This window comes from Ipomoea triloba, chromosome 12, assembly GCF_003576645.1.
Source record: "Ipomoea triloba cultivar NCNSP0323 chromosome 12, ASM357664v1".
Classification (NCBI taxonomy): domain Eukaryota; kingdom Viridiplantae; phylum Streptophyta; class Magnoliopsida; order Solanales; family Convolvulaceae; genus Ipomoea; species Ipomoea triloba.
In genome coordinates, this window is record NC_044927.1 from 3,931,437 (window position 1) to 4,074,449 (window position 143,013).

The 143,013-nt window shown below is 33.9% G+C and overlaps 17 protein-coding genes across 20 annotated transcripts; 13 read left to right on the plus strand and 4 right to left on the minus strand.

Moving 5' to 3' along the window:
* Window positions 1-16,465: 16,465 nt before the first annotated feature.
* On the plus strand, window positions 16,466-17,191 carry LOC115998844 (transcription factor HEC2-like). The gene has a single exon (XM_031238505.1). It carries the CDS (start codon window positions 16,493-16,495, stop codon window positions 17,189-17,191), a length of 699 nt encoding a protein of 232 aa, XP_031094365.1. The 5' UTR covers window positions 16,466-16,492.
* A 3,724-nt stretch (window positions 17,192-20,915) lies between these two features.
* On the plus strand, window positions 20,916-24,278 carry LOC115999956. Its single transcript, XM_031239930.1, has 5 exons — window positions 20,916-21,262; window positions 21,371-21,561; window positions 21,677-21,710; window positions 22,532-23,142; window positions 23,902-24,278. Exons 1-5 carry the CDS (start codon window positions 20,944-20,946, stop codon window positions 24,145-24,147), a joined length of 1,401 nt encoding a protein of 466 aa, XP_031095790.1. The 5' UTR covers window positions 20,916-20,943; the 3' UTR covers window positions 24,148-24,278.
* Window positions 24,279-26,001: 1,723 nt separating this feature from the next.
* LOC115998763 (RNA-binding protein Musashi homolog 2) lies at window positions 26,002-29,668 on the plus strand. Of its 3 annotated transcripts, none has more exons than XM_031238416.1 (14): window positions 26,002-26,158; window positions 26,308-26,485; window positions 26,558-26,647; window positions 26,896-26,961; window positions 27,080-27,145; window positions 27,250-27,335; window positions 27,475-27,520; window positions 27,622-27,676; window positions 27,843-27,919; window positions 28,200-28,338; window positions 28,435-28,562; window positions 28,636-28,740; window positions 28,912-29,058; window positions 29,268-29,668. In XM_031238416.1, exons 2-14 carry the CDS (start codon window positions 26,465-26,467, stop codon window positions 29,352-29,354), a joined length of 1,113 nt encoding a protein of 370 aa, XP_031094276.1. In that variant the 5' UTR covers window positions 26,002-26,158; window positions 26,308-26,464; the 3' UTR covers window positions 29,355-29,668. The 3 variants fall into 3 exon arrangements, with proteins under 3 accessions (XP_031094276.1, XP_031094277.1, XP_031094278.1); XM_031238418.1 differs by having other exon boundaries at window positions 26,027-26,158; window positions 26,287-26,485; XM_031238417.1 differs by having other exon boundaries at window positions 26,025-26,485.
* A 288-nt stretch (window positions 29,669-29,956) lies between these two features.
* On the minus strand, window positions 29,957-33,320 carry LOC115998762. The gene is made up of 5 exons (XM_031238415.1): window positions 32,788-33,320; window positions 31,675-32,314; window positions 30,845-31,172; window positions 30,536-30,608; window positions 29,957-30,431 (listed from the first exon to the last, which is right to left on the minus strand). The coding sequence occupies exons 2-5, from the start codon at window positions 32,237-32,239 to the stop codon at window positions 30,234-30,236; spliced, it is 1,164 nt and encodes a 387-aa protein (XP_031094275.1). The 5' UTR covers window positions 32,240-32,314; window positions 32,788-33,320; the 3' UTR covers window positions 29,957-30,233.
* A 4,046-nt stretch (window positions 33,321-37,366) lies between these two features.
* LOC115998845 lies at window positions 37,367-38,407 on the plus strand. The gene has a single exon (XM_031238506.1). The coding sequence runs from the start codon at window positions 37,367-37,369 to the stop codon at window positions 38,405-38,407; it is 1,041 nt and encodes a 346-aa protein (XP_031094366.1).
* Window positions 38,408-47,982: 9,575 nt separating this feature from the next.
* Window positions 47,983-49,761, plus strand: LOC116000485 (polygalacturonase-like). Its single transcript, XM_031240574.1, has 4 exons — window positions 47,983-48,114; window positions 48,242-48,553; window positions 48,663-49,178; window positions 49,294-49,761. Exons 1-4 carry the CDS (start codon window positions 48,007-48,009, stop codon window positions 49,582-49,584), a joined length of 1,227 nt encoding a protein of 408 aa, XP_031096434.1. The 5' UTR covers window positions 47,983-48,006; the 3' UTR covers window positions 49,585-49,761.
* Window positions 49,762-53,949: 4,188 nt separating this feature from the next.
* On the plus strand, window positions 53,950-55,778 carry LOC115997878 (polygalacturonase-like). Its single transcript, XM_031237298.1, has 6 exons — window positions 53,950-54,083; window positions 54,230-54,541; window positions 54,651-55,166; window positions 55,278-55,425; window positions 55,468-55,539; window positions 55,582-55,778. Exons 1-6 carry the CDS (start codon window positions 53,976-53,978, stop codon window positions 55,650-55,652), a joined length of 1,227 nt encoding a protein of 408 aa, XP_031093158.1. The 5' UTR covers window positions 53,950-53,975; the 3' UTR covers window positions 55,653-55,778.
* Window positions 55,779-58,234: 2,456 nt separating this feature from the next.
* On the plus strand, window positions 58,235-59,988 carry LOC116000515 (polygalacturonase-like). Its single transcript, XM_031240606.1, has 4 exons — window positions 58,235-58,377; window positions 58,515-58,826; window positions 58,945-59,460; window positions 59,575-59,988. The coding sequence occupies exons 1-4, from the start codon at window positions 58,270-58,272 to the stop codon at window positions 59,863-59,865; spliced, it is 1,227 nt and encodes a 408-aa protein (XP_031096466.1). The 5' UTR covers window positions 58,235-58,269; the 3' UTR covers window positions 59,866-59,988.
* A 1,354-nt stretch (window positions 59,989-61,342) lies between these two features.
* Window positions 61,343-62,945, minus strand: LOC115998445. The gene has a single exon (XM_031238025.1). It carries the CDS (start codon window positions 62,828-62,830, stop codon window positions 61,673-61,675), a length of 1,158 nt encoding a protein of 385 aa, XP_031093885.1. The 5' UTR covers window positions 62,831-62,945; the 3' UTR covers window positions 61,343-61,672.
* A 21,884-nt stretch (window positions 62,946-84,829) lies between these two features.
* On the plus strand, window positions 84,830-85,853 carry LOC115999782. The gene is made up of 2 exons (XM_031239688.1): window positions 84,830-85,320; window positions 85,572-85,853. Exons 1-2 carry the CDS (start codon window positions 84,903-84,905, stop codon window positions 85,652-85,654), a joined length of 501 nt encoding a protein of 166 aa, XP_031095548.1. The 5' UTR covers window positions 84,830-84,902; the 3' UTR covers window positions 85,655-85,853.
* Window positions 85,854-97,841: 11,988 nt separating this feature from the next.
* Window positions 97,842-98,816, plus strand: LOC115998846 (leucine-rich repeat extensin-like protein 5). The gene has a single exon (XM_031238507.1). The coding sequence runs from the start codon at window positions 97,842-97,844 to the stop codon at window positions 98,814-98,816; it is 975 nt and encodes a 324-aa protein (XP_031094367.1).
* Window positions 98,817-99,352: 536 nt separating this feature from the next.
* Window positions 99,353-100,975, minus strand: LOC115999978 (U-box domain-containing protein 3). The gene is made up of 2 exons (XM_031239961.1): window positions 100,646-100,975; window positions 99,353-100,381 (listed from the first exon to the last, which is right to left on the minus strand). The coding sequence occupies exons 1-2, from the start codon at window positions 100,858-100,860 to the stop codon at window positions 99,601-99,603; spliced, it is 996 nt and encodes a 331-aa protein (XP_031095821.1). The 5' UTR covers window positions 100,861-100,975; the 3' UTR covers window positions 99,353-99,600.
* A 2,110-nt stretch (window positions 100,976-103,085) lies between these two features.
* Window positions 103,086-105,388, plus strand: LOC116000427 (red chlorophyll catabolite reductase, chloroplastic). Its single transcript, XM_031240509.1, has 2 exons — window positions 103,086-103,470; window positions 104,589-105,388. The coding sequence occupies exons 1-2, from the start codon at window positions 103,117-103,119 to the stop codon at window positions 105,198-105,200; spliced, it is 966 nt and encodes a 321-aa protein (XP_031096369.1). The 5' UTR covers window positions 103,086-103,116; the 3' UTR covers window positions 105,201-105,388.
* Window positions 105,389-112,363: 6,975 nt separating this feature from the next.
* On the plus strand, window positions 112,364-113,335 carry LOC116000398. The gene is made up of 2 exons (XM_031240478.1): window positions 112,364-112,917; window positions 113,008-113,335. The coding sequence occupies exons 1-2, from the start codon at window positions 112,450-112,452 to the stop codon at window positions 113,065-113,067; spliced, it is 528 nt and encodes a 175-aa protein (XP_031096338.1). The 5' UTR covers window positions 112,364-112,449; the 3' UTR covers window positions 113,068-113,335.
* Window positions 113,336-116,800: 3,465 nt separating this feature from the next.
* On the minus strand, window positions 116,801-120,411 carry LOC116000516 (B3 domain-containing protein Os01g0234100-like). Its single transcript, XM_031240607.1, has 7 exons — window positions 120,055-120,411; window positions 119,850-119,957; window positions 119,580-119,611; window positions 119,328-119,481; window positions 119,037-119,243; window positions 117,901-117,991; window positions 116,801-117,790 (listed from the first exon to the last, which is right to left on the minus strand). Exons 1-7 carry the CDS (start codon window positions 120,211-120,213, stop codon window positions 117,048-117,050), a joined length of 1,494 nt encoding a protein of 497 aa, XP_031096467.1. The 5' UTR covers window positions 120,214-120,411; the 3' UTR covers window positions 116,801-117,047.
* A 5,973-nt stretch (window positions 120,412-126,384) lies between these two features.
* On the plus strand, window positions 126,385-133,748 carry LOC115999808. The gene is made up of 12 exons (XM_031239726.1): window positions 126,385-126,814; window positions 127,275-127,376; window positions 128,100-128,180; window positions 128,425-128,534; window positions 128,734-128,869; window positions 129,035-129,133; window positions 129,332-129,437; window positions 129,524-129,903; window positions 130,028-130,207; window positions 130,876-131,073; window positions 131,664-131,987; window positions 133,366-133,748. Exons 1-12 carry the CDS (start codon window positions 126,539-126,541, stop codon window positions 133,456-133,458), a joined length of 2,085 nt encoding a protein of 694 aa, XP_031095586.1. The 5' UTR covers window positions 126,385-126,538; the 3' UTR covers window positions 133,459-133,748.
* A 2,825-nt stretch (window positions 133,749-136,573) lies between these two features.
* LOC115998070 (nodulation protein H-like) lies at window positions 136,574-141,664 on the plus strand. Of its 2 annotated transcripts, XR_004093832.1 has the most exons (8): window positions 136,574-136,914; window positions 137,361-137,596; window positions 137,705-137,963; window positions 139,206-139,385; window positions 139,473-139,628; window positions 139,799-140,033; window positions 141,105-141,280; window positions 141,357-141,664. XR_004093832.1 is itself a non-coding variant. In XM_031237540.1 (6 exons), exons 1-6 carry the CDS (start codon window positions 136,885-136,887, stop codon window positions 139,964-139,966), a joined length of 1,029 nt encoding a protein of 342 aa, XP_031093400.1. In that variant the 5' UTR covers window positions 136,574-136,884; the 3' UTR covers window positions 139,967-140,273. The 2 variants fall into 2 exon arrangements, 1 of the variants encoding a protein (XP_031093400.1); XM_031237540.1 differs by lacking the exons at window positions 141,105-141,280; window positions 141,357-141,664 and having other exon boundaries at window positions 139,799-140,273.
* The last annotated feature ends 1,349 nt before the right edge of the window (window positions 141,665-143,013 follow it).

The window sequence follows — 143,013 nt, forward strand, 5'->3', positions numbered from 1 at the left end:
TCCATAACCATGTCAATTTAGTTCATCCAAGCATAATTACCCGTTAGTGACCTGTAATACCAGGTACCTTTAAATGTCACTTTGTTTGCATAAAATGTGTCAAATAGGCATCAATTAGGGTCTCAAACTTTTTAAAGTTGCAATTAAGTCCATAAACATTTCAATTTTGTTCATCAAGGCATAATTACCCGTTAGTGACCTGTAATAACAGGTAATATAAATGTCACTTTTTAAGAATAAAATGTGTCAAATAAGCCATCGAACTTTACCTGAAAAATCAATTAGGCCCTCAAACATCTTAATTTTGCAATTAGGTGAAGCAAATGTAAATTTAGTTCATAAGGCATAATTACCTGTTAGTGACCTGTACTACCCGGTAAATATAAATGTCACTTGGTAAGAAGAAAATGTATCAAATAAGCCATCGATCTTAACCTGAAAAATCAATTAGACCCTCAAACATTTTAATTCTGTAATTAGGTGCATGAAAATATAAATTTAGTTTATAAGGCATAATTACCTGTTAGTGACCTGTACTACCCGGTAAATATAAATGTCACTTGGTAAGAAGAAAATGTATCAAATAAGCCATCGATCTTAACCTGAAAAATCAATTAGACCCTCAAACATTTTAATTCTGTAATTAGGTGCATGAAAATATAAATTTAGTTTATAAGGCATAATTACCTGTTAGTGACCTGTACTACCCGGTAAATATAAATGTCACTTGGTAAGAAGAAAATGTATCAAATAAGCCATCGATCTTAACCTGAAAAATCAATTAGACCCTCAAACATTTTAATTCTGTAATTAGGTGCATGAAAATATAAATTTAGTTTATAAGGCATAATTACCTGTTAGTGACCTGTACTACCCGGTAAATATAAATGTCACTTGGTAAGAAGAAAATGTATCAAATAAGCCATCGATCTTAACCTGAAAAATCAATTAGGCCCTCAAACATTTTAATTTTGCAATTAGGTGAAGAAAATGTAAATTTAGTTTATAAGGCATAATTACCTATTAGTAACCTGTAATACCAGGTAACTTTAAATGTCACTTTGTTTGCATAAAATGTGTCAAATAGGCATCAATTAGGCTCTCAAACTTTTTAAAGTTGCAATTAAGTCCATAAACATGTCAATTTAGTTCATCAAAGCATAATTACCCGTTAGTGACCTGTAATAACAGGTAAATATAAATGTCACTTTTTAAGAATAAAATGTGTCAAATAAGCCATCGAACTTTACCTGAAAAATCAATTAGGCCCTCAAACATTTTAATTTTGTAATTAGGTGCATGAAAATATAAATTTAGTTTATAAGGCATAATTACCTATTAGTGACCTGTAATACCAGGTAACTTTAAATGTCACTTTGTTTGCATAAAATGTGTCAAATAGGCATCAATTAGGCTCTCAAACTTTTTAAAGTTGCAATTAAGTCCATAAACATGTCAATTTAGTTCATCAAAGCATAATTACCCGTTAGTGACCTGTAATAACAGGTAAATATAAATGTCACTTTTTAAGAATAAAATGTGTCAAATAAGCCATCGAACTTAACCTGAAAAATCAATTTGACCCTCAAACATTTTAATTTTGCAATTAGTTGCATTAAAATGTAAATTTAGTTTATAATGCATAATTACCTATTAGTGACCTGTAATACCAGGTAACTTTAAATGTCACTTTGTTTGCATAAAATGTGTCAAATAGGCATCAATTAGGCTCTCAAACTTTTTAAAGTTGCAATTAAGTCCATAAACATGTCAATTTAGTTCATCAAAGCATAATTACCCGTTAGTGACCTGTAATAACAGGTAAATATAAATGTCACTTTTTAAGAATAAAATGTATCAAATAAGCCATCGAACTTAACCTGAAAAATCAATTAGGCCCTCAAACATTTTAATTTTGCAATTAGGTGAAGAAAATGTAAATTTAGTTTATAAGGCATAATTACCTGTTAGTGACCTGTAATACCAGGTAAATTTAAATGTCACTTTTGTGCATAAAATGTGTGAAATATGCATCAATTAGGGTCTCAAACTTTTTAAAGTTGCAATTAAGTCCATAAACATTTCAATTTTGTTCATCAAGGCATAATTACCCGTTAGTGACCTGTAATAACAGGTAAATATAAATGTCACTTTTTAAGAATAAAATGTGTCAAATAATCCATCGAACTTAACCTGAAAAATTAATTAGACCCTCAAACATTTTAATTTTGCAATTAGTTGCATGAAAATGTAAATTTAGTTTATAATGCATAATTACCTATTAGTGACCTGTAATACCAGGTAACTTTAAATGTCACTTTGTTTGCATAAAATGTGTCAAATAGGCATCAATTAGGTTCTCAAACTTTTTAAAGTTGCAATTAAGTAAATAAATATGTCAATTTAGTTCATCAAAGCATAATTACCCGTTAGTGACCTGTAATAACAAGTAAAATATAAATGTCACTTTTTCAGAACAAAATGTGTCAAATAAGCCATCGAATTTAACCTGAAAAATCAATTAGGCCCTCAAACATTTTAATTTTGTAATTAGGTGCATGAAAATGTAAATTTAGTTTATAAAGCATAATTACCTATTAGTGACCAGTAATACCAGGTAACTTTAAATGTCACTTTGTTTGCATAAAATGTGTCAAATAGGCATCAATTAGGCTCTCAAACTTTTTAAAGTTGCAATTAAGTACATAAACATGTCAATTTTGTTCATCAAGGCATAATTACCCGTTAGTGACCTGTATTAACTAGTAAAATGTAAATGTCACTTTTTTAGGATTAAATGTGTCTAATAAACCATCCAAATTTACCTGAATAATAAATTATGCCCTCAAAATTTTTAATGTTGCGATTAGGAGCATAAACATGCCAATTTAGTTCATCAAAGCATAATTATCCGTTAGTGACCTGTAATCCCAGGTAAATTTAAATGTCACGTTTTTTTGCATAAAATGTGTCAAATAGGCACCAATTTGTCTCTCAACCTTTTTAAAGTTGCAATTCAGTAAATAAACATGTCAGTTTAGTTCATCAAAGCATAATTATCCGTTAGTGACCTGTAATCCCAGGTAAATTTAAATGTCACGTTTTTTTGCATAAAATGTGTCAAATAGGCACCAATTTGTCTCTCAACCTTTTTAAAGTTGCAATTCAGTAAATAAACATGTCAGTTTAGTTCATCAAAGCATAATTATCCGTTAGTGACCTGTAATCCCAGGTAAATTTAAATGTCACGTTTTTTTGCATAAAATGTGTCAAATAGGCACCAATTTGTCTCTCAACCTTTTTAAAGTTGCAATTCAGTAAATAAACATGTCAGTTTAGTTCATCAAAGCATAATTATCCGTTAGTGACCTGTAATCCCAGGTAAATTTAAATGTCACGTTTTTTTGCATAAAATGTGTCAAATAGGCACCAATTTGTCTCTCAACCTTTTTAAAGTTGCAATTCAGTAAATAAACATGTCAGTTTAGTTCATCAAAGCATAATTATCCGTTAGTGACCTGTAATCCCAGGTAAATTTAAATGTCACGTTTTTTTGCATAAAATGTGTCAAATAGGCACCAATTTGTCTCTCAACCTTTTTAAAGTTGCAATTCAGTAAATAAACATGTCAGTTTAGTTCATCAAAGCATAATTATCCGTTAGTGACCTGTAATCCCAGGTAAATTTAAATGTCACGTTTTTTTGCATAAAATGTGTCAAATAGGCACCAATTTGTCTCTCAACCTTTTTAAAGTTGCAATTCAGTAAATAAACATGTCAGTTTAGTTCATCAAAGCATAATTATCCGTTAGTGACCTGTAATCCCAGGTAAATTTAAATGTCACGTTTTTTTGCATAAAATGTGTCAAATAGGCACCAATTTGTCTCTCAACCTTTTTAAAGTTGCAATTCAGTAAATAAACATGTCAGTTTAGTTCATCAAAGCATAATTATCCGTTAGTGACCTGTAATCCCAGGTAAATTTAAATGTCACGTTTTTTTGCATAAAATGTGTCAAATAGGCACCAATTTGTCTCTCAACCTTTTTAAAGTTGCAATTCAGTAAATAAACATGTCAGTTTAGTTCATCAAAGCATAATTATCCGTTAGTGACCTGTAATCCCAGGTAAATTTAAATGTCACGTTTTTTTGCATAAAATGTGTCAAATAGGCACCAATTTGTCTCTCAACCTTTTTAAAGTTGCAATTCAGTAAATAAACATGTCAGTTTAGTTCATCAAAGCATAATTATCCGTTAGTGACCTGTAATCCCAGGTAAATTTAAATGTCACGTTTTTTTGCATAAAATGTGTCAAATAGGCACCAATTTGTCTCTCAACCTTTTTAAAGTTGCAATTCAGTAAATAAACATGTCAGTTTAGTTCATCAAAGCATAATTATCCGTTAGTGACCTGTAATCCCAGGTAAATTTAAATGTCACGTTTTTTTGCATAAAATGTGTCAAATAGGCATCAATTAGGGTCTCAAACTTTTTAAAGTTGCAATTAAGTCTATAAACATTTCAATTTTGTTCATCAAAGCATAATTACCCGTTAGTGACCTGTAATAACAGGTAAATATAAATGTCACTTTTTAAGAATAAAATGTGTCAAATTAGCCATCGAACTTTACCTGAAAAATCAATTAGGCCCTCAAACATTTTAATTCTGTAAGTAGGTGCATGAAAATGTAAATTTAGTTTATAAGGCATAATTACCTATTAGTGACCTGTAATACCAGGTAACTTTAAATGTCACTTTGTTTGCATAAAATGTGTCAAATAGGCATCAATTAGGCTCTCAAACTTTTTAAAGTTGCAATTAAGTCCATAAACATGTCAATTTAGTTCATCAAAGCATAATTACCCGTTAGTGACCTGTAATAACAGGTAAATATAAATGTCACTTTTTAAGAATAAAATGTGTCAAATTAGCCATCGAACTTTACCTGAAAAATCAATTAGGCCCTCAAACATTTTAATTTTGTAATTAGTTGCATGAAAATGTAAATTTAGTTTATAAAGCATAATTAGCTATTAGTGACCTGTAATACCAGGTACCTTTAAATGTCACTTTGTTTGCATAAAATGTGTCAAATAGGCATCAATTAGGCTCTCAAACTTTTTAAAGTTGCAATTAAGTCCATAAACATGTCAATTTAGTTCATCAAAGTATAATTACTGTTAGTGACCTGTAATAACAGGTAAATATAAATGTCAATTTTTAAGAATAAAATGTGTCAAATTAGCCATCGAACTTTACCTGAAAAATCAATTAGGCCCTCAAACATTTTAATTTTGAAATTAGGTGCATGAAAATGTAAATTTAGTTTATAAAGCATAATTAGCTATTAGTGACCTGTAATACCAGGTACCTTTAAATGTCACTTTGTTTGCATAAAATGTGTCAAATAGGCATCAATTAGGCTCTCAAACTTTTTAAAGTTGCAATTAAGTCTATAAACATGTCAATTTAGTTCATCAAAGCATAATTACCCTTTAGTGACCTGTAATAACAGGTAAATATAAATGTCACTTTTTAAGAATAAAATGTATCAAATAAGCCATCGAACTTAACCTGAAAAATCAATTAGGCCCTCAAACATTTTAATTTTGCAATTAGGTACATGAAAATGTAAATTTAGTTTATAAGGCATAATTACCTGTTAGTGACCTGTAATACCAGGTAAATTTATATGTCACTTTTTTGCATAAAATGTGTCAAATATGCATCAATTAGGCTCTCAAACTTTTTAAAGTTGCAATTAAGTCCATAAACATGTCAATTTAGTTCATCAAAGCATAATTACCCGTTAGTGACCTGTAATAACAGGTAAATATAAATGTCACTTTTTAAGAATAAAATGTATCAAATAAGCCATCGAACTTAACCTGAAAAATCAATTAGGCCCTCAAACATTTTAATTTTGAAATTAGGTGAAGAAAATGTAAATTTAGTTTATAAGGCATAATTACCTTTTAGTGACCTGTAATACCAGGTAAATTTAAATGTCACTTTCGTGCGTAAAATGTGTGAAATATGCATCAATTAGGGTCTCAAACTTTTTAAAGTTGCAATTAAGTCCATAAACATTTCAATTTTGTTCATCAAAGCATAATTACCCGTTAGTGACCTGTAATAACAGGTAAATATAAATGTCACTTTTTAAGAATAAAATGTGTCAAATAAGCCATCGAACTTAACCTGAAAAATCAATTAGGCCCTCAAACATTTTAATTTTGCAATTAGGTACATGAAAATGTAAATTTAGTTTATAAGGCATAATTACCTGTTAGTGACCTGTAATACCAGGTAAATTTAAATGTCACTTTCGTGCGTAAAATGTGTGAAATATGCATCAATTAGGGTCTCAAACTTTTTAAAGTTGCAATTAAGTCCATAAACATTTCAATTTTGTTCATCAAAGCATAATTACCCGTTAGTGACCTGTAATAACAGGTAAATATAAATGTCACTTTTTAAGAATAAAATGTGTCAAATAAGCCATCGAATTTAACCTGAAAAATCATTTAGGCCCTCAAACATTTTAATTTTGCAATTAGGTGCATAAACATGCAAATTTAGTTCATCAAGCCATAATTCCTGTTAGTGACCTGTAATAACAGGTAAATATAAATGTCACTTTTTAAGAATAAAATGTGTCAAATAAGCCATCGAACTTTACCTGAAAAATCAATTAGGCCCTCAAACATTTTAATTTTGTAATTAGGTGCATGAAAATGTAAATTTAGTTTATAAAGCATAATTACCTATTAGTGACCAGTAATACCAGGTAACTTTAAATGTCATTTTGTTTGCATAAAATGTGTCAAATAGGCATCAATTAGGCTCTCAAACTTTTTAAAGTTGCAATTAAGTAAATAAACATGTCAGTTTAGTTCATCAAAGCATAATTACCCGTTAGTGACCTGTAATAACAGGTAAATATAAATGTCACTTTTTAAGAATAAAATGTGTCAAATAAGCCATCGAACTTAACCTGAAAAATCAATTAGACCCTCAAACATTTTAATTTTGCAATTAGTTGCATGAAAATGTAAATTTAGTTTATAATGCATAATTACCTATTAGTGACCTGTAATACCAGGTAACTTTAAATGTCACTTTGTTTGCATAAAATGTGTCAAATAGGCATCAAACTTTACCTGAAAAATCAATTAGGCCCTCAAACTTTTTAAAGTTGCAAATTAGATACATAAACATGTCAATTTAGTTTATCAATGCATAATTACCTGTTAGTGACCTGTAATACAAAGGAAATGTAAATGTCACCTTTTTTGCATAAAATGTGTCGAATAGGGACTCAAAATTTACCTGAAAAATTCATTAGGCCCTGAAACTTTTTAAAGTTGAAATTAGGTACATAAACATGTCAATTTAGTTCATCAAGGCATAATTACTTGTTAGTGACATGTAATACCAGGTAAATGTAGGTGTCACTTTTTTTTGCATAAAATGTGTCAAATAGGCCATCGAACTTTATCTAAAAAAATCAATTTGTCTCTCAAACTTTTTAAAGTTGCAATTAGGTATATAAACATGTCAATTTAGTTTATCAATGCATAATTACCTGTTAGTGACCTGTAATACTAGGTAAAATTAAATGTCACTTTTTTTTGCATAAAATGTGTAAAGTAGGCATCAATTAGGCTCTCAAACTTTTTAAAGTTGCAATTAAGTTCATAAACATGTCAATTTAGCTCATCAAGGCATAATTACTGGTTAGTGACCTGTAATAACAAGTAAATGTAAATGTCACTTTTTTAGCATAAAATGTGTCAAATAGGCCATCGAACTTTACCTTAAAATCGATTAGGCCCTCAAACTTTTTAAAGTTGCGATTAGGTACGTAAACATATCAATTTAGTTCATTAAGGCGTAATTACCTGTTATTGACCTGTATTACCAGGTAAATTTAAATGTCACGTTTTTTTGCATAAAATGTGTTAAATAGGCATCAATTAGGCTCTCAAACTTTTTAAAGTTGCAATTAGGTACATAAACATGTCAATTTAGTTCATCAAAGCATAATTACATGTTAGTGACTTGTAATACCAGGTAAATGTAGGTGTCACTTTTTTTTGCATAAAATGTGATGTGAAAGCGCCTTTATCTCTATAAGAACGGCGTGTTCCGAGGTGTGAAGTGGGAGGGAGGGGATGTCATTATTGGGGTTTTGAATAAGACGACCCCTTTCTTTTTCATTTTGAAAAAGTAATAAGAATGAGAGGTCTTAAGCTTAATGATTCCTGGATTCGCGTCCGCGTGTAATTCCTTGAAGTCATCATTTTATGTGTCCGCGTTTCCCTAGATCATTCGCGTCCGCGTGTAATTCCTTAATTCCTTGAAGTCATCATTTTATGTGTCCGATGTCATTTTATAGGAGATGTGTCCACGTGTAATTCCTTGAAGTCGTCATTTTATGTGTATTATAGGAGATTTCCCTGAAGTTAGATCGGTGTCCATTAACATCGAAACGACGTCGTTTTGGACTATGGATATAACGATTGGTGAACAATGCAATTGATCTAACTCTCTAAGTATGATTTTTGGGGCTTTAAAGACTGCCAGCCCAATGTGAGGCAATGGTCCAGAATGATTGTCCGAGTCTAATATAACTTCAAATATGGTCCAGAATGATTGTCCGGAGTCTAATATACTTCAAATGAGCCCATGATCCGTTATAAGGTGGAGAATTGGAAAATTTAACACACACGCTCAGTGGGACTCGAACCCACAGCGCCTTATCCATTAGGCCATGGGCGCTATTTAGTTGATAATGGTTAAATAGAAATATTTAATTTATATTCTAATATTTGCGTGGGACTTGAACCCACAATCGCTTGATTAGAAGTCAAGCGCCTTATCCATTGCCATGGGCGCCAACAATTTTAAGTGTAACTTTATACAGACTAATAATTCTTATTATTAATTACTTATTTTTAGGATTATTGTTTTCTAATAGTATTTGTTTTTTTACCAATCTTCATTAGTCCTTGATATGATGTTAGGGTCCATTTGGAAACCTGAAAAATAATTTATGAAAGTCATTTTTTGAATTTTAAAGTTAGGATGTGCTTTAAAACCAAGAAAAATGACTTTTGAAAAATGAGTTATTTTCCATAAAACATTTTATTTCTAGTGTTTGGTAGCATTCTATAAAATTGCTTTGGTGTGTTTTGTTTATTTTTTCAAAAATAAGCATAGTTGAATAATAATAATAATAATAATATGTGGTGGTGGTGGGTGGCGGTGGCGGTGGTGTGGTGTTGTGTGGAAATTGGAAAATAATTTCTCCCCAAAAAGAGGAGAAGTCATTTTCCAAGAAAATGATAGTATTTTTTGAGTTTCTAAACACACCCGTAAAGAAAAATGTTCATTTTGGTTGATGAAGAGTAGTTTACTTTTTTATTTTATTTTCTTTTTTCTTTTTTTGCTTAAGGTGAGTAATTAGTGTTCTCTTGAGAATTAACCATAGGTGTATGCTTATGTTTCTCTCAAACACAAAGTACTAAAATCTCTATAGAAATATAACACTATGAAATATTATATGTAAAATAGAAGTTGACAAATAAATTAAAGTAACAACTAAAATGAATAGCAATTGGAAGGAATACCAAATAATAGAAAAGACGGACGAGGATAAGAGTTTAGACCAAGCTCAAGTAGCGTGACCAAACCGAAAACAAAAATGAGAGTTAAGTGACTTGCAACGGATGCATCAAATGGGAGGAATGCATTTCTCAAGGTCATCATTCTGCTCTCATAAAACGCACATAGACATTTTCATTACTCATGAGTATCTAAAACTAAAAGGCATTTCATCAAATCTCTTATGTTCTTGAAATTCCATACTCCCCTTTTCTCAAAGGTGGAGTATAGTTAATTAACCTTTCGAGTCTAAATTAGGTAATCACATCAATTAACTTCATCAAGTCATGTCTCATCAATCCTATTCAACCAATTCAAAGTCACATTCACATAAACATAATACTTATCCCTCTCCCCTTCCTAAGGGACTATTAATTAACACATGATTATGACGGAAACTATCGTAGATTCAACGACAAGGGAAATTTTCATATCAACAATAGAAAATGAATCAAAGTAGCAAAGCAACCAAGTAACAAATTGCAATTAATTGAAAGAGAGAAATTGAAATTGACTTTTGCAATTAATTGAAAGAGAGAAATTGAAATTGACTTAGTTAATTGGAAGTAAACTTGCAACTGGAAAATGAATTGAATTTTCAAACTACATCAACACATGCTTCTGAAATAGAAATAACAATTGAATCTAACTTGAAATTGCAATGAGATCGAATTGACATTAAAATGAAAGTATAAGCTATAAATTGTGTAGTTATGGTTCTAATAACTAAAATTGAAATTAATGTCTAATTCGCCTAATGAAAAACTAACTTTCTCAATTTATAACCTCAATTTTAGCATGTTACGAGGCCGGCCTATCACATGCCTGATAGGTCTTGTGACAACTTTGAAGTATTCTCTAAAGTTTATTCCCTACTCTATGCAACAATTCTAATTTCTAACTCATTTTTCACATTGTAGACGTTCGAATTAGATTGGTTTTGTGGTCTTCATAGAAGTTGTACTATTTCAAATACCTATAACACACCTTTGTGCCAATATGACTTCAAATCACCTTAATGACACAAAGGGATCATATAAGTACATACTTAGCTTCCAATTAATTAACAGAAATTCATATTAGTTTGATGTAAAATATACACATGAAAGTAGTCAGAATTGATACTTATCACTGGTCAACTGAAAAAAATCTCAATTCGACAAAAAATGTCTTCTTAGATTTTTAGTCGGAATACATTTTATAGATTCTTTATTTTCCAGTCTCTCTTTTTCTCTCTCATGTCTCTTTAAACTAGTTTATGGATTATTATTGTTGTTGTTATTTTATAATAAAAAATGACTTTATAATATATTTATGTTCATTTTCAAGAAAAAGAACCAAACATAATAAGTGCAATTTCTTAATTAATTTTTAATAAGTGAAATTTATCTTGTTTACTAACACCATTTTTTTTCAAATTGAAAAATGGAGAATTATTCACCATTTTTCTAGAATTTGGAGAATCCATTTAACTAATTCTCCAAATTTAGAGAACGGAGAAAGTAGATTCACACTTCAATCCCTTGCAACAACATTATATTTCTAACCTTTTTATTCGTAGAGAAATTAAAAACTGGAGAAATGAAAAATCGGAGAAACGAAAAACTAAAAAATGAAAAATAGAAACATGAAGTAAACGAATGAGTTAGTCAAATACCAGAAAATTAAAATATTTTTTTAAAAAAATGGATCATTAAAAAAAATATTTTTTAGATTTTCAAACGGACCAATTTGTTTTCAGTATATAAGTTTAACTTTTAAAATGTTAGTGTTAAACGTTTAGCAAATTAATTTTTATAAGTTAATTTAAGCTGCATACTAATTCAAAATTTAGATTCCCATATCTTTTTTTTATTCTAGCTTGGGTTAGTGTTTTGTTTTTAAAATACAAAATTGTTTTAGGTAAGGTGGTGATATCAAGTGGCTTTAATACGAGTTTTTTAATTAGCTAAAGACTTATTTGAATGTTTAAAATAAATATAAAAAAAAATTGCAATCATTGAATAATGGGCAGGAGAGAATAATAAAAAAGAAACAAAATTCCACGATTATATTTATTTACTAATTTTATACGCGCATTGCGCGAATGGGTTAATGCCCAATGTTTATATTTAAATAAATATTTGAAAGTATATCAATGCAAGATTATATAGAAGTTTATACATCGGTAATTGAATGTCGAATTTTTTTATTTAAATATCTAACTCAAAGTATATGAATCAAAGATAATATAGAAAATCCATTATAATTATTACTAAAATAAATGTTTGCAACCTTGTAAAATCGATAGTCTAAATATTTGGTCTAAAAATGATAGTATAAATAAATACTACTTTTAATTTGAATTTTTACAAGTGGTTCTTAATTCTCTTTTGAGTAACATTGCCATTGTCTTCATCTTTACTATTTGTTCTCTTCCTTTTTGTTGGTAGTGTGTTATTTGCAATTTGGATATTGTTGGTAGCATAGATGACAACGTCATGCAATGAGATTATGATATAGGAGCTATGGGCTTTCCTTTAGGTGTTCTGCTTGGGGTTCATTTGGTTCAACCATTATTGTTGAATGAGTTATTGTGGATAAATAATCCTCAGTTTAAGAAAAAAGATTAAATAAATTAATAAAAATGTGAAAATTTAAAATATTATGTATTCCAAAGATATTAAAAGGTAGTTTCTCGCTTCAATTTGCTGGGTAATGTGTTATTTGAGTACTTTCATTGTCAACAAATCCCCCAAGTAATTAATATGATTGGTTTCAAACTATTCTTTTTTATTTTTTTCATGGTATTAAAGAAATACATATGTATCATTTTTTGGTGTACCTACTAATTTATTTAATTCAATAAGAGTAAAATAGAGTGCTTCCACTTCAATTTGTTGGGTTATTATTTGAGTACTCTCTTTGTCAACCAATCTGATCTCCAAGTAGTTAATATAATTAGCTTCAAATTATTTTAAATTTTTTTTCATAGTATTAATAAAATACTTGGTAAATAAATATATAACATTGAACTCAAAATATATATATATATATATATATATATAACATTATTTTGTACTATAATTTTGATATTTAATTACAAGATATTGTAAAAATAAGATAATGGACAATGTAATGATGAATATCAATTGATAAATTTGAATGTAAAGAATCTTTGCATGAGAGAAAATAAAGACAATATAACTAATGAAATTATTTCTCTTATTTAATTTAATTTTTTGATAACGAATAATTTTTTCAAATAAAGGTATTGTAGACACATAATTCTAAATTAATGAAATACATATGTATCATTTTTTGGTGTAACTACTAATTTATTTAATTCAATAAGAGTAAAATAGAGTGATTCCACTTCAATTTGTTGGGTTATTATTTGAGTACTCTCTTTGTCAACTAATCTCCAAGTAGTTAATATAATTAGCTTCAAATTATTTTAATTTTTTTTCATAGTATTAATAAAATACTTGGTAAATAAATATATAACATTATTTTGTACTATAACTTTGATATTTAATTACAAGATATTGTAAAAATAAGATAATGGACAATGTAATGAATATCAATTGTTAAATTTGAATGTAAAGAATCTTTGCATGAGAGAAAAATAAAGACAATATAACTAATGAAATTATTTCTCTTATTTAATTTAATTTTTTGATAACGAATAATTTTTTCAAATAAAGGTATTGTAGACACATAATTCTAAATTAAAGAAATACATATGTATCATTTTTTGTTGTAGCTACTAATTTATTTAATTTAATAAGAGTAAAATAGAGTAATAAACTTAATTATGTCAAATTTGATTGAGATGAGGTTCGAACCTAAGACCTTTCTTATAGAAATTAATGGGTAAGTTAAAAGTTAACGGAATATTAACGGAGAAGATAATATTTAACGGAAAACTTAACGAATAATCATAAAAGTAAGGTTAAATTAGGTAATCTCTATTAATAATATTAATCTGAATTATCTTAACCATCTATTTGATTAAATAATTCATCTGAACCATCCATTTGATTAAATAATTTGACCGCCATTTTTTCTACCCATTTTAGGCCTAACTCTCTTTGGCTCTTATTAGTATAGTAGATATATGGTGAAGTGAGAGTGGCAGGGTGCAGGGTTAGTTGAATCATGTGAAACACTCAGAGCAGTAATTGCACAATATTTCCAAAAAATAATACTAAAATATGAAATCCAAGAAATGGTGATATTAGTGATGATGTGCATAAAAACAATATCTTCTAATGGCAGCAGCAGGCCGTAGGCCCTACCGCACATCATCAATTTTTTATTTTTATTTTTATTTTTTTGTTATCAAATGTAAGCCCTCTGATGATCTTCATGTGGCATAAAAGATTAAGGTTGTAGGCCAGGGGGTGATTCAATATTTGCTGGCTCTGCACTGCAAAATATGCTAAATTATTTCCACCAACACCATTTGTGTTTGGACTTTTTCTTCCCCACCTCCACTCTCATAACCAAGAAATATATGCCTTCACTAACCCCAATCAAATTTGTAACATTGATGACTTGATAACTACGATGTTATAACTTCTATTCTCAATTAAAGTGACATATTAGTCTTCTTAATTTGAGTCGGTTAATTATAGGCAATCTGCTAACTGATTTGAGCCGATCCTTTGCCGATTAAGGTCAGGTTTGTATTGATCTTTTGCTAGTTAAGGTCACAAATTATGGTCAACTAACCTAGACTAGTTTGAGCCAGCGCAGTCCTTTGCCGGTTAGGGTTCACAAATTATGGGCGACCTAGACTGATTTGAGCCGGTCCGATTCTTTGTTGATTAGGGTCAGGTTTGAGTTGGTCCTCTACGGGTTCGCAAGATATATAGAATTTACTTAATGCACATCTTTTAGTAGTGGTTGCAAGTTTTCCTCTTTAACTTTAAAAAATAAAAATAAAATAAAATTGTATGCGCAGTCCTTTTGTTATAATATAAATGTATTGCTGCAGATGTCATCTTGATAGGATTATTATTTACCATTTATGGCATATAAGCTGGTTACATAAATCAGAAAAAATTAGTGGGGGGAGGGCCCCATCATGGATTCTGCATTCCTGATCTGCTTTGGGTTAAGTTAAGTTGCTTCCTCCCAACTCATTATATTCCTCCTCACCTCATCCATCTGCACCCAGAATTGTAATAGATTCCTGGAAGCTGGCTTGCACCAATGTTGACCTGGCCTGGAGAGCGAGCCATCGAAACGTGACGCTGATTACTAAAATTATGCGGTTGCCGTTATTGCACTGCTAAATTAAATATGGTCCAACTGGTAGTTACATCATGGTTTTGGACATCTAGGTAGGATCTAGGTAGGTTACATAAGTAGTTGATGATGGTGGTGAGGACAAGAGCTATTCTAACGTTGTCTGTCATGTGTGGCATGCAGCCTGAGCAGTGAACATGAATATGAATGAATATATGACAGTAGCCTGTTCAGGTATACCAGTAGATGAGAAGTCAAGTTTAGGGATTACATGCATTTATACTTTTACAGGTAAGTAATAACAAGTCTACACAATTGAAACCCCACCACTGAAGCCCAGAGTTGTTATCCTCCTGACAAATGTCATGTGAGTGTGGGGTTACCTTCCAGTTTTTTCAAGCAAATTAAAAGAAGTGTAAATCTTTCAACCCAAAGCTATAGCTTTTCACTTGAGTACCATAACTCATTACTTTCTCTACTCATCTTGGTTCATGCACCTTTACTCATCTTCAATTCAATACCTTGCATCTCATCTCCCCCCTAAAAAAACAAATAAAAAAAAACCCTTTCTGGATTTCATTAATGAAGTAGTTGCATAGATAGGTTTGGTTAATCTCACTTACTATCAAGAATAATTAAGGTTACGAGATTAGGTTATATCATTAATTAATTAAACCCGAACGATTTAATTGGAATTGCTTACCTGAGATGGTTGATATGATAATCATTTTGTTACTTGTGATTCCAAGTTGCAGTACTATCTTGCTTCTTGCTTCTTAATTAGAAGCATTGTTTTATATTTTTATTTTAAATGTAAAGCAGGCTGCACCATCACTAGTGCACTAAAAGCATGTCAAAGGCGGAAGCCCCTGGTGCAGTGTACATTGTGTTAACAAAAAAGGGGAAAACATTAAAAAATAGGAGTGTTCAAAGATGATAGCATATTATATTATTAAAAATGAAGGCAATTGATGAGTGGCTTGCTACTGATTGAATTGTTCTATATTTGGAGAATCACCTCTCTCGTCTAAATTATCTACATTTTTATAATACCTGATTGTATATCCTGAAAACACGTATTTTTGTAATTAAAGATTGTGCACAGTAATGTTTGATTGTGCATTTTGCAATTTTATAATTGTGTATCATATAATGACACTAGTACAGAATCAGTCATTTGCCTATGAAGTTAAGGACATTTGCATCTGATTGGTTGAACAATATAATCTATATTTGAGGTAACATCGGAGGACAATCTGCCTCCGATCGTACAATAGATCATACACAGATTGCCACCGCATCATTTTATGGGTCCGGTGTTTAAACTTCAGGCGCAAATTGTTCGATTTTTATGGTAATTTTAATACTAGTGTGCATGATTATATGTAGTTCACAAGTTCTCACGGAAGCACTGATTTTGATGTGATTTGACACTCTATATATATATAAATGTACATTGTGTACATGTGTACACACAGTCACTGACATTCTTACACTAGCATAGTACACCCCTCCGATCCCTACCTTACTTCCTCCTTGATCCCTCTGTTCCTATTTCCTCTTACACAAAAAACCTGTCGGAAAGCATGGACGTTAACCTCATGAAATCATCATCGGAAAACGAAATGGAGATAATGACACTCCTGACCATGCGCCCCAATAATCCTCATCATCATCAGCCTCTCGACAACCTAGGATTCTCAATCCACAATCCATACGACGCCGGCGCCGGCGCCGCCACGTTGTCCTTCTCGGGGGTTCACCAACACCACCCAGTCGCCGGCGCCGGCGGCGCAGATCCGCCGCGGCACAAAATTAGCTCAAACGGCGGGTCCATGGAGGCGATGAGGGAGATGATCTTCCGCATAGCGATGATGCAGCCCATCCACATAGACCCGGAGGCGGTGAAGCCGCCGCGGCGGAAGAACGTGAAGATTTCGAAAGATCCGCAGAGCGTGGCGGCGCGTCACCGGCGGGAGCGGATTAGCGAGAAGATTAGGATCCTGCAGAGACTGGTCCCGGGGGGAACCAAGATGGACACGGCGTCCATGTTAGACGAGGCGGTGCATTACGTCAAGTTCCTTAAGAAACAATTGGAGTATTTAGAGGCGGCGGCGAGTGGGCCGACACCGATGATTCCGGGGTTTCCGACAACAATGTCGCCGCCGACATTATTGGATATGAATATGAATATCATGAATTATTCATCGTCATCAACGTCGGGGTCCATGAAAGCCTGCCAGGCTGCTATTCCATCAATGGGGTCTAATTTACAAATGCTATAACAAAGGGATCGCTTTCATTTAATGGGTTTTTGTAAAGCTTATGTTTCAACTCGATGGATTTCTGTACTTTTGTTTCTTTACTGTACTTTACCGGCGATCTACAACAACTGCTAGCTAGCTAGAAATGATCGAAATTATTAGTGTGTAAAACTTTGGTCTCATCTGATTTTCTGCACGTGATTATTCTGAAGCCATTTATGTAACCTTATATCTCAAATTCAGAAGAGAATTCTGCTTTGAATTGAATTGACACTTATATTATCACTGTAACTAACATATGACTCCACCACTTGACCACACATGAATATTATGCAGCAGACCTGCACCGCCCTAAAATAATAATCATCCCTACCTCTTTGTCTGTGCAACATTGTAATAAACAAATTTCTTTCTTCTTCTCCTTCTCTCTCCATCCCCTCCCCCCAAACTTTCCATTTCTAGCATAGTTATTGGGCAGCGGCTCAGAGAATCGAGTTCAACATCCTATAATCCAACTGCTACGCCAATATACGAAGTATAAAGAAATAAAGTTCCGTTTTCGCTATTAACTATACTTTTTACGGTAAATACTTGATCTTACAATTAGAATCATAGCAAGCCATGAGTTCGATTATATACAACAACAAGCCAAAAGCATATATTATAATTGATGGATACCCCTGAGTAGGGCACCCAGCCTCAAGGGCCCCAGTATTTGGAACTCGTCGGCTGACCACTTTTACCCGTAGATGGGCTAAGTACGGATATCCGTTGGCCCACTTGATGTAGGCAGTCTTGTTGTGGTGTCCGACTGGGTGTGGCACTCAGAGGCGGTGAATTGAGATTTGTTGGGGATCTTTCACAGATTTGGTGGGATACTTTCCTATTTCATATTAGGAAGCAGCTATGCCGGTTTTGGGCAGTTTATGCAACCTTCCTAAAGTCAAATTTGTTAAGTTTCTCTTGCTTTCCTTGTAGATGTTCATTACTCTTGTACAAATATCCCATGCTATATATCACATTATAAAGGGTTCTGATTTTAATACAAGTGCAAAGAGTGTGCAACTACTCTTAGCTTTCCAATTACTTTGTTGTGTTATTATTATTATTTTCATTGTTTTACGATTGTGTCGGCTCAGTGTTTCGCTACCTCGTGACCGTAAAACCAACAATAATATCACTTCACAATTTTTTTGTATATGATTACAAATAATTTTCGAGTATAATTCAATTTGATCAATTTATGGTTACAATTGTGTACTTTGTATAAACTTATTATTATTATTATTATTATTATTATTATTATTATTATTATTATTATTATTATTATTATTATTATTATTATTATGTAAAATAGGTATAGCATCTTAGATGGAATGTTATATAGGCATCTAGAATGTTGTTTAATTTATATATAATGCTAGTGAAAGAATAAATGTATGTATTTTATGATATTTAAGTGTGAGTTCCCATATCCAAAAAGCAAAGACAATAATGGACCAAGTTAAATTAATGAGACATGAAGTATGGGAGATAGAAATGTTGGGTACGTGACTAATAGTGAGGTAGGTTTGCAACCCAAGGAAGGGTCTAATAATGGAAATGTTGATGTTTCAAGGACCAAAGCTGCCTGCTTTGGTAGAAGCCAATTTCGTTAGTGTATCCCCTCTCCCTGGAGGAATGGAATTGAATTAGATCTTCAATCTAAAACCAGGAATTGAAAATTAATGATATGATAGAAACACATGAATGAATGAATGCATGCATGCATGTACCACAAAACTCCAGTCTGGACATCCCATGAGACCATTTTATCCTAAGGTATGGGTAGCCTCAACCTTCCATGCCATTAACATAAAAACAAGTGTATAGTTATATAGTACGTGATGGTAAGTTTGGTTGAATTTATCATCCGGCCTTGAATATTACTTGTCACATATAATATTGGATCTCAACAATTTTTTTTTTTTTTTTGTTTTGATATGGAATATTGCATTCTACCAATTAAGACAGTAATGACATATTACGGTTAGTTGTTGCATGCCCTCAAAATTATTGTTTGACAATTTTATTCCGAGTCAATTTTATTTTTGGTCTTAGATTTGTATGTGGCAAGTTCTTTTTTATAAGAATTTTGAGTACTAGGGTAAGTACTACGATTCTGTTATTACAATGTAGTCTATGTTCATAGCTACTTCCACTAAGGTTCAAACTCACTCCCATCATCCATGTGGTAGTGTAAACCGAGACACCACTAGACCACAAGGTCTTTGACTTATGGATGTTTTTTAAAAATAAACATAAAAAATATAGTTGTCCAACATACTTTGATATGATATTCCAACGATTTTGTTGATAAAAAACTAATAATATAATGGTCATGACACAATAATACTAAGACGAAATTATGATGTTCTAATAAAAAAGTACTACAAGTGAATTGTAATCTATAGGACTAGAAATGGAATCAACTCATTTTATTCATTCCCATCTTTACATTTTAAGGGATGATGGGTGGGGGACGCGAGGAGCTTTGTGCTCATCCTTGTACTGACCACTATCCTCGTCTTTGGTCAAGTACTCGCCTTCGGTGTGGTCAACTTGAAATCTTAGAACACATTGTTGGCTTCGGATCGGAGGTCGGCCCCGAATTTCCAATCCCGGACTATCCTACCTATTGGTGGTTTTCTTGGGCTCCGAGTCTCAATTCTTAATTGAACCGTTTTCAATATTTACATCACATAGAAATGTGTGATCTAGATAATTTGTTAACATATTTTGAAACACTATGCTTAGAACATAATCAAATTGCAATCTATTAGTAATCTTTAAGAATTTGGTTTCTAATTTAGTTGAAGGCATTCAATGCTCGCTCTTGTACAAATATCGTCATCATAGAATAAGGGTCATAAAGAGTTCACAATTTTCCACTCTACCACGAAAGTTTTGTTCTTGCCTGATTGCTTTCAATCATTCTTCCATGGTTCATATTAGCGGACCATTGTCATAAAACCAACAAATGGAATTCTCTATCTTTTTAATCACAAGAATCATAACCTTGTATCATTTTTCCATTAACTCATATAATTTAGTGCAAGATTATTATGGCCATTATATGGTGCCTTAATTAGAGATTGTAACGGTTTCTGTTATAATCGTTACAAAGCCTATATTAATGGGATATGGACTATATAAGCAAGAGTCTCCCACTACTAACCACTAAAACATACCAGTACATCAACACTCAGCAAACTACTAAGGGAATTTACAGCACCTACAGGGCAATTTCAAAGAACAACTATGGTGGGATGTTAGTCCTATTTGATTCAATATGCTAACAAACATAACATGTGCAACAACCTCAATCAAGTTCGTCAAGCTGTTAACTTGATAATCATAAATTAAATTTACAAGTTCGACTCCCAACCAGAGCCGCCTATTTGGTTTCCCCACTAATAAAAAGAAAAAAAATCATAACACGTGTGATCCCCTGATAGGCTCCCACTTGTTCCATGTGCTGCACGAACTTCACACCTTTACGTTCTTTAGCCTTTCTTAGTGCATCTTAAACTTGTTGCCTAGGGGAGGAATATAATAATTTTATTAACAAAACTTGATCAACAGGGAAGGAATGGATTACAAGTGTAATTCCCTAGCTCTTTTTTTTTTTTTTTTTTCCTTTTTCCTTGCTATATATAAAAGAACACTACCCGCAACTCATAATTAACCAAAACTCCCAATATAATCTGCAGACATTATTATTATATTCATCCATGGCTTCTAAAGATCTAAGTCGTCTTAGTAGTCGTAGACACCTTCATCTGAGAGCAGACAAAGCGAAACTCTCCGACCTATTTCGCGTACTATCGAATCGCGACATAGAAAGCCAAGACTTGGACTTCATAGATGGCATCCGAGAGCAAACCACAACCTTTGAGCGTCGAGGGATAATCTTTCTCTCCATCTTCTTCCAGAAGTATTTTCACTGCGTTTCAAAGCCTTTGTCTTGGTTTGGTTCCAAGTTTGAGTTTTGGCTCAACCTTGTCTCGCATAACAAAAGCTTTTTTACCACGTTGTTTCGTGCTTTGCAAGGTCAGTTAGTTACTGATCACTACTTTTATAAGTACGATTGTTCGTCTTATAATGTTTGATTGTGCAATTCGAAACAATGATTCTTATTTGATCTGGGCTTGTATATAGGTACATTGGAGATGCCGGATGAAAAATCGTGTAGCTATGTGTCGTTCATTGGGTACTTAGACAAGAGAGTGGATTTGGGGAAGTTCAAACCAGGAGACAAAAAATATTTTGGAGCAGTTTGTGCCGTGGCATCCAAAGTATCCTACGAGAACAAGGCATTCATCGGGTCTGTGGTCGAACATCGTTGGGAGGTAATTAATTAAACAAACATGAAACATATATCACTTGCATTCATGTCGGTTTAATTAGAATTTGGAAGGACATATATAATTGACTTTTATCCATTTCAACTCAAAATTTATGCAGATGGACTTCTTGGGCGCTTATGATTTTTGGAATGGTAACATCTTTTTTCATATACTTCCACAATTGGGGTATATGGTATCATATGTTATTGAAAAACGTCTATATATGATTCTTTTAGAGTCTGTTTGGAAATCACAAAATGAAGTCATTTTTTAATTTTTCTCAGAGATATTAAAAAAAAAGGTTAAAAAATTCATTCTAGTCAATAGCAAAAAGAGGTAATTATGCAGGAAAATGTATTCTTAGATTTTTAATTAAAAAATATTAAAATTCTTTATTTTCCCTTCTCTCTTCTCTTTCATTTCTCTTCAAGTCAGTTTCCTAATTATTATTTCACCACCACCAACATTTTTTTTAAAAAATACTCATGATTCTTTACAAGGTAGTATATGTTCTATATTTTCTCAAACACTAAAACTTAGTATTACAATATTATTATAATAATAATAATTATTATTATTATATGTTGAAAATAGACCAAACAGACAAAATGCAATTTCACAGAAAAATATTTTCTAACATTCATCCAAACATCAGGTTAGGAAATTAAAATATTTTTCAAAAAATGAATTATTTTCTAAAATTCATTTTTCAGATTTTCAAACTAAATGTTAAGCTAAATTTGATAACGGTTTGATTTTGATGATCTATAAGAATAAACGTTCAAGAACTGGATCAATATGAAATATTTTAAAGATTATATATACAATATAACTTCAATCCTTAAATAGGGAAAAATAACGTGAACCAATAATACCTTCGATTCGGGTTTCGATTAACGTTGTTTTGAACAATAATTAATATTTTTGTTTCGGTTGGTTCTAATAAGAATAATTCTTTGAATTATATTCGAAGAGTATCAGCAGACATTATCAACACAAGGCTTCATGTTCCACGACAAGACCACCGATCCCGACACCATCTTCGTGGTGTTCAGAGGTACGGAGCCTTTCAACGCAGAGGATTGGCGTACGGACTTCGATTTATCCTGGTACGAGTTCGCCAGCATGGGGAGAGTCCACTGCGGTTTCATGAAGGCCCTGGGCCTACAAAAGGACGAAACATGGCCCACAGAAATCCAAGAAAACCCCCAACGCCCAGTGGCCTACTATTTCATAAGGCGAAAACTCAGAGAAATGTTGAAGAAAAACAGTCGCACGAAGTTCATTGTGACAGGCCACAGCCTGGGAGGCGCACTGGCGGTTCTATTTGCGGCGGTTTTGGCGTTGCACGGCGAAGAATCCGTACTGGAGAGGTTGGAGGCGGTGTATACGTTTGGGCAGCCCAGGGTGGGAGATGAGGAGTTTAAGGGGTTCATGGAAGAGCAGTTGAGGGTTTATGGTGTTAGGTACTATAGATTTGTTTATGGGCATGATATTGTGCCTAGACTGCCCATTGATGATGCGGCCATGATGTTTAAACACTTTGGGACGTGTCTCTACTACAATTGCCTATTCCAAGGACAGGTAATACCATATTACCACATACTTGTTTGCCAAGACAATATATTTACTTCGTAATCATAAGGTTCTAATTTCAATTGACCTTATTGATTTGAGTTAGTTTACTCTAAATAACCTAGGATCAATGACAAGACAGAAAAGGTGTCACTTTAGTAATCTGTATAGACCGTGTGTGTCTATAAGAGTGGTTGGTAATATTGACCACCTAAATAAAAGGTGATTAAAAATTTTTTACCTTTAGACCTATGGCAAAGAGAAGGGGTGTGTGCAACTTGGTGAAAATAGAGTTAACCGATCCAACTCATTTTTTTAACCAAAATATTTCAATTCAGTTAATTGTTAATTCGGTTTGGTTAACTAACCGATTAACCAAATGAACAATACCCCTAACAAAGACAAGTTGGTTATTTGTTTATATTTTTCCCACTCGCTCAGCAATCAAATACTTAAAAAAGAAAGTGCTATAGTTGTCCAAATTCTTTCAGCAACCCAAGTGAAGGTAGATATTTTTGTTGAGAGACAGGAACCTAGAAACTTAGTAGTTGATAATCTTGCATTAATATACGCGATATCGAATGATACTTTGATAAATTTTAAAACAGTAATTTAAATATATGCATTGGGCATCAAACTATTCGCGCATTGTGCGTGTGGTAACTAGTAGGGGAAAAAATTGAATACAAATGGGTGATTTTACAATTATATTGTGAAAAGTTAGTAATAATAAGCTTTTTTATGTTAATTCTTTTCCATGTGAAACAGGTTGTGGAAGAGGAACCATACAAGAACTATTTTTCCTTAGGAGCATTTGTAACGAAGAGGGTGGATGCTCTATGGGAAATTGTGAGAGGCTTTCTTCTTCCTCGTATATATGGAGCTGAATATAAAGAAGGATGGGTTCTCAAAGGTTGTAGATTGTTTGGACTCTTCATCCCTGGCTTTCCTGCTCATGGTCCTCAAGAATATATCAACTCCATCCGTTTGGGAGAAGCTGACTTATTTTATTAAATTATTTTTTTAAAAATGTATATTATTGTTATTAGTCTGGTAAATAAATAACTTACATGATTTGTATTATAACTATATACCATTAGAACATTGTATATATATCCTATATATATTGGACTGAATAATGAATAATAAAGATTGGTATATATATATATTTTCTCTATCTTACTATTGTCTTCTCTTTACCTTATTATATATATATATTTATATGTATTGCATTCACGCGGTGAGAACAGTACAATAATTAACATGAGGATATCTCTAAAGTTATAACATGTTACCACTTTTAATGTAGTTTCTATTTATATAATAATACTAAATTTAACATTATGAAAAATATACAATAATCAATGTAGAAAATTAAAACTCCTCATTCTAAAGATTAATGAGTTTCCATGAGTGTGATTTCATCTACTTGCAAACCTAAGAAACTTGTTTTGTAGATATACGATCACCAAAATGCTTTTATCCTAATTTATGGCAAAGTAGAAAACAACTCTCTCATTTTTGTATTGATTAGGAATTAGAATCGAAGGCTAGTATTTTCCCTTTATGTCTATGTTTAAAAAGTTTCTTACATTAGTTAAGTTGATATAAATCTTTTATAAATATGCCAATGTTTTAAGAATAGATATATATATATCAATTATTAAAAAAATGTCATGCATCTAAACTGGTCAGTGAGATGGGTCACGTACTAACTCTACACGCATTAAATTATAAATTTGGTAGACCATCTTACTAACAATTTAAGACAATAATAATAAAATAGCAACTCAAAAAAAAAAAAGTAAATACGGAGTACTAGTTTAAAATCTTCATTATAATCCTTAGTCTATATATACCATCATATTTTCAATATGTTCTCATTTAATTAAAAATAAAATTACAAGTTTATACAAATTTAATGAACTCTAAAAATACTAAACAAATTTAATATAAAATTTAAGAAATTTTCATACTCTTAATATAGTGGGATAACTCATGGCCAATCCACTTAAACTTGTCTTGTCTTGACAAGTCATTAAATTCCTTATTCAACTGACCTTTATTATAGAATGGACTAATTTAGTAGGGATAAGCCCCACATATTTTGAAAAAAACATTCAAAAAAAATATTTTGAAAAAAGTAGTATTTCTTTTTACAAAATAAGGATATTATATGTATTTTTGAATTAAATGTGGTGCATTTTCAAAATTCATTAACTAAAGGTTGAGTAAATTAAAGGAAAAATTGAAAGTAAAATTATTGTTATAATTGAAAGTTACAAGTGAAATAAACTCATAATATTCAATTTTTTATTTTAAATTTTCATTTTTAAAAAAAATAAAATTAAAATTCGATTGTTAGGCATACTTAACTTTGATAAAAACTTGGTAAGAAGCCTCTAATAAAATATTTTAACCATGTAATATCTTTACCATCAAATTAAAATTATTTATAAAATACATATCTAAAGTTAAAATTTGGTTTAGACTACTTTTGAGATTAAGTAGAGGAAACTAACTAATGAATTTTTTTTTGTGGGCCCATTAATTAGGAAGAAATTGAGAAAAATAGCTTGTAGGTGTGCATTGGGTGTAGCTGTTGTGCCTAGCACTTCACGTGCCAAGTAGGCGTGTAAATAACAATTTATTTTATTTTTTATTTTTTTACATTTTGTTGTGAGCATTTTTTTTTCTCCTTTTCTCCTCTTCCCTCTCTTTCTTATATTTGCCTAACAAAAATCAAAAAATTGAGATTGCTCTTGGTATTTTTGTGAGTGGTAAAAATAAAATTATTAGTGTTTATTATTTATATATAATAATTTTCCAAAAATAGAATAAAATTGAGCATATAGTTTATTCGTTTATATACCTAAATCGGATCGGGTAATAAGGGAGTTGGGTACAGGATGAGTAGATTGGGTTTGAAACGGAGTAGCTGAGCGGCGAGAGGAAGAGCGCGAGTCGAGCGAGTTAGCGAGCGAGAGAGAGCGAGTTAGGGTTTTGAAAATCTGAATCGCCCAAGGTTAGTGAGTGCGCTTATATTTCTTCCGTAACGTTTATATCTTCCTTTGACCTGAGAATTATAGAAAGAAAAAATGGTGAGTTTTCTGTGGTATATGATGAAGATGATGATGTTTTTGTGTGAGAAAGAGGTGTGTGTGTTGTGTGCAGGATTTCTCCTCGTCGTCGTCGAGTGTGAGCGCTTGATTTGTAGAGAGGGAGGTGGTGGGATCGCGAGAGCGCAAGAGGAACAGAGGAGAGAAATTGTGTGTGTCTCGAGCGAATTTTTAGCTCTGCAGCTAGATTTGTCTTTGCGCCCCCTTTTACCATGTCGGATAGGAAGCTTGTTGTAAGTGTTTTTATTTTATTTTCCCCTGTACCAATTGCGTTGGTTCTTTCATTTATGTGTTGAATTTTGAAGGTTTTGGGTATCCCTTGGGACGTTGAAACCGAGGGCTTAAGAGAATACATGTGCAAATTTGGGGAATTGGAAGACTGTATTGTAATGAAGGTCAGTCTGCTAGCTGATTTATGTAGTTTTCTTCATATGATATTGCATAGTCTTGATGTTAGTGATATTGGATTTGGTAGCAAAAGTGAGATCTTGCATAATTATGCTACAAAATCTTGAATTTTGTTATGGAATAAGCTTAAAATGTTAGTTGAACAAGTGGCTGAAAGTAAATGTCTCTTCTGCCCTATGCTCTTGCAATTCATCATCAAGCATTTAAGGCAATCAATTCTTTTCCATGTTTCTAGGAACGATCCACTGGCCGTTCTCGAGGATTTGGCTATGTAACATTTGCAACAGCTGAGGATGCTAAGGTGATGACACATTGTTGCTTTTGTAAATGCTGGTTATTTATTTATTTATATTATTTCTTATTTCGGTGATAGCTAATGTTAAAAGTTCTTTTATTTTTATTATGTCTTTCTACTGCAGAATGCATTATCTAAGGAGCACTTCCTTGGAAACAGAATGCTGGAAGTAAAAATAGCGACACCAAAGGTTGTACTAGTTAATGTGAATGTTTAAACAGTTATCTTACATTATACCGTTGTACTCCGTATAATTTTTAGCCTTATCTAAACATTGAACACAATTTTTTGCAGGAGGAGATGAGGGCACCTGCAAAGAAAGTGAGCAGGATTTTTGTAGCTAGGATACCACCATCTGTAACTGAAGCTACATTCAGAAGGTATTTGTTTGTTCTTGGCAATCAAGTTATTTCATTGTAATTTATATTTTATACTATCTTTAATCAGTTTGGTTGTGATAGGAAATTATTTGCAAATATTGAACATTTAAATCTGATCTATTGTATTTTTTTCTTGCAGCTATTTTGAGAAATATGGTGATATAACAGATCTATACATGCCAAAGGTTTATATCTTTTGCTCTCCTCTTCTGCCTTCATGCCACTACTTAATAAACCTGGTTTATAATGCAGTACTTCAAGTAATCTAATTTATAAAATTATTCAGGATCCAGCCACCAAGGGCCATCGTGGAATTGGGTTCATCACTTTCACAAATGCTGGCAAGTGTTTAATTTATGTAGTGCATAATATCAATGCTTTTAGTTTTTCTATTGATTGTGTCATGTTGTTCAGTTGAAATTGATCAAACCTAATTTCTTTGGCTTTTTACACCATTTTGAAAATCTGTATTAAAAAATTATCTGACTGTATATCTTATTTTCTCAGAGTCAGTTGATGACCTGATGCGTGATAGTCATGAACTGGGAGGTTCTACTGTTGTTGTTGACCGAGCAACACCTAAGGTAAGTGAGAGTATCTTCCATCCTTGAAGGTTTCTGTTTTGAGTTTAAGCATCCAAGTGGAATAGCAAAGCATTCAGCTGAACTAGTTTAGCAATATCTGTTTTCCATCTCAAAACCCTCTGGTTACCCCAAGCTAGAGTCATCCATTCTATATAGTATACCTGCTTAAAGTTTTGTATAGTTTTGGGGATCATGTATAAGGCAGTTGTTGAAAGTCATAACTTTGCTTCTTTTTTTTTTTTTTTCCTATGAGTGATAACTGTGGATATTTTGTTTTTAGGAAGAGGATTTCAGACCAGTAAGTCGAATGCCTCAGGCTGGTGGATATGGAGCATACAATGCTTATATCAATGGAACAACTAGATATGCCGCCCTAGGTGCTCCAACATTGTATGACCATCCAGGTTCTATGTATGGAAGTAAGTTAATCTTGACCAATAGAATATTCATAAGTTGAATGTGATATTTGTCACTATAGTTGATTATTTGCTTGACTTTGTAATTTTTAATATTAGGAGGGTTACCCACTCGTGGCATGGGGAGAAAGATTTTTGTTGGAAGGCTTCCTCAGGAGGCAACTGTAGATGATCTCCGCCAATATTTTGGTAGATTTGGCCGAATTTTAGATGTTTATGTTCCTAAGGTAAGATTTGCATTTGTAATTCTGCAGATGAAACTTAAGTGTGTTCTTAGTAAAATGTTATTCTGTGTCCTAGGATCCCAAGAGGACAGGTCATAGAGGATTTGGTTTTGTTACATTTTCTGAAGATGGTGTTGCAGACCGTGTTTCTCGAAGGACTCATGAGATATGTGGACAGCAGGTGCTGGTTTATTGTAATTATTATATTATATGTGCTCATGAAACCCCATATATACTCCATAATTTGAAGGAATTGAAATACTACTTTCCCTGAAATGTAGCCATGAGGTTTTTTGGGTCCATTGGAGAAGCCAGTAATAGTTCTCATATGAAGTTTTTGCTCGCCTTGTAGGTTGCAATAGATTCTGCAACACCACTTGATGATGCTGGTGGTCCGAGTAATGGTTTCATGATAGATAATCACCCAGAACCATACGGGGGTTATGGTGGGCCAATGCGGACCTATGGCAGGATGTATGGTGGCCTGGGTTTTGATGATGTAAGTTTCTCAATTTTGTTCAATGAATGCTTAGATTTTACTCAATTAACCTGTGTGTGTATATACATACATATAATTACTATATCTTAACTGCTTACACATTGCTTGTCTACAGACTACTGCTTCCACAATTTACGTGCACTTAGAAAACACGCTGCCACATTTTATTCAATGTTGTGAACTATGTACTAAATGTTCTTTTTCAACAGTGGGGATATGGCATGAACGGTGGCATGGGGAGTAGTATGGGGGGAGGGAGACCTTCCCGGGCAGATATGAGGTATAGGCCTTATTAGTTGCAGTCCCATGTTGATCTGAGTTACAAGCCTTTCTGATAGCAGAGTCTTGAGCATAAAGGATGCATGCCCCTTGCTAAAAGCAGTTACGAGAAATCGTAGCGTTGGCCAAGCCTGGAGTTATAACGCAACATGCAGCCACTTGTTGCCATTATTATCTTTGAACCATTGAATATGGTGTAACTGGAATGGTTATGTTATATTTTAGTTTCATAAGTTAGAAAGCTTTTGCAGGGGCCAGAAAGGATGCCCCACTGTAATGTACAATTGAATTCACAATATTCTAATGCCATTGCTGAACTTATTGCTTTTTCTTTGGTTGCCCCTTGGCTGGAAAGATACAGTAGCACATCAAAAGGTTCTATACTAATATGCTGGCACATCTTTTGTCCTTGTTCTATATTTTCTATTTCTCAGTTTACGTCAGATTAATTCTAAACCCTTAGAACCCATGCCCAAGAGCCATTGTATGAAGTAAATCATGAATCGTCCTGTCAATCTTCAAGTTCCCACCCCTTGCATTACATTCTGTGCATAATGGACCTTCAGGTTCTGATCTTGTTCTTTTCTTTCCTAAACTTGAGCCGAGTTGTTTGGGGGTCTTTTGGCACATCAGCGTTGGCATTTTGCTCCTAAGAACTGTCAATACAGGGAAAATACTACACATAGAACTATGCTTACTGAATGTATAATCTGTGACTCCAGATAGTACATAAAATGTGATAATCGTGTACGAGGTAGTCTAGTGATTTCCACCAATCTGTTCCTTTTTTTACAAAAATTGGTACAAAACCAGATATCGAGGCGCAGATATGCTGAGCTACCTGAAATATTGCTCACCAAGAATGAACAATGCTGGTGAATTTTGAGAACCTAGTTCTAATGGACGCGGCAGGAAAAGCAACCGCTAAAGAAGGCCATCTTAAACTGCTTCCCAAAGGATATGGCTTTGGTTGAATCTTTGGCGTCATGTTTCTCTGAAATTGCGCCTCTCATCTCTTGAGCTTTCATCTGGGCAGTTCTAAGCTTGTTCATAATCTTGTTCATAGATGCTGACCTCTTCTTTTCTAGTTTCATCTGAAAATGAATTGTAATTGCATAAATGGGACATCTACAGAGTGTAAGAATATCAATGGAGCAACAGAAAAACAGGTATTTTCTTGAATTATCAGTGTACAAACCTCAAGTTTCTGAATTGCTGCTTCGGCTTTTGCCTTCTGCAAGTTCTCCCAGGCACTGATCCTCGCTTCCTCCCTTTGCAACACAGGACGTGGAGAAGTCAATATTTGTGTTTTGAAAAGGATGATATTTTTTTTTTTTTTGAGTGACGAGGGAAGCCCTGCCTCGTGACCCTAGCCAGTTCAAATCAAGAAGGCCAATAGGCCGCTCTGGGAATCAAACTTGTAACCTAGTGGTTACCAAGTCAACAGACCGACCAACTTGTCAGATTATAAATTCAAATACTTAAAATGAAAAGTAATTTAGCATACTTTGACGTGCTTTTTGTTGTCTCAACAACATCCCAAGGTGAGAACGAGTTGTTGGTATCTTGTGAGTCTCTCCTCATTTTTCTCGACCCATATTGGCTGGAAATGGAGGCACCTCTGTCTACTTGTACGTCTCTGATTTCCACTTTTGCAGAATACTTGTTCTGTTCCTCCACTCCCGGGACTGGAAGCGGAAAGGAAGGCAATGGCGGGCTTCCTTTGGGAGACGAGTGAATACTGCCATCCGGGCTCATCTGAGTTGCCATATCTCTCCGCGAAACAACATGCAAATCATCAGTTTCCGCAACCTTGCTGGCATCAAGCTTATCATCTGCTCGGTCAATTCCTTAATAGTCAGTAATAAGACTACACGGAAACAAAACCATGCCTTTAAGCTAAACTTTTAGAAAAACTGAATCGCACTTATGTTAATGATGCTTCTCTCGGTGTGGTACTAAAGCTCCAATTAAGTTCCCTGCTTTATCCATATCTATTGCTAGATTTCTAGCATCTTTTCTGCAGCATACTAGACAAAATGGCATGATATTTGTAAAAGTCACTTGTTGTTTATCGCTAGGAATCAATAGATATTTAAAACTTATTAAATTTCAAATCAACATTCCGAATATCAACAGAAAATAAAGGATCAACCCACTTAGAGACTAGTTTTGAGAAGGTTTGGCCTCGTTAATAAGTTAAACACCAATGCTACTTAGAGACCGGGGACAAAATCAATCATAAGACACTGACAATTGTATTCAATTTGCACGTTTATGCTAACAAAAATAATCTTGAACAAAAGGATTCCCATTGAGAGTTGATAAATACTTTACCTTGAGAGCTTGGTAACGAAGCTTCACTCAACAAATCTGACAGACCAGGAACACTACTAGCTCGAGCAATCCTCTTCTCGGGGTATAACGAATTAGCCTTTGGATCAATTCCAGCACCATAATGAAAGCACAAACCGTCGGGAACCAGTACGCCAGTTGTAAACGGTGAACTTCCCGCGAAATTACCAATGCTTCCACCTTCATAGACCGGAATAGAGGGTGAAAAATTCGGCAAGTACATAAGCCCCGGGGTTCCTAGAGGGCCACTTTTCGACTTAGCATGTCTCCGAGGCTGCACAGCCGATGCCTTGCAAAGGCCATAGCTCGACAATGGACTCGTGATCCACCTCTCGGCATCATCCCATTTCGAAGGGAATGACCTCCCGCTATTGAATGGCATCAATGCCGTCGCACTAACATGCCTCCGAATACTATTCGTAGGCAACGGAACTCTCTCAGAACTCCAACCCTTCTGAATCCCACCAACATGGTTATCTCCATATTCTGGAGTCGATGGGCTCGTATATGTACCCGAATTTCGCAATGAAGCAGAGTTTTTCCTCATAGCTTTCAATCCTAGCAAAGTATAGCCCACATTGCCCCTACCATTTGCCAAATCTCACCATTCTATTCACCTTACCTGAAAACAATAATTCAAGAATTTCAAACCCAAGTGTTAAAAAGATCCCAACTTGACAACTCCCCATCATCCTATTAAACCCTACATAAAGAACCATACTTTCATTCTGAGTTTTTACACCACAATATAACATCTTTCTCCCCTTCAAAACAGCTAAAGCTATTAGAAATTTAGAATAATGGTCCTTGCCTAAATGCCTAGTATTGATCTGTCATTCTTACTTGCAGAATCTAATGTAAGTCTCTGCAATCTGGACCACTAATATGAAATATCCTACCTAGTACAGCCATGTATACAAATCAACAAAGATTCTCCCAAACACTAAAATATGTTAAAGCCCCACATCCAGATTCCCAGTCCTATAAACTAAAAACCCAGTTCATATACCTAATCTTTCAGGCTTTCAGCATTGCAAAAGCAAGAAAAAGAAAAAAGACAGAAAAGCAAAAAGTGGGTATTTGAGAGGAGCTCACCTCGGATAAACTGAGATAGAGTTGGCAGTGTGAATCTGAAAAGGGGAGGGAGCGAATCAGAAAATAGGGAGAGTGAGATTCGTGAGAAAGAAGGGATAATTTAATAAAGTGGGGAGGATAGGATGGCGTGAAAGAAAGAAACCAAAAGAACTAAAAAAAAAAAAGGTTGCAATTAATGTATGGTCCAATGATTGAGAGAGATGTTAGAGAAGAAGTCAAAAGATGTTCGGCCCATTTTACAGAGGGGAAGAAAGAGAAGATTTTGAAGAGGAAGAAGAAGAAGGAGAAAGAGTAATGGAGAGATTAGAATGGGAAGAAGAAGACGGGGGAGTTTTTGCTGGCAGAAATTTGTCGGAAACAAGGACATGGCAGTCCAGCATGTGACTAAGACGCAAAGGGGCCGGGCGGGCCGGCGGGCGGTCAGACCGGTTCGCTTTTTTGGAATATTGCTTGCTCGCAGTTCCATGCACTCTCTCCGGTCCCCGCCGCTTATCTCTCCTCCTCCTCCTCCTCCTCAAATCATGGCCGCATTTCTCTCTTTTTCCCGTCACCCCCGCGGTGAAAACTTCCATTTATTATTATTTTTCCCTGTCGCAAAAGACGAGCCTTAAACACTCACTTGTCAAAATGGATACCACCTCAATAATTATACCCTTCATAATTTGATTCTTGTTTTTATATTCATTAATTTTCCTAGAGTTTACTCAACTATTTTATTTTGAAAATCACTATTTGTATTTTTTTCTCAGTAATCATAATGTTACAACTTCAAATCCGGGTCAAAATAAGTCTATTTGTCTTTTTTATTTGAGCGGATCTGTTATGAGTAACATATGCTGATTTATTTTCTTGTGATCATTTAACGACTAAATTTTTTTAATGCACATCTTTAAATAGTAACTGCACTGTGTGAAGTATATTTCGAAGGCCCGGAATAGTGGGGTTTTTAGATGGGGTTTTGAGATACTAATTAGGAGAGAAGAGGGAAAATAAAAGAAAGAAAAAAGATGAAAAAAATGTCTATCAGACAAAAAAAAAAAAAAAAAAAAAGAAGCTACTCTAACGACTAACGTGCTTGGTTGGGCGCTATGTTGCATTCCACGCGAGAGTCCGGCTGCTATTCATTTTGGTGGGGCCCATAATCAGAGACAAAACACACTCATTATAGGAGATTCTCACTTGTTCTCTTTTCACACTCTCTCACCACCACATCACTCAAATTTCCTCAAAAACCATACTAATTTCCACTAATGTGGATGACCTAATTATAGATGTAAAGTATTTTACATGTAAAAAGTTCATTATTTTTATATTTATATAATTAAATTCATAAAATATTTCTTGATGGTACTAACTAACCCCTAAAATTAATTATTATTTTTTCTTTCAACTGTTTTACATGAAAAATGAAGAGACATGGTAGGTCTGAGTTAGGTTACATAATTTGTCTGGGATATTGGTTTGAAGTTTGAATGCAGGGAAAGAGGATATGAAGTCGGTGGCAGTGCAAAGCACTTGAACATAAAAGTGAGACGCCTATATCTCCCACTCCCTGGATTCAATGCTACTATATATCTGATATCAACCTCTCTAATATTTGTCGCCATTATATTTAATATTTGTCGCATTTATTTTATTTAAAAGGTCCATATCAATATTCAGCAAAATGGATAACATTTATTATATTTTGATGATGAAAGAAGAGTTAAATGAAACACTCAACTATTTGAGAAAATTCAATTACATTGTTGAATTGTAAAAAACTTCTTATAAATCTTTAAGTTTGGAAAGAAAAAAATTAGCAATTTGCTCATTTTTCCAGGCAAATGATATGTTATAATAGGTTATTGTTGATGTGCCTATCATATGATTTTTTTAATCTTTTATTTATATATAAATTACATTACATTAGAGATAACCACAGTTTGATTTGAATTAAACAAATACGGTAGATTTGGGACTAAAATCTATAAGATTTCAATTTCTAAAATATAAGAATCGAAACAACCGATTTCTATTTGAAACCATGCGGTTTTGTTTTCAAATCGAAAAATATAATAAAGAATTTTAAATTTTAAATTAATTAAAAACCAAAATTATTATTATTATTATTATTATTTGGTTAACTTAAAATTCTAAATGTTTAATTTTAATTTGTTTTATAATTAAAATAAAATTTGAATTTGGCTAAAATTTTTCTCTCTAGCTAGTCTAGGGTAGTACTGTCATAGCGGGCCAGCCCGCCCCACGACGGGCCTAATTTTTGGCGGGTTGTCGCGGGCCGGCCCGCTAGGCCCGCGGGCCTGGGGTCATGTAACCCTAGCCCGCCCCACGCGGGCTCGCGGGCCGGCCCGCGGGCTTTTCCTTTTTTTTTTTTTTTTAATTTATGTGAAATTACTAAGTAAATTACTTTAAAAATGATAATAATATTGACAAGAATAGAAAAACACTACATGGGAGATTTAATATTCAAAGTTCATAATCATTACACACATTTTAATCCAAAAATTCAAAACACATACACTAGTACACTACATTTCAGAATAAATATTAAACACATAGCTTAAGTTATTAATGAATGCTACTGTATCCATTCGGCCATTCCACTGTCACATATAGCTTAAAGCCTTAAAACACAGTCTGTTAGTGTTCACTGTCCACTTCACCACTTGTCCATTAACAATCAAACTAACTAAGGGTGTGTTTGGTTGGTGGGTTTAGGCATAAGGAATGAGTATGAAAGTGATTGCTTGTGTTTGGTTGATAGGTTTTGTGAATGCTACTATGGGTTTGGAATACCCCATTAATAACAAAACTCATACCCTTATTAAATAAGGGTTTCATCTCCCTTCCTCATTTCTTCCCCAACTATTAATAATCATTCTCATTCCACGCAACTTCCAAACATGCTAAATACTTTCACCAAAACCCATTATCATTACCAAGTATTTGATACCCATTCCGATTCCGATTCCGATTCCGATTCCCATATGCGAACCAAACGCACCCTAAGTAACAATTAACAAATAGAATAATTTTAATACAAAGTTCAAACAATTAAGAATTAACAATAAAAAAAATTAAAACTGTAAATCATAATTAAATAAATAGAAGGGTTATGGACACTGTACGACTTTAAGTTAGGAATTAGGATTTTAGATTTTTAGGATTGGGGTTGGGGGGCGCTGCTCCTTTGGGCGAATGGGAGTTTATTTAATTATCATATTATATATATATATATATATATATTATTTTTTTTAATAGGGGCCTGGCCCGCGGGCTGGCCCGCAACCCACGCGGGCTAACCCGCGCGGGCCGCGGGCCTTAGCGGGCCAGGCCCGTTAGGCCCGCTTCTTAGCGGGCTGCCTACTTCATAACCCTAACCCGCCCCACCGCGGGGCGGGTGCGGGCCAGCCCGCGGGCTTCGGCCCACTTTGACAGTACTAGGTTTTCTTGCTTTTTCGTTCGTTTTCTCCGGTTGTTTGTCACCGGATTTCCTTGTTTATCTACGTTCGAACTGCTTCGGTCTCACGATCCTAGCATGGCAACGTCTTCGACTGACGGAGGAGTTGGGGGTTTGACGCAGCGCTGGGCTGATATGGTTTTGGAGGACGAGGCGGAGGAGTTCCAACCGGTGTTTGATGAGGCTGATGACAACCCTACCGACGGTGAGTCAACATGGGTTATCATGGGACGTTTTCTAACGAGTAAGCTGGTCAAGGTGGAGTATATGCGGCAGGTCATGGCATCAGTTTGGCAGCCGGTGAAGGGTGTGCAAGTCTCGGAGGTCCAACCGAACCTTTTCATGTTTGTGTTCTATCACGAATCAGATATGCGGTATGTTCTGGATGAGGGGCCATGGTCTTTTCAAAATCATACGCTGGTTTGCAGACAGCTCGTGCCGGGTGCCCTACCGGGTAGTGTTGATCTGAACTCAGTCGACATGTGGGTTCAAGTGCACGATCTCCCGCTAGGATATACGTTTGATTCCGTGTTGGAGCAAGTTGGGAATTACCTTGGAACATTTGTGCGGTGTGATGACAGGTTCGCGGGTACCCCATGGCGGACGTTCTACCGTATTCGTGTTGCAATTCTAGTGGGACGCCCCATTCGCCGTCGGATGAATCTTGTGAAGAGAGACAAAACAACTTGCTGGGTATCCTTCAGGTATGAGAGGTTACACACATACTGTTTTTTTTTGTGGTATGCTCGGCCATTCCTTCAAATTTTGTATAAAGGCGAGGGAATCTACAATGCTGGTCGAACAATACCCTTTCGGTGCGGATTTGAGGGCTGGAGGTACACGAGGGCCGAGGGCAGTTGGGGATCCGTGGTTAATACCGTTGTCGGGTCCTCCGAAGCAGAAACCCTCGACGACGTTGGATAATATGCAGCAGGCAGCAGCAACGGACGTGACGCTAGTTCCGGCAGGTGACCGTCATGTTGAGACTAGCGTGGTTGCAATAACAAAGCGGCAGAGGGAGGGCTCGGGTGGTGGTGTTGCTAATGATGTTCAGATGACAGATGTTCCAAAAAACTTGTTCTCGGTGGGTTCTGGTTCACAGGCCCGCCCGTCATCATGAGTGTTCTTAGCTGGAACTGTCGTGGCTTGGGCAATTCACGGACAGTTCGCGAGGTTATGGACCTAGTGTCCCGTAAGAAGCCCGAATTTGTGTTCTTAATGGAAGCCAAGGTGGGTCGGAACCATGCTGAGCGGCTCCGAGTCAAACTTGGTTATGAAGGATTATTTTATGTTGATAATGTGGGTTTGAGTGGTGGACTTGCACTGTTGTGGAGAAAGAACTGTACTGCTAGGCTGTTGAGCTATTCGAGAAATCATGTGGACGTGGAGGTCACAATTGCAGGGCTAGAAAGTTGGCGGATGACGTGTTACTATGGTTTCCCCGAACGGAGCAGGCGAAGGGATTCATGGGATTTATTAAGGTCCCTAGCTGGTAGATCGTCGCTTCCTTGGGTGGTGGTGGGGGATTTCAATGATCTCCTATATCAGTCAGAGAAGCGAGGAGGAAACCCGCATCTAGATGCTCTCCTTCGCGGTTTTGGGGAGGCTATGGATGATTGCAGCTTGGCACAGTTACCGATGAGGGGGTATCAGTTTACCTGGGAAAGGGGTAGGGGTACTGGAGATTGGTTGGAGGAGAGGCTGGATAAAGTCATGGTCAATGATCACTGGCGTGGAATGAGGGAAGGAGCTTTTGTTGAGAACATTCTAACACGAACCTCGGACCACTCCGCTTTGTTTCTGTGCATTGATGGATCCCCTTCGGCTGTTGGCACTGGGAGGGTGGGATTCAGATTCAAAATGGCCTGGCTACTTGATGAAGGTTGTAGGGAGGTGGTGGAGAGTGCATGGCAGGAGGGAAGAGATGGAGGCTTGATGAGTTGTGTGAATCTATGTGGTATCCGTTTGCGGAGGTGGGGTGGTGACCATTTTCACAAGTTTGGAGAGCGTATCAGACATCTCCGTGGACATCAACTACAACTCCGTGGGCTTAGGGACCCGGCCTCTCTGGCTGAGTTCAGGCGGGTGGAGGAGCAGCTGGCTCGCCTCGAGGCTCAGGAGGACATTTTTTGGAGCCAACGTGCCAAGCAACACTAGTTGAAAGGGGCAGATGCAAACACTCGGTTTTACCACAGGTATGCTTCTGCTCGAAAAAAGAAAAATGTTATTTCTAAACTTAAGAACGAAGCTGGTAGTTGGGTAGAGGGCGAATCAATGTCTACTGTCGTTCTGTCATATTTTGAAAACATCTTTCGAACAAATGGTTCAGCCCCTATGGAATCATTTTTTGCATCTGTGACCCCTCAAGTCTCTCAGGAAGATAATGATTCCCTGTTACGACCTTTTGATTTAGATGAGGTAAAATCTGCCTTGTTTTCAATGTTCCCTGACAAGGCCCCGGGCCCTGATGGGATGAATCCTGGTTTCTATCAGCACTATCGGGATGTGGTAGGGGGGATGTGTCTGCTTTTGTGATTGACTGCTTGAACTCTTGTTCCTTTCCTGCTGGTTTAAATAATACTGATGTGGTGCTTATCCCTAAGAAGTCTGTGCCAGAGATGGTTTCAGACCTGCGGCCAATTGCTTTGTGTAATGTTGTGTATAAAATTATGGCGAAAGTGCTGGCCAACAGAATGAAGCATATGTTAGGGGGATTAATATCTGAGTCACAGAGTGCATTTATTCCGGATAGGCTCATCACAGATAATATTCTAGTTGCTGCAGAGGTAGGCCACTATCTTAACAAGAAACAATCAGGCTTAGTAGGGTGGGGGGCTCTCAAGCTTGATATGGCAAAAGCCTATGACCGAATGGAGTGGTCATTCCTACGTGGAATGATGCAATCTCTAGGCTTTGCTGAAAGGTGGGTGGATTTGATTATGCTCTGTGTTACCTCGGTATCTTATAGTTTCTTAATTAATGGAGCGAGAACAGGTCATATTATCCCCACCCGTGGGCTCAGGCAGGGTGATCCACTCTCTCCATATTTGTTTATTATCTGTGCAGAAGGCCTCTCTTTGTTGCTCCAAAAGGCTCAGGTGGAGGGCTCTATTCATGGCTGCAGGGTAGCACGGGGAGCCCCTCCGATCTCGCATCTGTTCTTTGCAAATGACAGCTTGTTGTTCTTTAAAGGCAATGCACAAGAGGCTGGGGTTATTAAGGAGTGCCTAAATACGTACGAGACTATGTCTGGTCAAGCAGTTAACTATGCAAAATCCATTTGTTTCAGCAGGAATACTACGGAAGATTGTAGGGAGGAGGTGGCTCAAGTTCTTGGTGTGCCACAAGCCCCTAACTTTGGGAAGTATCTTGGTCTCCCTTCTTTTGTGGGGAGAAACAGGAAGGCAGCCTTTTCCTATATTGAGGATAAAATCAAGCAGAGGATTGGGTCGTGGAACAAGAAGCTCCTTTCTCAAGCTGGGAAGGAGATTTTGTTGAAAAGTGTGGCACAATCTATGCCCACCTTTTCAATGAGTGTGTTCTTGTTACCGGATGCAGTTTGCAAATCAATTGAAAGGACTATGAACAGGTTTTGGTGGGGGTCAGGTAATGATACTCGTATTCATTGGAAGGCCTGGGATCGTTTGTGTTTGCCCAGGAAGTTTGGAGGATTGGGTTTTAAGGATCTAAAAGCTTTTAACTTGGAAATGTTGGGCAAACAGGCCTGGAGATTGCTAACTAAACCTCATTCCCTGGTGGCAAGAGTTTATAATGCTTGATATTTCCCCAGATCTACATTTGTTGATGCTTCTATAGGATCATGTCCAAGTTACTGCTGGAGAAGTATTATGGCTGCTCATGGTTTAATTTGTAAGGGGGCAAGAAGAAGGATTGGGAATGGTAAAACCTCATTAATTTGGGGTCATCTGCCTGATGATCCTAGCCCTATGATACAGACTCTAATGCCACCCTACTTAAATGGTGCGTTAGTTTCTGGACTAATAAATGAGCAGACTAGTACATGGGATATGCCCATCTTTACTAATATTTTTCAGCCTACTGATGTGTCACGAATTTTACGAGTGCCTGTCTCCCCTGACTATGAGGATTCATGGTACTGGCATGGGGACCCAAGAGGTTGTTACACAGTANGAAGATCTTTCTTTGGAGAGCTCTAAATGATATACTCCCTGTGACTACAAATTTGATTTTAAAGAGGGTAGAGGTGGATCCTGCATGCCCAATGTGTGGATTAGATCATGAGAACATTATGCATGCATTTGTGTTGTGTGACTTTTCCTCTATTGTTTGGCATGAGCTTAATATACATGTACCTAGTGTGACTGATGATTCCTTTGCAAGCTGGTTCACAAAATTGATGCTAGGCATGACTGAGGATAATCTTGCTCTATCTATGGCAGTGCTCTATTTCATATGGCAGACACGCAACACCGCAGTGTGGGAGGGGTGGTTACCGCAGCCCAGAACAGTCGCCGCAAGAGTTGCAACCGCTCTGCATGTATGGCGTTCTGTCCATCACGGAGGCAGCCTAGGGGGCGGGGAGCTAGTGTAGAACATTTCCACGTCCGGTACGTCGCTGCTGCCATGCTGTTTCTTCGACGCCGGTCACCAACTGGACTCCCAAGACTCTACGTTTGCGGCGGTGCTACTCGATCCAGAAGGAGGTTTTCTTGCAGCAGTAGCAGGACGTCTTCCGCCGTGTTCTTCACCTTTTATGGCGGAGGCCATGGCTTGCAAAGAGGTGTTAGCATGGTTACGTCGCACGGGAATCTCGGAGGTTAATATGCTCACAAATTGCTCGCAACTGCGAGGGGCCTTGTCAACGAATCGCTCTACGTTTCGTTCTCATGTGGGGTTTGCTATTGACGCATGTAGACATGCGATGGTTTTATTTAATACGTGTTCGTTTACTTTAATTCCTAGAGCACAAAATATGGTTGCTCATACTCTTGCGTCTGCTGCTTTCGCGCAGACTAACACTTTGTACTGGGATTCTATCCCTCCTGACTCTATTTCCGCTCTTTTGCATTAATCTACGCGGGTTTTGTTTTCAAAAAAAAAAATTAAATTTGAAAAATTAAATTTGGATTATTTCATAAATAAAAATAGAAATTTGGGAAGTGAAGAATAAATAAATAAATAAATAAAAGTTTGAATCACAATTCAAGGAACGAGAATCAAACTTTTACCACAATGCTTCGACTCTAGTTACTTCACTTGAAATATGAAATCAAAAATTGGTAATTTAAAACTAGAAATGAACCATGATCGTCCTTACATTATATATATATATATACTATTTTATACTTTTTTAAGCCAAACAAAAAAACTAAAATAAAAAAAGTAAATAAAACACAAAAGACTACCTCAATAAAGATAATCACGATTGTCCACCATTGCAAACAGCCATAGCTGTATGGATGTCCACATGACAGTATGGCTAATTGGTTATTTTTTATAACTAAATTGGGAATTGAAATGATACCATGTGTAAAAATATGGTATCTAAAAATAAGTATTCTATCTATTTTACCTCTCAAATTTAATATTCATTCGTCAATTCAATTATTTACGTAGTATTATTTATTTATTTTTTATATTTTGTGTGTGTTTAATAATACTTTTAGGCTCTGTTTGGCAGAGCTTATTTAGGAGCTTATATAACTAATAAATGTAAAAAAGACTAAAAATGACATCTTCATACAATTTAAATAGGTTTGAATTTAAATAGTCTTATATAAATGTTTTCAAAAAAAAAAATAGTCTTATATAAATGCTTCTCTATATACTATGATTAAAATCGCAAATTATATTGTGGACCATGGTAATGGTTAATACTGCAGTTGTGCTGAACTGATACTACAGTTGTGTTGAAAGGCAGAGCTTATTTAGGAGCTTATAGCTTATTTAAATTTAAAACTATTTAAATTGTATGAAGATGTCATTTTTAGTCCTTTTACATTTATCAGCTTATCAAAAAATTATTTTACCAAACACTTTTAAGCATAACAGCTAGCTTAACAACTCTTCAGATTCCAGCTTCAAGCTTATAGCTTTTCAGTTTTCAGCTACTTTTCAGCTTTCAACTACCTTTTCCGCTAGGTTTGCCAAATATAGCCTTAATGTAATCTTTAAATTATATAAATTTTATATATTAATACTAATTTTAATATTATAAAAAATTGAATTACAAATAAATTTAGTTAAGTTTTGTTAATAAAATCAAACACATCAAGTGAAAATGTTGCCTATCTACACAACTTATAAAAAATTCTAAACATATTCATATTAGATTTTAATTTTAAAATATGATATTATCATAAAACTTTCGAAATGACGCTACAGAGTGAGGCGAGTCCGTAGCAGAATAATTGCTACTGCGTAGAGGTGCTTGCTTTTTACCGTGCCAGGCTTTGTTCGCCACTGGGAACCCAAAGCTGAACCATTTTTTATAATCATCACTTACCACAGCGTATCAGTCTTATTCTGTACAGGCAGAATTTTTTTAATTATTTTTTTATACATTAAGTTTCACAATTTATAACCATCATCGCCGGCCAAAAGGAGAAGCTGAGGTTGCTGCCTTGCCGGAAATTCCAGTCATCCTCAACTAGCTGGAAGGAACGCTGGAGAAGAAACTGCTACACCGGGGGAGTTCGTCTGTCGCCGGTCGTCTTCATCGAGAAGCAGAGGACGCCGATTGTCAGCCATGTCTAGTTGTCACGCCACCACCGCCACACCGCCATTACCGGAACTGCAGTTCGCCAGAGAAGAAGCTATAGTCGCCTGAGCTGTCACCGCTGGGGAGGGGGGAAGTCGATGGTTGCTGCCGACTATTTGAGGTCATTGGGTGGAAGAAGAAGGCAGAACGTCATTTTGTATTTTTTTTTATTTCTTTAATTTAATATTTTTTTAAATTATGATTATGTGGCAGTCAAGTAACCACTCTAAAGCTTATGTGGCGAGCCACATAAGCATTTACCGGTTCTTACCGGAGAAGTAACCGGATAATAGGGTGGGATGACTCAAAATCGCAAGTTCATGTGTTCAATTGAACTTTTAAAAAGTTATGGGTCTAATTGACTTTTCGCGAAATGTTTAGGGGTCTATTTGCACATTTTTCCTAAATTATATAATACTTTAATAGTTAATACTAAAATATTAAATATTAACCTAAAAAATATCTAGAGTTTGTACAATTTAGGGTTATTTCACTCAAAATGATATTGTTTGGAGTGAAATAACCCATTAAAAAACATAAGAACAATAGTTAATTGGCCGACTAGGCTGCCTAGTCGGTGCCTAGGAGGCCTAGGTGGTGGTTAGGCAGCCTAGGCGGTCGCCTAGCCGGCCAGCTGCCTAGACTAACATTTAAGGTGATACGCTAGGCGGTCGATCGGTGCCTAGCGCCTATGCGGAGATTAATCGACACTGATTTTCATATAAAAACTCAATAGTCGTTCTAATAAATACATATCTTAAAATTGAAATCTCGTTTCAAATATATATAATGGTTATGTTTTTTGAATAACACCAAACATATTTACTATGGAGTAATTTTTTTTAATAAAGTTTTTACTAATAAACACATACCTTAAATTTACGTTTTCAAAATTTCAATTAATGTAAAAATACCAAACACTCCCTGAAACTTTGAATTTATTAGAAGTTAGTCTCATTTTTAATTCTGGTGTGCCTAAAAAGTCAAGGGGAAATTATTATTCTGGTGTGACATAGTTGACAAAGATCTCACGGGATCCCAAATCTAATTTTATAAAAATGATACTTGAAGCATTTAAAAAAAAAAAAAAAAAGAGAAATTGATCTCATTTTATTCAAATTACAAAATATTAGCTAAGGTACTATATAATTGAAGAGGAAAACTACGATAATTTTAATAATTTGTTTTATTGTATTCTATAGTTCTGGTATTATACGATGTATAATTTTACATGGCATGTCGCCACTTAGAACAAATTTATCTATACACATTTTAAAAGAAAATTATTATTATTTTCAGAATTCATCCAACCGGACAAAAGCACGACATAATTGTTAGTTGGAACGGTCGACAGAAACAGGGATGAACGCCAAACATTGTTGAGATTTTTGTAGATTCACAATAATTCACCAAACTTTCTGGTAACTGTAAATAGGTAAATGAAGAAGGGAGCCCCGGGCTGGAGACGTTCTTAGTTCACTAGTTCGGTAGGCATGCAGTATTTAGACATCGGTAGTGTGGGATTATGTTCAAATTAAATTAAAGTAGGCAGATCCCTTGTGCTCACTAACATTTGGTCATGTCTGTTGAGTCATTGAGTCACCATAATTTACATCTTTCCAAATGCTTTGTCAGATCGGAGTGCGGGGCCATTGGGGTTGTGGATTCAACCTTTTGGGAGAAGCTAGTTGAATAATTGATTTGATAATCACAATTAAGTTTCTAAATTTGTCTTTTTGTGGGAGTTACTTATTAGCTTTCTTGATTCAGACCAATTAGCTATGTTTAATGGTTTACTTCCGTGTAGTAATTTGTTTGCTAGGGTCATAAGACAAGTTTCACTCGGGACGTATTTTCAGATAGTGCATGTGCACTCTCCGGTAAATCAAAATAGGTAAATGAACATTTTTCCGTATGTCCACCAAAAAGATTATTTCTAAATTCTAATAAATTTTTAATGTAAAATTTTAGGTTTAAATACTTTACTGTAGTGAAATGTTCAATTTAGTTTTGTATACAAAATAATAAAATCAACTTATTATCGCTGTTATACATATGTGCCTACGTGGCTAGATAACATGACAGTGATTTGATTATCACATTAATAATATATTAAAAAATATGCTAAAAGCGTCATTTAATAAGAGTTTAACCTATGACTTTATAATAGCTCAGGTTCATTACAACTTTCAAATCCAATAAATTAATTTTTAACTAATAATATTTATAAAAATATTAATATGAAAAGGAAATTTCAAAAATTATTTTCCTTAGTTATACAAAAATTTAAATCATATACTATCAAAATTATAAGGATAAAAATTTTTATTTGATTTATATACCACATAAATAAATTTATGTGATGCCACAAAAATTCATAGAACATTTTTATGTGGTATATATAATTCTAGTTATATTGTTATGGATCATATGATTTTTTTATTTGTAAAATTAATAAAAATAATTCATAATTATTTATGTGTTATCACATAAAATTTATCCGTATACCTTAGTGTATTTCTTACATCAGTATGCTTAATATTAACGTGTGATGGTACATCTTCTCTTTGTCTTTAACCACATAAGAGCAACCTCAATTGTTTGGTTTTTGCGTTGGTTTTCGTCAAGGAAAGAGAGGGGGAGGGAAGAGGAAAAAAGGGGAAAAAAAGGAAAAAAAGTTGACAACAAAAAGTTAAAAAAAATTATTATTTATGTGTCTAGTTGGCTCGTGCAACAAGTGCGCCCAACACGCACCTTCAAGCTATTTTTCTCAATTGCTTCCCCATTAATAAAGCCCACAAAAAAAACTCATTTTGCAAGAATACCCCTCTCCCCACCCCCGCCAAAAGAAAAATCACCCTTCATATTAGTTAAAAACCCCTCCATCCTTATTTTTTTTGTCTGAAAAATTCCCTCAAATAAACAAAAAAAAAAAAAAAAAAAAAAAAAAANAAAAAAAAAAAAAAAAAAAAGGAACAACGCCGGCGGCCACCCCTTCCCCTCCACCCTCCTCCATCTCTCTTCATCCCCAACCAGGGACGAAGGAGGGTGGAGGGGAAGGGGTGACGTTGTTTGTTTGTTTTTTTTTTTAAATTTAATTTTTAAATTATATTATTAAAAATTATTTAAAAATGCCAACTCACCGTTCAAATTAACATGTTACTTAATGAAATGGATGGTAACCTGCTATTAGGCGTGTGAACAAAGAAAATTGAATTATATATACTGAATTCAAAATTCTAGTTACATGTTAAGTATCAATATGGGTGTGGTACAGTATCTCTGGATGATCCTCTGATTCTTCAATTGATGTCTTGACGCTCATCATAGGTAAGGAGGAGCTTGGGGCTTTTACTTTCAAGATTACGAGACTTTTATTATGATTTTTCCAGGATGATTACATAGAAATAAAAGCTCATATATATAGTTGTAGTATAGAAGAGTTTTGATAAGTTCAAATTATTTTGATATTATCTAATTAACAAATTAGATAATATCAATATTATCCAAATACATTCAAATATTTTAATATTAAAAATTATCAAATTTTCTATGTCAACAAGGTGAAATTACATGTATTTGGAGTGTTCAATGACCTAATTACATTTATTTTTTGTTCAATGACCTAATACATTTTCAAATTACCTTCAGTTGTCAATTTATACCTTATTCCTTTTAAGTTTAGTGATCTAATTTTATTTGACACTTTTATTTTTAAAAGATAAAACATTTTTATCCTACCGACATCGCAAATCAAATGTTCTGTTGTCGCCACTAGACACTTGTACCACTATGATGTGAAAAGAAAAATTGGCGGCCAGGTAACGTGCAGCAAGGTAAAGAAAACACAGAAAAAAGGTGGCTACTGTTCAAAATTTTGGTCTGGAGCCGTCGTATATATATCACTCTATCTTGTCTGTCTTCCTTCACCAAATGAAAACGACAGACTTTCAACCTTTCTGGTGAAGTTTTGCTTCACTGGCAGTAAGCAGTTGGAAAATTTCACTGTTTTTCAATATACTGGAAATTTATTTTTTAAAATTTTATTTTTAATGTATTGCAAATTTATTTTTTATATAATGCCTAAAATTAAAATTTCAATATACTAAAGTGAACATTTATCAGTGATGTATAATATAATTTGACCTATTCATTTCGGTACAATTCAGTATTCTCTTTAATTTCTAGTGTGCACGGTATCTATTATAGTATGACTGCAACTACGCAATATGGATTAATTGGGCCAGAGATAAATGCCCAAACCTCTATATCTCAGGTTGGGTTTCACATGTAAACTAACAAGCCCATTAAGTAATGTGTGCTGGCGTGCTGCTGATGGTAATGGAAAGTCCGACAATTTATACTATGGACTAGGATCCACATAACATCAAAGGTATATCACGGCTTTGGCGCATTTTGGTCCCTTTCTGGAGCGCCTTAGCCTTCTGTCGGCTGTTGGGGAGCCTTAGCTTCGTTTGCCCAGCTATGACGGAGCACCCATGTGAGTGGTGGGCCATTCGACGGAGGGCTAGACCGCTCGGGTGAGCGGATCACTTTGGACAGGGTTCATAATGCGGATAATGAGCACTGCTCTACGATATCACAATTGATATATATGATGTAGGGTAAACCACATTACCAACTATTTTCCCAAACTAATAGATACACTTTAAAAATTATTTTGTCATTCACCTACTAAACATTTTGAGCATGTGGATATATAAAAATTTACTTAAATCCAATTAATTAAAATTATTAGTAAACAACAATTAAATTTATGCGACAACTAATTAAGGTATGAGATAGAATATTACTATCCATAACAATGTTAATTAACAGAAAATAGGAAAGAAAGTATAGATTAGCCACACATTTACACCTATAGAATAGCTAATAAATTACAGGCTTTCACTACTTTAATGGGGATTAGTTTAGCTATCAATCCTATAAATAGCATAGCAAATAGAGATATCATATCAATACTAAATACAAAAAATAACAAAGAAAAGAAATAATGATGATTTCAAAATTTCTTTGCACATTTGCATTGTTCTTGTTGTCCAATCTCGTGGAGGGTGCAAATATAAACATTGCTGCAAAGCCTAATGTTGATATAGCTCCAGTAAGTAAATTATTAAGTTTTTCAATTTATCAGTCACTTTATTGATTAAATTGCACATATTTGGTTTGATTAATGGTTCAATATAGACGATGTTTGCTTATTAAGAAATTAAATATTGATGTAAAAGGAATTGGAGAAAGCTTGGAAGGACGCATGTGCGGCTACAGGTGCTAGCACCATTGTGATTCCAAAAGGCACATTCCCAATGGGCCAAATTAAACTTGCCGGTCCATGCAAAGGTCCAATTGATCTTCAAATCCAAGCCACCTTGAAAGCTTCTTCTGATATTAAGACTCTAGATAGAGACAAGGAATGGTTAACCTTCAGGTATGTTGATAAGTTAACCGTGTCTGGTGGTGGTGTTCTTGATGGCCAAGGAACTGCTGCTTGGGCAGCAAATGATTGTAAGAAAACTGGAGTTTGCAACAACCTTCCCAATGTAAGTTTAAAATTATATGTGTAATATGAAGAATTTTCTTTCTTTTACTCAAAAGCAAACACAGAAAAGTATTATTTTCATAAACTAAAATTTCTTGTTTACTGTGCAGAATTTGAGCCTTAATTTCTTAACAAACAGTGTGATTCGCGATATAACTTCTTTGGATAGCAAATTGTTTCATGTCAATGTTTTGGCTGGTAAAAACTTGACATTTGATCATTTCACCATTAAAGCACCGGGGGATAGTCACAACACAGATGGAATCCATATTGCGAAAATAACTGATGTTAATGTCATAGATAGTGTGATTGGAACCGGAGATGATTGCATTTCAATTGGGGATGGTACAGAAAACCTTCACATCACAAATGTGACATGTGGGCCTGGACACGGCATTAGTGTGGGAAGTCTTGGCAAGACTCCGGGCGAAGAGCCAGTGAAGGGTGTTTTTCTTAAAGACATCAAATTTATTGGAACTGATAATGGTGTTAGAATTAAAACATGGCCTAACTCTCACCTTGGAGTCGTAACTGATATACATTATGAGAATATAGAGATGGAAGATGTCAAAAATCCAATTGTGATTGATCAGGAATACTGTCCGAACAACGAGTGCTCAAAAGTGGTACATATAACACCTACTTTACACATAATAAGTAGAACTTGATTTTGCTAGGACTTACGTGATGAATGACAATTTTATTAATACTTAGCTTGCATTGTTTCATTTTAATTTGTAGAAACCATCACAAGTAAAGCTCAGCAAAATAAGCTACAAAAATATAAAGGGTACTTCTGCAACGGAGGAAGCCGTGATCTTTGCATGCAGTAGCGGGGTGCCATGCGAAGGAGTAGAGGTGGGCGACATTAACTTGACCTTCAAAGGAGGTGCTGCCAAAACTGTTTGTTCTAATGTGAAGCCTACTCTTACCGGAAAGCAAGTTCCACCAATTACTTGTGGTGGCGGTGCTGCTGCTCCGGGTGGCGGTGCTGCTGCTCCTGGTGGCGGTGCAGCTGCTGCGCCAGCCTAAGGAATTATTAGTTTTATCTCCTTGTAAACAAAGGAGAAATTTTGTGAGAGGTAGTCTTTGATTTTTTATTTTTTTAAAAAATTTTGCCAACGAAAATTATTCGAGGCAACCATAAATGTTATATTTGGGAGTGAGTGATTTTGGAGAATGAGATAATATATATATTTTTGTTCAATATTTTCATAAGGCGTGCACACACACACACGTTGTATTCCCGGCCGGCCATCTCGTCTCTCCGCTGTTCCAAACACCAAACTGCACTTCGGATAGTTCTTGAAAACTTAGCTTTGACAGACCATTGCACTTCTGTTTAATGTCTCTCTTTACTTTAAGTAAAGAATGGATGATTCGGCAAAACAAAGCAGATGTAGCAGACGCACAACATCAACAAATTCTTAATTTATCTAAATTATGCATCTTTAGTATGTTGTTGTCCGCACCTGGCTAGTAAGTTGTGGGTATCCTACGAGTCGAAAGTGAAGGTGAGTGGAGAACCTATAAAGCAAGTCGAGTGATGAGTTTAGTTCTCTCTTGACCCATTGTCATTCTTAACTACGTTTTGTAGAGGTCCATACTTGACATGGAGATGCTTGTTTTTATCCTGGTTGACTTTTTAGTAGGTTTGGTGACCAAATTGAAGCATGTGCTCCATCTCAATTAAAAACCCTGATAGTTAGATTGCACATTATGTATATATTAATTATATGCTCAACCAGGAGAGAGTGCAATTTTTTGTTGCTCATATCTTTTGGAATGATTTGAATTTCTCTATGGTCTTTATGTATGCACTTTTTTGTTGTCATATTCTAGTTATTTTCTTTCGAAATGTGTGGACTTTTGCTTCAAACCTCCTTTTGTTTTAGTATTTTCTTTTTAGTACTATCAAATCCATAACCTTCCATTTGGGATAATCACTTCGTGAACAATACCACAAGGTCATTAACAAGTACAAAGTATGTAGGCTTTTGTGTGCTTAAATCCAAAAAATATTACTACTTTTAGTAATCAATGATTAAGTTTAATTTGCACTTGGATGTTTTTCCAATGACCAGTACTATTATTATTATTATTATTATTATTATTATTATTAGGACTCAAGTTATTTGCGAAGTGGTGAGTTTAGTCCGTTAAATTTGATGAAAAAATTTAAAAATATTTCAAAAGACTCCAATTGGGACTAATAACGATCAATTAATTGATCCAATTGATAAACAAGAAAAAGACCCTTTTTATATTCCGATTAATCAAAATCCAGAAATCAATCAACCTAATTCTCCAAATTCTTTTTTTGATTGGATGGGAATGAATGAACAAATACTAAATCGTCTTAACAACATTATTTTTCACTTCTTAGCCTCTTATTTTCAAGATTTTTCAATTTTATTTCAATAACTTTCGAAAACCTAATTCTCGTATAAGACTTAGCACAAACAAAGAAACATCATTTTAGGCATTTTCAATTTTTTTTTACTAAGCAACGAATATAATCAAACTAGAACTTGAGATACAAAATTATGTCAAATTTCTCAGGTTGCTTTTATGAGAAATTCACCAACGAAATAACTTGAGATTTTTAGTATGTAAAAATTCTTTTGTATGCGTTTAGTCAATTATTCTTTTGCTGAATTTCTCATAAAAGCAGCGGCCATAACTCAGGGACTAAGTCGTCACTACCCCTATAATTCAGGAACTAAAGATGCCATTTTCCATCATCATCATCAGTGTTGTTGTTGTTGTTATTGTTATTAGGAATAAGGTTCAAATTGGCATTGAACGAAACATGAAAGTGCAATTTGGCTACTGAACGAAAAAAAAAGTGCAATTAAGTCACTCAACAATCCAAATGTATGCAATTTCACATAGCAGGTTAACATCCCATCTAACAGGTTGCATGTTGATGTGGACAATAATTTGACATTTTTTAAAATTTCCTTTTCATTTCTTTTTTTTTTAATTTTTTGAAAACCATTTTCTAGCATAAAATATGCTGCAATTTGTATTCAATTTTTTAAAGATATATATTCGGTTTATAATTTTATATAATAATTAAGATGTTAATAAATAGAATGAAACATGATACCTTTTACAGTGCACTACTTTGGAGCTAAATTAAGCAAAAGGTAGACCAAACAGTACTTTGGTGCTAAAAGCTCTCTTCACAGTGCACACCCTTCCTTTATAATTTGCAAAAAATCTTCTGCAGTACCTAGTTCTTTTGTATGAGCATATACACCCTTCAAATATATTGGGTTTTTTTCCTAGTTTTGAAAGAATGATTGAAGCTTATTTTGCCTAATTTACCTAGTTGATTTGCAGCAGATTTTATGCAAGAAAAGGAGTTTCAAAAAAAAAAATGAAAAGATTTTTTTTTTAAATGTCAAAATCATTTTTCATGTCAACATGCAAATTGTTAGATGGGGTGTTAACCTGCTATCAGTTGAAATTGCATACAATTGAACTGTTGATTGACTTAATTGCACTTTCACGTTCTGTTCAATGTCCAATTTGGACCTTATTCCTTGTTGTTGTTGTTGTTGTTGTTGTTATTATTATTATTATTATTATTATTATTATTATTATTATTATTATTATTATTATTTCATATGCAATAATATTAGAATTATGTTGTTTTTCTAGTTCCAATTTTTCAATAATAAAAAAACAAAAGCCTAAATACAATAATACATTATATTATGAGATGTCATGGTCAATTTCATGAATATATGACTAAGAAATCTTTTGTTTTAGCTTTGTACATCACAAAAGAAGATGGACACCCCCACCACTCATATGACTCTGGCTCGGTTTAGTTGTTAAGTTTGCTCTCACCCCTACCACTTACACATCAATCATGTTATCCACATTCATATTTACTCAATTTTGTACAAAGTACAATCTCAGAGTAGTAGGAAGAAATTGATTATATCGACTTTTTAATAATTATAAAGTAAGTCTTCTTTTTTTTTCCAGCTCTTCAGAGAGGGAAAATGCTCTATTCTTTCTTTAGGAATTAGGATTAAGAATTTTCAGAATTTCAGAGTCTTCTTTTTGCCACAACATGTAGAATATGGATATATTTTTATCTTGATCATTAGAGACTTTAACTAGTTTTTTATTCTTACACTTTAAAATTTCTTTTCTCTTTTCTTTTGTTTAAACTTTCTTATGTAGACTTTAATGATTGGGTTCTAAAACCATCATTTCTAGCTATGGATTATTGAAGCATCGGTTAATTTTTACAATATGAGTTTTTATTGTTCTTAATTTCGTCCAACAATAATTGTAAGTATTTATTGTTCTTAATTTCGCCCAATAGTAACTTCACGCGTCTGATGTCTCTACACCACACGCAAATTGTCATATTATGGATATCTGTACTTACTGCTTGTTCACCGATCTTTGTTGGACTCCGGCCTCCGGTGAATCGCCAGCGGCCATTGTTGATGGTGGAAGAAGACGACAATCCTTTAAAAAAAAAAAATTCCGTGGTTCTCTCCTTTTGGCTACCATCAATGTTTATATATAGTCCCCCTATGAGTCCTACCATACTAGAGAAGGATTTGTGTGGAAGAGAAAAATTTTTAACAACATATTTTGCCTTTATTAAGACATTTGGATTCTTAAACAGTAGTCCATAGTTCCATACCTCATATATATATTCTTAAAATATGATGTGCAAATTATATCATCGACTACGATCCACCATACACATTGTGAAATGTGGTCCAAATTATGTATCTTCCATTACCAGATTATGTACTTCTAAATAAACTGAAGGTGCATAATATGTTAACCACAATTTGGACAGGGTTCATAATGCGCATGATGAGCACTACTCTACGATATCACAATTGATATATATGATGTAGGGTAAACAACATTACCAACTATTTTCCCAACCTAATAGATACACTTTAAAAATTATTTTGTCATTCACCTACTAAACATTTTGAGCATGTGAATATATAAAAATTTACTTTTTTTTGAATACTACTAACTCTATTACAATGCAGTATCTGTTTATAACTACTTTCTCAACCTATTGAAGCACAAGAGTAAGTATTGCTTCCACTGAGGCTCGAACCCACCACCTCCCGTATAAAAATTTACTTAAATCCAATTAATTAAAATTATTAGTAAACTACAATTAAATTTATGCGACAACTAATTAAAGTATGAGATAGAATATTACTATCCATAACAATGTTAACAGAAAATAGGAAAGTAAGTATAGATTAGCCACACATTTACACCTATAGAATAGCTAATAAATTACAGGCTTTCACTACTTTAATGGGGATTAGTTTAGCTATCAATCCTATAAATAGCATAGCAAATAGAGATATCATATCAATCCTAAATACAAAAAATAATAACAAAGAAAAGAAATAATGATGAGTTCAAAATTTCTTTGCACATTTGCATTGCTCTTGTTGTCTAATCTGGTAGAGGGGGCAAATATAAACATTGCTGCAAAGCCTAATGTTGATATAGCTCCTGTAAGTAAATTATTCTGTTCGTTTCATTTTATCAGTCACTTTATTTATCATATTAACTCTTTATTATCATTGCACATATTTGGTTTGATTAATGGTTCAATATAGACGATGTTTGCTTATGAAGAAAATAAATATTGATGTAAAAGGAATTGGAGAAAGCTTGGAAGGACGCATGTGCGGCTACAGGTGCAAGCACCATTGTGATTCCAAAAGGCACATTCCCAATGGGCCAAATTAAACTTGCCGGTCCATGCAAAGGTCCAATTGATCTTCAAATCCAAGCCACCTTGAAAGCTTCTTCTGATATTAAGACTCTCGATAGAGACAAGGAATGGTTAACCTTCAGGTATGTTGATAAGTTAACCGTGTCTGGTGGTGGTGTTCTTGATGGCCAAGGAACTGCTGCTTGGGCAGCAAATGATTGTAAGAAAACTGGAGTTTGCAACAACCTTCCCAACGTAAGTCTAAAATTATATGTGTAATATGAAGAATTTTCTTTCTTTTACTCAAAAGCAAACACAGAAAAGTATTATTTTCATAAACTAAAATTTCTTGTTTACTGTGCAGAATTTGAGCCTTAATTTCTTAACAAACAGTGTGATTCGCGATATAACTTCTTTGGATAGCAAATTGTTTCATGTCAATGTTTTGGCTGGTAAAAACTTGACATTTGATCATTTCACCATTAAAGCACCGGGGGATAGTCACAACACAGATGGAATCCATATTGCGAAAATAACTGATGTTAACGTCATAGATAGTGTGATTGGAACTGGAGATGATTGCATTTCAATTGGGGATGGTACAGAAAACCTTCACATCACAAATGTGACATGTGGGCCTGGACACGGCATTAGTGTGGGAAGTCTTGGCAAGACTCCGGGCGAAGAGCCAGTGAAGGGTGTTTTTCTTAAAGACATCAAATTTATTGGAACTGATAATGGTGTTAGAATTAAAACATGGCCTAACTCTCATCCTGGAGTCGTAACTGATATACATTATGAGAATATAGAGATGGAAGATGTCAAAAATCCAATTGTGATTGATCAAGAATACTGCCCGAACAATGAGTGCTCAAAACAGGTACATATAACACTTTACACAATAAGTAGAACTTTATTTTGCTAGGACTTACGAGATGATGAATGACAATTTTATTAAAACTTAGCTCACATGTTTCATTTTAATTTGTAGAAACCATCACAAGTAAAGCTCAGCAAAATAAGCTATAAAAATATAAAGGGTACTTCTGCAACGGAGGAAGCCGTGATCTTTGCATGCAGTAGTGGGGTGCCATGCGAAGGAGTGGAGGTGGGCGACATTAACTTGACCTTCAAAGGAGGTGCTGCCAAAACTGTTTGTTCTAATGTGAAGCCTAAAGGAGGTGCTGCCAAAACTGTTTGTTCTAATGTGAAGCCTACTCTTACTGGAAAGCAAGTTCCACCAATTACTTGTGGTGGCGGTGCAGCTGCTCCTGGTGGCGGTGCTGCTGCGCCTGGTGGCGGTGCAGCTGCTCCTGGTGGCGGTGCTGCTGCGCCTGGTGGCGGTGCAGCTAGTGCGCCAGCCTAAGGAATTATTAGTTTTATCTCCTTATAAACAAAGGAGCAATTTTGTGAGAGGTGCCTTTGGTTTTTTATTTTATTTTTATTTTGTCCAATCTAAAATTAGTGGAGGCAACCACAAATGTATGTTGTATTAGGGAGTTATTTTGGAGAATAAAATAATATATATTTTTGTTCAATATTTTCATAAGGCCCAGACAGGGATGGGATAAGAGTTGAAATAATGGATGCATCCTATATATCAGTAATCTCCATTCATTTAATTACTCATACAGAACATGGCGAGTGCTCCCCTAAGTCCCTAACCAACTACACTAAGCATAAAGATACATTTCATTTAGGGTGTGTTTGGTTCATGAGTTGATGGAGAACATGGATAAGGAGTTCAAATATCATAAGCATGCATGCATGCATGAAAACTCAATGGTTGGCGGCTAGAAGCAGACTTGTGAACTTGAGCTATCTTTAATTACTATTGATTAATGTATTTTGCTTTAATTTTCTGTCTCTTCATTTTCAAGCTTTTAATTCTCGTTGCTTTTCATATTTTCCTTTTATCCTATTTAAGCATGTTTTATCTGATGGGATAGGCAGATTGAATATCATTTGAAAGTTTGAGTTCCTTTCCAACTATCTTTATGTTTGTTGTTCTTACACACTACTACACTAGGAATGAGAATCAAAATGGTAGTTAGTATTTGGTTGATAACTTTTTTAAAACACAACTATGAGTTTTGATTACTCATTCAATTAAAAATTTCATTCCCTAATTAAAAATGGGTATTATTCCATCTTATTGGTAAAAGTTTGGATTAGTTAGTACTTTTATATTTTTTTAATTTTTTTTTTCATTATATTAGTATCAATTATGATTTTTATTCCCATTACAAGTAATCATTCTGATTTCCATGTGTGAATCAAACACACCTCTAATGTTAGTATTCCCGGCCGGCCATCTCTTCTCTCCGCCTCTGTTCCTCAGAAACACCAAACTGCACTTCGGATGGTTCTTCAAAGTTTGAGGAAGAAAATTTAGGACAGCATGTTTAGATCAATGGTAATTTTTTGAGGTTCTTTAGCTTAGAAGAGCGAGGTCGGAATTGAAAGAGTATGCAGTATATATATTGTTCTTCAATATCTTTTGTAATGATTTGAAATTTTCTAAGATCTTTACAACATGCCATCATTTGAATGAATTTTCGTCCATCATATGATCTTTACAATATACCGTGGGCTAGAGTCTATAATGCACTGTAGACTCTGATCCTATACGCGTATATGTCTTGTGTTGTAAGTTTTTGTGTTTTGTATTATGAAATTTTGCACTTTAAGAGTATTAATTCTATATTTGCAACAAACTAGTAGATGTGTAAGACACGTACAACATATGGTGTGTCTTATGTTATGAATTTATATCTTCTATTGTGAAATTATGTGCATATAAAACATAAATTCTCTATCTAAATCATATTTGAAAATAATTAAATATATAACATGTTTATGTGTCTTGTGTTGTGAGTTTTTTTGTGTCTTGTGTTATGATTTTTTGTATCTTTAAGAGTGTGAATTATGTACCTATTGTGCAATAACCACAATTAAATTTATGCTTCAAAATGAGAACTAAAAAGGTGAATATTAGAAAGGTGGCCTCACATGCTTCTTTCTAATTACTCAACAAATGCCAATTTCTTTTATTATTCACACAATCAAATGTCACTACAATTTATAAATTAAACCATTGATAAATAAATGATATGCTGAATAATAGTTTGTAATGTCAAATTGAGCTTCTTTTAGATGTGCAAATCTTATTATTGTGCTTTGATTCCTATATTCAGTTTTTCTTTTTTATTTTTTATTTTTATATCACAATTCCCAGTAAGAGATTGATCGAATCCGAAGCATCTAATATACAATTTTAGGTCAATGTCATTGTACTACACTGTTATTTGTGTCTCCATAAAATCCATCATTGCCTTATTGTTCACTTTGGCCAAAATAAAGTGACCACAGAGCTGCATATATTTGTATAGTCAATTATTTTAAAGTTTTATAGAACTTCATCAAATATTTTTTATATATGATGAATTTTGAACATATAATTGAAAAATAATTGGGTAAATCAGATCAACTTACCATCCTTATAAATAATAATGAGTGAATTGACTCAAATTTAATAAATCATTACATGCTTCTAAGATCTCCAAACAAATATCTAATATAATGTCGATGCAAAATTAATGAGAGCTAATAACCAGTAAAATATTGTCTATGGTTACAAGTAGAATTTCTCATATGTTAAGTAAATTGTGAAAAAAAAAAACAATATTAAGATTTATATTTTAAAAAAAACTAAATATATAAAATATAACTTTTTACTGATGAAATTATGAGATGAAGTATTACTATCAATAACAATGTTAACAGAAAATAGGCAATGAATTAAATATTAGTCACACATTTACACCTATAGAATAGCTAATGAACCAATGATAAAAAAAAGCTTTCCCTACTTTAATGGGGATTAGTTTAGTTATTACTCCTATAAATAGCTTTTCAATTACTGAGTTTACATCAATCCTAAATACAAAAAATAGCAACAAAATCAATAACAAAGAAAAAAAATGATGGGTTTAAAACTCCTTTGCACATTTGCATTGTTCTTGTTATCCAATCTCGTGGAGGGTGCAAATATAAACATTGCTGCAAAGCCTAATGTTGATATAGCTCCAGTAAGTAAATTATTAAGTTTTTTTATTTTATCAGTCACTTTATTGATTTTTTTTTTTAAATTGTACATATTTGGTTTGATTAATGGTTCAATATAGACGATGTTTGCTTATGAAGAAATTAAATATTTATGTAATAGGAATTGGAGAAAGCTTGGAAGGACGCATGTGCGGCTACAGGTGCAAGCACCATTGTGATTCCAAAAGGCACATTCCCAATGGGCCAAATTAAACTTGCCGGTCCATGCAAAGGTCCAATTGATCTTCAAATCCAAGCCACCTTGAAAGCTTCTTCTGATATTAAGACTCTCGATAGAGACAAGGAATGGTTAACCTTCAGGTATGTTGATAAGTTAACCGTGTCAGGTGGTGGTGTTCTTGATGGCCAAGGAACTGCTGCTTGGGCAGCAAATGATTGTAAGAAAACTGGAGTTTGCAACAACCTTCCCAACGTAAGTCTAAAATTATATATATTATATATGTAATATGGAGAATTTTCTTTCTTTTACTCAAAAGCAAACACAGAAAAGTATTATTTTCATAAACTAAAATTTATTTTTTACTGTGCAGAATTTGAGCCTTAATTTCTTAACAAACAGTGTGATTCGCGATATAACTTCTTTGGATAGCAAATTGTTTCACGTCAATGTTTTGGCTGGTAAAAACTTGACATTTGATCATTTCACCATTAAAGCACCGGGGGATAGTCACAACACGGATGGAATCCATATTGCGAAAATAACTGATGTTAACGTCATAGATAGTGTGATTGGAACCGGAGATGATTGCATTTCAATTGGGGATGGTACAGAAAACCTTCACATCACAAATGTGACATGTGGGCCTGGACACGGCATTAGTGTGGGAAGTCTTGGCAAGACTCCGGGCGAAGAGCCAGTGAAGGGTGTTTTTCTTAAAGACATCAAATTTATTGGAACTGATAATGGTGTTAGAATTAAAACATGGCCTAACTCTCATCCTGGAGTCGTAACTGATATACATTATGAGAATATAGAGATGGAAGATGTCAAAAATCCAATTGTGATTGATCAAGAATACTGCCCGAACAACGAGTGCTCAAAACAGGTATATAACACTTACTTTACACAATAAGTAGAACTTGATTTTGCTAGGACTTACGAGATGATGGGTGACAATTTTATTAAAACTTAGCTCACATTGTTTCATTTTAATTTGTAGAAACCATCACAAGTAAAGCTCAGCAAAATAAGTTATAAAAATATAAAGGGTACTTCTGCAACAGAGGAAGCCGTGATCTTTGCATGTAGTAGTGGGGTGCCATGCGAAGGAGTGGAGGTGGGCGACATTAACTTGACCTTCAAAGGAGGTGCTGCCAAAACTGTTTGTTCTAATGTGAAGCCTACTCTTACTGGAAAGCAAGTTCCACCAATTACTTGTGGTGGCGGTGCAGCTGCTCCTGGTGGCGGTGCTGCTGCGCCTGGTGGCGGTGCAGCTGGTGCGCCAGCCTAAGGAATTATTAGTTTTATCTCCTTATAAACAAAGGAGCAATTTTGTGAGAGGTGCCTTTGGTTTTTTATTTTATTTTTATTTTGTCCAATCTAAAATTAGTGGAGGCAACCACAAATGTATGTTATATTAGGGAGTGATTTTGGAGAATAAAATAATATATATTTTTGTTTAATATTTTCATAAGGCATACACACACATATATATATATACTAATTCCCTGAAATGGGATAAGAATTGAAATGGATTCATCCTATATATCAGTAATCTCCATTCATTTACTTACTCATACATACAGAACATGGCGAGTGCTCCCCCAACTAACTACACTACGCATAAAGATGAATTTCATTTAATGTTTGTATTCCCGGCCGGCCATCTCTTCTCTCCGCCGCTGTTCCTCAGAAATACCAAACTGCACTTCGGATGGTCCTTGTAAACTTAGCTTTTGCACTTCCGTTTAATGTCTCTCTTTACGTTAAGAATTGATATGATGATACGGCAAACCAACTCCACAAGGAGGTAAACCAACCTAGGTTACCTATAACTGATCGGCTCAAATTAAGAAGGTTAAGATTCAAACTCGTGACTTTGTAATTACAAATTTGTATCATTAACCAACTTGGTTAGATTTACACCGCTTATACCAACTTCGTTTTTATTTTTTGGTGAACAAGAAAAATTTAATCCTAGTTAATAAAGAATCATAATGAGATAAATTAATCTAAATTTTTCATAATTAATTAATTTATATCCTTACTCAACTTAGTCAACTTAATTTGGTTACCCATCATCCCTAGTTTTGAGTTGATGGATTGTAGATTTCCAGGCTATGCCCCAGGCTCCAAAGACCGCGGTGTGGGACCCGATAACGTCTTTCTCTTTAGTCTTTTCACACAGTTTCACACGTGCGCATCACATTTCGAAACCCGTGCCACTTTACAATTTTCCAAAAAGCTAAGCCCAATGCAACCCGATCAGCCCACTACCGAAATATTATTTCATATATTGATATATTAAACTTTAGAAAATCATTAATTATTCTTATATTTTGATTTACAAAAAGCACACTGTTACTATTTGAAAATATATTCTGAGTAAATCTCGTTTTATGATTATAGTAAAATAAATAAATAAATTATTTATAAAATTAATAATCAATTAAAGTGTGTTTCGAAAGAAATCATTTTTGGATTTCGAGTGTTTGAGAGAGTGAAAAATTGAAGTCAATAAAAAACAATTTTCAATCAAAGCAAAAACTATTTTGATTTTATAAAAATAACTTATCTTTTTTTGGAAGAAGTCATTTTTCGTGATCAACTACTTCTTCCTAGCTTCTTCCGAGAATGTTTTTTCGACTTTTAATGGAAACTAGGTAGGAAATAAAAATATGTATTATACAATTTAAAGTTTCTGACACGAATTATGTTATTCACACTCATTACTGGTTTGTGACAATGCAGATAAGATAATGCAATTATTGTATTAAAAATATATTTTTATTAATATATAGATGACGTAAATAAAAACAAATATTCCGTAATATGTCCTATATTATATATTCGTAATTACAGAGGTTTCTCCCATGCACTATAATCATTTCATCTAATTTTTCCAACCATTTTTTAAAATCTCATAATTTCTTTTTAGTTTCTTTTTTAATTTTTTTTTTAATTCCAATCTATTTTTAACCAAAAACAGGCAAAAAAGCAAACCGATGTCTAGAAAATCTAAAAGTACGATAAAGAGGAGAATCTCCATGTTTGCCGGTAGCCGGTAAAAGGCCGTTGCACCAGAAAAGGGGAGACGGCTATGATGATGACAGGGAAACCGACTCGGCCAGTTTTCCGATTTTCTCCACCAACTCCGGCGAGAGTTGTTTCGTCGGTTTCTTCACTTTCTCCGTTCGGAAATCAAACCCCAATGCGTAGGAAACCTCGTCGGAGCTCCACCCGGCTTTCCGGAGCGAATCGGAGAAACGATCGGTTTTGACTAGGAGGGCGTCGAGAACGGCTTGGTTGTCGAGGAGAACCATCTCTTCTTCGAAGAAACCGGCGGCGGAAACTGCGGAGATTTCGGAGATGTCGGATTCGTTCCACCCGCCTTCCCTCAGGACCGACCCGATTTGGTCTATATACTCGTTGACCCAGTTGGGGACATGGGATTTGGGCATACCGGAACCGGAGAAGCGTTCAGGGGAAGCGGAAGAGGAAGAGGAATAGTTTGAGTTTCTCCGGCGTTTATCCACGGCGGCGTCGCTCCAGAACTCAACCCACCGCGGCGTGCGTCCGGCGTCGAGGCTTCTCCGGGAAGTATTGCAGGACGAGATTTCGGTGATTGATCGGAACAAAGAAGACTCGCGATCAAAAAAGTCCATGAGATCTAACCCGCAGCAGTAAATCCGATTCTCATCGACGTAGAAAATGGGGTTTCCCGCTAAGGAAGGATTGCAAGGAATGTAGCAGTGGTTAAAAATGGGGATCAGAAGCGGCGCTCTCCTCAGAGCATTTCTCGCGATTTTGATCGCCTTTTCCGGGTCGGCCGGTCTGGACCCCCACGACTTAGACCAGAGAGCGTTCCGCGCAATATGGAACGAGATAGCGGCGATCGGGAGCTCAATACACGCTCGGAGCTGTAGACGCGCGGCCCCAGATAACCGCCAGTCCGGAAATCCCGGACCCAACGGCAGACCGGCGGAGAGGATCGCTTTTAGGTCGGGAGGGAAAGCAAACTTAAACTCAGCCTCCGCTCTAGCAAACTCAGATTCCGACAACCCACGCTCCACCTGAATCCCAGATTTTTTAAGGTGGGCCACGACTTTCTCGGCGAGGTTTGTGAAGGACAGCAGGCTGTTCCGAGGAGGAACAGGAGTGGCTGGGCTGGGCGCCGCCGCCCGGGCTGATAAACGACGGAGTCCGGCTAAGTGAGCCGGGTTCAGACCGGCCATCCTCCGGTCCACGTCGACCATCTCCAAAACTATAGTTTCAAAGTATGCAAAGAAAAACTTGACGCCGGAAACGATGGAGAAGGAGGGAGTGAAGTGAGAATGGGGAAAAGGTGGAGAGAAAAGAAGGGTATTTATAGCATGGCAGTGTAGTGTGGGGCCCAATCTCAGATTTGGCTAACGCCACCACCACCTTTCTCTGTCGTTAAGTTTTTACTCGTATTTGTTTATATAAGTCGAGGAAAAATTGTTGATAATGGTATCTGGGATTTAACGGAAACCGACTTACTCCGTGTAAGATTTGCGTATATATTTAGCTTAAACTTCTGTATTAACGTATAAGGACTGCACTTTAATAATACGCGGAATCGATACTTGGGGTTAGGGATGCTTCTGGACATTGCCACTTGCCTGTGGTTACTGGTTAGGGATGCTTCTGGGAATTAGAATGCTGAGATTATTTAGCCATATCCCGCCCTGGTTAAGAAAATAATGGTAGCTCAACTGAACATAGAGGGTAACCTTTGTTTATGTACACAAGGAACCTCTCACTTGATCCCTGATCTTTCTTTCTAAACTTTACTCATGTGACTAACTGAATTGTCTATGCGGGCAATTTAAGATAAAAATTCTGAAGTTTCTTGTACCTAGAATTTATAGGTCAGGATGGAAACTAAGGACTGACTAAGTGACTCGCAATATACATAATTGTACATATAATAATAGGATGATGAAGATGATTCTATTATTTGTAAATAAGGTGTATTTTGGAGGGAGGGTGTGGGAAAATTTGACCAAAAGTTCAAAACTAAACACTTTTCTTTTGGATATATTATAAGTACTTTGTCGTTGGTAAATGGCCTAAATGGATTTTATTTTTAATTATTTACTTCAATTGTGACAAATTATAATTCAGAAAGTAAAATAGCAACACAATTGTCGCAATGCCAAGCCAAATTGAAGGTCAAAAATGCTTTATCTCGCAAGCCAAAATAGCTAGCTATCCGTTGACTACTGCGTAACCATTTCATAACGTTAACTATCAAACGTGCCGTGAAGTTTGCTGGTTCACAAAGCTAAATCAATCCCTCTCTTTTTTATTTTATTTTATTGAGACACATCAACTTAATAAAAAAAGGTAAAATTTCACTGATTTAAGCGGTTTAATGGCCTTCTTTATTTGAGAAAATCATTTATGAACAACCTATTCTTGTCTACAAAAGGCGAAATTCTCTCGTCCTTGTAGCCCCACACCTCGACCCAACAGAATAGTGGAAGCATAAATCACAATAACTCAATGCGTATTACTGCGGGGGAGGGAGAAGGAGTCCTCTACATTAAATGTAACTCTAACATTGTGTGATTTTTAGGACTTGATCATGTATACTTTCTTAAAATCTATTATGCCGAAATCAACTGAGTTGTCCGTATACACAACCTATGATGGTTTACCTTCTTGTGGTCCTTTACTAACTAAGGTCACAAGGTCGGATTTACCTAGTACACATTCTATTATTGTAACTGCGGACCTCATCATTCGAAAAGATAAAATTCAAGTTGAAATCAATTTTTAGTTCGATTAGGTTTGGGAACAAATAAATATAATATCCAACCTATCTCAGTCTGTCTGTACATCCAGAGAAAATATGAAAGATGTCGCAAGGAAAAATCATGGCTACTTCTTCACTGGGTCATACCATAGAAATTCTTGGAAGGGAGCGAAAAGGCAGAGGTGATTCTAATAACACCAAAAGTGGCATGGCAAGCTTCTGTGTTTAGTCATTGGCAGGTTATGCTTCCAATTTTAATATTTTAATGAATGGTTTATAAAGATGAGGTCTTAGGTGATGCTCTTAAAAAAATTAAAAAAAAAAAAATCCGAAAGTAGCACTGCTGGAACTGCAAAAATTTTCATTTTGATATTTCTATCCAATTAAAAACGGACAAAAAGATTTATCCAATTTTCAATTACTGACATTTTCTTTTAAAATTGTGGGAAAAAAAGAAAAGGAAAATTGACCAAAATTTCCATCCAACCTATATAGTTGGCCATAAATAATTAATGAAAATATACCTTCCTTTCTTAAATTTCACCTCTAATATTTTCTCTTGATGTGACTGCCATGAATTTATTGGCCTCATCACTTAAAAAAAAATTAGTTACTAATTAGATGTTGTTATGTCAGAGAAATGGATTGGAAGAGGAAAATATTTTGGGTCTTTTGGTTGTTGGTTTTTACGTTACCATAAAAATATTAATATATTGGAAGTCAAGTGATAATTATTTTTCCTGTATTTGGCTATGGTTTGTAGTATAAAGCAGAAATATATTTTCAGTGCAAATGAAGTGTATGTGGTTGAAAGTGTAGGAGATGGACCCTCCTATGATGTTTTGTCCTGATAAGTGATAATAATAATATGGTAACAATGACTCTCTAGCTTGCAGTCCATATATATAATGATAAAGGCATTGTACAATGGCTGAATCGGATGTTTAACCGGCAACTCATGGGATGGCTATTTGGTTTTGTAACAACAACTTCAACATTATATTGTTGAACACCTAACAATTAAATTTGTTGGTGAGGATGATCTGAGCGGTTGGTGTAGCAGATCAGAGGAAACAAGTCTTTAAGAATATTATGTTAGAATTGATTAGTGATATATGTGACATGAATAGCTTACCTCAATTCATATTCCAGTAGATGCTGTAATCAAAATAAAAAGTACTCTGATCTATTTTTATTTTTTAAAAATATGCGATTGACTCTATTCATTTTTTTTTACGACTTAGGTATCCAAGTTAAACTGAATTATATCTTAAATCTCATGAACCTGACTTTAGACCTACGTGGAGGTAAATTGAGTTTGCCTAAATGCCATTTTTTCTTTCTGAATTGTGGTGAAATAGTTAATTTACCCCCCTTTATTATATAAGTGATAGGGCCAGTAGCTTTAGAGGCGGGTCTAGTAGGCTTATAATTAATCTGACGAAGTTTGAGTTACCCAAGTATTCAAAAAAGAATGAAGAAGCGGTGATATTTTTTATAAATAATTATCATTAAATTTTAAAAATGTCAAGTCCCTTTTTATACTTAATGGTATCCACGGTACCTTTTCAATTTCAATATTGGAAAAGTTTCCTTAAATTTTAATAATCAGATTAGGTAACCCCATGATGTTTTTTTTTTTTTTTTTTTTTCATCTTAATTAAGATCATTAGCAACTAACGGTCGTATTATGGAACCAAACACGTGCAAGAAATGATTCAAAGCTAGAGACCACTTGATTATAAGCATTTTTATAAAGCATATATCATATTGTATTATATCATTTCATGTGGATTTGATCAGCTTAAAAATCGTACTTGTCTGGGAGAAAAATATTCTTAACGAGAAATGAAATGAAATTAATTACTTTAATTAATCGGTTATTTGTTATACTCTGTTGACTGGTAATACACGTTAAAGAATCTAGTAAAGGTGTCTAAGATTATGTTATATTTGCCATTTCGAGGATTTCTGATTCATCCTTCTTGGCCTTTTTACATTACATATACATTTATAGTTCATATCTACACAAACATACACAACATCATAATTAAAACCCAATTACTAGTTTATTAGGACTTCCCTAATAGTGCATTTATTACGATTTTTGAGAAACATTTTGTCACCATAGAAGAGAGAAAGTGAAGAAAGAGAAAGCCAAAGGTCTGTCTTGCTAATTTGGAGTTTTTTCAGAAATGTGGGGCCCACCACTAAGGAGGAGAGTTGCGCAACTCTCGCGTCCAGGCGAGCGCGTAAATCTGAATTGTTTAACAGATTTTGATTTCAGTTTTTTTTTTCTTCTTTTCTTTTTTTCCTTCACTCTCATTTTTTCTTTCCTAGTCACACTTACAAAAAACTCTTCAAAAACTTCATACTATTCAGGATGCCCTTAGCCTTCTTGAATTGGTTTGTGGCTGCAAGCGGCTATGAGCAACTTACCCTTTGCATGATTTCTCGTAAATGGAAGATAAAGTTATTTCAAATTGTTCAGTAAAAATAAAATGATTCATATAACAAAGCATTATCCTTAATGTAGGTAAAGCTAAATCACAAAGCTATAGCAGAAGAGCACATAGTACGTGAGATGGGGATTGGGTGGGAGGTAAAGCAAGAGACAGTGGATATATGGGATATATGGAATTAGAGAAAGCAAAAGATTTGTAGGTGAAGTAGGAAGCCAAGGGTCGGACAAAGAAACATGGGTTTACACAACATATAACTCGGAGAACGCAACGTAAGAGGCAGAAAAGTCCAAGAAATGTCACTAAGCTGTCATGAACATGCAAGACCATTGGGGACATTAATGTATAATCCCCCTTTACAAAAGAAGTTGATGAGAATGAATTCAAACCAATTTTATTTCTTGTCATTGAGGCAGACCATAGTGGCCACCAGGCCATGCATTTTTATTACGCAAAGCCCCCCCTTTTAATTTGATTTAATTTGCCATCGTGATCAAATAATGAGTGATGACAATGCATTATCCTTTTTTTTACTCTCTTTTAACGTGACAAGTTCTTATTAATCGAGTATTTACATCCAATTTAATTTGGTCAGGCAATTAAATTGTTAATCATAAGATTTCAAGTTCGGCTTCTTGTGAAACTTGTCTATTAGTCTTCTTGGTTTGAGTTTGTTAGCTATGTGTAATCTAGATTGGTTTACCTCCTTGTAATTCTTTATTGGCTAGAGTTAAAAGGCAGACTTCACCCAGAGTGCATCTTCAAATAATAGTTGCGAGCTTTCTGATAAATCAGATGATATGAAATAAGAGTTTTTTTTTTTAAATAGATTATTATTATTATTATTATTATTTTGTGATTGAATATGTGTTCGCCATTCTTTCTTATTGTCATCCTAATCCTCCAACAATTGAATATGCCCAATTCCCTAATTATATAATAATGAATATAATGCTTAGATTAGATTAATCATGCCATCAATTCTTGATTTTGCTTCTTAACCTTCTACTCAACTCTTAATTTGTCGTTCTTAACCGAACATATATGCTGATTGTTTCCGAGATGATTAGTACATCTTTTGGTTTTTTCTGCTGTTTCGGTCGTTCTAATGCCATTGAAAAAACATTATTTGTCAATAACCTTTCGTCTTGATGGTAAAATGAAGGCGTTGATCATAGTTAAAAGTTAATTAAAGTTTCGTTAATACGGAGTAACATTTTTATTCACAGAATATGTTAGAATGAAACAATATTATTAATTATTGATAAGTTATCTATATTCATAAAACTCGATTTTAAAAATTTGATGAACTCTTCTCTCTTAAACTGTAGTCAATGAAGTAAAACAAAGCTTATAATTGCATTACTCTATTCATCATATTGATATATCATAATTATTTATGAATTATTGTACATACTGTATCGATAAAATTAAATTAAAAAGGCAGTTAAAAGCGGGATTGATAAGACATCGTAACCAAATTACGAATCAAACAACGTGGACAGACTATACGTACGTGGAATAATTGAAGGAGCAGTAAAATCATATTATTAATTGAAGAATTTCATGGTTTAAAGTAGGATTTGTGTGGAATGGAGCAGTGAAATTATATTATTAATAGAAGAATTTGTTGGATTAAAGTAGGAATTTGTGTCAAGTATTTTGTAGTGCATCACTATCGAACATACATGCGGCAAAGGCAATATAATGCATGACAGAAGAAAAGGATTTGTCTTTTAGTATACGGAGTATGTATTAATGGTTTGACTTGATATATCCTTGGATTTGTACTTTCTTGTGAGGACCATTTTGTCGCTTCCCCTTGAACATGAATGTTCTCTTGTGTTTTATGTTTGGAATATGGATGATGAAGCCAGTTTTTGTAAATGATTTTATGAGGTTTTTCTGAAAATAATTTTAGTATGGTGAGTCTCCTGTATTAACATTATATTGTAAATAATAATATTACTCAATAGTTTGATGTTGGAGTTCTTTAATTATAGGTTCAAACATTGTTAAAAACCATTTTAATGAGTTTATGTATTTCATCTTGAAAATTTATATAATAATAATGGTTTAATACTTTAGATATATTATCAACAACTTCAATAATATTTTGAGTGTCGTGATGCGGTGTTACAAATATGATCAAGAGATCGACTAAGTCTACTAATCGTTTCTGTAGAAAAAAATCTATTGATTTATATCAAGTTTACTCGACTTATAAAGATGAAGATAATTTACTTGATTTCAAGCGTCTATTGATTTTAACCAACACAGTTATCTTATATATATATATATATATATATAACAGTTGTGGAAAACCATATGAAACACGTAATACCAATAAAGAAGCGAGCTCTATATATGGAGTTGTAGAGACAATAAAATCAAAAGAGACTCAGTTTTCAATCTCAATGAGGGCTCACAATGTGGCTAACTTAATTAGGCAATCCCGTTTGTAGTGACATGTGGTAATTTTCTCTTGCTTCTTGCATAGGATACAATCAAAAGTGCATGTAAAAAGTTTAGAGTTTGTACCAAGTAGGCAAAGTACTTTAAAGATATCGTTTTTACAGTACCTAGTACAACCTCTAAAATTTTTGAAATTGCATCCTGTGCCAATCAACACTTAGAATTTACACACAACTTATATATATATATATATATATATATATATATATATATATATATAATCATATGAAAACTAATCCTTAGGTGAGAACGTGTGGATAAATCCAAATCATTGATCTTCAAGATCTGATGGATGGGAATTCAAGTAAAAAATGAACGTGGTCATTTTCATAAATATTACAAATTTTTAAATGAGCGGGGTCTTTTTTCATAAATATTACAAAATTTTATTTATTTTGAACCGTTAAATCTACTAGATCAGTGGTTTGGATTCATCTTAATAAAATATATATACACACATAAGAGAGAATTGCTAATGTGCGAGAAAAGGAATCATTTTGTAGGGCAGCACATTGGCACACTCACAAGTATTATATATGAAAGCCATAAAAAAGTAATTAGAAAAAATCTCAAATCATAGAATTAAAATAATTGGATATCAAAGATTCACTACCGCATGTGCTCATAAATCTTCTTACAATTAATATTAGTACAATATTATATAAACTGATTTATTTAATTAAAAACTGATTAGGATCGAGCCCTTTTAATATTGAAATAAATAGGTTTAGTAGGGGTTAATAATAGGCTAAGTGGATGGTTAAAGGCTAATTAAGTCGGTTTCAGAATTTGCGGATTGCGCTTCATTACTTAATTGATTATTTTTTGGTGAGAATTCCTTAATTGTTTATTAAAACTAATAAAATATAGCAAAAAGTGTATTTAAAGAACACTCCAAAAAGTGTAGTGTTATTATTATTATTATTTCTTGTTTCATTTTATGTATTGAACTTGGTTAACGTAACTTTACTCAAGTTATTTACAATTTAATTTTTGTAATATTTAATTAAGTGTTAGTATATAAGTTTATTTATAAACAAATTGAAAGTACAATTAAATACTATTAAATAAGGTGAATTGTTTTTTTTCTTATTGAAAGAAGTCTTCTCTATTATTACAGAAAACTAACAATTTACTATAAATCTCAACATTTATTAGTTGTTCACATCTTTGATTGAAAACTTCACATTACTATATATTTGGTGTGTTCGTGCGCGTGTGAGAGTGCAGGTTTGGGGCGGGGCGCGAATACCTCTTCTGCGCCAACCCCATACAAGCACATGTATTAAAAGTTGCCTCCATACTCATACCCATTATTCAAATCGTGGAGATATTTTATTGCCCATTGGGGGATGGATATGGGTAATTCATTTGGTACGGGTAAAATTGTTATCCTTAAGATTAATTCTAAGTTAACTTTTTAATAATTAATTACGGAGTATTAATTAAATTTAATTTTTAATTAGCGGTGAGGTCAATCAATTCGTGGACACTTAATAAATGAAAAAGAATGCTAATGCCACATTATGAGGGATTGACTTGATAGTGAAAGTTAAGGCTTTGGACATTTTTATTTTTTAAAACCGTTATTGACCAAATAGATTAAAATATATGTAGGGAATCTAAATTGTTACCTTTGTTCTTTATTAAAGGCATATATATACATATCTATCATTGCCTGCCAATATACATAGATTAATAAGGCTAGGGGAATTATGAAAGATAGAGTTGAGTAAATGATGTTTATATATATATATCAATGTCACACTAGCTAGGCACGCAGGCTTTATAATTATTAAAACATGTCACACAAATGAGCATATACTAACATGCACGGCTATTCCTATTGTTTATATATATAGAGGACAGTAGACCATACTTGATACATATCCATAACACGTTGAATAATATTTATTGAAGTGATAGAAAGAAATTTCATGTATCATAACAACAAGGGTAGGCGTAGTGGCTGTCCATTTCAAACTCATGCATATATATCTATGCGACTATGCCTATGTATATTAAAAATCATTTTCCGCCCATTCTAAATAAAATACTTTTATTTTAAAATTTAAAATTACAATCATTTTTTAAAGAATTATGTAATTAGCTATATATGTTAATTTAATTTATAGTAATAATTTCTTAAAATATTGGGGTATTATACCATGGACTATGATCCATTTTTAAGGTACAGTAAATTAAATTCCTTTTTTTTTCCAACTTCAATATAATTTTTTATACAAATAAAATTAACATATAAAATGTAGGAAAAAGTGTCAAATAGGCCACTGAACTTATTGCTTTTGTGCAATTGGGCCATTGAACTTAAAAAGTGTGCAATTCAACCATCAAACCAACAAAATTTATGCAATTGGACCATTTTTAGAAAAATTTTCTGGTAAAATCCAATTATATTACTAACATAAATGTATTGAGAGTGGCATTTTCTTCTACCATACTAGTTGGGAGTCAATATTGAAATGTTTTTAACTCAAATTGAATTAAAAAATTTTGTAAAAATGACCCAATTGCACAAATTTTGCTTGTTTGATGGTTGAATTGCACACTTTTTAAGTTCAATGGCCCAATTGCACAAAAGTGATAAGTTCAGTGGCTTATTTGACACTTTTTCCTAAAATGTATCAATAAAAAATTCTAATTAAAATCTTTTAAATAACAGCTATATTGATATTTTAATTTTAATTTTTAAATTAATATACAATTACATTAAATCACTATATAATATTCAATTTATAATATTAGTTAATTTAATTTATATTAAATTGTGTGTGTTTGTGTGTGTGTATAGAGTCCTCCTGTAAAAAGTGAGGATTGATCTCAGCCGTCCATTAGGATTCATCAATATTCAATAGGTAAGAGTTTTAGCAAAAAAAATAAATAAAAAGAAGTTAATTTTATAATTATTGTAAACTTTTAAGTTTGCAAAATGTACCACGGCCACCTTTTTTCATTTATTTTTTAGTAATCCTCAACCATTGATCTATCCAGATGGAAGGATCAAATTAGTCATCACTTTATATATATGTAGGAAATGATTGTACGAAAATAGTTGCTTATTGGAAATGAGAATAAATTTTGACGGTCTATTTTATAAAGTTGAGATCGATCTATATTTAAATAAAAGAAAATATAGTGTCTATGTAAATATGAAGAATTTTCATTGCATTGTTTGGAAAAATAAAAATAAAATCGTTTTTTTTTAATACCATTTTAGTGAAAAACAATATTTTTGAAGAAAAAGTTATTTTATATATAGGTAATAGGTGGAACCCATTTCAGGTAGGCAAAGTGAATGGACAGGATGAAAACAAGAGAGGAAATTTAATAAAGGTGCATCATTTTAATGGACATAAAAAAGGGAGATGTAATCCTAAAGTAAAGTGAAATAAGTAGCAATCTCCCCCCGTGGGGTGATTGCACTTTTCTAGTAATCTATATCTATCTATCTATCGTTATTCCCCTATTCCATTAGCCTTTTTTTTTCTTTTAATTTAAATTTTAATATTTTTATGGAATATTTTTTAATCTAAAGTTAAGGTTAGGAAATATATATATATATATATATATATATATATATATATATATATATATATATATNATATATATATATATATATATATATATATATATATATATATATATATATATATATTTTAAAAAGACAGGTTGGCCATCTCCTTGGAGAGCATCAACAACTACTAGAAAAATTAAATTTATTGATGAAAAAAATTATAAATAAATCAATAAAATTTGTAAGTATTTAATTTACGAACAAATTTCTATAGGTAAATTTGTAAAACTGGTATGTATTTCAACTTTATATATTTAATTCTTAGGTAGATCTATAGATATTTTAGTTTTATTTTTTTTTTTTTTTTTTTGGGGGGGGGGTGCGCAAATTATATTGTGGACCATGATCATAGCTGATACTGTAGTTGTGTTGAACGGATACAGCAGTTGTGTTGAAAAGATACTGCAGTTGTGTTGAAAGGAAACTGCAGTTGCACGGATCAGAGGTCGTTCATCCGTTCAACACAACTACAGTATCCGTTCCACACAACTGCAATATCTTTTCAACACAACTGCAATATCTTTTCAACACAACTACAGTATCTTTTCAACACAACTGCAGTTTCAGATGGATGACACGACCTCTGTTTCGCGCAACTGCAGTTTCCTTTCAACAGAACTGCAGTATCCTTTCAACACAATTGTAGTATTAGTCCAACACAACTGCAGTATCAACTATGACCCATGGTCCACAATGCATTGTGGACCATGGTGCACGGTATAACGACTTGGGGGGGCTAGATCTAGAGAGTGAAATTAAAGTATGTGTTATGTTTTAACTAAAAATTTTAAAATGATAGTAAAAATATAACTTTTTATTTTATATTTTATACTCAAATACCAATCATTATTGCATGGACCATGGTCTTCCCCTCACATTTTTTTTTTTTTGCATGTTGTGATACAAATTTGAGTTATGTATGTATTTTAATTTGTTACAACTAAAAATGTAAACATATAATAAGATCACACATTTAAAATTTTATATTTTTTTTACTCAACAGGTACAACTCGAATTTAGGCCTTATAATGTAGTATTATTTTACTTTCAAATGTACCAAAAAAAAAGAAGTTAATGTTGAAAATGAATAGAAAAAGAATTATAGTGAAAGTTAATCACAAATTAAAAATAAACAATGGATCTTTAATAGTGTAAATTGAAATTAAGTCAATATTTTAATGAAGTGAGTGATGATTGGTAACCATGCATCCAATTGTATTTATGGACTTTAGGTTAGATTAGATAGTAGACAAGAAAGGTAGCCTATGAGTGGAAAGTAGGATTGATCTAAATGCAAGGCAAGAATAGAAGATTAAAGGTAAAAATTGGTATCTTTATAGTGACTTGATCTGATTGAAATTTTGGAATAAAGCAAAGTTTGAGATGTAAGTTTTGATCTTTTCCCTTTTCTTTCGATCACACAAGTTTCAGATTATTTTTATTAAAAATTAATGATTATATTAGCCGCCAAAGGCCTTGTGGTCAAGCGGCATGAAGTGATTCTCCCAAGTGGAAGAGCTTCAGTGGGGGCAATGATACTACATGTAATAGGGTCAATAGTATTAAAAAAATGATTATATTAGCCATTTGATGGGTTGATTTAGAATCTCTCTTACACAGGTAAAAACTATGGGCAAATTGATGGTGGAAATAACCGGAAAAATGTAATAATAATCCTACGAAAAAAGATTATTAATTCTAGAAATTTCTGGGAAAGATAAGCACAGGGACAAAAAGATTTTTAACTAGGTCGTAAGTATGAGTCGAGTTATTTGCTGCTTCCCAAAGGTGCTAGGAGTGTCGCAATCTAGGTTTTCTAGGATAAAACGTATTTACTTTGACCAGACCCAAATCGAAAGTAGACCCCGCAAAATAGTCACTTTAAATGTCACTTTATGCTATTTTTTCCAACACAAATCTAATTTGTCTTTCTAAGATGATAAACGACTAAAAACTAAGTAAAAAATGCAATAACATTTCTATAATTTCGATGGTGCCTTTGAAAACTTCTCCAAATATGGTGTCAAGTATTTCCAAATTCACAGTCAAACATTATCAAATGCACAATTGTAATTATATAAATGTCACCGCATTTTTTCTTTAATTTTCAGCCATTATATTAATCATCTTAGATTAACATATGATATTAGTTTTCACATTTTCACCGAGAGAGTAGTTCTCATTTGAACTTGATTATAAATATATTTGTGTTCATATATATGAGAACCACGACCATCTCTATGAGAACTGTGGACAAATATGAATTTATCAAATACAATGAGGTATTAAAAAAAAAAAAAGACGAGATAAATTTTGTAAATGTTACAAACTTCAAAATTTGTAATTTTTTTATTTAAAATAACCCTATTGTAACAACGATTTTCTAGTTAGATTTTCTAGCTTTGATAATTTGTTGTGTTCAAACAGTTCTTATTGTAAAGAAAGAGTTTGTTCTTGTTCCCATCTTAGTAAGGAGGGGTTTGCAAATTGCAATATGCTCCCCTCCTAGTGATTTACTCTTTTTTTTTTTTTGTTGGCTTAATAAAAGTGTTTGTTAAAAAAAAATACAATTGATGAAAAATAATAAGATTATAAGATCCTTTCTAAATAATTTATTACAGTAGGAATCGAACCCCTTGTCCCAATTGGATGTATATAAAAAATTCTTTGTATCTTTTTTTTTTTTTAATTTAAAAAAAAAATCTTTTTAACTTTAACAAAAAGATGCAAAAATTACAGGTTAAGAAAAGGATTATTCAAACCTCACATCGTAAACAACGTTCTACTTTAGTCCATTGGCCCTCCATTAAAAGGAAAATTATTGTGTAAACCACAATTCAAAATTACGTCGATTTGATGTTAAAAAAAATAATTGTTCTGTGCACGTGTTAGAATAATGAACTTTTGGGTAAGATAATATATTTTATGAGTTAGAATAATTTACTTTATGTGTTAGAATAATTTTCTTTATATGTTAGAATAATATACTTTATATGTGTTAGAATAATAAATTTTTTAGGTTAAGATAATGTATTTGATAAGTTAGAATAATATATAATGTATTTTATGTGTAAAAATAATAAAATTTATAAAATAAAATATTATATTTTATGAATTAAAATAATGTACTTTATGTGTTAGTATATATAATGTATTTTATGAGTTAAAATAATATGTTTTATATTTTTTTTTATTGCGATCCACGCAATAATGATTAAGTTTCAAAGTGATAAAGTTATCAATGAAAAGGTAGAGTTAAGGAGCCATCGCGAAGCATTAAAACAATAATCATTTCACCGAGGCGCCATTGACAAATGGACTGAACTTGATTGGATAAGAGGCAACGACGAGGTGAGCCTGAAAAACATCCTTAATACTAATTGTTAATTCGATAGACAAATGGATGTCACATAACGGTAGATTAAATGTTTTGTCGTCCAAGAAAAAGAACAGTAAATAATGTATGTTCATCTCTTTGCTCTTCCACTGCTGTTTGAAAAGGACGGAGCCACTGAGAAGGAATATACGGCGCGTCAAAAACATTTTCAGTAAACTTGTTAATCTATGATTAACCAGTAAACTAATAGGTAAACCAATTAATTTGTTTGTCGGTCAATCATCAACTACCACATTAAACGATTTTTTTTTGTCAAACATATCAAGAAGTGTTTTTGGAGCTAATAGTTACTCTTTGACATTTGTGCCAACTAAAAAAATTGATGATTGAATTATACACACATAATACTACTAAAATAACATTATTAGAATTAAGGGTGGACACTTTTCAAGTTTGACATGTTTTTACCCAAAACAGGTCAAATCCATCCTCAAACGGATCAAACTAGAAGATGGACCGAGGTGATATGTAAATATTGAATCGGGTTTCGGGTACAATGATTTAAAAATCGAATCCTACTTGAAACCCGAGCCGCTATATAAATGTTTCAACTTCCTAGAATGTTCACCACCTCATTTTCGCATTCCGCATGTCACCCTCTCTCAGATTCTGAAGATTCTCATTCTCTACCTCTCAATCTCTCACTCTCCGTCGTCTACCCTCCACGCCTCTCACCCTCTCTCAGATTCTCACTGTCTGCATCTCACCCACTCTCAAATTTTCATTCTTCACATGCCTCTCAATCTCTCAGTCTCCGTCTTCTACCCTCCAACTCTTAACCCTTCACTCTTCTACTCTCACCGGCTCACCCCTTCAGCTCACTCTCGGACTCTCACCCCATCATTCTCTAAAACAATCAACTATGGATAACCTAGACTAGTTTACCTCATTGTAGTCCTTTACTAACTAGAGTTACAATACGAGTTTCACTTAAAGCACACTTTCAAATAACAATTGCAGTTTTTCCATAAATTAAATAATATTGCTAAATTTTGTGCTCATCTAAGTGCAACAAGCAATTTTTTAGGCAAATTATTATGTGGGCCGTGGTCTACACAGCTGTGTGGACCATAGTCCAAAACGATATCACTTTGATGTTAAAAAAAGTAATGTAATTTATATATGTCTAGACCGTGGTTCATACAGTTGTATGAACCATGATCTACGCAATAATGATTAATTTTTTTCCAAACCAACATCTCTAAAATTGAATTGAGTTCACTCAACCCGCCTGGCCCAAATGGATGAATATCTTCGAATCCTCCAAAAAAACAAGGTCATGCCCACAGGCCATCAGAATATAGCCCAACTCGAACTTCTTAAAAATTTTCTAAACATTCATTTACAAAATATGTATCTGATTTAAAAATTCCTCCTTTTAGTCAACATTTGCATTTTTTTGAGTTCTATTACATGTAATCTCAAATTTCTCTCTCTCAATTTTGCTCTATGATATAGCGTACTCTGATATGTTAATTTTTATGTAGGTTTCAATACAAGTGTCTACATCAAGATTTTGTATGTAAGAATAAAAAATGAGAGTAGACATAATATCTTCTAATTTTTTATATACAAATAGTCTAAATAATTCAACATGACTTGTACGTGAGAAGTGTCACAGTATTTTATATATTGTAAATTAATTAACATCATTATAAGTCTTGGGATCGTTTATGTGTGCCTAAAACCTGTGGTGGCTTGGGTTTCAAGGAGCTCCGTGCCTTTAATTTGGCAATGTTGGGAAAACAGGCTTGGCGTTTCTTGACAATGCCCAATTCTCTCGTAGCTCGGGTCTACAAGGCAAGGTACTATCCTAAATCCTCTTTTATTGATGCTTCTTTGGGTAATAATCCGAGTTTCTGTTGGAGGAGTATTATGGCTGCACATGGATTAATATGTGGGGGTGTAAGGCGTAGAATTGGTAATGGAAACTCTACCCTGATTTGGGGCCATCCCTGGATGCTTGACACTGGGGATCCAATGATTCACACACCAATGCCCCCACAATTGAGTGGGTCTCTTGTCTCTGGTTTGATTAGTGAGGAATCTGGTACATGGGATCACTCCATTATAACTGACATATTTTTACCGAATGATGTGATTCGTATTATGAAAATTCCTATCTCCCCCAATTATGATGCTTCTTGGTACTGGTTTGGTGACCCGATGGGATGCTATTCGGTCAAAAATAGTTATAGAGCCATAGTTGGGGATTACACTAATCCCCACAATAGCTTTGATCAATGGAACCTATTGAAAGTCCCCCCTAAGTGGAAATTGTTTCTTTGGAGAGCCCTGAATGATATCCTCCCGGTCACCACTAATTTGATTTTAAAGAGAGTGGAGGTTCTAATTTGATTTTAAACAGAGTGGAGGTGGAGCCTGCATGCCCAATGTGTGCAAATGTTCATGAAAATATAATGCATGCCCTATTATTGTGTGACTTCTCCCAATTAGTTTGGCATGAGTCACCTTTGAGTATCACTAAATTTGGGGCTAACAGCTTTCATGAGTGGTATACAAGTACTTGGTCAATCCTAACAACTGATCAATTATGCATGACAGTGGCACTCTTATATTATATTTGGCGGGGCCGCAACAACGCAGTATGGAATGGTTTTCTTCCAACACCAAAGAAAGATGTGGCAGCGGCACTAACCACACTCCATGCATGGCAAGCGGCGAACTGTGGCAACCAGTCTTCATCGACATTACCGCCACCGGCCAACGCGGCATCACAGCAGCTTGCAGAAGGCTTTCCAGATCGTCACAAATGCTTCTTCTATGCGGGATACAATCCGACGTCTCACAAAGCAACGTTCGGTGCTGTTCTAATGTCGTCAACGGGGAACTTTGTGGCTGCCTGCGCTGGTCCTCTTCACGATAGCTTCTCTCCACTCATGGCCGAGACTATCGCATGTAAAGAGGTGTTGTCATGGCTTAAAGGCAGGGAGGTTCTCGCTGTTGATGTTCACACAAATTGTATGCAGCTCTGCAGTGGATTAAACTCAAGTCTATCTCCTTATTATTCTTATGCAGGTTTATTCTTAGACGATTGCAGGAGGTTAGCTTCAGATTTTATGTCTTGTCGTTTTTGTTTTACTCCGAGATCACAAAATGTGATTGCTCATTCTTTAGCATCTGCGGCCGTTTCACAGGCTAGCACGTTGTACTGGGACTCAGTCCCACCCGACTCTATTATTTCTTTTCTATAATATTTGAAACCTCTCGGGGTTGTTTTCAAAAAAGAAAAAAAAACATCATTATAAGTTAGTCGTATGGTTTGACAAAAGAATTTTTCTTATTTTTAGTTGTACGAGTATTAGGTCACTTTCAAATTTTATTGACAATTTTTTTTTCTTAATATTTGATTCACAATTTTAATTTAATTTTTTTTCATATTGTGTGTTTGGTTACAAATAAGGAATAAAAATCAAAATCATAGTTAGCGTGTAGTTGACAACTTTTTAAAACACAACTATGCAATTTGATTATATTAAAAATGAACATCATTCCATTTTATTGGTAATATGATTTTTAAGTTTGGATTAGTACTTTTAGATTTTTGTTTTGATTTTTTGTTCACATTGGTGCTTTGGATGTCCTTATATTAGGATCAATAGCCATAATTTTTTATTTTTGTATTTTTAAAACTTTTATTCACATTATAGGATCATATATAGCCAAACATCAATATTGATAATCAGTTCCACCCTACTACGAAACATGCAAAATACTTCCACCAAAATCATTACCATATATTACCAAGTAGTTGATTCCCATTCCGATTCTGATTGCCTTCTGTGAACCAAACACACCCTATATTCTTCTGGCTATTTGATAATTGAGATAAAATATTATTATAAGGGTTTATTTGGATTTAATAGAATTAAAACCTTAGACATGCAAGTTTTATGTCAATGACAATTTTTTAGAATTTATAGAGGAGACATGTCGCTATGATTCATGTGCTTTGTTCTTTGATGAGGGTTGTACTAGATAGTACTTGCACCAAGTGGGAGAATATAAGATTTTGCCCTGAAATATATTATATATTAAGGTTTTAATTAAGTGGTGCAAGTTGACTAGACAGTTTGGTTAAACTGCATATAACTAGAAGTTGTTAGTCAATTGACTAATATAATGCCTATATAGATGGGATATAGGTAATAGTACATTATATAGCACCTCCAGACTTCAACTACGATGGCTTGGAATCAACACTGATTCTGCTTCAACTGCTACGAGGTCAGATCCTCGTATTTAAGTTATTCAGTATTATTAGGCTACAAATATATACATATTCTTCTTCTAAATTGATTGAACATATTTCCTCTCCATTTGGTCAGACACCCAGACCACAGCAGCAATCTAGCAGAAATTTCAGGCAAAAAGTGACCGACGACCACACCGTTACAAGAACACTAATTATCTGTGCTAGTAGGTCATCAATCGATTTTTGGCTTCATTGCATCAAAATCAATTATTGATGAGTGTAATTGCACCTTTAAAAAGTTTAGGGAGCTAATTGACTTTTCATCTAAAGTTCGATGACATATTTGACCATTTTTCCTTAAAAATTAATATACTTTCAATTACTCAAATAATGTACTTTTTATTTATGGTCCATATAGTAACTGTGTAGACCATGGTTTACATAATAATGATTGCTTCCTCCCCTTTAAGTGGCATTGGTTAAAAAAGGAAAAACTTTTTATTTTCATGAGCTACCTAGGGATTAGTCAATCACACCATAAGTTATAACATATATCTAAGAAGTGAATAATATGAAATGACTTATATATGGGTGTCTAGTATTGCTCAAAATTAAATAGAAAATACAGATGAGTAAAATTATTCTTTTGTTTTGATATATATGTGTGTGAGAACAAGTTGTCCCGTTTCAACGTACAAAGTAATTTTATCTGTTCATTTATAACTTTTAAAAATTATACAAATTGAAAATTAAGATGAGATTAATATAATTCATATTTTCTCACGAAACTGTTAGTTCTCACTTGAATCGATTTAGTGCATGAGATTTATCTTAATGGGCGCTCCGCCGATCCCCTACTTCTAAAAAATATGGCAGCTATATCTGTGATTCTCTGTTATCCATATTTTAGCTTGCCACACATGACACATGGTTATCGATCTCATGATGGACTTTGTTTGGTCAAAGTTTATGATTATCTCATTAAGGTTAATTGAAGTCTTAATTGTTTTCTTCCGAAATAAAAGCATTTGACGCCGGCAATCACGTAAGACGTAAGTAGAACGTGGAATAATATTAGACTAGAGAAGAAAGTCCAATTTCCTTGAATTCCTTTGCAATGAATTGAATTTCCAAGCTGTCCTCAACAACTTGTTTGAGTGATGCAGAACGTCAATTCTGTACTGCTCCTTCTCTTTTGGGATTACCTTAAACCAGCTTTTAATAATTCAACTCACTACATCATTTCTTTTGAATGTACCATAAGTTCTTTATTTTATTTTTGGTCTGACCTATCTAATTTTTGAATGATTTAACAAAGACTTTGTGTTGCGGTAAAGATTAGAGTTGTGAAAAATTCAAAAGTGACCATTAAAATTAAAACATTAAAAAGGATATGCGTGATGGGATAATTGGCTCGAGCAGGCAATTTAAATAGGTTATCACGACCTAATTTAGTCGCTTTAATTTGGTTCAGAAACGTCATACAATCTAATCTCGAAATCAATTCACAAATAACAATTAATCCATAGGAATCAATGTGAGAAGACGTGCAGTGGGATGACCTTAAATTAGCTCCAAGCTAGAACCCGGGCCAGTGAAGAGTGTATGGCTGGAGACATTCCAAAATTATGTTAGGAGACACTTCATTTAATAATCACGAAGAGCCTATTGACCTTCTTGATTTATGCGCCTTTGTCAGTTAAGACCACAAGACAGAATTTATCCGGTGCATACATATATATCGTACCCTTAGTAGTGGGGGCAAGGCCCCCTACCCCTGAATTTCCATCCCTCTATTTACCACCTTCTAATCGCTATCATGGGACATTCAAACTTGTGTTCGACACGTACATAACGAAACTAATTTTTGTGTTGATTAAGGTTTGATCTGCATGTTTGGATGTCGTCCACTCCTCTCGATGGTATTTTTCTGTTGTTTATGAAGTGGTTGGAATACGACATTATATTATGAATGGAGGTGTGGTGTGGCCACTATACACACTCAGTGCTGTGCTATATATACCATCATATCATAATATCATATCATGCACTGCATAGTGCCACTTCAAATCACACCCATATGAATATATGATATTTGGAATCCCGGCCGGCCTTTGTTGAAAATTATTGTTAATTAAAGTTTCACTTTCATTTATCCATCGTCTATCCACACATTCTTATAACTAACTTTTTTTTTTTTTTTGATAAATTAAAGTTTTTATATACTACTTAATTATCGTATCTTAGGCTACTGTCTTTTATTATTATTTTCATAGCACGCCAATGACGCCATTGTGCACATAATGTAAGTGTTCTAAACAAAAACTATGAATAGTATTTAAATCTAAATCTTATATAAAATTAAACCATGTTTGATTTTTAATTGGAATAGAAAAAGTTAGCAGGAATTTTTATTATACAAATAAAATTTTCAAAGAAAAAAAATTTCTGCCACAGTCGGATTTCCAAAGATGTGATCAGCAAAGACCCTGGGCGACGTTGTCGCACCCTTGAGAAAGGCGAGGGACACCTTGATTGTAGTCCTCAACGGCTTGCCCGACCATCCTCTCGAACTCTGCAACTTTACCTTCCATCTTGCGAATCTTGGCATTGCCCCTATCGATGCTCAATCGGGCCACTTCCACTTCTTTTAGAATGCGTACTCGGCACCCTTGGCTGAGCAGAAGAGGCCGGCCAACCCGTTACTCAGTTGTGAACAAGTTATGCACGTTAATAAGCTCGTAATAAACAATAAGAAATATCATACTAGACTCGGGATACCTGGAGGACGTCACGACACAGGTGCTCCTAAACCCGATTGGTGCTCCACTTGGATTGATCTTTCATTGGTGGTAGGAGGGAGCTAATCCGGTCAAGAACCCCAAGCTTAGTAACTCGAATAACATACCCGAATCCAAGGCCCTTCCATCTAAAAGACAAACAACCACTCACATCACTCGACCGATCACATAGGGACCTTGGCCGTATCTAAAATGCCTTTCGGCTCCCCATGTGCATGCAGGACACATCGCCAAGATTCCGAGCTACCGACATGTGCCCCTCTTAACCTCTATATATAAATAGTGCATTAAATGCTTGAAGGGAGGGGGGAGGGGGGGGGGAGGAGGTGACTTTTGGATTCTCACCTAAGTCATATCAGCTCGGAAACCTTCGACCCACTATCACTTATTTCCGAACCCACATATATACTACAATCGATACATAGACGTATTCGTATAACCGGGTGCATTTACCTCATCACCTATTGTTCATAAATGTTCTCTTTAGTATATTGAAATATTAAAATGACAAATCAAAATCAAAATTATAAAGTAAAAGTGATTGGTGATCATAGGTTCGAACCCAGGTGGTTGGGCTTAGATAAATCATTATTGTGTAAACCATAAATAAAAAGTACATTATTTTTGTATATAAAATACGTTATTTGAGTACTGAAAGTACTTTATTTTTTTTATACTATTAAATAATATACATTTAGTACACAAATAATGTACTTTTAATATATTAAAAATGTTCATTGTGTCTTTGTATGCAGGAAAAGTATATTATTTGAATACTGAAAATACATTATTTTGTATATGTACATTTAGTACACAAATAATGTACTTTTAATATATTAAAAATGTGTTTTTTTAATAATCCACACAACACTGTGTTGATCATGGTCCACACACATAATTTGTCAGCTTAGATTCTTTAGGTTAAAAATGTTTGAGAAAGTATAAAACATATACTACATTGTAAAAGATAATGAATATGTCTTTTTAAAAAATATATTAAAAGTAAAAGAGGAAATAAATTAGTGTTTATATTTTGTAAATAGAAATAGAAAAAAAAACTAATCGATATATAAAAATGTCGGTTATTTTTTATTAGTTAAAAGACAAAGAAGATTAGTAGAGAAGCAAACATTATGCTCATGTACTTTTTTTGGTTTATTTAATAGACATAAGATGATTGAAGTTATATCCAAGACTAATATTATACATATTTATAAAAGTAATGCTACTCGTTGTTTCCAATTCTTTTCCTTTTACTCTCTCTTTTTGTTATGATATTGATACTCTTATTCTTTCATTACAATAAAATTTATTTTCTTTATTTTCTTTTTTTTCATGCACAGATAGAACATTTGGTACAATTGTGCAAGTAGAATATTTTACAAAAATACTTTACAAAAGGAATAAACTAAAGAACGGGCCATGCTGACTAGGACCAACCAATGCTTAGCGTGCAGGTCCCACCCATGCGGGCCCACAGGCTGGACACTTTCTCAAGGGAGATATAGTCCAAGCAATCCTCATTTCCACCCTTTGAACAAGTAACATATATCCCCGCCGGCGCCGGCGCCGAGCTCCCTGTAACAGGGGCTGCGCCACCATGTCAGGCGACCACGAGGCCCAGGAGGAGGAACACCCACTTCCACCGCCACCGCCGCCGAAAACGCCGCTTCTACCGCCACCCACGGCGTCGTCGTTGTACAAACAGAACACGTGGTCGCCGGAGACTTTCCGCGACGAGGTGTGGCAGCGCCGGAAAGAGAACCACGGGAAACACCTGAAGCGGCGCAGCAAAAGCGTCACCGATGAAGATCTCAACGAGCTCAAGGCGTGTATAGAACTCGGGTTCGGGTTCGACTCGCCGGAAATGGACCAACGCCTCTCCGAGACTTTCCCGGCCTACAGCCTTTTCTACTCCGTCAACAAGCACCTCAACGACACCGTTTCAAAGACCGCCACCGCCTCCGATTGCGACACCGCCTCCTCCGTGGGCAGCCCCGACACCATGTTTGGCCCTGGTAATCCCCTGTCATATTTACTATTTTTTTTAGTACTATTGATTCTGTTACAATATAATATCTGTTCATAGTTATTTTATCGTCTGAACCCACACTTCTCATGTGGGGTGCTAACTTTTTTTTTCTTTAGCAATTTTTATTATTTTTAAATTTAATTATTATAATTTCCTTTGCTTGAAAAGCAAGTTTTTTGAAATGATTAATATCACCACATATGAATCTGAGTTTCTGGTGGGAATAATTGGATGAAGGAGAACGGCCAGAGATTGTGAAGACGAGGTTGAAGCGATGGGCACAAGTGGTTGCCTGTTCTCTGCGTCATTCTTCCAACTAATGTACGGTGATGATGATGAGGATGATGAAGACGATGAATGATCAGTACAGTGTAACAAAGACAACAGGTTTTTTGTTTTGTTTTTTTCCATAATGTTTGTGTTACAAGTTGATGATGATGACGATGATTTGCCATGTCTTTTCTTATGCTCTATATTGTGTTCTTATTCCTTTTTAAAGAAATTGGTTCTTGAAATTTATATATATATATATATATATATATATATATATATAGACTTTGGTTCAAATGCGTCTGCACCATCCAATTTCATTAATCCTACTGAAATTTGCGTATGTTTAAGTGGGGTTATTATGGTAATTTTAATATTTATATTACGTGAATTGGAATGGTGCATTTTAGTACATAGTGTGGTGCGTTTGAATACATGTTGTGATGCGTTTTATTACGTATGTTGGTGTATTAACTGTGTTGTGGAATGGTGTGTTTTAATCTATTCGCTAGTGCATTTTCTTACATAGAAAGATGTGTAACTGTGTTGTGGAATGGTGTGTTTTAATACGTCACCTGGTGCATTTTAATACATTGAATGGTGTGTATTTTATTAACACATGTGTTTCTAATAAGTGTGGTGCATTTTAATACGTAGAATGGTGCATATTTTAGCACATGTTTTCTAATATGTGTAAATAGTGTATGGTTTTAATCTGACATAAGGCACGTTGTGGTACATTTTAATACGTAGAATGATGTGTTTTATTAAGTATATTGATGAATTTTAAGTGAATAGGTGTATTTGGTATATTGTGTGGAATGATGTGTTTTATCAATCCTCTGGTGCGTTTTAGTACGTAGAATGGTGTGTTCTGTAACATATATATATTGCGCGTTGATTTGATGAGTTGATATGATCTAATGGCTGAAAATAGGTCGCACGACCACACCTAATGACCAGGCCACACCTGATCATGACTCTATATATATATATATATATATTACATGATTAACTTGATGACTTTTGTAGCCAAGGAAAAGAACAATTGCTTAGACATGAAATAATGCATGTCTTGAGTGGACTCCAACTTGTGAAATATTTATATAAAAGCGTTTACCAACTTCACTTAATGAGTGGAGAAGACTAGAAAATTAGAATGATTATTAGTATAATTTGTAGAATAGAGATGTTTGGTTTTGACTTTTTCTTTGGCATAAGCTTTCACCGCCCATGAACACCAACTCCATTTCAGTATTCATGATGATATCAGACTACTTTTTTACTCAAAGAAAATGACCTCAATTCAATCCACAAAAAATATCCAATTGTCTTTTGATCAATAATTGTGTTCAAATTTTATCAATAATTCTTGAGTGATATGATAATCATTATATAATATCGATTAATATGTAAATTCGAATTTTGCTAATTAATCTAGCTCGTTTCTTAGATGATAACAACAACACCCCTCACCACAACAACAAGCTAGAAGTAGAGTTTTAACTTGAATATGATATGAAACAAGAACTCCTTGGTTGGCAAATGGTTGAGTATGAATTAATACCATATGGGATCCAAGTATAATGATTTTAAATTTTAACTATCCATGAACTTCCAGGAGGACTACAACTGCTTAATTAAAATTTTAAAATTGAAGGACTATAGGTGGTTAACTTTGACTACGGAGGGTAACAGTTTGAAAATTAAAGGGTCACGGTGGTCAATTTGAAAGTTTAGGACTGAACGTAGCAAAATCATCGTATTCAAATTAAAGTACCCTCTGTAGCATTAAGTCGGTTGAGTATTGATAGGAAATAGGATGGTTAAAAAATTATTAAAAAGAAAAAGAAAAACTTCTTAAAGTTAAAAATTATCAAGTAGAGTTGGAGTGCAATTTTACACATAAATATTATACAAATTTCCATTACAATTACATGACTTTGATGACTGTTACGTTGGATATTTCCAATGCTATCATTATCTTTTTAAATATTTATGCTGCAAGCCTGCAACATATGAAATCCTACCAAAACTACGTCCCCTAAAATCATGCATAAAATCAAAAAATAATAATATTTGGATTATGAATACAGCCATAATTACAAAACAACCCCTACATAAATATATTTAAACAAATAATATTAAATAATTGAAAAAATCAGCACCATATATAGATCAACACAAAATCAAGGGCCAAAATTAGGCCAAAACAACCCCTACATAAATACATTTAAACAAATAATATTAAATAATTGAAAATAAAAAATCAGCACCATATATAAACGCTTTACATTCGTGAGATTGAGGATATGAGGGGTCAGCGCCACGCCCAACTGCAGCCGCCCAAGCTTTGCATGTATGAGATTGAGGAGATTAGTATGCCACCCGTGCGATGCACGGAATGAAATTTGAAGGGAATTTACAAAGTATTAATATTAGAGTTAATACCACAAATGATCCTTTGACTATTGAGGTAGTACTTCTTTTAATCTTTGACTTTCAATTCGACCACAAATGGTCGTCTGACTTTTATTTTTTACCACAAATAGTCCTCTATTAAAATTTCTGTTAAATAGGTGTTAAATCTAAAGGTATTATCGTCAAATTGATATATATAATGATCATAAAATAAAAATGTTTAGAATTTTTCACCAACAACCATAATTGAAACAATTAACAAATATAAATACTCCTAAATAAAAAATAATGCACCTTATATCTCGTAATTATGCGTACAAAATGAAGATTTAATATTAGAGCTATCTGATTTAATTTAACCAACAGATTAAAATGGAATTTTTTTTTTTCAAAAACATTGCTTCCATTATTTTCATGGAATCATGGTTGTTCATACATGCTGATTAATATTTCACACTCTTCATAATCGATCAAACATTTTGTTTGGGACATAACTGAAAGCCGCCACAATTGAATTAATATAATTAATCAATTACAAATTGCAGACATTTAATCATGAATTTTTATTTAATTTGTTCATTTATGTAATTTGTCACGTCCTTTTTGTTTTTATATTCATTAACTTAATGTTTATTAATGTTTGAAATTAATTATGTTGTCATATAATTATAAAAAAAGAAATAATCATAATAATATTAATCAATTTGACGATATTACCCCTAGATTTAGCACCTATTTAACAGAAATTTTAACAGAGGACTATTTGTGGTCAAAAATAAAAGTCAGAGGACCATTTGTGGTCGAATTGAAAGTCGAGGACTAAAAGGAGTACTACCCCAATAGTTAAAGGACCATTTGTGGTATTAACTCTTAATATTATTAAATTTAATTTAAAATATAAGCAAATATGAAGTAAATTTAAAATCTATTTTGTTGTATATTTAGTTTAATAATAGCATTATGGTCATAATAAATTAAAAATTAATATTACTATTGGCAACTAGTATTTTCGCCCGTGCGTTGCACGGAATTAATTTATTATAATATTTTAAGAATATTTGGATCGATATACAATTATATAAATTATAACATCGAATATTATATAGCGCAATTGATGAAATTTGTTGGATTGATTATGTTTTCTGATGTTTTCTTTGCTTGAATTAGAGCAAATAATTGTCCAATTACCCGTGTGATTCACGGATAAATTTTTGTATTATTTATTTAGATAATAAAATTAAAGATAAAATTATTTTAAAAAAAATATAATATTGAACATGTACATTTATTTGATTATAAGATTAGTGCAAAAGTATCACTCAATTAATTGAATACTATATGACTTGTTTGTTTACCATTATCTTAAAAAGATCTATATTTAATATAACTTAAGTAATTATATTATTACAAAAATAAATATGAAAAAATGAGAAATAATTTAACTTTAATTATTACAGAGTATAAAAATAAATTCAACGACCAATATTTAGCTTAATTACGATAATAATTATTAGGCAATTATTATTAGTCAATTACACTAAATTAATTATTTTTCGTTAATAAAAATATCAATTCGTATATACAAAAATTATTATTATTATATATTAAATATGTTCGACCTTCTGCAGTGTTCATGTCACACGTGTACAAATTAATTTGATCAACGACATCTAAAGTTGGTGAGGGGATTGCTCAACCTTCTAGTTAATAAATATTAATTATTATGGAGTACTATTTATTAATATAATTAATAATTAATATAATTAATTAATTAATATTTAATTTATATAATTATAATAATATAATTTGCCGATTATATTTCCAATGAAATATTAATATATTCATTTTATTTTTTCAAATATTTTAATTTCCTTTTGAATATATTCATTTCCTTTTTCCTTTATAATTAGAATTATTTATTGTCATTCATTTTTCCTTCATAATTTTTTCCTAATATTTCATTTGTTGGTTAGTAATTCTTTTGTAGGGAAAGCTATGGTATATTTCCAGTGAAATATTAATATATTCATTTCGTTTTTCCTAATATTTTATTTCCTTTTAAATATATTCATTTCATTTTTCCTTCGTAAAAAGAATTAATATTGATCTCCATTCCTTTTTTCCTTCATATTTTTTTTTCTAATATTTCATTTGTTGGTTACTAATTTTTCATATGGAAAGTTGTGTCATATTTCCAGTGAAATATTAATATATTTCTTTCGTTTTTCCTAATATTTCATTTCCTTTTAAATATATTCATTTATATTTTCCTTCATAAAAAAAATTATTATTCATTCCCATTTTTTTTTCTTCATAATTTTTTCCTAATATTTCATTTGTTGGTTAGTAACTTGTTTATAGAGAAAACTATGTTATATTTCCAGTGAAATATTAATATGTTCATTTCGTTTTTTCTAATATTTTATTTTCTTTTGAATATATTTATTTCCTTTTTCCTTCATAAAAAGAATTAATATTATTTTACATTCCTTTTTCCTTTATAATTTTTTCCTAGTCATTCATTTGGNGTGGTCGAATTGAAAGTCGAGGACTAAAAGGAGTACTACCCCAATAGTTAAAGGACCATTTGTGGTATTAACTCTTAATATTATTAAATTTAATTTAAAATATAAGCAAATATGAAGTAAATTTAAAATCTATTTTGTTGTATATTTAGTTTAATAATAGCATTATGGTCATAATAAATTAAAAATTAATATTACTATTGGCAACTAGTATTTTCGCCCGTGCGTTGCACGGAATTAATTTATTATAATATTTTAAGAATATTTGGATCGATATACAATTATATAAATTATAACATCGAATATTATATAGCGCAATTGATGAAATTTGTTGGATTGATTATGTTTTCTGATGTTTTCTTTGCTTGAATTAGAGCAAATAATTGTCCAATTACCCGTGCGATTCACGGATAAATTTTTGTATTATTTATTTAGATAATAAAATTAAAGATAAAATTATTTTNTAATTTTTTCCTAGTCATTCATTTGGTGGTTACTATTTTTTTTGTAGTGAAAAGTTGTGTTATATTTCCAGTGAAATATTAATATATTCATTTTAGTTTTCATAATATTCCATTTTCTTTTTAGTATATTCATTTCTCTTTTCCTTCATCAAAAGAATTAATATTGCTTTCCATCCACTCCTTTTTCCTCATAATAATTGCCAATTAATTGGCCTGATTCCTTGCCAATTAATAAGAAAATATTAATAACAGATTCCCGTGTAATATTTATTTTATTTTCATTCATAAAAATATATTATAATTTTTTAATATATTTTCAGTGAAATATTAATAAATTCATTTTGTTTTCATTCCAAATAATTAATATAATTATAATTATAATATAATTTTCGATTATATTTCCAGTGAAATATGAATATATTCATTTCCTTTTCCTTTTTCCTTCATATATTCATTTCCATTTCTTTTTCCTTCATAATTTTTTGCTAATATTTCATTTGGTGGTTACTAATTTTTGCATAGGGAAAGCTATGTTATAGTGAATTTTTATTATTAATCTCCTTTTTCATTTGGCCTAATTCCTGTGCCAATTAGTAACATTAGTAACATAATATTAATAACAGATTTCCGTGTGTAATATTTATTTCCTTTTTCATTCATAAAAAGATTTTAATATTCATTTCCATATAATTAATAAGTAATATAATTATAAAAATATAAAAATATAATTGCCAATTATATTTCCAATGAAATATTAATATATTCATTTTATTTTTCCTTCATAAATATTAATATAATTAATATAATTATAATAATTTAATTGTCAAAATAAATTCAATTCCTTTTTTGTTCAATTTTCAATCAAATATTAATATTAATTTACTTTTTAAAATGGGCTAAATTTCGTGCCGTTTAATTTCCAATTAATTATTTTTAAATATTCTTTTTTTTTGAACTATAATTTCACCTCTGAACATGGTATGAATAAACGAATAAAACTACTACATATTCAAATGAATGTAAAACCATGAAATGTTAAGATTTAAAAAAAATTACACAAATTTAAAATTTGAAATATTTAATGTCCAAAAACATAAAATGTCTCTGATTTCAACAGGAAAATATTTTATTAATTGCTTCTCAACTTTCACATCCATCTCTTAACATATCCATTATCCTTTGCATCACATTGCTTATTAGGCTCCAAATATCTGCATTTATAATTAAAGAATCAAGAGAGCTAGAAATATAAGATTTCAAATATAAAAGAATAGTTAAAAAGTCAATTAAAAAAGAATAGTTAATACTTAGAATAAAAGTTGTAGTTATTTGACAAATTAGCTTACCTTTCGACAATTGAAACTACCAACAATTAACCCCAGCGCTTGTGATTGTAAAATATAAGAACCTACAATGAAGGTAACCAAAAAAATAAAAAATAAAAATAAAATAAAGATAAGATAAGAACAATAAAAAAGCAGTATATATGTCACATTTTTATAGAGAAAGGTGGTTCTTCCTATGCACATTTGACAAATTAGCTTACCTTTCGACAATTGAAGCTACCAACAATTAACCCCAGCGCTTGTGATTGTAAAATATAAGAACCTACAATGAAGGTAACCAAACAAATAAAAAAAATATAAGAACCTACAATGAAGGTAACCAAACAAATAAAAAAAAAAAAAGAACCTACAATGAAGGTAACCAAACAAATAAAAAAAAAAAGATAAGATAAGAACAGTAAAAAAAGCAGTAAATACGTCACATTTTTATGGAGAATGGTGGTTCTTCCTATGTACATTGATGTTTTCACAAACGAAAAAAACATAACTAAGAGAGATTAAAATTGGTGGTGGTGGTGGACTGAGTTTCTTCTTGTATTTATAGCCATAAAGAGAAAGTGGACTGAGTTTCTTCTTGTATTTATAGCCATAAAGAGAAAGATGCAGAGCTATTATTGTTAATTGATAGCCATAAAGAGAAAGATGCAGAGCTATTATTGTTAATTGGTAATAATTGGTAATTGGTAATTGGTAATTTATTGTTAATTGGTAATAATTGGTAATTGGTAATTGGTAATTGGTAATTCATTTGATTACCATTCATATGTTTTGACCATTAACATAATAATAACATATCTTTTGGTAATAATTGCTAATTTGGTAATAAATAAATGGAATTGTAAACAAATAGGTATTGGAATATAATATATATGGAATTCAATTATAATTAATAGAATTCCATACAATTATAACTAATATATTTTTATATATTATTATATAGATATAGATATAGATATAGATTCTTATTCTACCATAATAAATAAATAAATAAATCTATGTCATAAACATTTGTCAGTGGTATTACATTAATGCATGTATATATATATATTAATCTATATGAAATACAAATATATTATCATAATAATTAATTACCATAAACAATTTTAAGTGGTATTACATTAATGCACGTATATGTATTAATCTATAAAATATAAATATACTATCATAATAATTAATTACCATAAATATTTTTCAGTGGTATTACAATAATGCACGTATATGTATTAATCTATAAAATACAAATATACTATCATAATAATTACCATAATTACTAATAAGGAATTACCATAATTACTAATAACTAATTACCAATCTATACTATATATAATATATTATGATTACCATAATTACTAATATTATAATAGAATAATATTAATTAATTATAATTAGAATAATAATAACCATATTACTAAAATGCCCCTACGTTTGGGCGGGAAATTTTGGAGGAGGATAATGTTTTTATATATAGTATAGATGTGGCAAAGTGGTAATGTCACAATAGTCGACGGACTAAAAGTGATATTAATTATAAATTAAAATAAGGAACAATATTAAAATTGGATTATCATATTCATTACACAAAATATAGACACATTATTGGTTACACAAAATCACAAAGTTCCATTACATATAAAACTGAACATACTATTGTATGATCGAATATGTTGTAGGAAATGCTTGCTCCTAGCACTACCACTAAAAAACAGTTCAAATATTTTGACCAGAGGAACATTTGTATTTGACAACTTAATCTTTTCATTCCCACAACATATGGAAAATCTTGGTGCAGAATTCATTTTAGCACTTTTTAATCTCTCATCATATCAAAACATTGCTCCATAATGTTCAGAATCAAGATATGAAACTACAATATACAATAAATATTCACAAAAAATAACATTAAATATAATATGCACAAAATTATAACGATTGATTAAATAACACCACAAAAAAAACGGATGATATAAATATATTAACCTTCGTTTGTATTCAGCACCATATATAAACGCTTTACATTCATGAGATTGAGGATATGAGGGGTCACAGCCACGCCCAACTGCAGCCGCCCAAGCTTTGCATTTATGAGATTGAGGAGATTATGAGTCAAATTAAAGTCACACCAAACTGTTGTCGCCCAAAGCATAAAAGTTAAGTTTTTGTCTTTCTGGGGAGTCAAACTTTAACGTAGAAAATTATCATGAAAAGGAAATTAATTACAATCATCTGAGGAGTTTTTTGAAATTAATTATTTTTTAATTATGGGGTACATGACAATTACTTTATTAAATAATAAATTTGACTAATTAAAGATCTTTAAAAAATATTTTTGAATTCTTATATGATTAAAAAACTGAAGTCATTGTATTGATTTTTGAGTTTGTCAAAGTTGCAAATTGTCCCTTGGGCGACTTGTTTTATTGGATAAATTTTGATCCGACAAGTCCATCTTTTATTGCTAGGGGTATTAAACAGGACAATTACTTTATTAAATAATAGATTTGACTAATTAAAGGTATATAAAAAATATTTTTGAATTCTTATATGATTCAAAAAATTGAAGTCATTGNAAAGATAAGATAAGAACAATAAAAAAGCAGTATATATGTCACATTTTTATAGAGAAAGGTGGTTCTTCCTATGCACATTTGACAAATTAGCTTACCTTTCGACAATTGAAGCTACCAACAATTAACCCCAGCGCTTGTGATTGTAAAATATAAGAACCTACAATGAAGGTAACCAAACAAATAAAAAAAAAAAGATAAGATAAGAACAGTAAAAAAAGCAGTAAATACGTCACATTTTTATGGAGAATGGTGGTTCTTCCTATGTACATTGATGTTTTCACAAACGAAAAAAACATAACTAAGAGAGATTAAAATTGGTGGTGGTGGTGGACTGAGTTTCTTCTTGTATTTATAGCCATAAAGAGAAAGATGCAGAGCTATTATTGTTAATTGGTAATAATTGGTAATTGGTAATTGGTAATTGGTAATTCATTTGATTACCATTCATATGTTTTGACCATTAACATAATAATAACATATCTTTTGGTAATAATTGCTAATTTGGTAATAAATAAATGGAATTGTAAACAAATAGGTATTGGAATATAATATATATGGAATTCAATTATAATTAATAGAATTCCATACAATTATAACTAATATATTTTTATATATTATTATATAGATATAGATATAGATATAGATTCTTATTCTACCATAATAAATAAATAAATAAATCTATGTCATAAACATTTGTCAGTGGTATTACATTAATGCATGTATATATATATATTAATCTATATGAAATACAAATATATTATCATAATAATTAATTACCATAAACAATTTTAAGTGGTATTACATTAATGCACGTATATGTATTAATCTATAAAATATAAATATACTATCATAATAATTAATTACCATAAATATTTTTCAGTGGTATTACAATAATGCACGTATATGTATTAATCTATAAAATACAAATATACTATCATAATAATTACCATAATTACTAATAAGGAATTACCATAATTACTAATAACTAATTACCAATCTATACTATATATAATATATTATGATTACCATAATTACTAATATTATAATAGAATAATATTAATTAATTATAATTAGAATAATAATAACCATATTACTAAAATGCCCCTACGTTTGGGCGGGAAATTTTGGAGGAGGATAATGTTTTTATATATAGTATAGATGTGGCAAAGTGGTAATGTCACAATAGTCGACGGACTAAAAGTGATATTAATTATAAATTAAAATAAGGAACAATATTAAAATTGGATTATCATATTCATTACACAAAATATAGACACATTATTGGTTACACAAAATCACAAAGTTCCATTACATATAAAACTGAACATACTATTGTATGATCGAATATGTTGTAGGAAATGCTTGCTCCTAGCACTACCACTAAAAAACAGTTCAAATATTTTGACCAGAGGAACATTTGTATTTGACAACTTAATCTTTTCATTCCCACAACATATGGAAAATCTTGGTGCAGAATTCATTTTAGCACTTTTTAATCTCTCATCATATCAAAACATTGCTCCATAATGTTCAGAATCAAGATATGAAACTACAATATACAATAAATATTCACAAAAAATAACATTAAATATAATATGCACAAAATTATAACGATTGATTAAATAACACCACAAAAAAAACGGATGATATAAATATATTAACCTTCGTTTGTATTCAGCACCATATATAAACGCTTTACATTCATGAGATTGAGGATATGAGGGGTCACAGCCACGCCCAACTGCAGCCGCCCAAGCTTTGCATTTATGAGATTGAGGAGATTATGAGTCAAATTAAAGTCACACCAAACTGTTGTCGCCCAAAGCATAAAAGTTAAGTTTTTGTCTTTCTGGGGAGTCAAACTTTAACGTAGAAAATTATCATGAAAAGGAAATTAATTACAATCATCTGAGGAGTTTTTTGAAATTAATTATTTTTTAATTATGGGGTACATGACAATTACTTTATTAAATAATAAATTTGACTAATTAAAGATCTTTAAAAAATATTTTTGAATTCTTATATGATTAAAAAACTGAAGTCATTGTATTGATTTTTGAGTTTGTCAAAGTTGCAAATTGTCCCTTGGGCGACTTGTTTTATTGGATAAATTTTGATCCGACAAGTCCATCTTTTATTGCTAGGGGTATTAAACAGGACAATTACTTTATTAAATAATAGATTTGACTAATTAAAGGTATATAAAAAATATTTTTGAATTCTTATATGATTCAAAAAATTGAAGTCATTGTATTGATTTTGAGTTTGTCAAAGTTGCAAATTGTCTCTAGGGGACTTATTTTATTGGATAAATTTTGGTCTGACAGGTCTATCTTTTATTGCAATACACAACCAACAAACCAAGCCATTACTCATCTTGTGTATTGGAGGGCAGGAAGCTCCACTTATACATGTGGAGATGGCTGGCATCCAAGTAGTGGAGGACACGTATATAGCTAAGAATGAAAGTTAAATTAGCCGATGTCGTACATTTGTCAACCATTCGGAAGGCCTTCGACGCTATATAAGGCACCATTGCCTCTCCTTAAAAGATCACCCCTTGGTTAACTCAACCCCTGGTCCAATGGCATTATTATGCGCCAGTATGGCAGTATTTAAGCTGAGCGCTCCAAACAATAAAATTAATTTTTCTTACGACCGTCTAAGATACATATGGACCAGAGATACATATATATTTCAATATAACCAAATATATCCGAGATAGTAATTAAATAAGAAACCTTTAATATTAATATATTATACCAAAAAAGTGGATACATATCCATTTCAATACCTAGGTACTCGACTGTATATATAGAAGAACATTTTGTTTCTGATACAGCAACTAAAATCTTTTTGTAATATTTGCAAAAGCCTTTCGAAAACACACAGTGATTGTCCTCAAGAGTCAAGAATGAAGTTTGAATATCAACTTCATTTGTTTGTACTCTCCCTCCTCTTTGTGTTTATTTCATCATCACCCACAAATCAAAATCAACATCATCAACACCCTGCTACCACTATATGTTATCAACTTAAGAGAACTCAACATTGCTTATCATTCCAATCACAACCATCAATATTAGCATATGATATTGATCTGAAATATGGGATAGTGAAGAGGTTGGTACCTACTGGTCCAAACCCTGACCATCCACCATCATCAACTTCAACAAAGGATATTGGTCTAAGATATGGAGTAGAGAAGCCATTGGTTCCTACTGGTCCAAACCCAGACCATCCACCATCATCGACATCAACAAAGGTTTTTAATTTCATATTTAAAGGGGTGAAAAGACTAGTACCTACTAGTCCAAATCCTGACCATCCACCATCATCAACTTCAACAAAGAATATTGATCTAAGATATGGGGTAGTGAAGAGATTAGTGCCTACTGGACCAAACCCTGACCACCCACCATCGTCAACTTCAACAATGGATCTTAATTTGAGATTCGGAGGGGTGAAGAGACTAGTGGCTACTGGTCCAAATCCTGATCATCCACCATCATCAACTTCAACAAAGGACATTAATCTAAGATATGGGGTGGTGAAGAGATTGGTGCCTACTGGTCCAAATCCTGACCATCCGCCATCATCAACTTCAACAAAGAATATTGATCTAAGATATGGGGTAGTGAAGAGATTAGTGCCTACTGGTCCGAACCCTGATCACCCACCATCGTCGACTTCAACAATGGATCTTAATTTGAGATTTGGAGGGGTGAAGAGACTAGTGCCTACTGGTCCAAATCCTGACCATCCACCATCATCAACTTCAACAAAGGATATTCATCTAAGATATGGGGTGGTGAAGAGATTGGTGCCTACTGGTCCAAATCCTGACCACCCACCATCATCGGTTTCAACACATAATATTAATTTCTGATTTGGGGTGGTGAAAAGAGATGTAGCTAGTGGTCCAAGTACTCCTGACCATAATGCTAACCATCTCTCTATCATCGGCTTCCCTAAAGGATTATTATAATTTGAAGTGGTGAAATGTTGGTTACTAGTTGTTCAAATCCCTACTATCCTTCAACAATGAAAATGAGATATTTATATTTAAAATGAAATGTTGGTATTAAAAAAGTGTTTCAATTGATGATGTTTGCATGCATATCGATGATTTCTTGATTTAATAGAATAATATGATTTGTTTTAATTAAGGCATGTTATTATATGGACCTGCTTTTTTTTTTATGTGATTTAATAGAAAAATAGATACTTCACCAAATATATAAAAGTCTAACTATATTATTATATTGTATATTTTAATATTTTTTTTATTTTTAAAAAATTTAAATTCATAATAAAAAAAATTTCGTGCATCGAATATAACACTAGTATATGTAAAAGAATACGTGGCAGAACTAATCATGTGCAGATAGAATATTAGCCAAAAATATATAAGGCGACAGAATATTAGCAAGAAATATATAAGGCGACCTTCATTTGCCACCCCTAGCTACGCATAAAGGCCCAAAAATATACATAAAGATTAAAGAAAGTGAACATCAATCAATAAGAGGTGACGCTTGTGCCTAAAATATAAAAATAGTGGTAGGATTTAGGAATTGACGGGACAGTTAGTGATTTATTTTTTTCAATTACTCTTAAATAAAGATTTTGAAGGCTTAAAATTAGTTTAGGATGGAATTAATGAGATGAGATCATGTTCGAAGTTTGGCAATCATCTCCTCCAACACTGCCACCGACATTCCGGCTCGATCTCCTCGGTCAATCTGGCTCATAACCTCTTCCAACAGCGCATTCTTCGCCTGCGCCTGCGGGTTTCTTTGACCGCCGCCGCCGCAATCTCTGAGGAGCAAAATCAGCGCTTTGGCCGTGTCCCGGGCCGTGGCGGTCCCGTCCACCGTCAACTGAAGCAGCCCCGCCATGGCCCCTTCCCGCAATATCATTCCCCTGTAGCTCTCTCTCCAGCTCCGACAAATCCTCAACAGAATCCCCACCGCGTATTCTTTACACAACCTCGAGCCCTCCTCCATAGCCTCCACTAACACCCCGACACACCCCGATGTTTCCGCGGCCTCCTTTAGCGCCGCGTCCGATGAAGAAACCATGTTTTCCAGCACCGCCGTAGCTTTCTCCACCAGCTCCGATGATTTCTCCCATGAATTTATTAGTTGGAGCAGCAACGCTCCCCCTCCTGATACCGCTATTCTCGGGACGGTTTCGTGGCAAGTTGAGAGATTGTGTAGTACGGATATTATATCAAGACTGATCATATAATTTGCAGCAGTGAATTGTGATCTGAGCAGATAGAGAAGATGTTCTACCGCCCCTGATCTCGCAATCTCCACCTTGTTTGCCATGCAAGAAGAAAGTGTCAAAAGCGCTGCGATTGCTAGCCCACATAACGATTCATTCTGGAGATGAAGCACCATTGCTAACACTGGTATAGCCCCAAATCTACCGATCAGGATCTTATTCCTGAAAATTAAAACGGAATTAGTATAGGTCAGAATTAAACGCTTACAATTACGTCAAAATCAATAACTGGTAGCTAGCAAGGCATATTTTCAAGAGTCAGGTGCCCCTAATTATATGGTGCTGGACTTGATCATTCAAATCTCAACCCAACAATCTCTAGTTGCCTGGTGGTGCTGGACTTGACCCTTCACAGGATTTGCCCAGCAATATATTATACAAGAATATGGAAGAAATTTGCAGCAAATAGTTCAATTTTCAACAAACCTTTCACTGCCATAGGCTAGATTAAGCAGAGCCAAGAGAGAGGCTTCAATGGCTTCATAATCTTGGGAATGGAGCATGGAGATCAATGGAGGAATGATGTCTTTTTCGGCTATTTTGTGGCGTTGTTTCCTCGTGAATTGGCCGACTTGCTTTGCAGCCATGACTTGGGATTTTCTATCGCCAAAGATGAGAGCTTCCACCACCATTTCCTCCATGGATATGGAAGCCCTCGATCTCCAGTATAACTACTGCCACCCTTCCTGTTAACTTCTCAGCTTATATTTGGATGCAACAGTTACCGTTTGGATAAGGTATATAGTTTGCTTCACAAGTATGTAACGTCTTCGTAGCTTTTTGACACTCTTTTTGACATAATTGTTTGGCTTAGAAGCAAACTCTGTTCCCTTTTCAGCTTTTCGATCCACTTAACTCTCTTAGATGGAAATACCTTGCATTCAATCTCTACTTTCCTCTTATACAAGAAACTATCGTCAGCTCTCCATGCTACAGTACAACTAACATGTTCTTAAGGCGGTTGATTCCTAAGTGGTAGAATGTGGACAAGTACACAGGATCAACTCCGAGCAGCCGCAGTATAAGAGTTACCTCCATCACCTAATGTGATGGGCTCCTTGTGGACACTAGACACTGGTGTTCTCACTTAATGGGTCACTAAGTCATCATAATTTACCCTTCCATTATCTGATGCGCCAGGATGTGGAGGTTTGAGAATGAGAAAATTTTACTTTTTGTGGACAAACTACAACATGTTATATTGTATCATAAATGACATGAATTTAGCTTCAAACTTACATAAATGCTTGATTTATATCAAAGTTTTTGACTCACATAACGAGGTGGACGAGACAACATTAACCTAAAAAGTTTGTTAGTGTATGGCTAAATTATTCAAACAAGATTGAACTTGGCACCCGAAATTTGCTTTGTTAGATTTGATGATTCACCTTCCCATTACGAACAGATGTGATGGTGTGATCTCTTTCTTTTCTCACTTTCAATAGACACAAGAAAACAGAGAAGAGATCATATATCTCTGACTAATAAGATTTTTTATGTTTCTCATAATGGATAATCTTAAAAATTCTAAGTGGGGGGCATACATATCACTAGGATAGTACGTAGTATTATTATAGTATTGTTCAATTATATTTCCCGATAAACAATGCAGATTTTCCCATATCTTTATGATGACAATCAGCTAAAACCTTTGCTTTGATTCTTGACTCAGACAAGTTTTCCTGTTCTTCCGGTCCAACGTAATTGATTTTAGTAACTAAATATGATTGGTTGTTCACACGGCTATGCTCAATCATAATGGTAGTGGGCCAGAAATTATTTTCCTGTCACCCTTAGTTAAATATAGTTGTTTGAGTTGGAAAAAATGTTTGTATTATGTAATATTTTAAGATACAACAAACAATACAGAAGAAAATAAGAGAGTAAAAAGTGGATCATTTGACATCTTCAAACGTATATTCACTTTTCTATATAAGTCTTTAATCTCCTTTTACAAATAACGTACATGGGTACTCGGTTAAAACTCATGAGATAAAAGAACATATATAGAAATTTTGAGTTGCTCTGCTAAGAATTTTCGTTTAAAGTTGTGTAAGTGAAAATTTTATCTAAAGATATATTCTTAGTGTTTACTATAGATCGCACAAGAAAATATGATAGTGCTGAAATTAAATTTTCATCTCTTAGACTTTTATAGCGTAAAACCTTTCATCTTAGACCTTTCTCAAAGTACTTGTCTGACTCTTCTCAGATCTTTTTCATATCACTTTTTGATTACTGAGACTCACCGAACTTACTCCAAAAATTGATGTACAAACATATATAGAGTTAATTCCACTTTTAGTCCTAGATTTATTAGGTGTATGCCAATTTTAGTCTTCTATAATAAAAATGATCGAATTCTAGCCACTCTTTTTTATCGTGGGACACTTTTAGTTCTCCGTAACTTTTACCGTATATGGACCGTAAATTAGAAGGGCTTTTTATGTTGTCTTCTTCTAATTCTTTTATCCCTCTATTTTAGTGGTTATTTTTGGCAATAAAATTTTATGACAAGAAATAGGGAGCCGCATTGTACAAGTGTTATCGGAAACCTATAATGCTTGAATCGATCTCTTGTTCTTGTTCTGGTAGATTATTGAAGACAACATTTTGCCTCTTCTACCATGAGATATGTGTATAACTACAGTATATACTTATTTCATATTGGTATTAATCATTATAACTTCTTGACATTCAATAATACCATTTAATCGAGATTAATTCTTAATTGAGTTGTCCTAGTATCTCATTCTTAATTTTTCATTCTATCTTTTCATAAATTGAATTCGACCTGTAAATTCTAACTGTTAATAGATAGTAACATTCAACTTCACAGTAATCTCTGCATTGAAATACTGCCAAAATGAAGATGGAAGCCCAAGAGCCCCCTTATGGCTGTTTCTTGTGCTTACTTGCTACCTTGTACTGCATCCCCAATTTCCCTTTCTCCTTTTCTACCTCCATCTTCATCTCCGACCTTGCGTTTCTTCAGAAATCGAATCCCCTGCTCCAAATCTCCATTGATGGAACCTCTGCACAGCGAATCTCAGACCAAATTCATGGAATTTCCGTACGTCTCCGCCCCACACAGAGACCTTATGGTGCAACTCGTCTCCTCCGTTGAGACCCGACTTGAATCCGCCCTTCAGCCTTGTACTCTCCCACCCGATGTCCAGTACTACCAAAACCCTACTGGCTCCGCCCATGCCGCTCTCCATGTCCGATCCGGCCTCCCCTCTTCCAGGGTATTATCTCTATCTCTATCTCTGTTGTTGTATTTACTATTTTATTCTAGGTTAGAAGATTATGGAGTGATTATTAGCTCAATTTTTGTGATTTTGGATTTTGAAATTCCAGGAGCCAAGGTAATGCAGTTTAATAAAATTTCTAAAGTGTGCTGTTCTTAATAAACAAGCCTATGGTACTTGATTCTGTTACTACTAATAGAAAAACTTAAACTTGAGTGTATATTTAACCAAAATTTGCTTGGAATTGGAAATCTTGAATGGGTAACAAAAGGATCCCATCCAATTTTGATTTCCAGTTTGCCAACATCATATACTAATTGTGAATTGTGATTTGAACTTAAGGCTTGTGTGTATGGTGTTAAGTGTCAATAAATAGTAAAAGACATATCTGTTTTAGATGGAAACTTAAAAAGGGAGAAAACCACCACCTTTCTTAGGGTGGCTGGCTAGAATCTCCAATGTTTAATTGTTCGTAAATGTGCATGGAGAAGATGGAGGATCGAGAGAGGTTTCTGTAGCTTGTAGATGATTGTAGACGATAGTCCCTTTTAATGTTCTTGTGGGCTTGCTTATATAGGCTTCTTACATGGGTTGGTGCCCCTCCATTAATTGGTGGAGTACTTTCTTAATTTGTGGGGTAGTGGTCTTAATAAGACCAGAGATTATTATGCCACTTTCCTTGATTAGTAAAGTTGAGTTAAATAGTTGATAGGTGGAAATGGTCTCAGAGTAGATTGACCAGAGTCTAGAGGGCCAATCAAGGTGTCTTACATTAGACAGAGATACCATGAATATTAACAAAATAGTTTAGGTATTCTTAGTTTAAAGTTAAACGTCTTGTCTGTATATTTAAAATAATGATTGAGAAAGCTCGTACTTATATAAGCATAACCAGCCATCTTAGCAATTACTGGTTTTGTCCATGCAACTGTGAGAACTAAGGTATTGATCCCTAGCTTGTTCTTGCTTATATAAGTGCTAGTTTTCTTATTCATTAGGTTAAGTATACTGGTAAAAGTAATAACAAGAATCAAAATGTGAGATTATAAATTTATAATGAAGGTTAGAAGAGATTGATGATGCAAAATTGATGGAGCTATTCAATGTGCAAACAGATTGATTTCATATTGGGGAGTTGGGTTCATTGCAAGTTGCCCACTGGTGGAGCTTTGAACATAACAAGTCTCTCCGCCTATTTGAGACCCTCCACCGATGCACCAAACTTCTTAATTGAGCTCATCCGGAGCAGTCCGGTGTCTCTAATTCTTATCCTCGACCTCCCTCCTCGAAAGGACCTTGTCTTACATCCCGAGTACTTGAAGGAGTTTTACGAAGACACCCAACTAGACAGACACAGACAACTTCTCGAGAAGTTGCCTGAGGTGCGACCTTATGTCTCTTCATCTCTATATATCCGATCCGTTGTCTCTCCATGCGCCGTTATGGTCTCCATAGAAGCTCCTGCTGACCAGACATCATGCATGGAGGAGATTATTCGAGATCATATTAGTCCTATAGCCAAGGAAATGCTCGAGACGTGGTTGGACATGTGTGCATGTGTCGAGAGAGAAGTCGGAGGGGATGAGAGTGCTGGATTAGGAAGGCGAGACCAGATCATTAAAAACAAGACAATTGAGATTGATCTTGGATCAAGCTTCCCTAGGCTGTTTGGAGAGGAAGTAGCGAACCGCGTTTTAGGAGTGTTAAGGGACATCTACAATGCTTGAATTTGGTCAGAGCATTATTATAGTGTAAGTGGTGATAATTGTACTTACTGTTGCAACTGAGCTGTACTGCTATAATATGTATAAACATGCATAGATTTGAATGGATTTTCACTGTTGTGGTTAGGACCACATTGTATTGTAAGACAATTGCCACATGTCAATATATAGAAGGCTCTTCTGATGAAAAATTTTGGTACTTCTCATCATGGCTGGCCACTTGGACTGTTGGACAGACTGGATCCTTGTTTAGTTGTTTTCTCAAACTATCTTCCAATCCTATGCTGCCAGGTCACCATTTTGAAACTTGGTAAGCTCACCCAAGATCCTGCCAACATTCCTCTAAAATCTTCATATGGACAAAAGACAATACAGGGGAATGGGAATATGATAATCCATCTGGGGACTGTTACCAACACCATTGAAGGATTTGAAGCATCATTTCATGAGAACAATTTGCACAGAGACCAAGCTTTTAGATTGCTGGAGCAAAAGTGTAAACAACAAGTATGAATGTTATATTCCCAAGTTGCAGATATGTAGAAAATCATCTAAAATTCCCAACTGTAACCTTTCTTTGTATGATTGAAAGTTCAAAAAAAGTTCTCCAGTTATGAAATGAGACATACAGTAGAAAAGTTGGCAGACTCGTTGATCTATCTTCAACCTAATTTTTAGCACTTTAACATCTGACTATGGAATTGGTTTTTCCTAAGTTTAGTCTCGAGTTACTTTTCTGTACCTCTTGAATCAAGGCAAATTATACCATGGACCAGGGTTTACCTTGCATTGTAGACTTGGTCTAAAAATAACCTTCAGATTTTGTATTTGTAGTTGGCAGTTTCTGTACCTATAACTATCATATTATGGATTATGGATAAGCAATTATCAAATTATTTGTTTACATGTACAGAAATTGTAACTGTATGCACATAATATATTGACTAAAGTACAAAATTTTTGTATCAAGATTCACAATGCAATATAACAATTGCCTAAATCACCTCAATCAAATTTGGTACATAAAATTATGCCCAAGCCCAAAATACCATATTGTGGTCAAAGCTTCAAGAGTAAATAATTTAATTGACTTTCCCTTCCTTTTCAATGAAGATCATATTAAATGAGAAATCAATATTTTTTTTTTCTCCAAGGATGAATAGGAAACCTTCGGCCATGGTCTTCTCAATGTTGAATCTCCATCCAATGATTTGACAATATTCAATATCCAAGATTAGAAAACTATCATGATATATAATACAAACAATATAACCAACCGTCTTTCTTTATCAAGATTAGTTTTAATTAAAAATACATCTATACAATATTACACTTACAATATGCATGCAATGTAACAGCCAAGCCAACAAGGGATAATAAATCTTCAAAAATAGTTGTTATCTGATAGACAAACATAGTTTTGATGAACTGAGACTTGTTATCTTTTTGCTTAGTACATTAATTAGGAAAGCTAAAGTTTAAATGAATTTGTATTTGAAAATGAAAGAAACTAGACATGAATATGGGCGCATAACAACCTTAGCAAAAGTAGGTGTCCATTTTGAGGACCACAATTATGTAAACCTCTGGCTATGCCACGACTGATAGCAGCAATCAAGCACTGTTAACCATAAGTACTCTGTACCACATCAGAGCCGAGGTGCCTGCCTGCCTGTGGGACGACTGTGCTTTGGAACTCCTATTCTTACACTGTATGTATAATGTATATATCAACCTGGCCATGTGAGTCTCGTTCATAATCTGATCTTGATAGCAGTGAAATATAAGTGGCATTGTTAAGTTTCATGGCATACAATGGAGACAAATTGCCTTAGCTTTCATCAGGTAGTTTATTTTTTCATGGTGACTTTAAGAATTGAAGATGCTCTTAAACTTGATAGTTATGTTAGAAGTAACATTATAGCAAATTTGGTTCATGGAACAGGTCAAGGATGGAAAAATATTCAGATCGAGAAATAAATTTATTCTATTGTTTGGTAATTACGGAATACTTTTATTCTTAGGAATAGTATTTCTAGAAATGAGTTATTTCCCTTGCAAGAGTAATGTTTGGTTCGATTTCAAGGGGAGGAAATGTTGTTTTATGCTGTTTGGTTGGATGGAAAACATTTTCCATTAGAAAATGAATTTCTTGCAAAGATGTGGGATTTTGTTTTCCACAAGACTTGGGAAAAAATAACATGCTTGGACTATTTTATCCTTATAAAAGTTTCTTAATTACATAGACACCTATTTATTCATTCATCTTTTTAGGGCCATATTGGTCTTTATATCCATAATTCCTTATCATTCCAAACCCAACCAAACAATGGAATTCATATACCCAGTAATTTCTTTTCCATCAACCAAACAATGGAATCTGTTTTCCTGGTAATTTATTTTCCATGGAATTTGAATTCTATTTTCTTTAAATATTTTTCACCGAACCAAACGGGTGTGAAGGTTTGGTATTAGGATATGCTATTTGTGAACTTATGAATAATTAAATTCAAGTGAGCACAATACTTATAATCTCATCCATCCATTTGCAACCATTATATCATGGACTACAAGTATTGGCTATAAATTTGATGGAGCAATGAAATTTGGTTATCCAATTCGGTTCAAAGAAAGTATCATCACCAACCAAACAAGTGTGGACAAACTTTCACCTGTCTTGATGCACCGTTTAGTATAGGGTCTACAAACAAATTCATAAATTAAGAAATTTTTATTAATCTTCATTTTTGCTATTGTCAGGACACGTACATTATAATTGGTCATGGAAAGATACACTTTTAGATCAGAATACAAAGCTTTATTAGTTTTTTTTTTTTCTCTAAGAAAAATGTTATATTAACATTAAATAATCAATTGAGGTGTACTACAAGGCCCGGGAACTATTATGCATTATTGGGGGACTTGGGAACTATTATGCCTCCCTTTTCTCTCTAAAACCAAACGCCTTTCTTTGCTGCTCAACTTCGGCTTCCACCGCCGGCCTCCGGCCGGAGGTCTAATGGAACTTTGAGCCGGCGGTTTTGGTCACCTTCTACGTTTGCTCTCGCTCTTCTTCCGCCCCGGCCACTGTCGCAGGTCCGTCCGCCTCCGACCACCGCCATAGATTTTCGTCTTCCGTTTTCTTTCCCTTTGAATAAAATAATAGTAGGTAGGTATTGGGGTTTGTGTTGGTAGTCTCGAACTCTCAACCCTACTTTGACTTTACCTACTTTTTATTTTCTCTATTATTGTGTTTTCCTCTCGTTACTTTCACGAGCATTTTTCATCTCGTTACTTTCACGAGCTTTTCATTTTCATTAGCATAAATCGTTTAGTTTGGTTTCGGCAAGTGTTGATTTTATCCTGGGCGAGCAAAAAAGAATGATGACGAAGACCCAGATTTTTTATGAAGCTTTAAGCTCCTTGAAGGAACATAGCTTCCTAGTTATGAAACAGTCTGCGATTCAAGTTTTCTATAGCATAGTTAGAAAAGTTGTTTCTATGTCTGACTGTAAGGAATGGTTTACCATTTCATTGATCGTTGATGTAAACGTTTTATGTTATGAATTAATGGAATAGCTATGTTTACTTTCAAAAAAAAAAAAAAGCTTTATTAGTTTTTCTTTCTTTTATTTTTCTTTTTCTCTAAGAAAAATATTATATTAACATTAAATAATCAATTGAGGTGTACTGCAAGGCCGGGGAACTATTATGCATTATTGGGGGACTGATTTTTGTTGTACAATCAATCATCGGTAATAATTACAAGAAAGCTTGCAACACTTATTTGAAGATAGACAAGATCACAGACCGACTCAAATTAAAAAGATTAATAGACAATGCAATTGTGATTACTAAGCTAACTGTTCGATCGATTTGGTTGGGATAACCTTCAAATCAAATACTAAATATAGTGAGAGATGTGGTATATTTTGTAATTTGACAAAATTGAATAATTGTGCTTAATCCTTTCAAATTATAAAATGGTTCACATCTTTTAGTATCATCATTATTATAATTCGGCATGTGAGCATCTACTCATATTAAATTTATAAAAAGATTTTAAAAATTAGACTTGTGTATTTTCAATGAGTATACTCTTAACTATATTACATATCTAGATTACTCCCATAAAATTTTAAATTAAAAAGGCAAACATTCAAAAAGGGTAGACACACTAATAATTTTACATGTCATGAGACAATAAAAAATTTTCATAATATGATAAAGAATCTCTCAAACAGAACAAATTTGATTGAAATATGTTTCACTCGAAGGAACTGAAATCTACTATCAAAATAACTAATTCAACAACATCAAGCCTTCAACAAGTGCCTGTTTCTCACTATTTCAGTGGACAATACAAGTTATATATCACTCACTATACCACAAAAGTTATTCCATTATTGTAGTATTGATTGCTATTGGTTATTAATGCAATCAATACATTATCTCAAACATCATGAGTACTACATTATACTGTTTGATAGGATCTACTATATATAAATTATATATAATAGTAAAATGAAATGAATGAATGGGAGATGTTTGACATACATGCGGTAAGAAGCAAGCTAGGTATAAATTAAAGAGATAAAGATGATTGTTGATGTTAAGGTGAAAGATAGTGACAGTGTGAATGAAATTGACGTGGCGACGTTAGGTTCGTTGCGAGAAAGCCACAAAACAGCAGCAATATAGGGCCCGGTATATTATATATATTATATTATTTATCCAAGATTTAGTACGTGTTTCTGACTTATGGTTCAACGGCAAGGGAGCTAACTATATGGTGACAAATAACTATCACATCAAAACCTAAAATATGCTATCTAGCAGTAGTCTGTGGTCACTCATGATATGATGGTCAAAAAGCCATCCATGCATGCACCTACCCCTCATAACCTAGCTAGCCAATTAAATTACTCCCACCATCAACACATTTTTAAAATGGAAAATACTATTGGGGATTCTTATTTTTTATTTCTAGTTTTTACTTCATACAAAATTTTGATATAGACATTTGTATTGAAATTTATATGAAAAAATAGTTTATCAGTATTCATCACATCAAAGAGTAAAATTTAAGGTAGAGTAAGATTTCAAGGTCCATATAGTATATAACTCTTTAAAAATTGAATAATAACCTCCACATCATTGATTTAGTTAATGAAAAATTATATTTAAGATTCGTTTCTGAAAGTAAGGTGGGGTTTAATTCCTGTCATAAATATTGAGGATTTAGCTTTGGGTATGGTTGTTAACGAATCGAACATGAACGAACGGAGGTTGTTCGTGTTTGTTAATAATTTTAGAGTGTTCATGTTCGTGTTTGTTTGTTAAGGTTTTTAAAAATTCTGTTCATGTTTATTTGTTAAACATTCATTAGTGTTTGTTAACATTAATGAACACGTTCAAGAACATGTTCGTTCACGTTCATCAACGCTTAATAACCAAATACATGCACATGTTTATGATCTCAATTCGTTCATAAATAAAAAATAATCTATGTTCGCAAACAATAACCAAACAAATAGCACGACTATATATATATATATGTGTGTGTGTGCGCGTGCGCACAAGCACGCTGTTTGTTCATGAACATGTTCATAAGCATTATTAAACGAACACTAAATGAGCTTGTTCATGAACATTATTAAGCGAACACAAACGAGCTCTTAGCAAACGAGCCTACAACTATTCAGACTCTGTTCATTTATAAAGCGAGCTCTAAAATTTGTTCATTTATATTAGTTTACCTTAATAAACAAATGTTTACCAAACACGAACACGAGTAGGTTACTGAAAGCTTTGTTCGCTAATAGCCCTAGCTTTGGGTTAGACTTCTTATTCGTAGAAGTTTAGATGTTAGTGTTGAGTCTTACAAGTAAATTTGATCGATTTACTTCCCCATGGATTTGGTGATGAGTTCATGGGGTCCAAGATATAATCATATACAGCAAAGCCAAAAACCTAGGTTATTAAAAATTAAAAAATTAAAAAATTAAAAAAAAAATAAAAGGTAAATTCTTCCATGAGACGGGTCAGGTTTTTTTTATAAGTATTACATTTTTTTTTGAAAATTATAAGTATTACATTGTTCCACATAAGTATTACAATTTTTATCCTAAGTAACTCTTCAACTCTTAATATTACATTTTGATTTTAAAATATTACATTTTTCGTCATAAATATTATACTTTCTCTCATAAGTAACAATTAAACAATTTATCAATGATTATTATTACATATTTTCTCATATAAATAACTATTCAATCTTGAATATTACATTTTTTATTTAAAAGTAACCAATAATTTATTCTTCATTAGTATCTCATTTTTCAGCATATAAGTACTATATTTTCATCATGATAGATATGTTTCATATATAAGGATATGTGAGATGGTCTCACAAGAGACTCACTCATTAAAATAATTGAGTAATACTAATCGTATAGTGTTTTGAGAGTGAAAATATTTCTTAACATGTAACACATCATGATGAGTGACTAATTTTATCATTAAAAATCATCTGATTTGATCATCAAATAATCACAATGTACACATTACAATATATTTTGACTGTGGTCAAGAATATACATCTATTATCATTTTCCTTAAAATATATATAATAGTTACTTTTTATGATAATAAATAAAAGCTATAAAATATTTCAAAAACCTATACAATTAGTGAAAGGAAAACATACAATTATAAATGTCATATATAATCAAGTCCATCTAACACAATCAGCTATCAAGAATATATAACTTAATGACATCCAAAGAATCTTTCAAGATATGAAGCTTAACATTTTTAAATTATTTTTTTTAAAAAAATACTTGTTCGAGATGAGACGAAAAGAAGTAATTTAATATATGTAAATAATTGAGCTCAAGATTTGATTTGAACAAGTTTAATATTAAACAACTAAAGACATGAATGATATATAAGATAAGAAATAAATACATAGGGAGCAAGGTAATATTTATATGCAACTAACAAATAAAGTTTGTCCTAACTATGTCGATATAAATGCACCCATCTACTACTTGAGGGAGGTGACAGCATTAGAGGGTCCCCTGCCCTAAGCAAAATTTATTTATTTATTTATTCATTTACTAAGATAAGACGAGGAGGAGGTGAGTGAGAAACTAATAATACTGTGTGTCTGGGTTTAACGTTGGTGTTTCACCCACACTGCTCCAATGTCGCTCTAGACACCCCCCACCCTTCCATATATGCATATATAATGTACAACAACCATAACTCCTCCGACCACAAGGCGGCTCCGCCGATTATGAGTCCCCGGATCTCTTTCTCTAACGACTTTGTCGAGTCCAGTAGCGGCGGCGCCGCCGCCCATCATCACTACCACCAGCAACTCATCAAGAATTACCGGGATGCCCCCGTTTCTTCTGATTTTGAATTTTGCGTCTCGAACTACTCGGCCATGACTACTATGACCGCTGATGAGCTCTTCTCCAAGGGCCGCCTTTTGCCCTACAAGGAGACCGCCGCTCCTAGCCACCACAAGACCACCACTCTCAAAGATGAGCTTTTGCAGGTGGAGGATGACGATTTTGCCCTCAAGCCTCCCAAGAGTCCCACCAGGTGGAAAGGGCTTCTGGGGCTCAGGAAATCCCACATTGGGTCCAAGAAAGTTGACAAGAATAGCGAAGATAAGAGAGATGAAGTTCTTGCCACCAAGAACTCACGGGTATAAAAAGATTCAATTTTTTTTTTTTTTCACTTTCTATTGATTTTAATTTACGTAGTAGATGTAATATGGGTTTGTGGGGTTTTGCAGGATACATTGCATGGTGGAGGGTCAAGCTCATGCAGGGACATGGAGTTTCGATTCAATTGACGTTAGTTGTTGGATGGCTTCACTACATTATTCTTAGAAGAGCTTAATTCTCACTATTGGAGGGGGTGGAAATATATTGTTATTAGTGTGGTTAGGAATTGGTGTGACTTCTGTTTTAACTTGGAAGTTTGGGTAAAAAAAAATAGTTGTTCTTGGATTTGGATTCATTTTCTATTAAGTTAGTGTTTTCAAGCTTTCTTGTTTCATTACACCATTTTTGGCTGTTTCTCCAATTCTCTGTACCATATATATAACTTCTTATTGTGCACTGATGGCTGCAAATGATATATGAAGCTAACCACACTATCAAACTTCATATATAACATCATTGATTTTATGTATGGAGCAACATTAAATTTTTTAATCAATTATTCCATCTAATAGATGTGCCTACAATTCAACGAGGGAATTGAATTAGTCATTGTGTTCGATAGTGAAGACCCTGAGTTACACTCAAAAAAAAATTATTGAATTCTTACATCTTAACAACTTATAACACAAATGAATAAACCCTTTAATTTGGGCAGAGTAATGACAATGACTGATTGAGAGGCTAATTGGACAACTCGTTATATATTTTCTCCATTGACTCTGGATAGGGGTTCTGAGAATTTAAAATTAGTCTAGTCTAAGCTGAGAAAGTTATCGCTAAACAAAATCTTTAGGGTGAGGAATATATTATCATATTTTGTAAGGTGGGATGGGGGGGGAGGGGGGAGCGGAGGAGGTGTTAATGAGGAGGAGTCAGCAGTCAAAGATGACAGCTAAGAGATAGCTGTGGGGGGGGGGGGGGGGGTTTGTAGGTTCAGATGCAGAAGAAGCACGAGGTGATACGTTAAGATTCATTGGTTAAAACACAGGAGGGAAGAAGAAGGAGAGGGAAAGAAAAGAGAAAGCCAGAAGGTGTTGCTGCAATGCTGCTGCTGCATTCATTATTAATGAATTGAATATTCATTAATTTCCAAAATGAATGTAATAAGAGGAGATGCCGGTCAAAAGTACTTGACGTCCGGAAGGAGCATCTCTCTTTCCTTTGTCAGATACTTTCTCTCTCTATCTTTTAAACTATATAAACAAACTAGCTAGCCTCCTCGCGCTCACCGCCATTCTTGTCTTCTTCCCCTCCATCCCCTCCCTTAGCTTTTGTTACCTTTAATTTTCTAGTACTCTATTTTGTAACTATTACAACTCAATAAAAAAAAAAAAAAAAAAGTTGTATTATTAATAATGTTCAATATCTTGATTAGTATTGGTTTCAATTATGTGTCACTTATGATATTTGATGGTTTTTTTATATTATCTTTTAGATATTATAAATAATATTTGCTGAATGTAGAAAAACGTGAAAGAAACTTGCAAGACCAGCATTTTGTCTGGCTATGTCAATAATAGTTGGGAGTCATCATTCTTGATTTAGTATTACTTTGACAGCATTGGTTTAAGTTTTTTTAAATATATATATATATATATATATATATATATATATATATTTTTAACTATTAGTTATTTCAATGTTTTTCTTAATCACTACAACATTTTAATTTTAATGTTATAAATACTATTCTGTAATTTAGGGTGTCCACAAAATCAATTTAAGAATAACCCCCATCAAGATTCTTTTGGTGTCGGACCGAGTTGGAAGGAAGAGAAATAGGAGAGATAAAGGATGAGGTCGTTGCAGTGATTTTTTGTTGAGCTTATGAGGAGAACGGAAAAAAAAAAAAAAAGATCTTTGCTTGGTGTGCGGCATTATTTCTTTTTGTCTGACATCTCTCTTTTCCCCGCCCACTTTTCCTCGCATTCTCACACTTATTTGGCCTGAAAAAACTGAGCAAAAAAACCTCACTCGATCAACTCTTAGAATTACTCTAAAATTGATTATAGTTTTCTTTGAACCTAAGATGCTATCGTACTCTAACCTTTAAACTAGTGGTTTATCACAAGTTATCTCTTTTAGGTTAGGTTTTGCCAAGCTCATAGCCACCTCTACTTTACCTATCTCTATTATATGTAGAGGATTTCTCTTTCATATTCAAAACAAGGAATTGAAAAAAAAAAAAAAAAATCTTACTTGATGCAAGTGTGAATTAGATCTGATTTTTTTATGTACTAGGTTTAAACTTTTGTCACTAAATTATAACATTTTTTAATTAAAAAAAATTATTTATAAAGTTGACTTAAAGTGAGGTAAGTAGGTGGAAGCTTAGATTTGTTTCAAAAAAAAAAGGTGGAAGCTTAGATTTCAATTAAAGTGCAATATTTTAATTTACAACTATATACACTAGCAGCTGTCATTCTTTGTTCAAGTATATATATATATGCACACCAAACTTAAATGTTTAGTTTCCTAGTACATACGCCATGCATTGTTGCACGGAGTTCAAAACTAGAGCTATTATTATTGTGCATGTCAACACATGATGAATTAATGTATGTTGTGAAATGTGAATTATAATACAAAATTCGAGTCTCAAGTCTCTTATGAAATGTAATTAAGGAGAAATAATGATATATCATGCAAAGAGGCAAACTAATTTAAGTTGCTCATAATTGATCGACTCAAACTAAGAAAGGCTATCCGCTCTTGCTGAGAGTCGAATTTGTAAGTTTATGGCTATCAAGTTAACAATAATTGGACTAATTTCACTAGGCTAACTAACAAAATTATATATTTTTATACAATTGATGAGAGTGGTGTGTATTAAATTTGAAAATTTCATATACTAAACATTTGAAATTTGAACATATATAATCACTGAACTATAAAATTATTTGCATAATAATTTCACCATAAATTAAAGTTTGACTTAAGTGAGATATCAGCTAGATATATAAAATATTGGGTTTCGATTAGAGTGACAACATTTTAATTTACAAGAATACATTAATACTTGTCATTCTTTGTTCAATTCAAGCATGCATGCTTATCAAAATTAAAGGTTTAGTTTCCTACTACACGTACCATGCACTGTTACACAAAGTCCAAGATAGGTTTGATACTTCAAAATAATAAAATAATAATAATCTGATTATCGAGATGTCACCTAAGTCTCTTACATATATATAACCTACCTATGACTCTGGTTGATAGAGATTATAGTTTATTTTAACATACAAATAAGTTATAAGGTCTATTTGATAAAATATGAGGAGTTTAATTAAAATGTAATAGTTTATTTTGAAACGCTACTCCAAGTAACATTTCAAAATAAGTCGTGGCTTTTTAACATTTTTATCTTTATTAATATATAAAAAATGACACTATCTACTATACCCTTTATTAATCAAAATCATAAAATCTTAGTTAATCCTTTTATGTCTTTTTATACGTGTACTTATCAGCTAATTTTTAACATACAATTAATTTTACCAAACACTTTAATTTTAATTAGTTACCTTATTACAGTTATTAACTACTAGTTTTTTAGCTAGGGGTGCCAAATAGAGTCATATCGTAACGTGATAACGCCCCAAGACTTATGAAGGAGGTAACTCATGAGTAACCTAGATTGCTCGGCTTTGTCAAACTATATCTTGGCACCCCCAAGGCATATGAAAGAGGTTAATCCTAAGTAACTTAGATTGCTCGACTTTGTCAAACTATATTTTAGCGCCCGAAGGCCTAGATTTTTTTACTTTTTTTTTAACTTTGTCAAACTATATCCTGGCGCCCCAAAATTAATGAAGGAGGTAAATCTCGAGTTTAACATGTAATTCTCGCAGAGCACAAGAATGAGCAATGGCAGCACACTGTTTTTCAATTCTTACTATTTTCAATTCAAAGGTAACAACACAGAGGAGAGCTCATAGCCTAAATACTATTTTCTGAAGTTCCTAGGTTTAATTTCCAATTCAACTACAAAACACTATAGTTGTATTGTAATGTATTAAGAAACAAGGATTCTATTTTCATCTTCTCATTTCCATGCAAGGCAGAGCCTATGAAGCTGCACTGTAAACTCTGTCTGGAGTCAAGAACTTCACCATGGCGCCTCGACCTCTTCCCGGAACTTCTCTTCATGGCTCTCGGCTTTCAACTTCAGAGCTTCAGCATCAGCGCCATATTTCTCAGAAGTTTCCTTAAGCGCAGCTAGCTTTAGCTCGAGGTTTCTTATCTCGTCCTCTGTGCGTGATAGACCCGCTTTAGCCTCCCGATACCTCTTAGAGTCCGAGGCGCCTTCAGATCCTAAGGCGAGGCTCTGCAACCGTTGCAGATGGGTGCGTAGAAACCCAATTTTCATGCCCAGAAGTTCGAAGGACCTCAAGGACTTATCCCACTTCTCGAATTCCTTTATGGTGGTAGTGAGCTTGCAGGTTCTAATGGCATCAGCAATGCTCACGAGTTCGAAAATCACACCAACGACTAGCTCGCAACAAAGGCCCGGGAGAAGGCATTCGTGGAGGAAAGCGTTCTTGCTGCTGCAGAGCTCATAGTATTTTCTTCGAATGTGCTCGGGGATACCAGAATCGACGCACTGATTGTTAATCACGATGGTGAAGTCCTCGAAACTTTTAATGTCTCCGAACGAAACAGCAAGTTGAGACGACTTGGAATCCTCTAAAACTTCAGAAGCAACGCCATCGCTATCGTTACCAGACTGTTGCTCTAACAGCGCGAGTTGCTTTGTGGAGCCTTCCTCGTGCTGCTGCTTCTTCTCGACTGCAGTCAAAGGAAGAGACTTCGGGTGTTTCCTCCTTTTGTTGTTACAAGTAGCTCCTTCCACTGCATCATACATATATCGTTCCATTAAAGACCGAGAAATAAAATATAAACAAAATGGAGAATTGATGATAATACAGATTTAAAAGTTATCAGAAAATCAATTCACCTACCTGCATTACTTTGTTTCGTAAGGACTTCCAAATTCAGGAGGCTAAGAGCACCGTCCACCTCAGTTAAATCATTAGCCCTTATCACGTACACCTACAAATTTACACCGCTATTTCAATTTTCAAATCGATATTAAAGTTTAAGACTGCAGCTGTGACAGCACGACTTCCATCTATTACATCAAAACCAGTGTGATACGAGAAATAACTATACATGTCCAAAAAGAAAAGCATTTGGCTTCTCAATCGCATAAAATTTGGCATTGCACCATCGGGGTGAATAAGCTTCATGGTAATAGTTTTCATCTTCAACTGACCAGAGCCAGGGACTCGGGGAGTATTATTCACATGTGATCTGCTAACAACCCTATAAACAGGCTTAAAATACAGAAATTTTGAGACTTTTATGCAGACCACCTAATGGTCTTGACGTTCTGAATTATGATATGCCCAAATGTCCGATCTACTTTTAGTTTTATGTATCGATGAATCTATCAGAATCTTTTATACATCCCGCATTCCCTTAACAAGTATTGGCAACCAAAAAACTTCATTCTTGTTAGGATTCACATCAATCCAGCCACTTCAAAACGTTTTTCCATTTCCATTACTCAGTCAATCCACTTAGAGTGTGTGGTTACTTTGTTTATCTTCTTCCCACAATCGAGTCTAAATCCACATACCATTTCCATCCCCACCCCCCACCCCTAACCCTCCCCAAAACGTCCCCTCTAGCCTCTCATGTAGTCCTTTACACCTTACTAAAGGCATGATATGGCTACTAGCCAGTGATTAAAATTCAGCGAATGTAGAAATTTAGCATCCGGTGGATTCAGAGACTAATTCTTATACCTATATCTAATTATCTATATCTATCATTTCCATGCCCTGATAAAATCTCCACTCCCAAGAACAAAAGATTGTTTCCTCCAAAAGAAAGAGAGGTTAGTCATAAAAGTTGCGGAGTAATGGCATAATATTATCTAACCACAGCTAAGTTGCTAAGAAGGCTAACTTAGTTTTTCCTAGTGGCAAAAATGCTAGCTTTGTGGTGATGGGAGATACATATATAAGATATTGGCAATATTAGAATTGAACGAATATGCACGCATGGATGTTCAGAAAGTTTTTAATGTCACCTTAAGCCTTTCGGTGCTGACTAATTGGAAAATCAAGACATCTCCTTCTAACAACGTGTGAGCAGCAACGAACTTCCTCCAACCTGCACTAAGTCCCGTCTTCTGTGCAAGATATTTGACGCTAAATTCTTCCCCACTTTCGTTCTCGAGGACGAGTGTAGTGTCAGTCCTGGACAGATGTTTCTTACAGAACGGAACAGGGAAGCCCTGCATAGGAAACTTCAGCGAATGAAACGACTAAACACGATTAATCACCGAATTCAAAGTTATACAGTTCCACCCGAAAATTACCATCCAAAAGCAACTACCAACGTGCGATCTAACTAACAGTTTCAGGAAGGTTGGATGTTCCTGTCCTAGGCTTGACTGAACCTCCTCTGCACAAATCAGGGTTGGTGACTTCACTTGGAGAGGACTGCTCGACCGAAACCTCGAATTTGCAGTGCTTTATGTGCAATAAGAGAAGAAAACTTCCATTGTTAGAACAAATAGAATGCAGAAAAATTTAGGAAGAAAATAAGGAATCTTTATAATTGAACTCACCCTGGAGACTTTCCCTTATAATCATCCACTTCCTGGTAGAAAAAGGCTACCCATTAATGGCATACCTCATGGAGATAAAACAATACAATTCAAATTCCAATGAAAAATTGAGTTAAAGACAAAACTGTTTTGAGACATCAACCTGGTTTTGGCGTAGGTTTGTAGCATTTGCCATTGTCAAAATCTCAGACCAAACTGACACGAATGTGAACCAAATTCTTTACATTTTTTCATAATTTCTTCAGTTATAAACAGTTTAGGAAAGCTCACATGGTTGAATTGAGAACCAGGGGGCCGTGGCATCTTCTTCCTCTTCCTGATGAAAAGCAATGGCGAAAACTCATCCATCACTCCCTTAGCCTTCCTCTTCCTCTTTCCCTATCAACAGTAACCCAGATCCATCACAATTCAGCAAAATCTACACACCCAAAACCACAAAGATAGAGATGAAGCACAAAAAAGCTATAGAACTAACAGGAGAGGGCGCTGGAGGGTCCTCAGAGATGGGTAAAGTAGCAAGAATCAAATTCCCATCATTGCCAGGCCTTCCAGCTTCTTCTTTCTCCATAATTTCCTCTTTGGGCAAATCCAGGTCGCCAAGATTTTCTTGATTCAGAACCACCTTTAGTTTCATCTCTCCCCCTTTTGAGCTTAATCTGAAGAAAGATTGTGGCTTTACGGTCGCTAGATTTTGGCAGTCTAAGTTGAAAGGTGGGAAAACATTAAAGAAAAGTCGGCAAAATGGAAATTGCCGATTTTTGCCGCTCCCCGACTCCAAGTCCAGGAGGGTGCTCTCCTGGAAAACTTTTGTTCCTGTTGCTGTTGCGCATCACTCACGCATTTATTCAACTTTTATTTCCGGTCGAATATTAGGGTTAAAATTAAATCATGCTTTTATTTTTTCCATTGGCAAATTTGGTCAAAATGAATGGTTTTTTAACGAAGTTTTGCTGTACCCAACATCAGATTTCACGAAAAGATTTCATTTTTGACAGTGCTGAAATCAAAAAAACATATGGGGTTTTCTTTATGGTCAAGGTCTTTCATTTATTGCAAAAATGGGAGAGGAGAGAAGACTACAGGTTGACTCCTCCTAGTTACAAGGTCAGCTCTCCAGAGACTAGTTTTTGGCGTATCGTATACGAGGATGAATGTAATGAGACTACAAAGTTGCGTACATTGTGGGTGTAAGGAATATAGTGAAACTAAACAACATTTTTCCATGGTTTTTTTACGAGGAAAAAGCCGTGTGTTCCGTGGCCATTGCGGTTCTCCCGTGACATGTCGCAGCTCCATCTTACACTTTGGATGGGACTCTACCTCTTCTCAGTTTTTCAGCACTGTGTAATAAGAGTTTTTACTTTCAGACATAGTAACTAATTGGTATGGAGATTTAAGACTAATTTCTATCCAAAGTCAAAGATAAGTCTCTTTCACTCAATCACACTTTTATATTAGCTTATTTGAACTAATAATGAATAAAAATTGCATTGTGGTCACAACTATGTCATGCATTACTATTTATATAATCTTTATTTTGAACAGAAAAACACTAGTTAATAATAAATAAAAATCATACATATACTGAACAATTACCATGGATTAAGATCCACCTTGCATTGCGGACCTTGTTTCAAAAATTATGTATATGTAATTAATATATTATGTGTTTATAAATAAGTTGGCAATGCAAGGTGGAACATTGTCGATGGTATAATTGGCCTATATTGAAGAGATGGGCTCCTCGTGGTTCAAAATTTGTATGAAAACTCAAGTGGATGGAAAGCCCTCCAAACCTGATGAGGAATCATGTCTCTTATTTAATGAGTAAATGTCTTAAAAAAATGATCTTTTAATTATTAAGGTAGTGTCAATTTTGGTTCTAAACTTTTTAAATAAAAAATGTGATATGTTTCAATTTGTACTAAAAGTAGTAAGGGCTTGTTTGGTCCGTACAAGGAAATCGGAATCGGAATGATAATCAAATACTCCCTCCGTCTCATTTTACCTGTACTATTTACTATTCATTGGTCAAACCAACTCTTTCTTCTTTGCTTATTTTCTTTAGTAATTTTTTATTATTTTTAAATTTAATTTTTTGTGTTTAATAGTACTTTTAATGTAGTTTCTAAATATATAAATTTTATATATTAATGCTAAACTTAATATTATGAAAAAGTGGATTAAAAATTACTTCAGTCAAGCATCGTTAAACGAACTAGACAACCATTTTGGGACGGAGGTAGTACTTGGTAATGGTAATGGTTTTAGTAAAAGTAGTTTGCATGTTTGGTAGTATAGTGGAATTGGAATGATTACCAATATTGATATTTGGTTATGTATGACTCTATAATAGAAATAAAAAAAATACAAAAATAAAATATTTAAGGCAATTGATCATAATATAATGACATCCAAAGCACCAATATCAACCACAACAAAAAAAAAAATCAAAACAAAAATCTAAAAGCACTAATCCAAACTTAAAAATCATATTACCAATAAGATGGAATGATACATGTTTTTAATTAGAGAATGGAGTACATGTTTTTAATTAGAGAATGGAGTTTTTAATTAAAAGGGTAATCAAATCTCATAATTGTGCTTTTAAAAATTGATAACCAAACACTAAATATGATTTTTGATTATCATTTCTGATATGTAAACACATGAACCAAACACACCCAAGACTAGTAGTTCAATTAGCCTAATAACTCAAACGTTGAGCCCAACTTTTAGACTCTTAACAACTTTTTGCTCTTGATTAGTTGGATATTCATGGAACAATTTAGAGTTCATACCTCCAATGGTTCTCCGAATATTAGTAATTTACCAGGTGTGGTCCCTCATCTTTAAAACGACCACTAGACGTCCTTCTAGTTTAAAAAATTACCACTTGTGGTCCTCCTTTAAGTTTGCTGTCAAAGGGGGTTAAATCTGAGGGCAATATTATCCTTTCACATATACTCAGTGGACCATTGGCATTTTTCACCTGAACGTGGCGGAACCAAACAACAACTCTAATTTTCCGGTTTCCTCAAAGCACTCGATGGGACGGCGGCGGCAAGTCCAACATGTTTAACAAGCCATCTCTCAACCTTCTGAAAAGCAATCTAAATGCCAATAGCGCTCTAGTCAAGGCCTGCAATTGCCATCTCAACTCCCCCAGCCGCTTAAGAAAACTGAGCGATAAAACATCTTTCAGTTCTTCCCCACGCTTCGCCGCCAATAATAATTCTCGCGACTCTGGCGGAGGCATAGTAGATCTCCTCTCCGGTGAGGAAGTCACACACTTCGACGGCAGATCTGCTTACCTAGTCAGAGAATTCGCCAGCCCCTTGCTTCCGCCTCTGCACCTAGGTTTCTTAAATTCTCTACGAATGCTCGTGAAGCGGCCCTAGGGAGGGTCTTGCTTTGATAGAACCCTAAGTCAACACATTGGAGAAGAAAATCAAAATAGAAGAGAGCAAATGGCCAGAAACACAGATGTTTCCCCCATTTGTTGTTGTGGTTTAATTTCACAGTGAATATGTTCTCCACCAGGTTAATGGAAATCAGGCTAGCGCTACACCCCATTTCGGACAAATTAAACGCTCTCACATCCTCCCTCATCGCGAAACGCCGCACGATTCTCAAGCACAACGCCGACGCCGACGACAACATTGAAATGTTCACGACGAGGACGTCAATCTCTGCCGGCGACACCTCGGACTTCACGAATAGCTTCTCCAATGTGTCGAAGAAACACTCCTCCATCTCCTCGATCTCATCGGCGAGGGTCCAACAATCCTCCCGAAGTTTACCACGCCGCGCAACAGGAACTTATGTTGAGTATATAATGGTGAAAGGACAGTTTTGCCCTTAGATTTAAGGCCCCTTTGACAGAAAATCTAACTGAAAACCACGGGTGGTAATTTTTTTAAATTAGAAAGACGTATAGTGGTCATTTTAAAGACGAGGGACCAGGTAAATCGCTAATACTCGGAGGACCATGGGAGGTATTAACTCAACAATTTATATATGTCTACGGCCAATTGAACTAGTCGACCTAAGCTTGCAATACACTTTAGGCCATCTTATATCTCATTTACTACTTTGCACTAGTTTATATTATTGGCTTTGTTTGAGACAGCTAACTTAAAAGCTAACTGAAATTAAAGTTGAAAGTTAGTAGCTGATATGTGTAAAATGACATAAAAATATAAATTAAGATATTAAGATTTTGAATTTTTGACAAATGAAGGGTAGATGATGTTATTTTTGTAAATTAATTAAGATTAAAAAAATTAAAAGCTAGGGACTTATTTTGAAATGTTACATGGTAACGTTTCAAAATAAATTACTCCGTATTATTTTAAACTCAGCATATTTTACTAAAAAACTCTCATAATTCTTTATAAAGTAGTATATGTTCTATATTTTTCCAACCCAAAAAATCAATCACGCATCACACTTTTCCTACTTCAAACTTATTTATATTTGAATGTGTAATAAGATATGCTTTCTATCTATATGCATACAAACCCTTATCCTCTAATTTAAACTATCAACTTTAAAATTGATTTTTAAAAAAAAAAAACGAATATATATATCTGATTGACGTGATCGAATTTTGTTGTTAACAAAAAGACTGAATAGGATCTTAGTTCGGATTTATAAACAAGGTGGAGATACAAGGGATCGAACCTCGTGCCTCTCGCATGCAAAGCGAGCACTCTACCATTTGAGCTACATCCCTTATTGATATTTTGGTAGTCAAAATGATATCCATATCAAATACAGAAAGAAGTATTTAAAAAATATCAGAAGCCACTCATATCAGAGCCAAGTTTCAATCTTGGGACCTGTGGGTTATGGGCCCACCACGCTTTCATTACGCCACTCTGATTTTGAGTTTTGTGTCTATCATTAATTAATTTATTTTATCTTTTCGGTGGAGTATATGAATGTAACGCAATTGTTTACAATAATCCTTTATTTATTACCGGAGATCAGGTTGATAATAACTTGAATTCCAGTGATGCTAAGAAAATACTTTGTTTAAAGTTTAAACTCTAATGCACATGATAATGTGTCTATCTTGAATTTTGCTTGTACAGTTATACAACAATTTAAGAATTAAGATCAATTAGTATTTGCCAAGGATCTTGTAGTCCGGTGGTATCAAACCCTTCTCTTTATATAAGAGGTGGTGGGTTCGAGTCTAAGTAGTTATGAACAGATACTGCATTCTAATAGAGTCAGTAGTATTCAAAAAAACAGAGCAATTAGTATTTTATTATTAATTATATCATAGTAAAATTATTTTAAAATAACTATTTTATTATTAATTATATCATAGTAAAATTATTTTAAAATAACACCAAACATGGGGCTTGTTTGGTTATCAGCGTTAGCGGTATCGGACTGTGTTAGCGGATAAGATCAATTAGTATTTTATTATTAATTATATCATAGTAAAATTATTCTAAAATAACACCAAACATGGGGCTTGTTTGGTTATCAGCGGTTAGCGGTATCGGACTGTGTTAGCGGATAACAAATAGCGGATTGTGTCAGCGAGTTTGACTGGCGGATTATATTAGCTGTTTGTAAAATAATGTTTGGTAAAGTTAGCTGCTACTATTAGCGGTTGAGATGTAAAAAGACCTATAAGGACATGCATATATTTTATAAAATAATTCATTAATTATTAATTATATAATAATTTTTATTTAGAAATGTAAATTAAATAAATAACATAAATATTACACAAATAACATAAAATTATATAATATTTTATCTAATTACCTTGTAAATAATAATTTATTATTAATATTTATAATTTTGTTATATTATAATAATAATATAATAAAAAAGAAAAAGTAAAAAAAAATATAAATGGAGCATGAGACTCCCTTAAAAGAGGAGCCTCATGCTCAATTTTGGGAGGGCCATTACGGAAAATTTATGACAATTTGCAACCGCCAACGCCAAACGCTGCAATTTGCAGCGTTTGTAAAGTTGGCGGTTTGCCTCCAAACCGCCAATTGAATCCGCTGTTAACCAAACATTATTTTTAGCGTTTTGATCAGGTCAAACCACTAAAATAGTCAAATCCGCTAAAATCTGGTCAAAACGCCATTAACCAAACAAGGCCATGGTCAAAAGTTAAATTATTACAATAATGTATTTTAAAGCATGGCCTCCATTAATTTCTTTCTCGATCACAGGCATAAATAAGTGTACGAACAAACTAGTTATAATACATGATCGTCAACCTATGGCCTATTAATCTACACATTTTTTACTACCCTCAAATGAATTACTTTAGAAGTTTACTAGATACGAGTGTAAGTGATTTAATGAATTAAGTCTTTTATATAAAAAAAGATACAAATGTTGTAGGGTTCGTCTAATCTATATTTTTATAATTTGTAGTTTATTTAGGTGGCCTAAGTAAAACAACATTTTTCCCACGCACTGACAAAGCATCTTTCTGGTAATTCAATTGAGGTCGCTGGTGAGACTCAATCTCTGACTTTTTTTCTAAATTTCACTATTGTGACCAGTTGAGCTATCTATACGATAATTTTTGTATCACTTGAAGATATAAATCACAAATCATCTTGTCAGCACAATAAATTTTCATCCCTTTATATTATATTTTATAAAAAATTATAAGGTGATCGGTCAAATTAATTAAGCTAGGCGGACCAGAGTTTTTTGCACCCAAGGAAAAAAAAGGAGATATTCACTGGATAAATGTAAAACACGTGGCAGTATTTAACCTTGAAATCTTGAATTGAATCCAGTTTTACTTACGGCTTACGCACGCCGCCTTTCTCTTCTTCATTTCTTCCAGCGAATTCAACATTTCAACTTCCTTCTTCCATCATCGACAAAGCCAAGCCTCTCTGTCCTGACGCCTACGGGGCATTCTCCCTACACGTCACGCCCAATAATTCGACCTCGTCGTCATGGATTCCATGCCCGTGAATTGGGAAGCACTCGACACTCTGATTTTCGATTTCGCCAAATCTGAAAACCTAATCGATGATTCTGCCTCTCCGTCTTCGCCTCCGTCTCCCTCTCCTTCCACGCCGTCTTCCTCCTCCTTCCACTTGCGCCTACTTATCCGACAGATTAGACGTTGTCTCGAGGCCGGAGAGGTAGATGCTGCCATGGATCTCCTGCGCCTCCATGCGCCCTCCGTTCTTGATGATCACCGTCTTCTTTTCCGCTTACAGAAGCAGGTAATTTGTCTGCACCTCCTCTTTGTGTGCTACAAATATCGCGGAAGGAAAAAGATATTGAGTTTTGTATTTCTGTTTGTTTTGGAATTCCGTTTGATTCAAAATGCTCAATGAATGTAAAAGTTTTTTTAGTCGGGATAGGGGACCGCTTACCGGATTAGATTTTTCCTTAGTTAAGTTGCTTATGTTTCTGCTTTGGTGGAGGGGAGAGTGGGGAATTGATGAATGAGGATAGTTTCAGTATGTACTGAAGTTAGAAGAAATCAAGATTCAAGAGGTATGGGTGTTGGAAATGTCTGTTTTGTATAGGTGGCTTTTAAGTTTTACCCTGGGAATTCAATTTTGGTGAGGTCTTTCGTGGAATAGGATTTGAAGAGTTTCCTTATTTTTATCTGTCCTCACTGTGATTTAAGTTTTCTGTTAACAGTGAACTGAGTGGATATATTCATGGCTTGAACAGAAATTTATTGAGCTTTTAAGAAAAGGCACTGATGAGGATCGAGAATCTGCTATTGATTGCCTGCGAACATCTCTAGCTCCTTGTGCATTGGATGCTTACCCTGTATGTTGACTTCTCTTTTTTTATTCTAAAAACATGATTATATGTAAGCCGTTTAGTTTTGTCCCAATAAAATGAAAATTTTATGATAAAATGATGATTTCGGTTGTAATATTATTGAACCATATCATTTTCAATCATAAAACTTCCTTAACTTTGATGTCCAATGCTTCACTTTGCACTTTAAAGTGAGGCAGTGCCTTGTTGCTTTGCTACACTTTTCACTTAAAAAAAGTTGGATGTCATCTATTTCCACGGGTACAAAAAGTGCATAACTGCATACTCATTAATGGTGTATGTTTTCGCTGTCAGGTTTAGGGTTCTGAATTAAGTGCGTAAAAACATACTGCTTTAAAGTTTAAAGCATATTATTTTCAGCTTTCTAATCTAATTGCAATTTGGTAGCAATGAGCAATTGTCCTTGGGCTGGAAACATTCATTGAACTGGGGTCCCTTTCAAACTAGCCCAGTATCAATGATATTGCCCAGAACACAAACACACAGAGATCTGTGTGTCAGCTTTCTCCCATAGAAACTTGCCATGTGCCCATGTCATGAACTGCCAATTAAAACTGGGGGCCACGAAAGTTCATTTTGTGTTCCACTCAGCATGAAACCAGAGCTAATAGTTTTGGGAACATTAGAAACATTTGGTTGTTCTAAGAACTTTGAGAATAAGAAGTTGTGTACCTGGGTCCTGATTAGTGTTTATTTCTGGTTTTGAAGGAAGCATACGAGGAATTTAAGCATGTTCTTCTTGCACTTATTTATGCTAGAAGTGATCGTAATTCTCCTGTGGCAAATGAGGTGAGTGGTAATTGCCTTCTTGTGAGCTCTGTCACTTATTTATGTTTACCTAGTATTTAGAGTAGCATGGGATTTATTTAGTGTTTTTTTTTTTTTTTTCCTGTTACCCTTTCTCATTGCAAAAAAAAGTGGAGCTATAAGGTATTAGATTAGAAGAGTTTTTGGTACTTGCTATTAATCTATTATAGCAGTACCTACATGTTATTCTCTAAAATTGCATAGTTGATAACTCCTTTTCCTTTAGTGGTCAGAAAAGAGGAGGTTTGAGATTGCTGGCCTGCTTTCCTCAATATTGAGAGCGCATTTACACGCATATGACCCACTGTTTGCAATGACACTGAGATACTTGATAAGGTGACTCTGATTCTCAGATATACAGTGCATACACTTATGTTCATTTCATTCATCAGATGATCAGATATGCTTTTATACCACATACTGGCATACATCTTGAGATCATTTTCATGCTTTTATCTTATCAATTAAGAAGTAAAGTTATCACAAAGGTAAATGCTTTGTGCCATTTTACTTAATTATGTTGTACAACCTGCAGCATACATAAGAATTTTTGCTCTCGGCAAGGAGTTTTGTCACCCATATCAGATCTTACTGAGAGATTGCTTCTTGAGGATCGAGACCCCCCTGCAACACCAATAGAAAGTCTATATGAAGCACCTCCATTTGACGAGGTAAAATATTTTGAATATCATGATAGTGTATTACTAGCAGAATATATTCACATCACCTTGAAAATATGTTAGAGACCCCTTAAACATATCTACCCCCCACCCAACCACCACCTCATCAAGAAGAAAAATGTTCATTTCATTAAACATGTTTCATTCTGAAATTAGGTTGATATACAAGCTCTTGCTCATGCTGTAGAGCTTACAAGGCAAGGATCAGTTGACAGCCTGAGGTTTGCTAAGGGTGATTTATTCCAAGCATTTCAGGTGTGTACAACATTATATGTGACATTCTTTAATTCTTGTAAATTTTCTGCTTTGTCAGTTAAGTATTACATGTACAAATTCTCAATGTATTAAAATCTTGATTAGCTAACTAGGTAGTACCCAGAATAGGGTAACGTGACTATGTGTAATGAATATTTTATGTGCATATTTTCTGAAACCTTTAACTTGCTGTTGCAGAATGAGTTGTGCCGTATGGGAATGAATGTTTCTGTGCTTGATGAGCTTGTCCATGAGTATTGCATTTATAGGGGTTTCGTGGACTTTAGTGTTGCATCACCATCTGGTAAATCCTTCTTCATTTTCTTAAATTTTTCTTAACCTTTCTATATGCATTTACTAATTCTTATTTGGTATTTTCTCCGGCATCAGGAATTCAGGGTACTGTTAGAGCTATAAATGATGATCAATCAGAATCTGGATGTTTACCGCAGAACTCTTGCCTTGAAGTTGGGAATGGAAACAGCAAACTTTCGGATGGTGAGGCTTCTCTTACTGACGTTCATATGGAAGCCTCACCGAATAGCAGTATTGACACTGTGAGTATGCAAAGTACTGATGTGGAAGAGCGGTTCCTTTGTGAGACCAATAACCATGAAGACTGCAGCACCAGTGGAACACATCTGGTTGGAAAAGTTCAGAAAAATAGAAGTCATAGAATTGCTGAAAGGAATAAACGTAAGCGGTGGAGGGGCAGAGATCAGAAACTAGAGTATACGTCAGAAGCTACAGTTGAAAGAGGCAGAGAAGAGGTAACTTCTATCACCCTGATTGCCAGCACAAGTGTGCTGAATGATAACATGTCAGGCATGTGTTTTGTACTTTTGTTTCTAATTGTCTTCAAAATGAACTCTCTATTGGTACTTCATTTTGCAGGCTTCTCAAAAGTTGGCCTCAGTAAACATTGCATGCAGTAGAGAAGACGAATATGAGACATTACTTGGTATCAAGGAGCTAGCAAGCAAAGGAATGGCTGCAGAGGTGTTTGAAGAAATTAGTGCAATAGACCCAAATTTTTTTGCACAGAACCCAAGTTTGCTTTTTCAGCTTAAGCAGGTTAGTGTTGCCTTAAAACATTTTTCAGAAAGTAGGGAAACGGAGGGAAGTAAACATTTATTCATGCAAACAGATTATATATATATATATATATATGTATATATGATTGTGATCATATGAGAACTAACCTTCCCATGATTCCTTGAGAACCAATCTCATCCATTAAAAACATAGATGTATGGAGGAGGTTAATTGGAGGGATTAAAAACGCGTGTATGCATATTAGGCATTATGATGTGCATATATTAAGCATGTGTTGTGTGCAACATAGGAACGTGCTTAATATGCACACGCCCGTTTTTAATCCCCCCAATTAATCTCATCCATAGATCTATTTTTCAAATGGATGAGATTAGTTCTCATGGACTCGTGGGGAGGGGGTTCTCATTGGATTGCATCCCTATGTGTGTGTGTGTGTATATATATATATACACACACATACATACACACACACACACACACACATATATATATATATATAGAGAGAGAGAGAGAGAGAGAGAGATCCATTCAATCTCCATATAGGAAGGAGGAAAAGAAAACAGAAACCTCATTTGCTTCTCTTCCCTCCTCCCAATGACAAATTAAGACGTTAAGGTAATCATAAACTGCTCTGGCTTGTTTGATCTTAAAAGGGAGTGGCATACTGATTGTTATATTGGTTGCAGGTTGAATTTTTGAAGCTTGTCAGCTCTGGTGATCACTCTGGTGCGCTAAAAGTAGCCTGCTCATATTTGGGTCCTTTGGCATCTAGTAATGCTCAGTTGTTGAAGCCTTTAAAGGAGACTTTGTTGACATTGCTGAAACCTAATGAAGTGGCACTTAGTGAAAGCTTGCCATTGCATGCTCTTGCAACGTCACTACAGGTAGGACAAATGGGAGAGTTTATTAATTAAAATATCCTGTTATGTTTTTGTTCAATACTTCAATCCATAGTTGACAATTGAGTCATTGAGAGTCTTCAAGAATTTGATTCCAATTGTCATTTGGATTGAGCCACTATTGCTGCTAAGAATGATTGCTAACATATTGAATTGTCAATGACTCAATTCCAATTTATTGTGATGGTGATTCTATAATATGATGATTTTATTTTGCATTACTTATTAGTGTATGATTCCATTATATGGCCATACTCTAGTTGCAAATGCTAAGATGGATGTGTGAGAACACAAAGGATTAAATTAGAAATGATTCTGTTCAAAGCACAGTGGAAGTGGCCTCTATAGGGGATCCATTTTGATAAAATGGATTGAAATGGTTTGACAGGTTAAACACAAACATACGGTAGAGTATTAAGCGATAGGAATGATATAAGAAGGAATTGTTTATTTCATCTTTAATACCTAACTATCAATTTATACCAGAGTGCTATAGCAGTATGGGATATTTTGATATTACTGAGTGCTTTGTATTGCTATTATGTTCTAAAACATGTAAATTTGATTGTTTGAAGGTTGCTACTAGCAAGAGGCTTGGTATTGAACAGCCCCAGCTTATGAAGATTTTGAAAGCTACACTCTACACACACAATGAGTGGTTCAAACTTCAAATGTGTAAAGATCGGTTTGAAGGTCTTCTAAAGATTGATTCGCTTAAAGATATTAGCGGTCACTCGCTTTTTGCTGCTGCTTCTAAGTCAGATGTTGACATGGGCACTCATGGATCGTCTCAATTTACTGCGTCCTCGAGTAACAGGATGCAGGAAGATGGTAGCAGTCCAGTACAATCATCTGCCAGGGATATGGAATGTGATGAAACAGCAATACTCAAAGTTATGGTGAGTCTTACTAAATTATTTGGATGCTTTTTCCCAGAAAAGTTTCAGATATGTGTTCATGAGGATGCTATTATGATTAATTGATGGAGCTTTGTCCTATTTTGGTCCCTCAAGTATAATGGGATTTCCACTTTTGGTCTATGACTTGAAAACCAACTAGATTTAATGCATGACTGTTGTAACAGTGCCAATTTTAGTTAGGAATTCTGTCCAAAGACCATGAAGAGCGATTTTGAAAGAGTATTTTCCAATGGTTACTATTTTATTTTCTAAAATATTATAACCCCTTCTAATAATTTAGGAAATCTGGCACAATGGTTACTGTTATATCTGTAGGCCTGTAGTGAAAGGATTACAGCTAGGCATGAACACTGTCTGGTTTGCTGGTTCGAACCAAACCAAGTACTGTGCAAACCAGAACTGAACTGGAACTGCAAGTCTGCAAGGATGGTTCCGGTTTGGAACCAGAACCCGTAAGGTTCCAATTTTGGTTTGCAATTCCATCCGTGGTTGCCTGTTCTGTGGGTTGGGGAAGCTTAATTATAGCCATTTCTGTGGTTGCCTGTTCATCATCTTCTCCTTCAAACAGAGTACGAACCTTTCTGGGAAAGCACCATTCTGGTTGAGTAGACAAGAGAGCAACAGCATTAGATTGTGAAACCACCAGCACGAGCAACAGTCAGACCAGTGCTTGTCATTGCCTCTGTGTACTGGCTACAAATATGGTACCAGTGGCAAGGATTCCAGTGGTTTCTTCCCATGGACTATAACTGTTGCTGAGAATAGTTGGGCAGTCTAGCCACAGCAATTCTCTCGCTAAGCATTTTACCAATCTGATAAATAATCTCCAATGAAGTTCCATTATTAAATACATATGTTAAGCACAAGAGAGACTGTGATTGGAAATTAGGGGTGGAGTGTTTCAACATGTTGTAGATGAGTGTTTGTTTTCCCTTTTCCATTTAGCATGGGAATTGGAAGTTACTTTTTGTAACCTTACTCTTCATGGCCTTTGGATGGAATTCCTTAAGGAAGCTAAAATTGGCATTGTTACATCTATATCGTCCATGGCAAGCTATAAAAGAATCAGTGAGATTTGAAGTTTAGTTGATTACTGTTTGATGAGATGAAAAATTGTCAGTCTCATATGTTGATAAGTTCATTTTCACTTTGTGTAATACTGTAATGTTATACTCCAACTATAGTATTCCCTTGACTGTGTACCTATTTGGTTGTGTGTGTGTGTGTGTGTGTGTGTGTGTGTGTGTGTGTGTGTGTATTTTGTTCTATGCATGTGCACTGGCGTGCGTGGGTGGGTGGAGGCCTGGTTGAAGGAATCCCGGTTTAGTCTTGACCGACATGCTAACCACATGTGCAGGAATTTCTTGCTTTGCCAAGGGCGGATGCAATTCATCTCCTTGCCCAGTACAATGGAAATGCAGAGATGGTGATTCAGCAGATATTTGCATGATCTGTAGATTGTTGCAAAAATCGAATATTCTTTAATTTTTTCACTTGATTGTATTGTACCATAGATTCTAAAATTCTTTGGTCTTTTTTCAATTACAATTTCACACGCTGCTTGTTGAAGATGGAAGTGAAAGTAGATGCCTTGGCTAATTGGAGTACTTGTACCAAATCAGCAGCTCTGTACCAATGGGTCAGCCGAAATTCTAGGTAGTATTGTTGCTTAATGCTTTTACAGAGGAATAAGATGCAATATCTGTTAATATGAAAATTTTCTTGGTTTCCTGTTTGCTATATTTCTTCCTTACATATGTGATGTGCCTCCTCTTAAAACTGTTCAGCCCAATTAGATTAGGTATGAGGTTTTTTGTTTTGTTTTGTTTTATTTTTATTTTTATTTTATTATAATGTAGTATCTGTTCATATAAATTTTCTCAACTCATTGAAGCATAAAGAGTCACTGATCTTACTGCCAATGACCTTGTGGTCTGATGGCACGGAGCAACTCTCCTAAATAGGAGATTATGGGTTCGAATTCCCGTGAAGTTGTTAAACTCACATGGCAGCTGAAATAATGACCGACCATAATATAAATTATGGTTCATACGTCATAACGATTAGTTAAGAATAGCAATGGAATCTCCATGCCTGACTAGTGACTACTAATTAAAGCTCACTTTATTTTATGCCACTAGACACTAGCATTATTATTCCTACAATAATAGAGGGGTGCTTTTTGGTCTTGCAGTCTCAGACTCTCTGGCCCAACACACTAATAAATGAATGGATTCTTGAATTTTAAGCAAATGGTTATGATAACAAATAAATATAAATAACAAATTACATAATTGTTCCAATTCTTTTGGCTTTCCACACTTGATTGTGCTGACTAGGCAATCCAGGAATAGCAAGGGGCAAACCAACATTTGGTGAAATGTTGAATCATGCACTGCTCTTCCCACGTTACGTTTTATGTCTTTTTTAATAAATACAGAAGTCAGTGTCACAGAGAGCAAATATATATGTTTGAAATAATTAGATGACCTACAGCATTTTTTGGGTTGTTATATAGTTGAAAATATGATATATAAATAATAAGTGTGTAATTTAATTATTTTAGTATTTTTTTAATATTATTGTCTCAATTACAATGTAATATCTGTTCAATATAATTTTTCATTGAAGTGTCAATTGAGTACAATGTGTTAGGTATAAATTTAAATAGTAACGGACTTTATATGAGTGTAATTCAAACGATCTTTGTTAATTAATTTAATGATAGTGGTGAACCCAGGGACCAGATTTCAATATCTCACAATAGTTTTGTGATTGTATTGATGGGGTCACAATTCACAACAAATTCCACATTGCCTATATATATAATACAGTGTAACTGTGTAAGTGGATAGACTTATAGACAATAGTCAAAGTCTTGTGCTTGGTGTCGCCGGGCGTTACCCTTTGAACACGCCTGAAATTTAGTGTTCCTATGATTATAATATAATAAAAAATTTCTCAATTTTCTCAATCAAAGTGTACTAAGACCTTAACAATGTTGAAACTCAGTAAAATCTTAAAGAGTAACAAAGCACTTATGCACTTTAAAAACTTAATTTTGATACATCTGATTATGTTGGATGTGACTCATGTCATTTCATTCAAGTCTTTCATTGATTTCACATCTTATTTTAATGTCTCATTTTAAAAATAAGAGTACAAATATTTTATTATATTAAATAATAAAAACGATTTCTTCTAAAATTGATTATTTATTTTTACATTTTATACGCCTGGGTTGCTTAGGTGCTTCAGTGACTTGGGCATGCTGCATTCTTACCTCAACTACCTGCTGCATTAATAAAAGTTTCAATTTTGTGAAGTTACATTCATGAACCTAAACCACATAATAAATAAATAAAACCATAATTTTTTATTGAACAAGAATTTTAGTTTTACAATATGACTTTTTGTTCCTTGATTGGTTATATACCTTGATTTAGACACAACACTCTTATCAGTCTTATGCTTTAATCTTTCTTCTTTATACACAACATCCCATCAAAACAAACAAAAAAAAAAAACAAAAAAAAAATCTTTCTTTTTTATCGAGTCTAATCTAGTGGATACAATTTTAAATTATTTAGATTAATATGGCTTATAGTTAGTGTTATAACGCTCTCCCCCTTAATTCCCTAGATGATTTCTTTAAAGAGCATCATCCATAATACATTTTTTTTAGTGTTTTTGTTAATAGTGTTTTTTGTGTGTGTGTGAGTGGGTGTGGGTTTTAGGTGATGTGAAGGTAAGAGGAGATGGGAGGGAATTTTAGGTAACTCTGGCAAAATATAGTTTTTAATTTTTTTTTTAATCTCACAACAAAAAACCAAAAAAAAGAAAAAGAAAAAAGGGAGAAGGCAAGTTGGCGGGTGCGCAGAACAACGCCTGTTGGACGCATTCTACTTTCCCTCCTTCTCCTCCTTTTCTCTCCCACTTTACAATAACAGTTTGAAAAAAAAAAATCCTCACTACTAAGGATGTTATAAATCATTTGACGAAATCACGCCACAAATGATGTGACTTTATAATTGGTACTAAGATCATTGATATTTATTAATTTGTTTAGAACAACTATTTAGTGAGAGTATCATTTGTCCCATCACATTACAAATTAATTAAACGAAATCTATCAAACATTACAAAAATTATTATTAAAAATTAAAAAGATCATTATTTTTTTGGCCCTAAATGCTACATTCGCCCTTGATAGGGCATTTATTATGTTAGACATTAAAATTTAACCTTTTTTTTTTCTTACATTGATTGCGGGTTAAAATGAGCAATAGAAGTAATTTCAAGACAATATTATACATTTGAATTACGTATAAGATTGGGGATTACCGGATTAGGGTGTATGAATACGCTGGCTGATGAAATCAATCCTCCAGAGTTCAAAGGTTGTTAGGTAACGTTTTGGTTTGGTTTATTACTTTAGTCTATTTTGCGGTGAAAAGAGGAAAAAAAACAGACATTTTAGGTACGAAAGTACGAAACCAAAGACCTCACGCATGTATGTATATATATAAACACTTGTCGTACCCATTCATTACACGTCTCGAAGATCTTCAAAAACAATAAAGCAAATCTGAAGTACCCACAAAAAAAAATTTCAAGAAAAGTGAATTTTACTGCAAGAACGAGGCTCCTTCTTCTCTTCTCTTCTCTCCGAGAAGCTATAGTGAAGTCCAATTGTTGTTTGACTCATCCGACCACCCGACAGTGAGGGTTGTCGTCTGAGGCCCGGAGCTGACAGTTGCTGTTGTACTATAATAATATCCTATAAAAAGGAATGGCGATAATACAGTTTTATAGTGAAAGGATTTGAGGCTTTCTGGGTTTTCGTCACTTGTTTGGAGCTATCTAGCTAGCTGCAATGGCGGAGCAAATCTGTTTCCTCTCAAAGGTCTCTTCTTTTTTCGTTTTTCTTTTCTGGGTTTACTATTTGAGGTTTGGAGCTTTGTTTTCTTGAATATCTGTGCTGACATTGCAAATTCCTTGACAAAATTTGCTTTACTCTTTGGGTGCAACAAAATGGGTATAAAATTCTTTAAGTGTATTCAAAGGGTTTAGCTGAAAAAATAATCTGTTTTTCCTGATTATAAAATCTTGATCTGAGTTTCAGTGGTGGTTAAACTCCCATACCTGCTCCCAAGAAAGAAAAAGGACTATCCCCTACCCATTTGAGCAGATAGCATTATTGTTTGTTTGATTGTTTCAGTGTCATCTTAAGCTTTTTTTTTTTTTTTTTTTTTTTTTTTTTTTTTTTTTTACAGTTTCTGCATGTGTTGAGAACTGTGTTTTAGCAGATGGGTTCTTTTGGTGACATAGTTTGTTTGGATTGGAATGCAGGGAACTATCATCATAAAAGCTCCCAAGAAATCTTCACCACTGTTAAGGATGGGATTGGTAGTTTTAGCAATGGTGTGTGGTGTTTTTATCTTCTGTGTATGTGTAAACCAGTCCAACACTGACAAACAACATAAATTCTTGAACCTTGAGGTCATTGGAAGGGGTTGTCATGACCTTGGCATAGATAGATCCCAGATTCCCTACTTGCATTATCCGAAGCCAAGAACTTTTAGCAGGTGGGTGTTTCGGAAACTTGGTTTAATTGTTTTGTTGTGTAGTTATTACAGTCTTGATTGTATGACTATGAATTTGTGAATTGTTGTGTTGTTGTTGGTGTTTGGCAGGGCTGAATGTGCCTGTAACCCTGTTCGGCTCTTTGCCATTTTGACGATGCAAAGGTCTGGGAGTGGTTGGTTCGAGACGTTATTGAATAGTCATGTGAATGTAAGTTCAAATGGCGAAATATTCTCTGTGAAAGACAGGAGGGAGAATTTTTCTTCAATTGTGGAGACACTGGACAGAGTTTACAATCTCGACTGGTTTACTAGCGCATCAAAGAATCAGTGTTCTGCCTCGGTTGGCTTCAAATGGATGCTTAACCAGGTAATATAAAAACATAAACACTCGAAAGTTGAAACATCTGTGCTTTATGCTGACAAATCGCATCCTTAGTAACCTTTTCCAGACTCTTGAGTTCGTTATCGTATTCTTTTTATCCTGTTCAGTCACTCTAAAGTCGGCATTAAATAGGAATAACTGCTTCATTGACCTTGTTCTACCAGCCCACCGGCCACCACATTATCAACAAGAATTTATAGCAAATAATTGTAGATATAATTGATGAAGCCGTTGCATTGGGCATCTGCCAAAAGAAAAAAGACATTCTAGCTGAATCAAAGTTTGTTCTTTTTCCCTTTTTCTATGAACTCCCATTCTAATATTGATGAAATTCCTGAGAAAAAAAAAAGAATCGACTTTTTGAGATAAGATTAAAACACTAATTATTCCTTTCTAGGTTATATACAGGCAGCTATTTGATCAAATATTACCTAGTTTTGACCTATCAGCATCCGGCAACTGTTCAATCAATCGGTTGAATTCATTTTATTAAGTTTTGCTTGTGCCAGAAATGCATATCAAATTACTATAGCAACCAGAGATTGAAAGCATTCCTTATGACCATTCTATGTTTTTAGTCATATTTACAGAATCCTTGCAAATTGCTATGCCTTTTAGAACAATTTAAAGTTGACGATTCATTCTCTTTACACTATAAAGTTATTGATAGTTAGCAAGCTAATAACAGGAATCCTGTTATAAGGAGGTTGTCATTCTTGCTAGGCCTGTTATTTTTTACATTTCAATTTTTTGACCTTACAGAGAACTTAAGTCGTCTTCAAAAGTTTATAGAAAAGGGTGTTTAGAAGATGAGCGTATATAAACTAATTCGTTTTCGTATTCTTGACCTGCCATTAGTCATACTTCTGGAGCAAATGTGCTCTATTGTAGGCATGTAGCAGTGGGGAATACTAATGGAAAAACCTCTATTGTTGGGTGACGAGGGAAACCCGCAGTCACTACCAGAGGTTGTGCACTAGGTAAACCTTGCATTGTGACCCTAGCTGGCAAAGGATCACAAAGGAGGTAAGCCAGCCTAGGTTGTCCATAGCTGACTGGCTCAAACCAAGAAGGCTAATAGGTTGTTCCCGTTGGGAGTCAAACTTTTAACCTTTTGTGGTTACTAAATCAACAGTTTGACCAACTTGGCTAGGGTTGCCCCCCGAGAAACCTCTATTGTTGTTTTGCTGAGAAGATGTTTAAGCTGTGTTGTCATGATTGATGCAGGGGGTGATTGAACACCAAAGAGAAATTGTTGACTACTTCAATGAAAAGGGTGTTTCTGTGATATTTCTTTTCCGAAGAAACCTACTTCGCCGAATGGTTTCCTTGCTTGCAAATTCGTATGATCGACATGCCAAACTCTTGAATGGAACACACAAGTCTCATGTTCACTCAACTGAGGAGGTCTGTCTGTCTGTCTGTCTCTCTCTCTTTCTCTCAAAGAAATCAGTTGTTTCTATACTATCTTGATCCCGTACCTGCTTCTTGTAGGCTGAGACCCTTGCAAAATACAAGCCTGTAATCAATACTGCATCATTAATGATGGAATTAAAGCAAATGGACGTGATGGCCAGAGAAGCACTGCAGTACTTCAGCAGCACACGCCATATCGTTCTATACTATGAAGACCTTATCAGAAACCAAAGTGTAAGAAGCATCTCTGCATTCATTGATCAAGTCTCGAATTATAGATAATTTTTTCATATCCATTGTCGTGCATATGAAAATCCTAGAAGCTTTAACTTTCCTCTCCTTTAAACACTAGGAATTTCAGTCTTCTCTAATTTCTCATTTAATTTGTCCTTCTTTCGTTGCAGAAAATGATGGATGCCCTGAAGTTCTTGAGACTGCCACACATGCATTTGACTAGTCGGCAAGTTAAGATACACAGTGGACCGCTATGGAAGCATATCAAGAACTGGGATGATGTTAACATGGCATTGAAAGGAACGGTTTATGAAGGCTTCCTCTATACTGACTACTAATCTCGCAGCTTCATTGGTCAACAAAAAGTGTGAATTCTTCAACCGCCTTTATATCTAAACTTAACAGGTATAGATCTTGCCAACACCTTAGATTATTGGGGTCTTAGAATAGAGAATTTGAGTAAATGTAAAAGGAAGTAATCTAAGCAGCATCAAGTCAAGTTCTGTTACTGTTTCTGTAATTAGTAATTAAGCTAATGTTCTTAGTTTTCTTAATCTTTGATTGATTTGAGATCCAGGTTTGTATGCAGTGTTTTTCAACCCTATTGCTCACCATTAATCAAAAGAATTAGTGATTCTTATGTCATCTAAGGTTTGATCCTATATTAAGAATTTACTGCTATAGCCTGATGGGTGAATTGTATACCACTCAATTAAGTCATTAGGATTCATAAAATACCTTATGCAGATCTCCATAAAGAGGAATGCTCACCTAGTATCATACATCATTGTAAATTTTATTTTATTTTTTTTAATTTATTTTTTCTGTTCTTTTTGTATACGGAATACCGTAAATATGCTTCTTTATTGTATGAAATCAATGGGAAGGAGATAGTTCTTTCAAACCTACTTAGAAACTTAGTAAGAAGCCATTAAGCCCATACTAAACTAATGGGCAAATTTTACTGTTGACCATGGTCCAAAACGGTGCCGTCATTGGTTTCGCGTCGCGTAATTAGCTTTGTTTGTATAACATATTGAGTTTTATTTTATATACATTGCACTTTCATTTCAGCACAACTATAGTTTTATTTTGTTTCAACTACAGTTTCATTCGACATTATATATACAATAGTCTTATTATAGTGAGACATGTTATTAAATTTCATTTTATACACAAGAATGTCAAATAACCACTACTCCCAACCCAATTAATGAAAGATTAATTTTCTGTGTATCTGTATATGTTAAACTGTATAAAGAACACTGGAACTAACCAATCCCACTAGGAATAGGAATCTGAGCCCCACTCCTACTTGGAATAATACTAACGTTTTCCTAATGAAAAAAGGGAACCAAAAAATAGAAAACAAAACAGAACTGAATTCCTAATATTGAACATCAAATAGGAAAGATTTCGTATTATATTTCATTCATTTTGGAATCCTATTCTCCTTTAAAACACAATCAAATGAAGAAAAACAGAGGGGAGAGAAGACAATCAAATGAAGAAAAACAGAGAGATAGAAGACAATCAAATGAAGAAAAACAGAGGGAGAGTACCATTGGCAGCTGTGAATACAATGAAGAATGGGGGGCAAGGCAACAACCCCAACCCAGCAATGGCAACGACAAAGCAGACAGTGCCGTCTGGTAAGTCCATCAACACCCAATTTGTTCGTTCTCAGAAGGCTGCAATCTGAGCTGATGACGAGTGATGATTGTGCAGTATTAGCTTTCCCCGAGGAAGCTAGCCAACATATTTCGCTGGAAAGGGACAATCACAATCACGGCAAGCAAAGGAACAGAATACAACCTTTCTCCGACATTTCCGAGGGAGTATTCCATTCAAACCACCCAAGGTAAAATTCGACACACCTTGTTTTCATCCCAACGTTGATGCATATGGGAACATATCACATATGCTTGGACATCCTTCAGGAAAAATGGTCAGCTGCTTATGATGTGAGGACTGTCTGTCCTACTTTCTATTCACAGTTTTGTACTTAATCAATTATAAATTAGCTTCCTACTTGATAAGTTGGCTTTCCCCCACTCACACTGATAATCTACTGGAAAAGCTAATTACATTCAATTTTGTACTATTTCACCTAATGTGACACCAATTAAAATGAAGTACATCAAGAACTCAATACATACCTTACATATTTTCCTGGTAAGAAAAGTTAACATGTACTGTAATTAAGTATAGACATGTTTTAATCAATGATTGATAAACAGAAGATATCTTTAGTTACGACTAATCATCAATCACTGCATTTTCGGCATGCCAATAAGTATCTTTCGAAGAGAATATACAATACCACGTGGAATTGTGGGAACCCAAAAAAAATTGTTAAAACAGTAGAGGAAAGCAATAAGTTAAAGAGGTTTTAGTTCAGAAATCGCATTTCAATAAACAAATAACACTGTGTATATGTGTTTTCTTGTGGCACAAAGATATCTTTTGTTATGGTTTTGTTTGGTAGTTTATTTCAAGTTACAAATAAATTATAAGTTTTGTTTGGTAAAACATGGGAAACTTAAAATAATAGCTTATTTTGAAATACTACCCAAGTAGCGTTTCAAAATAAGCTATTCACTTTTAACTTTTTTTCCTTTTTTATCCTTATTAATTTATAATATTGAGATCATTTACCCTTCATTAATCAAAATCCTAATGTCTCTGTTTTTTTTTTTGTTTATATCTTTTTACACTTATCAACTTATTCAATAACTACTTTTACCAAATACTTTAATTCAAATCAGTTAGCTTATTAGCTACTAGCTTTTCATCTAGGTATGACAAACATAGCCTATGAGTAATCATCAATCGGGGTGCATTTTCAGCATGCCACGAAGTACTTTTCGAAGAGTATATACCCAAAAAAAAAATCCTAAACACAAGAATGATGTAAATCAGTTAGAAAGAGGTTCAGTTCAGAAAACTCACTTAAATAAATAAATAATAGGACTATAGGAGTGTGTATTCTAGTGGCACAAAGGTAGCAAGTACAAGGCTGGAACTAGATGACCAGCCTTTCAAAACCCCTTGAGTCGTTCACCTTGTGCCAAGGTGACTCTGGACTTTAAAAAAAGGCAGCTAACTGAGCTAAGTACACAGAATAAATTTAGATTCTCCAGTTGGAAAGTAACTACGCTCAACTGAAAACAAGGAATTGATTATGAGCATAGCAAGTACATGCAAGCCATAAAAATAAACATTTACCCTGAAAACAATGTTTGGTTCCATGATGCAATGCCTGGTGGGCGCTTGGAAATCTAAATTTGTCCCCACAAGTTCTTCCTATATACTATTAAAGAATTTAAGCTCACAAATAATAATATTATTATTCTGACCTGCATAGCACAACCACCCCCCATAC

Excerpts from the sequence above, each read along its gene's own strand:
- LOC115998844 (XM_031238505.1), top strand. The coding sequence starts at position 16,493 with ATGGACGTTAACCTCATGAAATCATCATCGGAAAACGAAATGGAGATA.
- LOC115999956 (XM_031239930.1), top strand. The coding sequence starts at position 20,944 with ATGGCTTCTAAAGATCTAAGTCGTCTTAGTAGTCGTAGACACCTTCAT. Across the intron at positions 21,711-22,531 it reads CGCTTATGATTTTTGGAATG|AGTATCAGCAGACATTATCA; the intron begins GTAACATCTTTT and ends TTATATTCGAAG. Across the intron at positions 23,143-23,901 it reads ATTGCCTATTCCAAGGACAG|GTTGTGGAAGAGGAACCATA; the intron begins GTAATACCATAT and ends CATGTGAAACAG.
- LOC115998763 (XM_031238416.1), top strand. The coding sequence starts at position 26,465 with ATGTCGGATAGGAAGCTTGTT. Across the intron at positions 27,677-27,842 it reads CATCACTTTCACAAATGCTG|AGTCAGTTGATGACCTGATG; the intron begins GCAAGTGTTTAA and ends TTATTTTCTCAG. Across the intron at positions 28,563-28,635 it reads TAGATGTTTATGTTCCTAAG|GATCCCAAGAGGACAGGTCA; the intron begins GTAAGATTTGCA and ends TCTGTGTCCTAG.
- LOC115998762 (XM_031238415.1), bottom strand. The coding sequence starts at position 32,239 with ATGAGGAAAAACTCTGCTTCATTGCGAAATTCGGGTACATATACGAGC. Across the intron at positions 30,609-30,844 it reads ACAACAAAAAGCACGTCAAA|GGAGGAAGCGAGGATCAGTG; the intron begins GTATGCTAAATT and ends TGTGTTGCAAAG. Across the intron at positions 30,432-30,535 it reads CAGCAATTCAGAAACTTGAG|ATGAAACTAGAAAAGAAGAG; the intron begins GTTTGTACACTG and ends ATTCATTTTCAG.
- LOC115998845 (XM_031238506.1), top strand. The coding sequence starts at position 37,367 with ATGAGTGTTCTTAGCTGGAACTGTCGTGGCTTGGGCAATTCACGGACA.
- LOC116000485 (XM_031240574.1), top strand. The coding sequence starts at position 48,007 with ATGATGATTTCAAAATTTCTTTGCACATTTGCATTGTTCTTGTTGTCC. Across the intron at positions 48,115-48,241 it reads CTAATGTTGATATAGCTCCA|GAATTGGAGAAAGCTTGGAA; the intron begins GTAAGTAAATTA and ends TTGATGTAAAAG. Across the intron at positions 48,554-48,662 it reads TTTGCAACAACCTTCCCAAT|AATTTGAGCCTTAATTTCTT; the intron begins GTAAGTTTAAAA and ends TTTACTGTGCAG.
- LOC115997878 (XM_031237298.1), top strand. The coding sequence starts at position 53,976 with ATGATGAGTTCAAAATTTCTTTGCACATTTGCATTGCTCTTGTTGTCT. Across the intron at positions 54,084-54,229 it reads CTAATGTTGATATAGCTCCT|GAATTGGAGAAAGCTTGGAA; the intron begins GTAAGTAAATTA and ends TTGATGTAAAAG. Across the intron at positions 55,540-55,581 it reads AGTTCCACCAATTACTTGTG|GTGGCGGTGCAGCTGCTCCT; the intron begins GTGGCGGTGCAG and ends CTGCTGCGCCTG.
- LOC116000515 (XM_031240606.1), top strand. The coding sequence starts at position 58,270 with ATGATGGGTTTAAAACTCCTTTGCACATTTGCATTGTTCTTGTTATCC. Across the intron at positions 58,378-58,514 it reads CTAATGTTGATATAGCTCCA|GAATTGGAGAAAGCTTGGAA; the intron begins GTAAGTAAATTA and ends TTTATGTAATAG. Across the intron at positions 58,827-58,944 it reads TTTGCAACAACCTTCCCAAC|AATTTGAGCCTTAATTTCTT; the intron begins GTAAGTCTAAAA and ends TTTACTGTGCAG.
- LOC115998445 (XM_031238025.1), bottom strand. The coding sequence starts at position 62,830 with ATGGTCGACGTGGACCGGAGGATGGCCGGTCTGAACCCGGCTCACTTA.
- LOC115999782 (XM_031239688.1), top strand. The coding sequence starts at position 84,903 with ATGTCAGGCGACCACGAGGCCCAGGAGGAGGAACACCCACTTCCACCG. Across the intron at positions 85,321-85,571 it reads CGACACCATGTTTGGCCCTG|GAGAACGGCCAGAGATTGTG; the intron begins GTAATCCCCTGT and ends AATTGGATGAAG.
- LOC115998846 (XM_031238507.1), top strand. The coding sequence starts at position 97,842 with ATGAAGTTTGAATATCAACTTCATTTGTTTGTACTCTCCCTCCTCTTT.
- LOC115999978 (XM_031239961.1), bottom strand. The coding sequence starts at position 100,860 with ATGGAGGAAATGGTGGTGGAAGCTCTCATCTTTGGCGATAGAAAATCC. Across the intron at positions 100,382-100,645 it reads CTAGCCTATGGCAGTGAAAG|GAATAAGATCCTGATCGGTA; the intron begins GTTTGTTGAAAA and ends TTTAATTTTCAG.
- LOC116000427 (XM_031240509.1), top strand. The coding sequence starts at position 103,117 with ATGGCTGTTTCTTGTGCTTACTTGCTACCTTGTACTGCATCCCCAATT. Across the intron at positions 103,471-104,588 it reads CCGGCCTCCCCTCTTCCAGG|ATTGATTTCATATTGGGGAG; the intron begins GTATTATCTCTA and ends ATGTGCAAACAG.
- LOC116000398 (XM_031240478.1), top strand. The coding sequence starts at position 112,450 with ATGTACAACAACCATAACTCCTCCGACCACAAGGCGGCTCCGCCGATT. Across the intron at positions 112,918-113,007 it reads TTGCCACCAAGAACTCACGG|GATACATTGCATGGTGGAGG; the intron begins GTATAAAAAGAT and ends GGGGTTTTGCAG.
- LOC116000516 (XM_031240607.1), bottom strand. The coding sequence starts at position 120,213 with ATGAAACTAAAGGTGGTTCTGAATCAAGAAAATCTTGGCGACCTGGAT. Across the intron at positions 119,612-119,849 it reads CTGGTTCTCAATTCAACCAT|GAAGTGGATGATTATAAGGG; the intron begins GTGAGCTTTCCT and ends TTTTTCTACCAG. Across the intron at positions 117,992-119,036 it reads TCAGCACCGAAAGGCTTAAG|GTGTACGTGATAAGGGCTAA; the intron begins GTGACATTAAAA and ends GTAAATTTGTAG.
- LOC115999808 (XM_031239726.1), top strand. The coding sequence starts at position 126,539 with ATGGATTCCATGCCCGTGAATTGGGAAGCACTCGACACTCTGATTTTC. Across the intron at positions 126,815-127,274 it reads TTTTCCGCTTACAGAAGCAG|AAATTTATTGAGCTTTTAAG; the intron begins GTAATTTGTCTG and ends TGGCTTGAACAG. Across the intron at positions 128,535-128,733 it reads ACACTGAGATACTTGATAAG|CATACATAAGAATTTTTGCT; the intron begins GTGACTCTGATT and ends TACAACCTGCAG.
- LOC115998070 (XM_031237540.1), top strand. The coding sequence starts at position 136,885 with ATGGCGGAGCAAATCTGTTTCCTCTCAAAG. Across the intron at positions 137,597-137,704 it reads AAGCCAAGAACTTTTAGCAG|GGCTGAATGTGCCTGTAACC; the intron begins GTGGGTGTTTCG and ends GGTGTTTGGCAG. Across the intron at positions 139,629-139,798 it reads ACCTTATCAGAAACCAAAGT|AAAATGATGGATGCCCTGAA; the intron begins GTAAGAAGCATC and ends CTTTCGTTGCAG.